The sequence below is a fragment of the Scomber japonicus genome, chromosome 24 (genome assembly GCF_027409825.1).
Source record: "Scomber japonicus isolate fScoJap1 chromosome 24, fScoJap1.pri, whole genome shotgun sequence".
NCBI lineage: Eukaryota > Metazoa > Chordata > Actinopteri > Scombriformes > Scombridae > Scomber > Scomber japonicus.
In genome coordinates this window covers 14,079,183-14,223,361 of record NC_070601.1, presented here as the reverse complement: position 1 = coordinate 14,223,361, position 144,179 = coordinate 14,079,183, and the positions used below count along the sequence as shown (strand labels likewise).

The 144,179-nt window shown below is 40.1% G+C and overlaps 2 protein-coding genes across 2 annotated transcripts; one reads left to right on the top strand and one right to left on the bottom strand.

Moving 5' to 3' along the window:
- The first annotated feature begins 59,549 nt into the window (after nt 1–59,549).
- Nucleotides 59,550–126,420, top strand: kcnh7 (potassium channel, voltage gated eag related subfamily H, member 7). The gene is made up of 18 exons (XM_053314353.1): nt 59,550–59,625; nt 60,572–60,802; nt 92,318–92,473; nt 98,939–99,418; nt 100,156–100,176; nt 100,991–101,014; nt 101,752–101,966; nt 106,353–106,778; nt 112,201–112,432; nt 112,545–112,712; nt 113,087–113,286; nt 115,438–115,690; nt 118,429–118,634; nt 119,366–119,450; nt 120,551–120,829; nt 122,344–122,503; nt 124,902–125,091; nt 126,139–126,420. Exons 1-18 carry the CDS (start codon nt 59,550–59,552, stop codon nt 126,418–126,420), a joined length of 3,684 nt encoding a protein of 1,227 aa, XP_053170328.1.
- Nucleotides 126,421–129,054: 2,634 nt separating this feature from the next.
- Nucleotides 129,055–138,739, bottom strand: gca (grancalcin). The gene is made up of 8 exons (XM_053314614.1): nt 138,607–138,739; nt 136,704–136,943; nt 134,342–134,411; nt 132,699–132,742; nt 132,299–132,446; nt 130,905–131,018; nt 130,650–130,708; nt 129,055–130,048 (listed from the first exon to the last, which is right to left on the bottom strand). Exons 1-8 carry the CDS (start codon nt 138,628–138,630, stop codon nt 130,022–130,024), a joined length of 726 nt encoding a protein of 241 aa, XP_053170589.1. The 5' UTR covers nt 138,631–138,739; the 3' UTR covers nt 129,055–130,021.
- Nucleotides 138,740–144,179: the final 5,440 nt, after the last annotated feature.

Genomic DNA, 144,179 nt, shown 5'->3' with positions numbered 1-144,179 from the left:
ATAATTATGCACCTTGAATGGAATGCGCAATATTGCAAACACAGCAAGTTGATGGGAACCTTACCATGGAGAACCTGGAATCTTCCTTTCCCTGTTAAATGATAAGTCCATTCAGATGGGAGGAAAATGTGTGGTTAAAGTAACGCCACCCAGTCATTGGAAATAAACTATAATCCTCAAAGATTAAAATGAGTTTTAAGAAGTGATGGTAAAGGGGAAAATTTGGTTAGTGTGAATTCCTCTTGCAGATTATTCCAGAGTTTACAGCATAGACTTTATTTACCTTGTGAAGCTGCTGGATTCACAAGATCCAAGAATCCATTTTTGTTATGTGCTTATGTCCGAACCACCGGTGCTTCAGACCAATCAGCATCCTATGAGGATTCTGGCATGATCCTATGATCTCCCAAATCCAGCTGCCTCATAAGGTATGATGGTAATAGACAGATGGTTCATTCAATCCCCTGCCAAGTAGGGTTTTTGAAAGAGCCTGCCCATTTTCAAACAGTTTCCAAGGACGACGTCTCAGATAGTTCTGTGTAACAAACCATCTGGTGCATCAGGTTAAGACTTGATTCCCTCTAGTCTTAAACTCAGAAGCAGGAAGAGCCAGCAGGTTCTTATCTGAGGAGCAACTTTGAAATATAATCTGAAGTCTGGTGTTAAAATCAGTCCCAAAACAAATGGGTAGTGATGCTAAAAGTAGAGAAAGATATTGGGGAGACAAGGCAGTTAAAACAACTCATGCTGCATCTTTAAAACTTAAACCTGGCTGACTCTTGGATATATATATATATATATGTATTTTTATTTTTTTTAATGATAAAAACCAGACACCGTACAATCCAGCTAACATGACATTAGAAATCACAACCCCGCTGTTGTTTTAAATAAGTCAATAAATATTAAAGCCATGATTTGCAGGAACGCTTATTAAAATAACATGACATGCTGCTATTGTTGTTTGTGACAGGCCCAATCATCATGGTCGTGCTGTAAACATGCCCTGTCGCTGTGAGGTCGCGGGGACATTGATTTTACTTGCGGAGAGAGCATGTGTTCTCATTTGCATCCCCGCACAAGGTCAGTCACAAAAATGACTTCATTTTTGACTAAAGAGTAACTTTTAATAAGCTTGTTATCATCTGTCCAAGCCTGAATATCTCCATCTCCTGCAGCTCTGAACAGGTTAGAACATCTGAATCAGACAGTCGAGAACAGATTATATTTCTCATCAGTACTGTATAAAATCAGGCTATTATGTAAATGGTATATTTGTTGTAGTCAAATCCCTGTAATAATCCCAAACATCCCCTGCTAGTGGCAACTTGTGCACACAGATGAGGGGGAGTACAGTAGATGCAGAGAGAGAGGTGAGTGTGTTTCAGCAGCACGAAGGTCACTCCAGATTGAGAAGTTTGTCAAAATGTGATGACATCAGCAGTCTGTAAACTGTTATTGGCCCTAGCTGAGCGTCGGCCACATCCAAACCGTCAGAAATTACAAAACACACACACACACACACACACACCTATACTGACTGCCACCGCTCTGCCAGAAATGATTGCCTCCAAGGTTTCTTTTTTTTTGTTCTTCTTCTCCCATCTCCCCTTGTTCACCCATGCCTTTCCTCCTCCTCCTCCTCCTCCTCCTTCTCCTCTTCCTCCTCACCACCAACACAACTCCTCTTCCCCCACCTCCTCCTACCTAAGCACACACACACACACATGCTCGTACTGTACTGTAGAGCTGCCAGATATGTGTAAGCTTTTAGGAAAAAGGGGCGTGGGAGGAGGAGGAGGGGGGAGACACTAGATAGAATTTAATGACATTAAACATGTTTTTTATGCTCAATAAGAGGCCCATATTATGATTGATCCAAGACAGTCAACACTTTATCCAGACACAAATGGAATCGTCTGTCACAGAGTCTATTGAGTCATCAATATCCGCTGTAGTTATTCCTCTTTTTTTCCCCCTCCCGGATCGTTTAAAGTGAGTAATCATCTGTCTGGTCGCTCGCGTCTCAGGGGTTTGATCGGATAGCGCTTTTGAACACCGGCGGAAACCTGCCTGACAATCCAACAAGCCACTCACTGAAGATTGAGAGGGCCCCATTATGTCGGCTGCCTGTGGCCATATCAGAAGGCTTTTCTTCTCCTCCTCTCGCCTCTACATAACACACAGCGGTAAATAAATCACAGCTCCGACTCTGTTTATCGATCGGCCCCGCTCCGAGCTCCCTTTTTTTTTTTTTTTTCCCCTTGCGTCTGCTCGTTCTTCTCTGCAGGATGAATTGTTGCTTTGTGTATTGAGGAGGGCAAGATTGTCAAAACACAGAGGTGCTGGGTCAAAACAAAAAGGAGTCTGAGCATACAGGAATAAACTCTGACTACATGACCCACTGCGATGCTGTGTAGTTAGCCTCGATTAGGCTCCATATTAATTGAAATAATTTCAATTAGAAGCAGCATTTGCTTTTGCTTTCCTGGAGGGGAGGCCTATGTCCTGCTGGGACTACTCTATTGGTGCCATTGTTTCAGGCAAGATCAATTAGTTACAGAGAAGTAATTGAACCCATTCAGAATACTTATTTAATCAAGACATGCATACAGCTCAATTAAGAAAAGCCAGGAAACTCAAGATGATTTTCTGGTTCGCAGGATATTCATCCCAAAAAGTAACAAAAATATTGATTGTTAAAGATTAGAACTAATTGTGGGGCTATTAAAACAGTTTGTAGGAGACTGAGAATACTTAAATAGACTGAGATCCTTGCTTGATTAGTTCATTTAGTTTCTTATTTTATGCCAATATTGACTGTTGCTTTCAAACTTTGCCAGTGGCAGAGTAATACCAGCTGTAGCTAATTAACTCCTTAAACCCGCAATAACATATTTTTCAGCCACTTGGGGGGGAAGTACAGAATAGTTGACATGAGTTCACCACATTATATTATAAAGTCGATATCATTCATGTATTTGGAATAGAATAAAAAGTCCAATATTCACGTTGCTTTTAGCTCTGTTTAAACCTCCACCAATTAATCTAACTAACTGGATATTTGTCGAACTTTATTTTTATCATTTGGTGCTAATGACTTTAAAATGACTGTCTGCTGCTTTTGGTAACACAGATGAGAGCTGTGAGACTCAACCAAACACTAACGCAATAAACATTAAAATCAGGGCTGGATTAGCACCCCTAGGGGCACTAGGCGCTAAAGCTCATGTGCCCTGTTTGGCTTTTGGTTACCTCCGCCACTGTCCAATTACCACTGGTTAATAATTTTTTCCCACACACTCGCTGATACAACCTAACCACAGTGTAATGTGGCCTGCTGACCAATAACTACTTCCCCAGCCATCAAACTGACTAATAAAACAGTCAATCATGAGACATAATTTTCTAGAAAATTAATTTTATTTTAATCCAATTGACTAATGGATTGCTGTCAGTTGGAAACCTTGTAACTCCATATTTATTTTTGGACATACTAGATTTCTAAAAGATAAATTGAGTTGATAATTGTCTGTGGGTTTCTCAGTCCCACTTTCACATACACATAGTCATATAATCCATAACAATATATATACTGTAAGAGCATCTTTCAGTTCTACATCTTGATTAAAAGCCAACATGTAACAAATATTAGAAAAAAAGGAAGAAGCACCACTTTTGGACAATGATTTTCAAAAGCAAGTGGAAGGTGTATTTTTGCAGTCCAACAAGATCTGCAGAGTTTTCTCAAGAAAAAATTATCCCAATTTAAGTAGTCAGACTCTCTCAGTTATATTTATATATAATGTACATAACATTAACAAGGGCAAGTATTTCATGAAAGTTAAAATGTGCAAAAGTTAGAAGTGTCAGATACATACTGTATTTAATTATTGTGTAATATGCTATGCAGCTCATCTCATTTTCAGGTCATACCTACAGTTGGGAACATTAATTAGCCGACCAACTAAATCGGCTCGAATCTTATTTATTTTTAACTTTGGATACTTACAAATATGAAGTAGTGTTAAATGGATGTGGATTTGATGAGCAGATTTATAAGAGTATCAGATTCAATAAAATGCCTTGCAAACCCCCAACCCAAGTCACGCTACAGTCCCTGTGCATCTGTGAAAGGGTCACGTAAGGTGAGTTCCCAAGGCAGAAAACGTCCTATGACTAGCAATCAGCACTAATAAGATCCATCTTCTCTTAAAAGACTTGGTGAAAAGCCCTAAATCCATTCTGAACACATTCAAAGGGGAGATAGGAGAGAGAGCCATGTGCTGTGATGTTTTCATGTCCTTCACTCTCACTCTCACTCTCACTCTCTCTCTCTCTCTTTGCTTCATTCTATCTCTTTCTTCCCCCCTCCACTTCATTATCATTCCCAGGTTATCCCAGCAGCCAAGTGAATCTGCACAAATGAATTAAGGGAGACTTAAGGAGCCTGTGCAAAGTGAAGCCTTTCCAAATCTCAGCACAGATGAAAGGTAGGCCTGCTCATACATGTGCATGCACACTCGAAACACGTGCTCACATGTGTCCACAACACTTATTCCCCCGCTACCCACCCACCCACAAACACACACATATGCGTCTGTAGATTTGTGGATGTTGGTGAGTGTTTGTTGGGAGTATTTGTCCTCACCTTGTTTCTGGGCCTCGTGCCAATCACAACTTCCTGCAGTCCTCGGCCAAGGCAACACAATGGCGCTAAACGTAGCCCACCACCCTCCCAGCATATTATATCAACTGGGGAAAAAGTTGTTCAAAGAGAGGACAAAGAAGTGCACATTACATTTTACAGAAACATTATGCACGTCCAGTATAGACACATGTGAAAATGCACACACACACACACACACACACACACACACACACACACACAGCGGGCGGGTGCAACATTTTGTGGATTGAGTACAATGTGTTCAAATGCAAATGATATACTGTATAAGTAGAAAGTGGAAGATATAGCGTATATTTTACCCTCTACAGCATATATGACGTGGAGGACACAGCAGAGGGGTTTGACATTGAAATGGTTCACTGGAATGTAAAAATATGACTTTCCCTCTGACGACCTCAGTTTCATTCCCAGCTGATGCAACTGATGCAAGTCTCCTGCCATGAGCAAAGGTTCTCTTAAACTTAAGCTTTAGTTGCTTTAATCAAACATCTTTAAACCACCTAGTGAATATATACTAACTTGAACATGTTTAAATGGGGGCTGTAGCTATCTTTAAACACATTGCCACAGTATTCCCTTGAATTTTAGGGGTATTAATGAAATGAGGCAGTTTATATTTTACAATAACACACAAGTTGTACCTCATTTATGACGTTAAGGCTGATTGTGATATTTGAAAGCTACTGAAAAAGTCAGTACTTTTTGTTTTGTGTTATCAAGTAAAAAAAAATGTATCCCTTATAATGAACAGAATCTGCAGTTTAGCTCTACAGTTTTGTTTAGTTTTTAAAAAAAGCATTTTTCAGTTCAGCTTTCCCACCAATTTAGTGTTTTTCCAGTAACAGCAGGTAGCTGTTTTCAGAGAAAAAAAGCTCTAAAACCCAACAGTACACAGCCTGCTCTGCGCCAAATATCTGACAGACACAGTGAAGCTTTTAGCAGCTAATTGGACATGTATTTCCTCCAGGAAGTTGGTGGAGAACAAAACAGCGCTAAAAGGGGAGTGATTATTGGACTTACATTCATCAGGTGAACAAAAACACTACTCAAAATGAATGTTTCTCAGTGTCTGCTGGATATAAATAAGTTACTTTGCTTACAGTTCAGCTTGTGACCAAAAAAAACCATACAGATTTGAGCCAATATATAGAATACTATATACATATATCATCACAAATGTTACCCCTTTTGGTGGCTGGTCAAACATATCTTGGGGTATATGGGTTGAAACATGACTATGGTGATTCTGTATCCTGGCTAGCCCAGCAAAAGTACAAAATACATAAATATTTGGCATGATTCCAAGAGTTTGATGAGAAGATCAATAATATCATCACACTCTTGGCAAGAAAGCACATAATGCGTATTGGGGAAAATGTCAAAATACAACCTATAAATGGGAAACCTACAAATAGATATCCATCTATTCACACCTGCATTAATCATGACAATTAAATAACTCTGACCCAAAAAAGCATTTGTAATGTGTACACTCAAATATATTCTTATAGTGGGAAAATACAATCCTGTCCACTCTCTGCATCATCAGAGCTTTGCATGTCACACACACCACCTCCCTTGCCGTATAATAGTTACAACACTCGAATACATGTGACGCCCAGTTGTCAAGAGACCCAGCCTAAGCAGCCACCTCTCTCACATCTTTACCCTGCTCAGTAGGAATCAAAGGCAGCGAGAACAGAGACAGGGATGAGGGAGGAAAAGGCCTCCGCTGTGGCTTTTAAAGCTCCACTATTTGGAATTTGAAGGGCTGTGTGTGAGAAGTACCTTTTTCTCTTGCTTTTCTTTGACACTCTTGCCTGTCTTGAGATGCAGTAGTTTCTCTTTCATTGTACACAAAACAGGTTACACGCTCAAATCTCTCCTTTGTTTTGATTTTGTATAATTTGTATTGATCCTGTGTTATTTCTCCAGTCGTTATCATCTCATCTCCTAATCATACAATTGTCTCTGGAAGGTCTGGAAAAGCTGTTTCATCGATCCCTCCGGAATGTGGATTGATCCGGCTAAATTTGCATGGGAATCCATTCCGTTCGAGCCGAGAGATCATAATCGATCAGATGGGATAAAGCTTGTATCTGGCCTGCTTGCCTTTCAAAGGTTAAGGTGAAAATTAATTTGCTTGTTCGTTAGTTACATTTCAATCCTGTAATTAAGTCTAGCAAATGATTAAAATGTAAAACAATGGAGCAATGAATGTGACTTTGATTGCCTGTTTCTTTAATTTTTATTTATTCGATAGCATGATCCGTTGGCCTGATGACCGTGCTTACAGAATCCTAATGAAGAGGAGGGAGCTGTTGAGGGTTTACAGAAAGCTATCCTGTACTGAATGTTGTTTTGTTACATTTCTGAAAGACAACATTTTAATTTCACCTTGATAATAATTATTGCACCAAAGCTCCATATTTTACCTTGGAGAAGAAGCGGTACTGTTAAATGTTTTTTCTGACACAGATGTTGTGATGGTAGATGTATTTTAGTGGGAAAAAGACATAAAATCTCCCAAATAAATAAAGGTTTAAAGGTGATTTGAAAGACTTTTTTATCCCTAAAAAGTGATAAAATTATTGATTAAACTAATTTCCATACCATAAACTGAATCCAGCTGTTTTCTTACTAAATAGACCACTAAACATTGAAATCCCGATCCTGCTTTATGAATTCATTAAGATTAAGATTGCATCCATATGATATTTTACTCTTTGTCACTTAATGCTGAGCTCTTATAGGTTCATACATCTGCTTACATTTGACTCTAAGTTTACACAATCTTCATTTGTTAAAGCAATAGCAATAGACATTCACTTTTTTGCCAAGAGTTAGATGAGAAGATTGATACCACTCTCATGACCTTACACTAAACATGAATCTACAGTGAGCATATGATTAGCTTAGCTTAGCATAAAGACTGTAATGTTTAAGAATTATGTCAACTAGCACCTCAGACCACGTAGCATGTTAACAAATTTATTTAATCTTTACTCTAACAGAAATGTATGTAATTGTAGACTTTATTTAAAAAATAAGCTGTTTCACTGGTCCCGGTTTTTAAGCTAACGTTATCTGCTGGTTCTAGTTTCGTATTTAGCATACAGGCTAAATGGTGGTGTAATTATTTTCAGGAGGACAAGTCTTTTTATCTTTCCTGTCTTCTTTCATGAAATTATGTGTTTTGCACCTTAGGGCTACCATACTCTTAAACACAAACTTCTATTACAACAACAGCTAGCAGGGTTTTAATATACCATCATTGACTGTCACTTTTACTGCTAAAAACAACACATTTAACTAGTGACAGATTATATCAGCTGTAACTATGTAGCACTAACTCCATTGAGTAGCTTGACTTGGAAAAAAAATAGGTTCCAGAGCGCAAGGGGAAAAAAAACTTTTTTCTAAGCGAGCAAGAATATTTCGTCAGCTCATTCTCAAACATGAGGGCAGGAGCTCGAGGCCGCAGAGGTGTTTTTGGTATCGACTCCTGGACAAACGCCACACGTACGCAAAGAAGTTCTTTTTCTGTGCTGTGTGGATGTGCATCTGTGCATGTCCGTGCATGTGTGTGTGTGTGTGTTTGTGCGCGGGCTCGAAGCCTTCTGGACAGGGCCGAGGGTGAAGGGGAGTGCTAACACACTCTCCTTGTCAGCGGCAAGGGTAATTACTCCTGGCTGAAATTACTCAACATTTGTTTATAAGCTCCCCTGAGCACACTGTAAATAGATTGTCTGCTCAAGTCCAATGCCATTGAAGCCCTGCTGTCCCTAGCAAACACACACTCACACAGGCTTTATGTTGGCTTCAATGCCGTCTTTACCTCATCTCACACATTGACCTCTCTCAAAGAGACCCCAAGAACCTACTCACCATTGAACTGTTACTTGAAATGCTTAACTTGAAAAAAATGATTTCAGAGCGCTACAAACTCGGGTGCTGCTACGAGCACAGCGGCTGCTCCAGCATGTGCACCCCTGGTGGAAGTGGTAATCTATAACACAGACACAAAGATAGAAGTGTTGAAAAGGTTTTTTAGAAGATGTTGATGTTTTGGAACGGCACAACTTGCTCTGACAAATTGCTCTGAACTGGGTACTAGAGCCCGACCGATATGTTGGTCAACCGATATTATCGGCTGATATTGATACAGATCAGTAGAAACAGTATCAGTTTTTATGCCATCCGATATGTGCCGATATTTTTTTTTAGATAAATAGGCTGCATTTTATATATATTTAAGCCTTTTTCCTAATTTAAGTTCAATATAGATGTAATAAATTCCTAGTGGAATAGTTAAGTTTACCATTTCACTGCATTGATTCATTCATTTTATAAAAAAGTTTATTCTTAAACTGTAAAATATCACAGCCTCCATTACAGTGTTTGGTAACCACATCTGGAGAAAAAAGTGTGTTTGTGTATTTATTCTATAAGATTATCAGCCAATATATCAATATTGGATTTTTTTCTCCCTAATATCGATATCAGCATTGACCCTAAAATTCCAGCATTGGTTGGGCCCTACTGGATACATTCAATTACAAGGCAGATGAGATGAAATCAAGATTCTAAGATCCTGAAGAACATCTCAAGAACAAGTAACTACACCAGCAAGAGGGGGCAATCCAGCCAGTACACCAAAAACCCCCAAAACACCCTAAACTCCTCTCTCAGAAAGAGATGTATTCAATCTCAACACTCAACACAATGACACCTGCTGAACTAACTGATGATTTTAGTTTGCTTTCTCTAAACTAGTTTCAAAACATGGAAACATGGAATATATATGACAAAATGTGTAACCTCGGAAACGTTACATTTTATATTTGCCATTGTCAAGAAAATATGTGTAGAATATTTGTTGCCAGAATAAATTGAGATGAGTCAAATTTGTCCTGAAGATTTGTGTGTGTGTGCTACATTTTTTCCTTTGGGTATTCAATATTGAGCCAGCTTCATTTTCCTTTTTCCTTAATGAATTAGTTATGATAAAGACCTTGGCATAGTTAAATGTTGCAGCACTCCTGTCGTGTTGAGTTATTTCCTTTATTCTCTCACTGGAGCGTTTCAGTGCTTCTCTTCGTGATATTTTCACTTGGCATATAACTTTGCATGTGGTTGAGTAGAATCTATTAATCCAGTATTGATCTCTGCGTTGCCGTCCTTTTCATGGTTACACTCTCCACCTTCTCCATCTCCCCACCCCTCCTTCTTTTTCTGCACCAACAATACCCGAGATCTTTTTAGCATGCATATGAAAAGAGGAGGGGGAAGAAAACGAAAGCACTCCAAGTCAAGGTCCATCCATGTAGTTATTGTATGAGATGGTTCCTGTCAAAGATGACAGTTTGAAACACTTGACCCACAAAAATGAATTCTTGGCCAGGGCCAAGTGACAGCCCAAAGTAATTCATTCTTTTGAAATGTTGAGGGAGATGGAGAGAGAAGTGAGGAGAAAGGGAGTGACATGGAGAGCGATAGAGCAAGACAGAGAGATGGGGAGCGATGGAGAAAGAGAGAGAGAGTAGATGAGAGAAACAAAGAGAGGAAGAGAATTAAAGTGGCGAGAGCGAGAAAGAAAAAGGAGGGAGGACAGAGATAAATAAATTAAAAGAAATCAAGCCGTCGTATTAATGGAGTTCCAAGGTGGAAAATGTGATTGTGTTTACGATAAGTGATTTGCTAATGATGATTTTGATTGTATTCTTCTGTACACAAACCTCCCGACATATGTTGCTGTTATTGCAAGCTGCCATCCGGGCTAATTTGTCTTAATTACACCGAGTGTGTTTTCTGCCTACTACCGCCGTCCACTGAGAGAGACAGACACGTTAGATAGAGTGGAGGGCGGGGAGCGCAACATCTGTCTGTTGAAGAGTCGGCTCGCACACACACACACACACACACGCACTTTACAAACATACACATCAATAATTACAGAAACACACGCTCGCAAACACACAAATATGAACACCCAGACAGGCATATACAGTAAAACACAAAACACACACACTCCTCTCTAATAAAACCTCGGTCTGGCCACCTCACCACCATCCCTTAGCCCTTACCTCCCATGTCCTGCTAATGGCGGCCACCACAGAGGTGACTGTGTGCAAATAGGGCCGTAGCGCCGATGGCCATCCATCACAAGGCCCCGGAGCAACATTACACCACTCTAATGGCCCACTCTGGCCTTCCTTATGATATTAATCCACCGCCTCACAGCACTGATTTCATTTGTAAAGTGGTGGGGGGAGACAAACTGTTCGTTTTTTTCCCCCCACAGGGTGCTAACAGACTCGGTCGGCGTGAGGCAGACACAAAAACACATAAACACCCAGTAAGCTTGCACACCCTGTACACATGCCCTGCTGCTCACCTTGGTCTTCAGCATGCACAGGTACACACTTTTATACATACACAGTAACATAAAAAATAGATCAGCAGATGCCCACACTCTGTCTGACTCTCTCTGCAGTCTTGTTCCAGCACACCCTCGTCCTGCCATAACAAGGAGTCTAATTATATAAAGTAACTCCAAAACGCTGCATACGTCTCAGACTAGCTCAGCAAGGTAGGAAAGAAAATGATCAGCATGTGAGAGTTTTCTTGTGCAGGAAAGCAACAATTAAACTGTTCAGTGTACCATAGAAACTACAGGTTACATGAATCCTCACAGTTTCACTTTGAACATCTCAGAGATGTTTAGCTGGGAAATTCAAACTCTGCGGGCTACGCCGCTGCAGCAAAATGTCAGAGGATTTGACACAAGTGATCCTCTTGTCTGTCTGTAGTGTACATTTATCACCCAAGCAACAGAGATGCAGTCAACATCAGCAGCATCTCTGAAACATGGCAGCCAGGAATATTGACTCTGATGGTCAAGTTTTTATGTCTCATCCAGCAACTCCTTTGATGACAAGGTGCAGTTTTTTACTCACTTGTCAGTTTTCTTTCACCAGAGCATTAGTAATGGGTTCTGTTGTACATTACAGAGCCTGAAATATACTGTAAATAAAATGATGTAGCTTTATGCAATCAATAAACATGGAAACAATAAAGATCATATATGCAGAAGTTATTTTTTTAAAATAATAATCAAACCGTTGGGGAATGGAGTCTGAAATATGTGGATGTTTATGCCGCAGGGAGGGTCCAACAAAATAGTGACTTGTATTATGGGAATTGTAGGATACAGTGTTTTTTGGATATTGACCATACTAAGGAATACTAAATTGCTGGAGTGTCCCTTTAATTATATTTTAATTAAAAATGGTATGCACTGGCTATTTTACAATGGCTTCAAATAACAGAATTGGCTGTATCTACTTTTATAATATTATATGTGACTGTGCTTTGGTCTGCTTGGCTTGTTCTTATTGTCTTGCAGGTAATTGGTAGGCGGGCCGTTAAATTAATGAATTGGCAGCACCTGTGCCGATTGCGCCTCAGAGTCTATGGCTGCCACTTCAGCCACCTAAATGTCTGCATTTGGTTTCTTTACTATTTTTACTCACATGTCCATTCACCTAAACAGCTGAGTTTATTATTTCAACTCATTTTGCATTCTTTGTTAGTTTATGTCTGGTAAATAAATAAATAGTTCTGTTTATTCCCCATCATTCCTGCAATACATTAACAATGCTACAGCCTCAGTTTATTAGTATTATATCATGTATTAAGCCACCATATGTATAATTAAAACTGTAGCCCAGTCTGAAAATGTTTCATTTTAGACAAATAAATGTAAATAATTCAGAGATTAATAAATAAAATAAAGTATCTTAAATGTTTAAAATGCTTTTAATTAAAACCCAGTTAATTTGAATGTTTAATACGGTTCATAGTGAATTAAAAAGCATTATAGACAGATAAACAATCTTTGTCGTTGTGTTAGGGAAGTCCATTGCCATTCAAGTAGAGTGTTTGCTGTATAGTAATTTGTTTAGTCATGCCATTTATATCGTCAACGTCCCTGGTTTGAATCTGGAAATAGACCTTTGTTACATGTTGTACCCACTTCTCTCCCCCCTTGTTTCCTCTCGGCCTCTCTGCCACTAACTTAATACTGAAGGCAAAAATACCACCCCCCAAACATTTGTTTATTTGTATTGGTTGTTACCAACTTGTCAGCCAATTGGAAAGGTAGAGGGGCGGGGTGTAAAGGTGACCCCGAAGAGTTAAGCCATCAGAAAACTATCAGACCATAAATACGGAAGCTGTGTATAAGTTGTTTACACTGCAGGAGAGTGTCTTTGGTGGATACAACGTCTTGCCAAAGGGTAACAGACATGGAAACATTGCAACTTACAGAAGGTAAATACCACGTATGTGAATGTGTTTTTGTATGGCTTCAACATGGTACAACAAGTAAAATACAGATGCTAATCGCGGTTAGCCTATTAACCTTAGCACGCTAGTTATATGGTAGTAGCAGCTAATGTTACTGTGTGTTGCTAGTAGTTGTCAATTAGTATAAAGCTTAAAGTGACTCAGCATGAGGATTAAAAAAGTTTGCCATGTGTATTGATTAGACTGAGGACCGGAGGGGGGGCGGGTGTTGGTATTCTAGGTAGGAGGTTCAACAAACTGAGTCTAACCTTGAACTCTGAGTTGACTTACTCTGAGATGGGAAACTCTGAGTATCCGGTTCCAGAACAGCTGATCAGAATGAATTCAATCAACTCTGAGTATGTTCACCTTGAATTTGGTGCACGACCACTATAAAAAGCCATCATCGATGGAGCCCCAATACCTTGATTCACCATGGCAACTACTGCAGAAGAGAAAGCCGTCACCTCACTGGAGCTCCCCCTGCAGGCCTGTGGCGAATAGGATCATATATTTCATAAAAAGTAACACCGCTGCAGACGCTGGAGTGAAGCAGCATGGGAGAAAATTGTTTTAATGCACTACTCCACTGACTTAACTTACCTCACTTAAAATTGTAGCATACAGGTGAAAAAGTGGTGTAACGTATTTGGAAGCAGCTAAAAATGAAATAAAGAAACATAATTCAGAAAAGTAAGGCACATTTTGCTGGGCTATGATTGGACCTCGCTTTGATTTTATTCATAGTTGACGTAGGCTATTAAACAAAGTAAATATTCATTCAGTGGCTATTACCCCCAACAGAAAGCTGTTTAACACATATGTCCTCTCATCTAATATCTTGCTTAGTAGATTAACATTTTACACTATTTTACTTATTATACATATTAGAGTCATTGATTTTAAGACTAAAATGTGAGATGTGTACTATATGAATATTAAATAAAAATACTTCCTAAAAATACAATTAACATTCTTGTTACTCAGTGTTATCCGGTAGATATGGCCGGAGAATGTTAAGAAATGATTGAGTGTAATGAACAGTGATACCGTTCTAACAGATATTCATCTCGGAATGAAAACACATCCAATTGAGCCCTGAATACGTCTCCTGACATAAAGCATTGCGAATTAATTCTGCCTCGATATCTATCAGATTGCGAAGAAACGGACCATTATCATCCATGTCTGGCAGCTTGTTTAAGGTAGGAGGAGAGAGGTAGAAACTCAGGGTTTCTTAAAGAAAACCTGCCAGCAAGCAGATTATGTTCACAGACTCAGTTACCATGGTGACTGACTCAGAGTTTCAGTTACATCTCTTTCTGGAACGGATAACACGGAGTTTCCCTCATCTCAGGCTTAACATACTCAGAGTTTTCCACATAACCCACTTTCTGGAATACCCCCCAGGAGACACTGCTTGGACTCTATGGAGGAGTAGATGTCACGTTCTGCTGAGCTAGCACTTCCTCCAGACTGTTGTTGACGCCAGCTTGTAAGCTCACTCATTGCTCAGTTCCTCAACCTGCAGCCAACTGTGAGTAACCACTAACAAGTGCAGGTGCTGTTTTATTTGGTAGCTTGCATTAACAAGTGAAGCAGCAATTTGTTTTAGTTCATTATGCTACAGTACACAATACAATATTTTTTATTTTTTTGTAGCAGTGTGTGAGCCTTTTTAGTTAGCAGCTTTATTTTTGATTTCATTTTATCGCACATGAACAAGAAATACATAATTCAAAGAAGCAATGCATGTTGATTTTTTTTTTTTAGCCATGAGGGCTTGTCAGGCGGTCCTCCTATGGTGAGACATACTATATAAAAACTTAAGAGGAAAGAAATACAGACAAATACATAGAAAAGCTAAACAAAAACATACAAGTGTAACAAATAAGATAGAAAAGGTCATTTTCGCATTTAAACTACTTTGTGTGTGTCCTATTTACATTTCATTAAGGTGTGAGTTGAGTTTAAAAAAGGGAATAGTACTTTCAAACATGTCTTATTGGGATTTAAAATGAGTGAATCATACTATACAGTTCTGTTAAGTGGAGACAGCATCATGTATTTGTAATTCATAATTAGGTCAAAAGTTTAAAAGCTGGGAATTTAATTCCTGGTACACAGAGGAGCTTTCCCAGTATGAGAACCCAGGGCCCCGCCCATAGTACTACAACCCCTAATAGGTAACACTTTTAACAAGGCTCTTGCTTTAAAACATTTCAGTTTGAAACATGATCAATATCATTTCAACCGACGGTCTTTGACTAAAGATGAGAAGCTACTTCTGTCTGAAATTGTTTCCAAAATGACTAAGAATTTCAATAGTTATTCTACCACTGTCATGGTTAACTGTGCTGTGTGAAAGAGGGAAGTTTAACAGGCACTGGCCTAGTAAATGGTCAATTATGTAAATTGGCTCCATGGAGTTGATATCTTTTTGTGTTATTGGTGACATATGAAATATCAAACACCTGCTCTCAAGGCTTATATGAGGTTTTTTATATATATGTATATATACACACACACACACGCACACATTATGCACTACTCAGGTGTTTAAAAAATGGCTGGTGGGTAGAAGTTATTGTACACAGAAAATCAGAGCTGAGTCTCTTAGCGCTTCACACATCAGTGCATATTGAAACCAGTTACTAAGCTTGCAGGCAGCAGGGGAGGGGAGCGGAGGGGGGGGGGCTAGTCTGGTGACCTGGGGAGCAGATGGTGGGCTGAGTGGAAGGTGTGCTGGCTGGATGTCAGAACCCAAGACGTTCTTTGTTGCTTTTTTACATTTTATAAACAGACCAATGTGTGCTGCGTGCACAGACATTGATTTGCCACACATACACACACACACACACATGTAGACTGTATGAATGTCAAAAGCTAAAAGTGTCAACTAAAAGGACACAGAGAAGCAAGCCTTCACGTTTCCCTCAAATATCATCGTACATTTTGTAAAGGGAACATTTTATGATGCGACCCTGACACACATGAACCCAGATATTGTCTCTCTTCATGTGTGTCCCTCCCCTAAAGCAAACACACACACACATTGGAGCTCACCCCTACTGAAACCTGAATGCTTTTAAAACCATAACGACAACCTCGCAGAATACAGCACGCTTCTTCTTCTTTTTTTAAATCAAACATTGAACACACCACCGTGTTATACTACCAGCTATCCGTTCCTGCTCTTCCCCATATTGTGTTAAATTATAAAAAAGGCAATCTGTCCTATGTAAAAATTTCATTGCTCGCTGCGGATGAACAGAGCCGTTGCAGACAAGCGGAGGAGTGGAAATGAGGAGAGCAGAGGAGCGGTGATGTCTGGCGCTGAACGTGTCGAGCCAGAGGTCAGCCCAACTCCGGCAAAACCCAGAAACAATAACACACAAACACACTCACACGGGCGCACACACACACACACATAGACATATATTCACATTGTGTGCTTATAAATTGTTCTATTCACTTACTGACAAACACTGAAATTTGAATAACCCCCCGGTCATGAAAACAAACTTTGTGAATACTGAAAGATTTTGATGCCTTTATTAAGGATTGACTATGCTTTGAGTTCATCTGAATCAGCTGGCATGATGTCCATGAAACTTCTAATATGGTGTGAATACTAATGGCTCAGTGGGCAATGTGTGATAAGCGATGAAACGTCTTTGAATGCTGCGCTGTCCTTGGCTGACTGGTGGGCGCTGTTTCATTATGGATATGCACTGTACTTTGAAAATTAGCAAAACCTGACAGGTATGAACAGCCTCAAAAGCTTGTGTCTTTAAGCACTCCTCTGTGTTCTTTGAAGCCCTTGAACTTAAAAAAAAAGAAAGAAAAAAAACCGAAGCGGATTGAAGACGCACAAGAGACTGAAGTGATACTGGTGAGCAAAGAAAATTAATATAAAAGTAAAACACTTAAAATACAAAACTCTGTTGCCAGAGGTAAAATAGCTGTCAGGGGTGGCCTTCTAGCCTATTGACAGAGAGGGGCTCGTCACGAGAGAGAGAGAAAGACAAACACGGGTGGAGACGCACAATATTTCTATAGATACGCCGTAATGAAAGGATGAAAGAAAGGAGGGGAATCAATAAAGATGGAACAAGAGAAGGAGATGGCACTTTACTGGAACATGAAAGATGAAAGACATGCTACAACCATACCAAAGACAGCAGTGACAAGTAGGGTGGGAGGATGGAGATGGGATAAAAACCACTGATTAGGTAGAAATAGTGAAGGAAATTAAAAGTTAGACTGTACTATTGAAATCAGAGAAACCCTCAGCAGAGAGGTCAAGAGGGCAAACCAAATATTCCTTGACTTAACGTCTAATTCTGAATCTGAATATTAGCCAGCCGAGGTTTTAAATGTAAATATGCCATTATGCTGTCATTACAGTGTTCACATTCGCATGCCCACAGGTCAGCCCAACCACTGTTAATTTTGCTGGCGAAAGCTTTTTTTTTCTCCCTTTCCCGCTCTTGAAATGTTAATAACTTTCTATTAGTTAATGTAGCGTGACTAAAATTCCGATTAGATATAATTCATTTTAATATCTGTGACTGGCTGGCCTGATCATTTTCCGCCACGTTCTCCCGGCCCGCATTACACGATTCTAAATTGGACTCATTTACATTGGCTGGTTAAATCAAGGCCTTCTCTTGCAATTTAGCTGTCATCAAATCAATTTTGTAATTTTCTTTTGCTCTTTGAGGTACAACTGTTCCGAATTGAATAATACCAGCCATCACATTTAATTAGCCATTATAGCATGTGTCAGGAACGGGAGCGCATGCGGCAACATATCAAATGCAACAAGACAGCATTGGCAGCCACAACTTCATCAAAGCACATTAGATGCGATATTGCGTTAGACAGCGTTATTTTCCCCTCATTTAGGTTTTACCAGGAAAACTTCTGTCTAATGATGTCCCTCTTATTGCTTTTCTTGGTTAGGTTGAGTGTTTTCCTTTCAGATTCCAGTAAAAACACAATGCACGGTTGAACTTTGACCCTCAGCGATTCAGTTCTGACTGCTTCTTCACCCGCCTCCAAAGCCGAAACTCGCGACATCTCGACACCTCGACATCTCCGGTGGCGAGTCACGCTGGCGAGAACAACAACAACAACGACTGCACAGCGGGCGCACGGGGAGTTCCGGTGTGACCGCTGTGGGTTAGCCAGGCGCTGGAGTGGAGCTCCCATGTGGCATTGCTCAGTGGTGACTGAACCATAAGAACAGAGGGACAGAGGGCTGCACACCACAGGGACTCTGGGATAGCTCAACCTTCTCTGGGAGGACCGATGCCTTGGGTAAGTGGCGGTGTCGCTCCAGATCAGAGGACAGCGAGGCTCCTGAGGGGAGGCGGAGCAGGGTGGGGTGGCAGGAGTTGGAGGGGGAGATGAGGGTCGTCTGAAGCAGTAAGGACTGGGGATATGAGGGCAGATCACTGTGGGAATACCAGTGAATAGGTTGGTTTTTCTTCAACTGGAGCCAGTGTAGTAACTCTGGGCTCAGGCAGGCTGATAACAGAGTAGTCACACATAGATATTCAGGAGTTTTTTTTTTTAACTTCCAGCATTATGCATGTTTGAGCGACGCAATAATAATTGAATGTTGAGCTGACCTGTTAAGCCTCTGATGTAGGATTTAGTTTTCAAAATGTCATATCAAACGTTCTGCTTCTTACTACCACACCAGCATTTGTGAAGCTACCAGATGAACACCAGCCAATATTTAAAAGTCAGTACCTTTTTATATGAAGCAGGAACACTTTATGGTATCAAGGTCTTAGCCACCATTGGGACATTTTTCTTGGATTAAATTGAGTTGAGGGTTTTTAGTCTCAATATATTTAATGTATTTCACTCCACAGGCAGCAATTGGACACACGAAGCTCATTTATTTGGGTACAAGGAGTACTCCATTTTTTAACCAGTGTATCCACATACTCAGGACTAAAAATCAGGATATCTACATCCTCTGCTGCATAATTTTTGACCGTTTTTTTTTTTTTTTTTTTCAAATTTGTGTCCCCTAGCTTAATAAGAGTGCAGTGCCAGATTGCCCTTTTTAAGTGTGACTTTTAAACCCAGCAAAGACAAATGAAGATGTCATATAAAGAAGCACCTTGACTGACGGTAACACACTTCATTTGTGTCGCCTGCAGTCTATTGAACAAACACAAGACTGAACAGAAAAGCAAATAAACAGCAAGTCCATAACTTATTCATATGTTTCTTTCTTACCACTTTTAGCTGGAGTTGAACTCAGATGGATATTATTTCTTGGGGGTTGCTAAACAAATCTGTTCTCTATATCAGATGAATGCCTGTTTTCTGATTTCTCCACATACCTCAGTTAACCTGCTCCATGGAACAAGCACATGATATATTTTGAATTATAATTGAATGAAAATATTTAAAATATCCCCCTTTTCTTTCCATCTGCAGTGCTCAAACTCTTTTAATGACCATGACTGTAGGCCAAGCTGAGAATTTCAATACCTGGCATCAAACATAGTTTCAGTCGCCTGTATAACTAACTTTGTAATTATGATTCAGTCACTTCAAACATCAGGCAGTATTTCAAGTGGTGTTCCAGTTATTTTGACCATCTCTGTCAGCTTTTTTTCAATAGTACGCACCCTTGGCTCAATGAAGCACTTGAGGGATTTGCTATCTAAATCTCCCTTCACTGAGATACATATCAAAGCCACAAATGTCAAAGGAGATAGCAACATTGCAGCGGTTGGTAATCCACTGGCTGTTGTAGTCTTACGCAAGCGCGTCTGTGGGTTTTAGCTCCGTGAATACATTCACATCACTCATCTGAAAACGTAAGACGAGGTTAATATTGAATCAGGTGAACTAATAAAAAGAACAGAGATGTGAAGGTATATTGTAGTATGAAATATAACAGTCCAATAATAAAAGTTAAAGTTTCAGAGTCGTCCTCAGAACCAGAACAACACAGACGGCGTCTATGCAGAAATGATACAATGATCTCAGATAAATGTTTCCTTTTTTTATACTGATCATTTTGCTGACCATCGTGGGAAAATGGGAAGTCCCCTTAGTAAATTTCAATCAGATTCCAACTTTTCTTGGCATTGATCACATAATGCTCTTTTTGTTCAGAACTCCAGTCGCAGGTGCAGTGAGTGTTTTCAGATTGTGGCTTGAAACTTTCAGTGGGTTGTACAGGGGTTATTACAGTTCAGTTTCGTCTACACAAGGGTTACCTCAGTTCATTGACTGATGCCCACTTACTTTGAGTTATACTCTATCTTAATTACAATACTGTTTTGTGACTTTTGGTACTGCATTCTTTTCTTTTTAAATGATGATAATAATAAAAGTGTAATACATTTAATCACATATAATTCAGGGTATATTTATCAGATCAAATGTGCAGAATCACATACACCTCTTCTTTTATCATAATGCCCTCAATCTTGCTTATCTTTGGTGAATAACAATCAATAATAAAGTACCCTTTAAACAGATACAACATTGTTCATTGTTTTACACTACAATATCTATCACAAGTTTGATGTGATAATTTAGAATAAAGGAGATTCCAGTTGCGTGTACTGTACGTGTGCGTGGTGGTAAAAGGGGTTGAGGGGGATATGTATGCATGTGTGTATGTATAATGGAGAATAAATGAAGCCCAACCCCCCCTTTTGACAACATTTTCCAGCTCATAAAATGATGAACAAACCCCCTTTTTAATCACCAACATAGGCAGCTGATAGAACTAAAGTCCGAATCCCTTCATCTTTTCTCTTTTTTTACCCCCCCCCCCCCCCCCCCTTCTCTCTCTTCCCGTCAGCGTTGCAAAGAGAGCGGCTGATGTTTTAATCATGGCCCCGGGGCTCATTGTGATGTGCAGCCACCTCTGGGGTCTCTAATTGTCTCAGGCCAGGCTGGCTCTGCTGATCACCCTGCGTCTGGAATGGCTAATGACTCACAGTGAGATAAAGAGACAGAGATGCTTCACATATAGAGCTCTATCTGTGTGTGTGTGTGTGTGTGTGTGCGCTGAGGTGAGCGGCAGAGGTGTGTGTCTGTCTTTTTGGAGTGTCTGTGTTTGTGTGAGTGTATGAGCGCCATCATTCACCGCGCTTATGCATGTAAGCGCATAATGGAACATAGAATTAACTGCACACAGGGCTTCATTACAACCACTCTGAAATCAAGGCCAACTCATCTCCAGCTCCGGTTCTCATCGCAAAAAACTCCCCGCAGCCAACTCAGTAACACTAACTTGTATGACACTTGAGGTTGGCCTCATGATGTTCTGTACTGTATATATAAACCTGCTGCCACACAGCGAGGAGAAAAAGAGAAACAATTTTCTTCACTCCTGAATCCATCGGGAACAGAATACTCACATGGGATTTCAGTGTGGGTTTTTCAAATATTACATATTGAAGATTACATGATTCAATTAATTCAACAAAAAGAGAAAATAGCACTTTGTTAACAGATGAGCGAGAAGAATATTAATCATGATATGAAACACTGGAAATGTTTCATGAATTTGCTTTTTAAAGACAGACAATTAGCATTCGATTTCTGTTCTGTTTTCATTTGGCATGTTAGCAACTTTAGCAGAAACATTAGTGTACAGTTGATCAGTGTTTCCCAACCTCAGGGTCATGAGCCCAACAAGGGGTCATGACATGAATCTTAAGGGTCCCAAGATAATTACTGGGGTAAAAAAAAAAGAAGTTTCAAGTATTTTTTAATATCAATAAATTTACATTACTAAATGTGCAAAGCTAAAGAAAAAAATACCCTACATCCTAAATTAGCAGTCAGCTGACTATGTGGGTGTGGTTTGACCTGGTTTGATTGACAGTTGCCCAGCAATATAAGAAGACATCTACACAAGTATTATCAGATTAGATTCAAATGTAGGTAAATTCTGATTGCACAGAGGAAGAAGCTAATGAAAATAGGTTTATCTAGGGTTTTTAAGGTCCACCAAAAGTTGTGAAAAGAACTTGTTTCTACCAAAATTGACAGCTGGTCTCTGGAGTTTCTAGTAAACATTACTCAAATAAGGAAATAATATTTGTTGGGCACTATTTTCAGCCAATAATAATTCCAGCTAATACATATTAGGTCCTAAAGCGAGTATTTCTGGCAGCAGGACGTTTGTGTGTGTGTGTGTGTGTGTGTGTGTGTGTGTGTGTGTGTAGGATTGAGTCAAAATAAACAAGTGTGTGTGTGTTTATGGTAATGTGTGTGACTCATTGGTGTAGTTTGAATAGATTTTGAACAGCAATGGTGCAGCAAAGCTCTATGCCACAGCTGAATAAGATCTATCAAGCTTTACACACACACACACACACACACACACAAACATGCAAAATGCGCTACCTGTTCATGCCTTAAGGAAGGTCGCTGACTAAAAGCGATTCTTGCACAGATTTGAGTGTTTTTTTTCATACAGGTTGACAATAAGTAAAAAAAAATAGGAATACAATATACAACCTTTAGATTGAGGAGTCACAAGTATCACATATGAAAGTGTCACAAGCAAAAATGGTTCAAATTCTTCCAGTTTTTTACTCAATGCACAACAGAAAGCTGAAAAATGAAATCCAGCACTTGAAAGAGGGAATAAACATCCCACATTTATCAATATTCAGTTTGGCTCCATTGGCATCTGCTTGTAAGTAGATATGATTTCACTAAAAACCACAGATCAACTGGAGATGAACTAATGGTGAATATGTTTAACATAAAAAGAAGCCAATTTGTTTGGCTCTTTGGAGAAAATCCTGCACACACTGTGAAATCTTTTCCAGCGTAAACTTGAAAAGGAATTAATTTGAGCCAGAGGTTAAATGGTTAAGACATGCTGTAGACATCATACACCATTAGGAAATGTTGCTTTATGAATGATACATTTCTTCCTTCACAAGATCCGGACCTTAATCTCCTTCTAAGCTCTGAGCGGCACCCTGGGTCTGCATGGCTGGCCTTCGGATGATGTGGTCTTAGGGTAAAGGGCCTATTGCTTATGTTGCTGATTGTACACCTGTGGATAAGGCTTTAAGGTGCTGCGGACACAGAGTCCTAAGCCCTTGGCGGCCTACGCTCACAGAATACAGATCTCCTTCCCGCCCTCCAACTTCCTTTCAAACGTACACACAATCACATACTTTCCCTGATCATATCTCCTTCATTTATCGCCCTCTCTCGGTGTAATTCTTCTTAACCATCACATCTCTCGTAGCTCTTTTTGTGACTCTAAGTCACAGTTCAGACAGTACTTGTGACACATACAGCTAACCTGGAGAGAGGACCACGTTGTGTTCGACAATGAGTCATTCTAAGTTTCGAGCGCCCTTCAAATACAGTGAAATGAATTTGGTAGTAAAACTTCTAAAAAAATTAGATTTTCCTAAAGAACATGTTTAATTCTTTTGACCTTTTTACAATGATCCTTTGTGGACAACACTTACATACTGTATAGCTTTGCAAAAACCAACATAATTCATACTGTAGCACCGTTTAAGTGTTGGACCCTGAACATTAATAAGCAGCAGCAACTCAAGTGTTGCATACACTTAATAACAAAGCATGTCTCCAGCTCCCCTCCCCTCCATCCCCTGCCCTTATTAGCATACAATCTGAATGCTGAGAGCGCCAACAATGGTGAGGTCAGTGCCGCTGGATGGGGTCAATTCTGAGGACGGCTTGGCAACACGCTCTGTATGTGTCTTTGCATACTGTAGGAAATCTATTGCGGTGGGAAACCTTCCAGACTGCCTTCTTGAAAATACAAAGCATGGCCCCGCCAATGGCGTTCTGCTCCATTTTACCTTTTGAAGAGGCAATCCAAGAGTTTAACCCTCAGAATATTATCTCTCTCCCTTCTCCTATGAGCAGAATGGCCAGCACTCATCACTCAAAAAAAAAAAAAAAAAATACAATTTTGTTCTGTCGGTCTGGTCCAGCCTGCGATAATCCGAATCCACTTTTAGAGTACTGATAAGACAACCTATTAAATGTAATTATAAAATGGGTGGTACAAATTGTTAGTGCTGTAGCTATCTTCAAAATGTCTTAATGTCTTGAAATAGCCCTGGTGATTTAAATCATTTTAGCATTTCCTTGCAATTAGCCTTCACATAATAATACTGAAGCTAATTTCTGCACCACGTTTGACATTATAAATGTAATTGGCTCCCATTCACGTCCCCAATGTGACACATCTATCAAGCCTCATGGGCGACATTTATGTGTGTTGTGCGTGTATGTGTATGCGTGTGTGTGTGTGTGTGTGTGTGTGTGTGTGTGTGTGTGTGTGTGTGTGTACGCCTGTGTGTGCTTGCACTCCATCTGTGTGTGGTGGCAAATACATGCGCTCACTCTTGCATGTGAGCTGCTTTGCATCTCTACCATAAACACTCACCTTTTCTTTTTTCTTTTTTTTTTTTTAACCCAAATCTATCAGCCTACATCGTTATAACGACTTGCCATTGATTGCGTTCCCTCTTTCAATTTAACGCTCTCAATAAAAATAAGAATCTACAATGCATTCTAATTACACTTCTTAGGTGACCTATGTAATGACTGTTTCCCAATGAAGGCTCATTAATTGGCCTGTCACAGTTCAGTTGGAGGCTATTGTGGCACTGTCCTTTTCATAGGCGTGCCGGCATGACCAGCATCACTGAATGCTCATATATAAGAGCTCCAATAACAGTTAAAATGCTATTAAAGTGGATGAGGCACAGCTATGCTGCTGCTCCCTCTAATTTGAGACACTGACTGGAGCGCTGTGTGGAATACTCTCTGGGGAAAACTATTCCCCACAGACTCCAGCATATGTTGTGAGTGCACACACATAGACGCATACACACCAGTGCACATCTACAGTTATGTACATGCATACACACACACACACACAAGCAGATGTTCTAATTGCCACTGGAGTGTAAACTGTAGCTGATAATGTTATAGTCATAACAATCTCTCTCCTAAACAAATATTCCCATGCACACGTGCACACAGACACACACATACGCACACAAATGCATGCATGTTAAGACACAGCGGCTAGTGGCCTATGTGTGGTATAAAAGGCTTTTTGTTCCACACTCTACAGTCAGCAGCATATTAATATATTATATTGATAAAGTACATATTGAAAGACTTAAATAGACTAAGAGTGTATTCATATAGAGTAGTTTTGTCAGGTCTTTCTTCACAGCTATTGATAGTTCAAGGACAGCGCAAATTACTGGCTTCTTATGAGTAAATACGTGATTTTCCTGCACTAGAATACACCTTTCAATGATTTTATATCTTCCAGAGGTTTATTATTCTAAAGAAATGAATGGTCTAATAATGCAGGGAATTTTGAGCACAAGGCAAGGTAAGCCTTTGATACAAGGTAAAGCTGTGTGAAAGGAGTGGCTCTTGATGGATTATTTGGTAATTTCAGGCCACTTTGTTGATAGACGCTAACCTTGCAAAGGATAACAAAACAACACTTTTGAAATATGAAAATGATTCTGTTTAAGGGCAATCTGTGACCAAGTTTTCAAATAGATTGAATAAGAGAATAGAAGGTTATTTCTCTTGGATAGATGCTAGTTTAAAGTAGCACTCATTTAAGCTCCATTCAAATCACAAATAAAAGACAGTCTTTTAGAATTAAGCTTTGGTAAGTAATGAGTGGATGTCGACCAATCGAGTTTGACCAAAGCCCATGAATAACCCGCTACACACAGAAACACAAGGAAAGGATATTGTGTTTGAATGAAGAGACAATCAGTCATAATAACATTAAAATACAACCTTAGTCACACTCTCTTCTTTCTCTGGAGAAAAATACACAGAACAAACTAATTATTTTTAATGTGTATATGCTTGGTCTCATTTCAGTATCATCTTTTAATAACACAGATTTAATGGACTGGTATTTAGGAAAAGGCTACTCCATACATACTTAATACCATTACTGACCAAATTAACCTTGAGTAGATCTTAATTACATTTAGTTCCATTTGGTTGGTCAAGCAATTCACACAGCTCAGGATATTACAAATGGACGGGTTGATGATTTTTTTTTTTTTTTACAGGAAGTTTGGTGGGTTTCATTCCCTATGACTCTCCGCCTCTAAACTACATATTGTCATTTTCATCAAAACCAAAAATTAACTGATTGAGTATGTGTGTGTGTGTGTGTGTGTGTGTGTGTGTGTGTCTGTGTGTGTGTGTGTGTGTGTGTGTGTATGTGTGTTAAATAATATACTACAAATATTAGACGCATTCATGAGCTACACTGTCAATCCCGGATCTGCTGACCGGCTGCCACAAATACGCCACCAAATGTGTATTAGTCCGCATCTGAAAATAGTCCTCGACAAATGTACTATTTCCACCTGTTTGATTAAGGCTTGCTAAAAAAAAACTACATTACCCAGCTGTTTTAAAAACCAAACCTATGTATTTGTGTCCTGTAGGCCATGCCAGAGGCTCTTGCTGTGGTTAGTTGCTTAAGTTCTTAATACACAATAAACATGTGGCAGCTGCCAATTTGAAGTAGCCCATGCCTACTTAAATCACTTTTGATGATTTAAAAAGTACCAGACGCTAACAGATGGAATTAGAAAAAAAAAATCTATGGCATTCTGATAGGACTGGTAGATGGATCCAAATGCAGGCAGAATGCACTGCAGTCAACTTTGGCAGAAACTGACTGAAAAATTATGGGCAGAATAACAGAGTAGCAGACAGTGACTGTAAGACTTTGGCAACTAGTTGCATGTTAGTCCAGCTGGGAGTTGTGCTCATACTGAGCGTGAACAAAGCTCATTTGCTGGTTGTGGAAGTTTTGCAGGAAGTACTTTTTCAAGGTTGGGTGCCGAGGTAATGTAATATTCAGTTATGTATTCCTTCTGCGATGTGTCCAATTTTTACCAAACAGACAATGTGGTCAGAAAATACTGTCATGGCTTCCACAGCCAGCAGTAAAGATGCTAGCAGATTGGTGATGCTATAGCCCCATTTTTTTACCCCCCTAAATATCTTTTGGGGCATGATATGCCTTTATGATAGAGCCAGTGGAGAGGTGACAGGAAGCAAATGGAGAGAGAGATGGGGGTGACATGCAACAATCCACTGCTGGGCTCAAACCTCAGACACTGCGGTTATATAACATGTGTCTTTACCAGTAGGCTATCAGGGCAAGCCTATACTCTCTATCTATCTATTCCCAGCCTAACACCTCCTGTCTTAACCAACCAATGTGCTCGGGGCTGAGTACCACAGAGTTAAAGAAGTCATAAAGTATTGAGCAGCAGACTAACGCACAGTTGGTTTTGGTCCTCACATGAATTTGTTAACAATAAGAAAAATATAGAACTATAGCCTCACTCTCTAAGGCACTAAAAAAAGTAGAAGTTATGTAAACTACTTCTAAAGATTATTAGACAAAACGGGAACATGCAGTATCAGTGGTTTGATACAGACACATCAATTTCTGCCTGACACTATCCCCTCATTTGATTAAAATTCACTCCATGACAAGCTCTCAACTGCCACTCACCCAGTCATCTGTCAGTGTGATTCAGTACTATACAATATTATTCAAAAGCATACTTGAATCCTAATGAGAATCCCATTGACAACTTATTGCTAGACCCGCTGATGAACATCGATTGGAAAGGGGGTCCGGTTTGGAGTGGAGGCCCCTCGGTCTAACCTGAGCTCCAACAACAGCAGTGGGGGGGGAGGAGTGGATTGTTGGAGGGCAGGAAGAGCAGTCATCGGTATGAAGAGTGTGTCAGAAATCCTCACAGTGTGAGAACAGGGGCTTGAAAGGATCAATGATTTGTTCACCTGGTAACATTTGCAGATTCAATACAGATGTAGTGTTCATTGTTCTCTTCCATTCCAGCTTGGTTTGCACTGAGCAAAGACTTAATCGCAACTTCCTGCATCTTTTATCTTTACACGTGTGCATTATCGTGCATCTGTTTATGTTTTTATTTGTTCCTCTGTGTTTATTTGCTTACAGCTTGTTTATCTTTCCACAAGAACAGGGTGTGTTCTTATACGTATGGCCCCTCCAAGTCCAAGGCTGGCATGCAATAACGAAGACAGCACTTTCAATAACCTTGACAGACAGATTAAAAGGAGGATTCAATAGCTACTCTTCCCCATGAGCACTTCATCACAGAGGCCGCTATCCTTCAACGCTGCTCCTCTCTGCCTTTATCGTCAGCTCCTGTCAATCATTCGGTGGCTTGGCAAAATGGCCTCTGCTACTCTTGAGGAGCGCTGCTGTGTTCTCGCTTATCCTTGGGTTGTGGGTTAGAGAGGTACAGCAACTGCAGAAAGAGCCTTATCGTTGAACTGAAGGTTTGGCGGTGCGTCGCTGCCCGTGAGGATAACACCCCGCTCGGGGGCTTGATGACGTTTCCATGAAGAAGTCAGCTTGCATAATCACAATCATGCACATCGCCTCCTTCTTGTTCAACCGTTGTCCTTCTGTCACATGGGTGGCCTTGTCAATCCCCATTACTACCTGTATTTCTACAGTTTCTAAACAACCCTCCGCCCATCCACCACACACCTTTTCAACTGTAGAACTCCCGAGCTCGTAGGCTTAGGACCACCCCCCCCCCCCCCCCACCCCCCTCTCAGAGTTTTCACTTCGGTTTTACTCGCAGCCTTTGAAAGTTCACAGCCTGGCTTGGAGGCACAGAGAGGAAAATCAAACTGCTCAAGGCGGGCTCGGATCACAGGTGAAACCCTCCCAAAAAAAAAAAAAAAAAGAGAGAAGAAAAAATTCCTGATGTGAATTCAGGAGGCACGTTGCCTGAAGACAGGGCACAGAGTTGAAAGAGTCTTTCTCAATGCCAGGCATCATCTCCGTGGCTTATTTGTTATTTTCTGCCATTATCATTTCTAAGAGTGTTATGTCATCATTGTTCAACTTAAGGGAGAGGACTTAAAATGTATGTGGCAATTATTAGCACAACTTAAACCTAATAGGAATATGATGAGGAGAGAAAGTTGTCCAGAGGTTATTTCTACAGTAGCATATAGTACACAGTCCATATCAACAATAGTGTAAGTGATATATCAGCTAATTAATGGTTCCAGCCACTTCCTAATTGCTGTGCCCCCTGACCTACTGTTACCTGCTAGGAGCTGGTCTTCCGCCCCAAGGGCATTGGAGACGCCCGTGCTCACACAGACACACTCAGCCTCACACGCACACACACACATACATATATATATACACGCGCACAGCGAGCTACCCCTGTGATCCCTGAATGTCAGGCTAAGGGCATCCAGAGGCCAGCAGTCCTCTCAGCCTAGCATACCAGGAGTTGATAAAGAGCATGAAAACACACAGTGGGCAGTTTAGCCACTATAATCTTGGGGATTACAGGTCAAAACGATTCCAGACACAAGAAAAAAAAAAAAAAGTTTAGGCATCCTTCGCTACAGAGAATGAATATAATGTGTGCTGCCATATGCTTCATCACAATCAGTGGTTATTACTCATCAAAGCTGTTATTCATGATTAATAGATAATAACAAAATCTGTGCCCTTAATGCATAATGTGTGTTTTTTAAAGCTGCTCTAAATCAACATTTTTAGATTAACAATGGATAAAAATGACTGTAATTAAGGTGATAGAGGTTGTACTTAGTGACAAACCTGGAGAGAATTATCGCCTGTTGTTCCCCTCAGCGTTTTAGTCTCTTTCAGCTCATTGTTTTAGCTTTTGAAATTCAGTCTACACTGCCTTCCTCTCACCAAACCACAGACAAAACAACATTAGCAGATATTGAGAGCCAGATGTTTTTGTCAGGGATGAGTACAGACCAAAACACAGCTTTAATGAGAATGAATATTGGACAACCATTAGGCAAGTTGTGTGGCCTGAAACATGAATGTTAACGCTTATGCAGCACATCTGCTGGATGTTTAAATTGTAAAGCAAATATTATTCTTACAGCTTGTTGGGCTACTTCCAAGTGACCAAAAAATCGAAATCTTTAAGTATAGTTTGACATTTTGGGAAAGTAAACATATTTGTTTTCTCACTGAGAGCTAGATGACAAAACCACACTCATCTGGCTTTTGCAAAAGTAAAAAAAAAAAAGTCTACCTTAACTGTTTAACCTCATTATATCTTGTTTGTTTAATCTCTACTAAAAATCAAATTCTAAAAACAACATATTATGGTGTTATCTGCTAGTGTTTATTCTTTTACTAGGATCCATATTAGCTGCCAATTCAATGACTGCTAGTCTTCCTGGCATCCTTGCAAGAGGATGTTACAATGCTGGTTGCCTGGCATTCAAAACAATGATGCCTATTCTTCAGGAAATCAATGCTCTCAGCCAAGAAATAATCCAGCATGTAACATCCATAAAACCATAATGTGTTATTTTTACACTTAGTCTTACATTTTCTACCAACTTCCAGGCTTTATGGTAAGCTAAACTAGCTTGTATTGAATGCACAGCTACATGAATGGTATCAATCCACTCATCTAACTCTAGCTTAGAAAATGAATAAACATATTTCCTAAAATGTTAGTTAAACTATGGCTTTAAGGAATATCTATTAATAAACTATAGAACGTACTTCCTTTTTTGTGTACTGTACAATTAAATGAAAAACACATATAAACTCAGTCAGTACAACTCAACAACATGCAGTGCAGTAGAAAGACACCAAGACATTTAGAGTGTTTAAGATTTATTCAATGTTGGAGGGAAAAAAGGCACTTGGTGGTGGAAATATAGATGTCTGTGTCTATTTTCAACCCCATTAGATATCCACTGACTGATTCTATTCTGCTGTTTATTAGAGCACTCATGGGATTCAATGCGTTAAACCATCCCTTCAAAACTTAATCTATCGCTTAATTAAAGTTGTCCAATATGAAAACAGAACCAGCCTACTTAGAATTAACTTCAACCCTCCATTGTCCCTCCATCTAGGCTGCAGACACTTGTGAACTGGCTAATGAAGATGTGTTAAGATACAGAATCAGGTCCATTTGCATGCAATTACAGCACATTGCTTAAACGCCAAAGCTGTCAGCATCCATGCGTCCACATATCCTGCATCTCTAGCTCTCCGGAGAATTACGAACCCTTCCACCCCCCCCACGCTTTCCCTCCCGCTTCACCAAAGTCATCGCTCTGCCTCTGCAGTTTTGTGGCAAATGGCTGTAGTCCATTCAAACGTGTGAAATTGTAATCATAGCTGTCTCTGGATGGGTGTAATTAATGTGCTCTATCACAGAGATTTTGATGACCAGTGTGGAGTATGTGGGGAGCCAAGCCAGCAAAGGACATCGGCTAAATGATGTGCTATTATATGGAGTGTTTGGTCATTTGTAATAGCATGTAGTGCGGAATGCATGATGAGCAAAGAGGAATGTCCTCCTGGTGCTATCATCATTGTGTTCATTAATTGCATTGTTGATGGTTGTTGGTAACGCAGCATGTTGGACGTTAGGAGTGTTTATGCGACAGAAAGAGCTCACATTCTAGTAAATTCGGTTTAGCTGATGATTTAAGAGTCATACTTGTTAAGAATGCCTCGACATGCTTTCGTAACAACTTTAGAATTTAGTTTTAGTAGTTGTGCTCTTCAATATCTGCCAGGGTGCCAGCAGATTGTTACATTTTACAACACAGTCATTAGTTCAACAGATAGTCAGGGATGCAGTGTTTAACTGATGGTGTCAGTAAACAAGAGGCCAAGTCAAGAGAGAGATGAGAAAGAGCAACAAGAGAGCTGGAGGAAGACTGATGGGAAACACTGCTGTATCCATGTCGTCCCATCAGTCTGTGTGTCCCACCCATCTCCATGCAGACAAATTAGGAGTTGGGATGCAGGGTTGAGCATCCTGAGACACAATAAATGTATCTTCTCTTAGTGATAGATTTATCACCCGCGAGTCTAGACATGAAACATTAGTGTCACGAGAGCTAAAGGAGGGATAGAAAGGAAGGCAGGGAGTCATGGAGGATTGTGTTCATGTGGTGGTGGTTATTATTAAGTGGACCCCATAGCCTGAAACATCTTGTTTCGTAAATGCTGTCAATGCTGACATCCTGAAGAAACTCCTTGAACTACAGGTTAGATTCCCAACAATTATTCCACATTAGCATCAGTGACACTGCCCATCTAGTGCAAGCTGACAAAAGACAATTGTATCCGTCTTTTTAATGTCCTTAACAGTTGTGGGAAAACCATTTGTGTATCTGGCCCAATTCCCACACTCGGTGTGAGGTGCTTTAGCAGGATTCTAAGCCTTCATACCTGCCTCCAATCTGTGTGTACAGTGTGCAATATTGGTTCTGGGAGTGCTCCTCTGTATAGAAAAAGATTGTCTTCATCTGAACATGCTCACGGCCAATTTGCAGTACTCTGTCCTCTACATGTGATTGACTATTTACATCACATTCCTACCTGAATTCTCTTCCTCCCCTATGCCTATAACAAAGACTGCCACACCCTTTTGCTGACACCAGCTCTTTCTTGTAGAATCATCACACTGCTGTTCAACCTCTTTCTATTCCTGTCTATATTACCACTTGACACAATTACCCTAACTGGACACCTCAGTCTCAAGCATGTGTTTTGAGCGGTGGAGTAAATCATGCAAATCTCTGTCTATTTAAATGTTGTGGAGAACAAAATATAAAAACATTTCTCCTGTTAGTTGTGCCCTCCTAAATATAAGGTCTCTGGCTAATGAAACTTCTATTCTAAATGACTTTATCTTAACCATTAAATTGGACTTACTCTTCTTAAGTGAGACATGCTTAGAACTGGCGATGTAAGAGCTTTTTCCGAATTATGTTTCCCCAATTATACGTTCCTCAACTCCCTTAGGCTCAGTGGTAGAGGAGATGATTTTACAGTTGTCTATAAAAAATATTGAAACTGAGCTGTCATGTCAAAGGAGAAACCACCAAGCTTTGAAGTACTGATGTGAAGAATCCATCTTGATATCCCTGTGTGCTGTATTATCTATTGCCCTCTTGAACCCAATAGTAGTTTTTTAACCCAATGTTCTGATGTTGTTTCTTCTGTAGTTCTTAGTTATGATTTTAATATAATTGATTCACATCTGAAATTTTAACTATATGTAAAAATTTTAATCTAATACAGCATGTATCCATTATCATCTCCTACACATAACCAGGGCCAAACTCAGACATCAACTCCCTCATCTTGTGGGATTTTATTTCAGATCATAAAATGGTTTTATTTAATATAAACTGTATCTCTGCTATTACTCCTTGAAGCAAATAGTGAGCACACATTTAAAATTGCAACAGGCTGTAGGCTTTGCTGCTACCTTCAGTACTCATGGCTGTATTACTCAGTATTCCATTGATTAACCATATCATCATTTTGGCACTATGTGTTTGAAAACTCTGGACCAAACAGCCTTGGTTTATAAGTTTATTGACTCTATATAAGGGAGTTATTATCTTAATTTTATTCACTAGTAAAGAGTGAGAGACTATTTTCCATCTACTTGCGTTAAAAAAGCATAACTCAAGATTTCTTTTCATGCCCATCAACAGTCTAGTAAACCCTGCCTCAGCTACCGTTATAGCCACCTCTGTAGAGGACTGTGACAACTTTTAGAAATATTTAACCTGAACCCTCGCCCTCCACACCGCTGTTAGATGAGTTTGACCCCATCACCCTTAGGGATTTGGTCATCATTGTGTCCAATACTAATATCACTCACTACATGTAAGTTTGATATTCTTCCTTCCAAGTTGTTCAAAAAGGTTTTAAGAAGCATTGCCCCATTGCTTCTTAGCATTGTGAATGAGTCTCCTCTACCTGGCTATTATCTAGCCTACTCTTAAAAAGCCTGGTTAAGATCCATCACACCCCCATAACTACTGTCTTATATCCACATTTTGACCAAAGGTAATTTGGTTTCAAAAAAGAAGGAACCACGGTGTAGAAACAGCTATTACAGAGTAGCAAATGACGTTCTAATGAGTTGAGACTGTGGTAATCTCATTATTCTATATTTGCTTAACTTCAGTGCAGTCTCGATACAGTTGATCATACAACTGTAGTCAACAGACTCAGGAACTAGGTTGGCTCATGTGAAACTGCTCTTTCTGGTTTTCATCTTACTTATCAAACAGAGGATTTAAAGTCAACATTGACAACTTCAACTTCCCTCATGTCATGTGGGGTTCCACAGGGCGCACCCATTGCCCCATGGCCATATTACTCACCATTTCACCCCTGTGCTCCACCATTGTTACACCGATGACTCCTAGTCAATCCTTCCAAAGTCCAACCAATGCTTCCTAAAAACATAGTTGAACATATTCACACGCTTATTTCCTTTTTTGCAACAGTTGCCCATCTACAGTTGGCCCCGAATGTAGCAGCAAGACTTCTCATAAACACTCGACGTAGGGAACACATCACTCCTTTTCCTTGCCGAATTACACTGTCTCCCCATCCGTTACAGAATTAAATTTAAGATTCTATTGATTACTTTTAAATCCCTACATGGACTGGCTCCGCTTTACATTTCAGAACTCTTAACCTCTTATTCCGCACCGAGACCTCTCGCATCAGAGAATCAAATGTTGTTAAAAGTTCTAAGGTCTAGTCTTAAAACAAAGGGGGATCATGCTTTTACTGTTTTAGCTCTGACGCTGGGGGGCAAACTCTACCTCAGTATCAGATCAGCTGAGTCAGTGTCTCAGTTTAAAAAGCTTTTTAGAAAACCCACCTGTACTGGTATCTATATATTTATAATGTCTTCTCAAATGTTCTGTTAGATTTTATTTTATCTCTTGTTTGACCACTTCTAGAAATACCTGTTTTTATTTTATTTCCTGTGTGTGATGTTCATCATACTGTTTCCTCCTTTGATCCCAATAGACAAAAGTCATAATTCTTAAACTGCTAGAACATATGTAATTATTACATTCATTATTGCATTTGGGAGGACAATCTCCAAGTTTTTAATAATGATCCAACCACAAGAACTCATCATAGGATATTTTATTGAGTCAAATAAATAGATGAACTTCAATCTCACCTACAATAAATCACCTGACAAACATCTTTTCCCTTCAGGAAGTCTATTAAACCTACCGGGTTTTACAGCTAACGGTAAAGAGTTATTTGATTTGCAGTTCACCTTCATACAAGGCTCTACACTGTTGTTGTTTACATGAGACTGTATATTCAGAATTTAGGTTTGTATCAAAATCAATGGACCAGGTGCAGAGAGCAACAGTGTTAGTTGTGATGATTGCAGCGGCAGAGCAAGAGGTCCTCTGGTTCAGTAGAAGTGAGAGTCAAGCCCCTGAAAACATGTCTCATTTTATCTCTGCCTCCTCTAAGATGTGTTTCTTACTGTGTGATTGTTGAATGTTGGTGCAAAAATGATGAAAGAGGCCATTAGTCTTTGATTCTAAAGGACTGACACCAAAACCTGACATTTACTGTTGATGTGAAGATAGATGCAAAATAAAAAAATAAAAAATCCATCATAGCTGCGCTGGAAATGTGTCAAGGTGAAACTGCCTACATTGACCAGGTGTCTGCAGGAATAAGAATGAAATGTAAGTTACTTCTCCTAAAGGTGTTTTAAATGGTTTCTGATGTTTTAATCTAGTCAGGAGTGAAGATACAGATGATGACCCCGTCCCAAAACATCTGTCATCCCTGCTACCCGCTGAAATAGTTAATCCTTACATTTCCTGCCTTATGAGTGCTGACCATGCCAGTTCAGCATACACATCACATTTAAAACTCTACATCAGCATATAGCAACAACCTCTGGCAGTGGTGAAAGAAGCAGAAATACCGGTGCAACACTGTAAAAACACTCCATTACACTTTAAAACCCTGCATTCAAACTCCTACTAAAACTACTGACAGTACAGAAGTAGGCTATCATTTTCAAAATGAACATAAAATATCACAAGAAAAAGTACTGATTCTGCAAAACAATGACTCTTGTGAGTACTGATGCTGGTAATGTGTAAGCAGCATTTTGCTGTTGTGGTTGGCTTAAGTGGAGCTCATTTTAATTACTTTATATGTAGTGTAGACTAGTGGTTCCCAATTTAGGGTTTGGGCTCCCTTTTAAAGGGTCACAAGATAAATGTGGGTGGGTTGAGAGATGATTAACAGGGTAGAAGAAAAAATACATAAATTAATAATGGCTTTTGGGCTTTTTTTCTAATATTTGCTTTTTTGGGCTTCAAACATTTATTTAAATGAAACCACGTGAGAAGTTTAGAGGCGAAAATGTTTCTTGAATAGAAATGTTAACAACTCATAGACAAAGATTTGAATTGTGGTGTGGATCCTTTGTTCCAAAGTATTAGAATTCACTGTGTAGATATCACCACTCCATACTGAATTACTACAATCATTAAATAGTTATAGTTTGCCAGTTTTTCTTGCAAACCTAAGATTGAAGTTTGTGGATTTATAGGGTCAGTTCCATGTCACACTGCATATATAGAACTGAAATACCTCTGAGAGGAACTTTTGTATTTTGGGACAAAACCAAAGCTGTTGACCTTCTGCAGAGACCCTTACAAGACCTGCACTTAGCACATAAAGCAGACAGTGATGAATATACTGAATGCAGTTTTATCTGACAATAATGTGCATAGATTCCTATTGAATTAACTGATGAATTAACAGAGCATTGGTTCAAGTATTCCTTGAGATAACTACCAATAGACCTTTTTCCTAAACTTTAAGATATTTTGTTGATTGAACAGTTGTATTTGCAAACCTGAACATGACTCTGATGATGGATCAAAACTGAATGGATTTGGAGGTTTTTATATGAAAATTTAGATTTTGAACTTTGAGATGAGTGAGTAAGAAGTGAAACATATCCAAAATCTTTGATATAATACTAACACATTATTATAAGTTAGATGGGGGAATATGTGATTCAGGATATTGAGTAAAATCTTAAACTGAAAAGACAGCTGTTAAGAATAAAAAAAGGTACAGTGGACGAATAAAGTAGCTTAAAATTGATATAATAAAGTACAAGTACCTCAGATTTATTTAAATACTTTTTAATACTTGACTCTGGTGTACTAGATAAAATTGCCAATACATGATGGACACAGCCTTTCAGACCAAAGCAGATACCGGTTAAATTTCTGACCTCCCAATGAAAAGAAGCAAAGGCAGTCTAACAAAGTCTTTCCTCAACACTTTTAGCTCTGGCAGTAACAAGTGACACGTATGGCAAAGGCAATTAGGATACCTGATCTCAATTCTGCTAATAAAGACGGTCTGCAGAGGGTATTTAGACTTCATGGGATTAGGGAGATCTTTGTCTTGTAGATCTTTGGAATGCCCCTGGCATCCGAGATAAAATGAAGACGAATCCTTAGTGGAGGAAGAATAATAAAACAGAGGGAAGGGAGTGGAGGACACAGAGCTCTCAGCTAATGACAGGGCTACTCTGCATCACTGCACTGACTAATGAGCACTCCAACAAGGGTGAGCTTAAAGACCAGTGCATGTGGCCGGCGTGCACGAGTACGTGTGGTGGAGTGGAGGGTGCACGGCGGTACGGTATGTGCACGGATGGGTGCATGCATGTGAGTTAGAGTGTGTGTTCATGCGACGGTTAAAAAAGAGGAAATGTAACTTACAGAGAGGAATGAAGGAAGAGGGAGAGAAAACAAGGGAAGGAAGGAGGGAGTGTGTATTGGAGTCTTCCCTCCCACTGTGCGTGACAACGGAGGAAGCTCTTAATAATTCACATGATATTGATTTAGTTACCTTACTTCCTTCTTCACTCCCACAACCCCGAGAGAAAAAGCCCACCTGTAGGTCCACCGCTTCCCCCACCGATGCAGTGCATACCTAAGCTTCAGAGACACACACTCACACACACACACACACACACACATAATGAAAAGAGAGACAAAGACGGTGCAATCAGCTTGATGACCTCGGACAAATAGGAGGATTCTTCAGATTGCACCTGCTTCGCTTCCATTAAGAAAGACGTGCAAGAAAATGACTGAATAAATGGATCTATCCAAACCATCATTAGGGTGATGATAATTATGTGTACCATGGTGGTAATCATTTAACATTTTATGCTTTACCGTATTAACACTTGGTGAGATTTAAATAAAAAGTTTAATACCACATTTGGGTGTGAAAACTCGAATTTTTACTTTTCTAATGTAAGCTCAAATGTTTTATATTCATATGCGAGCACAGTTTAATTTGTTGGCCTTTTCCTACTTATGAAGCCAGCTCTCTTACACCCAGCTACCGTTTAGGAGGAATTTAAAAAGTATAATTTGCCTCAAGTATTAACAGCTCCTTAATTCCTTTTTCCACTCCTTAATCGCACAGGAAGAGATCAGGCATGATTTTTTCTTTTTTTCTTTTTTCTGTTTCTTACATGTAACTGAAATGAGGCAGCCTCATCAGCCGTGATGATGTGGACTTTGTTTCCTGATCTTTATCGCCACCTTGAGGCCCTCCCAGGTAAGACCTCAGCTAATATATGGTTGCAAAGGCCTATTCAACACAGAAAAGACCATTCAGTATAGATCAGTGTCTCAGAAAGTTAGTCACATATCCACGGTTGCCTGGGTAAAGATAACACTATATATGATTAAAAAGCTGCACAGTGTACTAACAGAGATATAAGCAAGTTAAACAAAGCAGCAGACATCTTGGTTTGTAATCTAGTGCATGGAGCATCAAAAGAACATCATTCACTTGTTTAAATGAGAAAAGGTGCAGGTAATACCCTTTTAAATATTCTAAGTGTGAGTTGACCTGATAGAGGCCACAAATTTACAAGCAATATAATTCACTTTTTTATTCGCAAAAGCATCCACACTTAATAAAATAATGAATACATTAGAAGAGTAAACAAATTAATTAACACTGATTGGTTAATACAGCTATTAGAAGGATGTTTTATGTCCTTAAAGAAGTCTTCTATGATGATTTTCCCCATAGATCACCAGCTGGTTGAAACCTGATCTTCACTTGTTCAACACAGATTTAAAAAAATATGGAAACCTTTATGGGATGGAACAAATCACATGTGCTGTAAGACTCTAAAAACATAATTTGATATTAAGGTGGAGTCCTGTTAATTTCAGTAAAGTCATTTAATCCATTATATACTCTCTTAAACTGGCTGTTTTCCTTTAAATATCTATTTTCTATTTTCTTTAGTATTTTCTGATATTTAATGTATCCTGATTAATTTTATGCAGCTGTAGGTACAAAGCACAGATTTTAGTAAACTAATTATAATAAACTAACTAATTAATGGATTCCTAAAATAACTGAAAGAAGAGTCAGTTCAAATGATTTAGCTTATTGTTACTTGACTTGTGTGGTGATGACTGCAGAATGATGGACAGTATTTTTACATGAATCTGCATCTATGCTCACCTTAAATCTTAATATATAATTATAAAATTAATAATAGTTTAATATGTGAACATATGGGATGGTTTTGTGTTATCACAATTAGTTTGGAAGCCAGTCATGGTCCAGTATTCAATTTATATGAGGTAGGAGATATCTTGTGTCCAGTAGTTAAACCTTTGAAATATATAATATTTGAATATTCATTGATTCTGGATTTTTCATTGAGGGAGAACATGTAGATTTTAAATATTTGTATCAAGATTATTGGACTTATTTTAAAGGCCCCTTTCTAAAAACATGTCTGAAGAGAATCTTTGAATTCTTATGTATATATTGCAACAAAAAGCAGTTGGATAATTGTATGCAAATAAGCTGATATGTTAAAACTTGTTCTGAAATGAAATGATGCTGTTTAAGATGCTGAAATCAAGTAAAACAGGAGTGAATGGTCTGTCACAAGATGGGATCATTTGTGTTCTGGGTTGATCATTTATGCAAAAGGACTGCCATCTGCTGGTACTGAGTGTTCAAAACAAGCTGAGCTCATATCAATTCATATCTTGCACTGCACTGAAAATGCACTGTGATCTGGTGGTCTCATGTTTCCTATATTTTATTCCATTTTCGCATATTTTCTCTATTTTATTTAACATTTTCATTCTATTCATGTATTTTATATGACGTCGTGTTTCTTTTACATCTTGTCTTCATGCCATCTTCCTTATGTAAAGAACAAAATCTTGAGAGATGCAAAGTACGTGAGACATTAATATGAAAATTTACCAAATACTGAAAGAGGCAAATGTGAAGACCTGATTTGTATTGTTGTGCTAATATTAGATACAAAGTGTACTTTTATTAGTTTTTCATTTGTGAGATGTTTTTATGAACCCTTCATGTATTTTATCTTTCCTGGACAAAATTGCTTTGTTCTATTTTTGCTTTTATCATCATGATTCATCACTTTTTTTGAATCCCCACGTCTCTATGATTTATCACTGTGCAAATCAACCAAAAAATGACTGCACTTATTCCCTCACATGACAATCAGGATGTAACAGAGAGTAGTTGACGTGACGGTCATATGATTAATGGTTAATGGAACTGCATAATGTTGAACTGTGGACTGTACTCTGGCTAAGTGGGGCGTGTAATCTGATGAATATATGTGTTTTATTGATAAAGTAAGACCAGCTCAAAGGAAACTTGGCCGTTCTCTCCTTATAGAGTTTCTGCAGAAGTGTAGACAGCATAAATGTTTAAAGGAAATTCCACTTTATCACCTGCTTTATGGCACATACTGTTTAAAAATATGTGCTATAAAGCAGATGCATGTATGTACCACTCTAGAAGTAACTAGATAATTAGGCAAACAGGAAGAGCAAAATGAAAACTTCTCATGTCCGTTAAGCTGTTTAAATATTAAAACATCTGCAGTTCAGACGGAGAAACTCTGAGCTCTACACATTTCTCATTAAGGAGAATCCCAAAGAAACCCAAACAATACCACGTGACCAGCCAGAAGACGGATTGCCTTTCACCTCCCGTCTCTAACCCCATACCCTGCTCCATTTGCCTGAAAGTGACTCCCGCCACCTCATATCAACGGAAAGAGCTTGTACATGTGAGAGTTTGATTGGCAGGTGTGCTCCGGCTGGGTCTTTTTAAATCAAGCCCAGGCTGGAAATAGAGATGTAACAAAGTGCAGTACAATAAGAGATCTTGGAAAATTTAACCTTTGGCCACTTAGTGGTATTAGTGTCTGTAAACCTATAGCCCATATAAAGTTGTCCTACATTGGGAGACAAGTGAGCTAGTTGTATAGCATGGACAGTTTGGTTTACTTTCCATGTGTAGCTGCTCAAGTTCTTACACATAGTTCTAACAGCAATAACAGCTTTCACTTTTAACATTAAAGCACCACATGATGCAACACGGCTGTCACACTAGCCATCTATCTATCTTCCAAAAATACATTCAGCCAAGTATTATGTGATATCAAAAGCCTCATCTACTATAGAGCACCATTTTTGCTCAAAAACTATTCAAACTTTTAAATACACTCATGCTTAAACCCTGTTACAGTGGGAAAAAACTCCCCCAAAGCCCCCAATGATCTATCTACTTAATCTACCTGTCACTATTTCTGAGGAAGCTTAGTCAGAGAGTAAAGCAAGGTGAAAAGGCAGACCCAGGGGAATGATGAAAGAACAAAGATTTATTCAGACTAACATAACCACAAAAATGATTTAATGAAAATGAACAAATTAAGCTTATCTTAACTGGCTCAAGTCAGGAAACCTCAAACTCGCTCGTGCACACAGCCACACAGACTGTAAATAAAGAAGTGTATGTAAAAAAAGTATATGCAAGTTTAAACACTAAGTAATAAAGGTAATTGAAAGTAAGCACATGTAAGAATAAATGATTAAAGCAGTGGTAAGGCACCCCTGAGTTTAATTATAAATCTTTAAATGTTACAGTTAACAGCTGACAGTGACAACAGAAATAAACAGCTTTTTCCAACTTCACATATCTCTACAGCTCAAATCAACGGCCGGTCTACCAAAAAGTGACGTAACAGTGATTCGACCTATGTGGAAAGCAATGCTACATATAGAGACGTTATCCTGGCTAAACCAAAATATAAAAAGCATGGAAAGAAAAACTAAGTGTAATTGGGACAAATGATTTGGTCTCACCCACACTGTGTTTCACAAGTTAAAAAAAAAAAGCATTTTCGTTTATTTCATGTGGACTCAATCCTGCATGTAAATATGCATCAGAGTACAAAATGTGTATTAATCCGCTGCTGAAAATAGTCCCCGACAAATGAGCCGTTTCCTCCTATTTGAGTGACATTTCCTAGAAACTACAGTGAACAGCTGTTTTAGGAAATTATATATATGTGTGTATATGTATGTATGTATATGTATATGTATGTATGTTTGACCTTTTTTAAAAAACAAAACAAAACAACAACAGCAAATAAACCATTGGGTATACCTCTATTGAATATAGCATCATCCTTAACTTGAGTTCAAGCTTAATATGGGAATACATCCTGCTTGAACATAATGTATACTGAGTGACGCTGAGATAATGAAAAGCTAATGTGTGGCATTAATAGCTTGGCAAATACAGTGTGTGTCTATATACACACACTATGAGAGGAGGTTGATGGACTGTAACAGGCATGGATACCTGTAAAGCTCCCTAGTGTGACAAATGTGTTTTTCTGAGCTCAGCTGCTTTTGAGGGGTGAAAAAAAAAGCTGAACAGTGTCTCTTAAGAGGCTCTTGGGAATCGAGCTTGAAGGGTTGGAGATAGAGTGAACTAACAGGGCACTTAGCTGCTATCTGTGGCTAAACAGGGCTACTCAAGGATCTTATTCTCAGCAGAATGCTGTGCTAGGATGTCTGCAGGGAGCTCAGACCACTGCTCATCCTCTAAGTGGTTTAGATCTCTCCAGACATGACAAGCCCTCTCATCTTGACTGGGTCCCGGTCAGGGTCTACAGTGCAGACGCACACACACTCAGAGTCTCAGACACATGTGATTCAGGCTGAGTAATGGAGAAAAGGAAGCAGACAGAGGGAGATAGACTGGCAGAGGGCCGGGTGTATTACTCTCAGTTGGTGAAGTTCACTCCTCCGATTTCGTTCTGCTCCTGCTCTTACTTTAGTTGTTATATAGTTAATGACAGCAAGTGATACTCAGCTATGATGGCAGCAAGCCCAGACCAACACCAGCTTTAATTTGACAAGGTGCAGTGAATGATTGATCGGGACACGAGTCATATCTAGAAATCAAGCTCACCCCCAAGCAGAGACCTCACAGCCAGGGTCAACTGACACCTGTGATTGTGTATTCATGCATCCCGACGTGAAAGTCGTGTCTCCTCTTTCAGACGGGTCGCGTAATGGCTTATTGTGTTTCCCCCTCGAGGACAAAAGTTGTAAATGATTGCAATTAATCAAATTAGGCCAGTGAGGAGCAGGGTCGGATGTATGACTGATGTCACAGCTTCTTCGTGTGCTATTTACACTTCTTTGCTTGTCTTGCAAAAAACTGTCTGCTGAGCTGTTTGAGTAAAGTTTAAGAGGCATCTAGGGGAGAAAACCTCATTTCTCCTGCCTGATGTGATTGTTTTGTGATATGCTGCTTTCACTAGTAGAAAGTACATTTACTCAAGAACTGTACTTCAAGCAGTGGTTCCATATATCAGGAAATACACTATTTGCTTTCTCAATAGTTAATTGAAAAGAGTGATACCACTATCATACAGGTGGTTCTGTATTTTAACTATGAAGCCAGCTGTGAGTTAGCTTAGCTTAAGTTAAGCACAAGAACAATACATTCCATCCTCAGTTTTGTTACCTTTGGATAGAGTCAGGCTAGCTGTTTCACCCTGCTTCCAGTCTGCAGGCTTTATCTTCATATTGAACAAACAGTAATGAGTGGTATCCATCTTCTCATCTAACTCTCAGAAAGAAAGAGGATATGTGTATTTCAATAAATGTCTAATTATTTCTCTCAGTACATTTGTGAGATATTGGTACTCTACTTGTACTGCATATTTCCAGTTTGTACAACATTATTCTTTCCACAACAAGAAATGGGCCAGCTATAATATATAAGAATATAACCCTAACAGCTGCATCACAAGTACTTTTACTTTGACTTCTTTAGGTATATTTGACTGATAATACCTGTGTACTCGTATTTCTGTTATATTTTGAATGCAGACCTTTTTCTTGTAATGGTAAGTAAATGCTCTAAATACTTCCTCCACCTCTGGTTACCACTGTTAGTTTAAGATCCCACCAGGGTTCAAACCACTCTGTTGGCCACACTCCCATCTGTAACAGTCTCACTGATCAGGTTTCAACAATGCTTTGCAGCAGCTGGCCCTGACCTCCAGCATCCCTGTGGAGTCACAGAGCAAAGAAATGAATTGATTTCTAATGTCTACATAATACAGTTGCACCAGACATCATGTACAATAGGTGTGTTTAAATATTATGGCCAACAGAGGGCGATATAAACCTAGCTTTTTTCATGATATCTCCAGAAATAATATGAGCAACTCTTCTTGAACTATTCAATTCTACATTTCCATTTACCCATAACAATGACATAGTGTCCCTTCAGCTGAGTTATATTCAATCTTCTAACCAAGCCTTAGGTTTCACTGTGAGACACCACTGGCTTCTGCATCATATATACACTGGCAGATCATAAAATATTTAAGTTTTGGATAACCTCATACAGTATATCACCTATAGCACCATCTGGAGAGTCCTATGAATACTGATGATTTCAGCTCACATCACTGCAAAATCATGACCACATTGCTTTTAGGCAAGCGTGACATTTAAAACTAGAACTAAAATTATCCAGGTGATTGTGGAGGTGACGTCCCTCTTTACCTCTACATAACTTTGTTGCGTTTAATGAGGCCAGCTGCTTACGGAGGTGCCCTATAAGAGAAACTGAATCCTGCTGCCGCTCTAGAAGTCATTGTCTAAGTTTATGGGACGCTTCTATAGTTTCCTTTGCCCTCAATAGTCAGCGGCTGAAGCACAGGCTCCTGTTACACTGAGGCCGTATGAGGTGCACCAATGGCGTCATACCATCAGCTGCTGACAGCTCCAATTAATTGTGTTTAATTACATCTTTATGACGTGTGTAAACTAAGACTCGGTGTAAAAGTCTTTGGTTACAGATTACTGGATGTTTTTCATCCTTGTTTAACTGAAAGCTCATAGTGTTTACTGAGAAATGTTGCAGAGGAAATGGAGTGATTTTTGGCATAAAGTGGTTGGTTTATTTAATTATAAATCAACTAAATGAATCAGATGTCTCTGACGACTGTAAAATAAACTCTATAACTGGATATCAAGTGGTGGTTGCATTAAATGCCCTCAGAATTTGTTGACCAACAACCAATCATAGCATGCAGCACACATTAGATATGACTATCTCTATGCAACAAAACAATTTCCCTCATGTTAAAGAAAAAGTTTGATATTTTGGGAAATACTTTCTCAAAAGTTAGACAAAAAAATGATACTGCTGATTGGGGCCAAAATCCACAGTCCTCATTTTATGCAAAAATCTGTTTAAAGGTTTATGAAGCTAATGTGAGGCTTGAGCCATCCAAATTACTCAAATCAAGTGGGTATCTTCCAACGTTAGTCTTTTTATGTTTTATAAACCTCAATGTCTGTTTCAGAGAGATGGGAAGTCTGGTAACTTTGGAAGATATCCACTTGATTTGACTATTTTAGCTGAAGCCTTATCTTCAGATACACATTTTTGCACAAAATGAGGACTGTGGATTTTGGCCCCCATCACGTACATTAAAAGCACATCAAGAATGGACCTTTTAATGGGCAGTATGGACAGGATTAATGATTAAAGGAGGCAAAATCCATTTCATTGTGAATATGGACATCTGGCTATTATTTTAAGAAAGACTTCATGGCCAAGGCTGCTATTTAAATCCTTTCTAAAAAGGTTTAATTAATTCTGATGCATACAGACTCACACAAACTCTGGCAAAGTTTATATTAGCTCTCACAGAATTCAATCCTGGCAAAAAGTCTTGGATCCTTGGGCAGTGAGAAACAAACAGTCAGGAGTTTAATGGTACCAACACAGGAAGTAGCTGCCCCATTATGTAGTAGGAAGGCACTGATATTGGTCCTCTATGAACTTTCTTTTTGATTGTCTCCATTTGAGGATGTCTGGAACGTACAGGCACGCTACGTCTGCTACGTTGAGCTGCGTGGATACTTGTAGTTTGATGCCATGTCATTCAGCTGAAGGACACTCACTATCCAAATCTTCCCTCTCATGCTTTTGGATACATTAATTCAATCATTGAATACATAAGACACATAGCGAAGCAACAATATAAATATCCCCATGGATCAAAGCTGCATTCATATTGGCAATTAGCTAGCTGGTAGCTTTACTTGCCTCGAAAATAATTCCCAGTCAGCTATCTGTCACTCGATACAGCGTGTCAATAAGCTAAATGTAGGAGCTTTTTGCAGTCATCTCTCAATGTCATTAGCCATGAATCAATGGAGGAGATTGATTCAGTGAGCAACTTCACCTTGTTTGACATCATTCAAATGGATTGTCCTGTCAAGTTATTAGACAGGGTCGATGATTTGTGTGTGTAATAATGTGCAAATGCTAGATTGGACTTTGGGTTATTCAAATATTTTTCAGAGCCAGGAAAAATGTGACTAGATTTAGCAGCTCCTCGGGCACCACAGGTGACTTGATTTCTCAGGAGCAACTAGACACAAATATAGCTGTTTTTATTTGGACTGTGGGGAGCAATGTGTTGGCTCCCGAAGCTTGTGGCGGTAAATTAGTCCAGCTGATGCCAACGCACGTACGCTTGCAGTACTGTCGTGTCTAATGTAAAGTGATGTGGTGATCACAGTGCTTTTAATACACTGTGTAGCCCCTGTCTGTCCTCTGAGAGCTGAGTGCTGGAGCAAATACATTTATGTGCAAATGAATAAAATCACCTGGCAACTTCTCACAACTCTTTGATCAGCCAAGAGATTGTTTCTTTGAAACTTGGCAGCACTGGTCTGGAGGCATAAAAAAGCACAGTGTTTGGAGCACAGGTCGCAAACTTTAATAGCAATTAAAGGACAGAAGTTAATGTAAAGATCAATATAAGCTAGGGGGAACATTTTTTAAGCTGCACTCTAGGTATGTCTTTATAGGGTTGGCAATGTTGGGCAGCTGGTCCACCACCATTTTATTGCCGTAAAATTTTGCACAGCCATTCATGGTTCTCAGAGGCTGAATCGCACTGACTTTGGTAATCCCCTCTAGTGCCACCAGCTGGTCAACATTTTCACATAGCTAGTGAAATATCTCAACATCTACTGGATGGATTGGCTAAAAGTTTGGTGTAGAAATTCCTGGTTACCAAGAGGTTGTTTTAAGACTCAGTTGAACAATTGTGAACCTATCCTTTAATATCCCTACAGTGCATAACTACATTTCCCATCAGCCTGTGCTTTACTTAGTGTTAATTAGGCTGTTTAGATGTTAGCAATATGTTAAAATAAGCTGATGGTGGTACTGACATTGGCATTTAGCTCAAAGCTAAGCCCCACAGAGTTGAGAACGTGGCCCTTGTACATATATTTGTGATCTTGGAAGGGCAGCTGTCTAGATAACTAGATTAGATGTAGTTACTGTTTGGCAGTATGGCAGATTGTACTTGGAACAACATTAAGAGGAACCTGCTGATTAAATGAGTTACAACTGCAGGTAGTCGCTTCATAAAATCAGCTAGTACCTGCTGTTTCAGTACAGTCTAATTGGACTTGTTTGTGCTGCATCCATTGAGGTTTAACTGATCCAGGAGATTATTTTTTGCTCTCACTCTAAGGCATGTAAAAAACTCTTATCTATGTCCTAATACACACAATGTTTATATGTGTGTCTGTGCAGGCGTTTCTATCTGCATGTAAACAATATTCTTCAATATCTCTATAGACATCCATATGCAGTATTTACCAGTCTGAGACCCACAGCATAGGTATCAATCCTAAACCCCTCCTCTCTGCTGGTAGCCTGGACAGATGCAAATATCTAATTCTTCCCAGAAGAATCCGATCGGTGCCACCCACTGACTTCTGACTAATGCCTCGCCAGTGGAGGAGGCATGACGGGGAATCCCACAGAGGAGTATCATGGCTGCCCCTATAGCTCCACTTAAACAAGCCATTGATAAAGGCTTATTATATCTGACTGCAGCTGCCACACATAATACCACCCCCCTCCCCCGACCTGGCTGACTCCTCCTGCTTAATTCACAGAAACATATAGCTACAGATGAAGTCAGCATTTGTCTTTCAGAGGAAATATCTTGCTGCTTTGTGCTGAAAGAGGCCGAGGTGAAGATGTTCGGCGCGTGTGACTGATTTGTATGTGTACTGTGGGGAGTTGGAGGTGACAGAATCTAGAGATGATCCATCCAGTGATAGGGATAGGACAAGTTGCCACGGCAACCCTGGCTCCTGATCCCCCAGACCGGCTGGAGCTGGCACAGAATGAGAGCAGGCGAGGAGGAGAGAGACAGACTGGAGGAGAGGGGGGTAAGATTGTTTCGGTCGGCTGGAGTGATGCCAGAGGTTTTGACAACAGCACGGTAATGAACAGGAGGGATGGAGCCATCGGAAAGTCGGTCTCCGGAGGGAAAATCTTCTTAAACCATCAGCCCCTTGTGAACTGATGTAATGTGTGTGTGCACGTGCATACAGAAAAACACTGTACAGTAAACATAACGACACTGACGTACTGTATTCTGTATTTTTACACCAAACATGTGAACACTCTTTATACACGTGACTCACACACAAAGATGTACACACATACACAGCAATACATGAAGTGTACAATCATCAAGAACAGGTAATGAGTCAGCGATATGATGAGACGCGTGATAGTTGATGGGTTCAAGCACATATTGCTTTAATGTTAAGGCTGCTGCATATTTCAGCACCAACTGAGGGAGATCACATTTCTGGTGTTGATAAGAACCTTCATAAATCTGACTCCAAGTAGTGTAAGTGTCATCTCTTAAATTGAACTCTCTGTCAAATAGTTGGTGTGTCAAAGTTATCTTCTATAAACTAACTCTGACAGTGTCCTTGTGATGCTGTTTAACTTGAAAAATCTTCTGCAGATGTGCACAGTTCACTTTAGACCCCCCTTTGCTTTGTATTACTTTTCTAAAAACAGAAGCTCCAGCTTGAACATTACAGTTTGATGCAGGCATTCATCTTTATCTTGCTTACTCAGCCTTTATCTGCTGTGTCTCAGCCAATGTCTGCTCAGCTTACTGCTCAGAGCCTGATCTATGCCTGATCTACTTGGATGCATCTTTTCTGATTTCACTCTATCTTTTCAGTTTAAAACAAAGCTCTCTTTGACCATTATGAATATTATTATGATTGTTTTATGTCCTTCCTCACAAATTTACACTTTTTTGGGGCATCTAAATATCCTTACGGTAATTATAAGAAGTCACATGCTGAAAAGGTTGCATCTCACCACTGGTCTAGGTGTCTGTAAGCAATCATTGTAAAGATTTATATGGTGTGTTGGCCCAAATTGATTGCTTATCTTGAGAGAAATTCTGAGTATTTAAGTAGGAAAACGATAAAACCACAGGATATATTTCCAATACTGTAACTGTAATACCTATAAATATTAAAGGGCCAGATTTGCACCAACTACTGTACTCTACAAATCATCACAGACAAGGGATTACCAGGATAGAGAGTAATTCAATCGGTAAACAAAGATTAAAAATATCTCGGTCCATGTGTGCTCTGTCAACACTAATCACAATGCCTCATACTGTGGGTCTAAACATGATTGGATGTAGTGTGCCCAGTGTGTACAATACGCTGCAATATGATCCTCATTTTACATGTTGTTTTTTATCCCGACAGCTGTCTCCAATGCTATGATGTGCTAATTTTCAGTTTACAGTTTCCTTTGTGAGTTTATGGAGGAAAATGGAAAACGTTGCATATTGCTTCACATTTATGATTATATTCTTGTTCAATTTTGCTGAAAATGGGCTGCATTTGAATATTTAATGTCGCCCAAAGTAGTTCTTCTGCCAAGTGAGTGATATTTAAGACTTACTATCAATATTGTGCCTCCGATTCAAATGCCAGCTCACTATTGTTGCCAGAAGAGGATGATTCATGTGACTTGTTTGTGATTCTGTAGCGGGGGAACATCCAGCTGCTCTCATAAATAGATGCAATTGTCACCATCTGTAATGGCAATCACTGCTTTATTTAATTACACGCATAGGTGTATGATGAGCACAAATGTCAGGTGTTAATACATTATTTTTCAAGAGCGGTGAGTGAGGGGGAGATGATGCAAGGAGCTGTGTATCACTGCAGTTTAACACCACACTTGTAATTTCACAAGTGACAAATAATTGTACTCTCTCTTTGTCTGTCTGCAGGATTCAGAAGAAGCAAAAGAAGCTTGATCTGAGACCAGGCTGAGGAACCCTCCAATTTTGATTCTTTTTTATTTATCCAGGTAAGGTTTTTAGGAATTTTGTATCTTTTATTTTCTTCTTGAAATTGGGAGTTAAAGGCACCACAGCTGTAATCTATGAAGGCGATGCTATAACACCCCCTTCGTTGACCTCATAGTGATGCTAGAGGAAAGGTCAGAGGATCACCGCAGACAGTACTGTACATCATCTAGGGACAATAATGTAGATATTGAGATGTTTCACTAAATACATGGACACTTTCACCTGCTGATGTTGCTAAAGGAAAAATAAGGGCAGCACCAAAGTTAATTGGGGAACACTGATGTCTGTAGAGAATTCCATGGATGCTAGCTTCATTAAAAACCCAAGTCCTGACCTTATTATAACTAAGGTTGGGTTACCAACTGGTCAGAATTAGTTCCATATCTCCAGGTGAACCAAACAACTATGGTTTGCTGTTTTTTCTAATGTGTTGACTTACAAATCTGTTAATGAATTTGCACCTCAAAAGTACAATATTAACTGGGTTCTGCATTATTATATAATCTTATAGTGGGACTCCATGTCAAATGTAGTTCAAACACCTTTATTATTTTAGTCTATATTGTGCTCATATGATGCATTTTCCTAAATAAAGTTGCATTTCACCAAAATTGTCACTGACACATAGAAAATAGTGGTCAGGTATTTTTCCAGGATAGGAGTGCTGTTGGTTTTTTCCTAAAATATAATGAAGTTGACTTGTGCTTTGTATGTTCTCTGTTCTTGTTGGGAATTCAGCAGGGGCAAACATTTTTACCCCAGAGGCCCCCCAAACGGGCTGGTTCAGCCATGGTCATAATCGCATTAAGAAGCAGAAACAGTCCAAAAATGTCCTCACATTGTAAAAAATGACCTCCCTGCAATGCACCAAATCTCAAACATGGACTCTTAAGGACAAAGTACACAACACACAAAAACAGACATACACACACACACTACATTGAGTCAGAGTCAGTCCACTTTGGCACCTCAAGTGGACTAGCAAAGAGACAGGGACATGTGCGGGGTGATACATCTCTGGGATGACACCTCTTTTTGGCGATGAGCTGTGCAGTCACAGGCGTTTAGCTGTGATGGCGACACTGACAGAAGACAAAGCCACGGGTTTACGCAGAGCCGCCGGTGGTATCTTAGAGTGACACGTGGGTTATCGTTGACACGCCAACACTGCATCCCCGGCGCGTATTTCCCATGAACCTCTGTGCTGAACTGCACAGCTCCCAACAGATAGCGAGACAACAGATGAGGAAAGGTGAGACATTTATCTGTAAAAGGGGCCAGTGGTGGAAAAAGTCTGGGACAAAAGGTGGACGGGTGACGGCAGTGAAAATAAGACCACACATAACTTTCTTGTCATTCTTCTTCATCTGTTTTTACCTCAAACCCTTCCTACCTTATTTTCTGCCACTTTTCTCTTGTGCCTTATGTTGTCCATTCATTCAGCGGTGATCTTTCTGACGGTCAGTCTTGTTCCATTGTCTTTTTCTGGCTCCCAGCCAGATAAGAGATCAAGGGCCAACTGAAACAAGACAGGCAGAAATAAACAGAGAGAATAGAAAGACAGAGAGGGTCATTCCTGGATGTAGGCAGCCATTTGCCCTGGAGTGATCCATGGATTAGGGGCCAAGGCCCGGTTGCTCGATCTAAATTGCTCCACATACTGAACAGATTAAGCTAAAAATGAATGGACCAACCGAGCTGATAGAGTCTGGCTTATGGGGGGATATTCTCCTTTCAAAAACACTGAGCAGCAGCGGCACCAGCAAGGAAGCTAAAGACCGATGCCAGTTGGGAGATTATCATAGAGGGGAATTTATTTCTCATGGAGGAATACACTAGAATTGGCACGGGTATGCCATCAGTCATGCTACTGATTTAGCATCATTATCACCATCTAGATAAATAGTCGTTGTCATGTTTGACTCCATTGTCATCATAATTATGCTCATCATCGTTACCATTTTAATTATCATCGCTACTTCCATGACCATCACCATCAGCAGCATCATCACCTTCATCTTTTTAGGCACGCTGAAAACTTGACAATGTCAGTCTGACGGTCCACCACGTTGCTCCCCAGAGGATCAATTCTGCTGACCTTCCATCATTATTAGACTGTTATCTATCATTTGATTCCCAGAGAGACATCTTGATGAGAGAGACATTGATACAGCTTTTCATGATCCCCAGAGGATGAATCCTAAATACTTTGGTAAGCCCTGTTATTTTTCCTCTAGCACCACCATAAGGTTGGCATTTGGATTTTTTATGTTCAGCTATTGGATAGTTTGCCATGACATTTCATGCACAACATCATACACAAAATCATGACACTCTGAGGATGAATTATAATACCTTTGGTGAACTCTTCATTTCCCATCTAGTATAGCCTAATCAGCAGGTCAAAATTTTAATTAATCCAGTACTTTATGACCAAATACCTGGAAGACTCATAAAATCTCCTTCAGTTTCAGTTTTATTAGCATGACAACACGTTTAACTAATGTGGCAAACATGGCAAACATTATAATTCAGCTGGAAAACATCAGCATTGTCACCCTGAGCATGTTTGCTTGCTTAATCTAGCATGGCTTTAGTCATCAAGTTTTTTTTTTTTTTTTAGAATTCATAGTTTCATTGTTCAATATTGATTTTTAAAGATAAAAGTGAAAGTTATCTCACCGTCATGTGGCTCTACTCACTGAAAGAGCATTCCCACTACTTAAACCAACACTGTAACTAGTTCAATTCCTCACATCACAACATGTGAAAATTAGAATATCTATAAATGGGGTATGTGAGGGTCACAAAAACTGCAGCCTCAGGGCAATAATATGGAGTAGAGGGATATTCCAACGTTCCATATATATATATAAACACACACTAGCACACATACACACTTTCCTACAATTCATTCTCTGTCATGAAGGAGCTGATGGTGAGTGGATTAGGCTGCGTGGCATTTATTTAATGACTGCTGCACAGGTTACAGTACACTGAGCCTCTGACATGGGCTGAGGTCAAAGAACATACCTCATAGTAATAGAGATCCTTTACAACCACCAGGGGAAATCATTGCTGGTTTGTTGGTAGGTCATGTAATTAACCATGTTAGCTTTCCTAGACTCACAAAAGCTGGAGAATAAACCCTCATGTAGGTCCTAACCTTTAAATCCTGTGTCATAAAGTGGATGGGGGGCTATTTGACAGCAAACAACATCCCTAAGTTCTGCATGACAAAGCCAATTTTAAATGATTTAGGGCTGACAGTAGAGGAGGAATTGATGAGGTTTTCTATTGATTGAAGAGCAAAGTTCTCATTTTGCTGAACATCTCTGGAGCTGGTGGGAATTCAGTGTCTGATCTTGTTCCAGGCCAGTTCTGCAGGATGGATGTTTGCTGTCAAAGGAGCATGATCCCAGGTTGAAGGCCAGTGTCCCTAATCACCACTCACACCTTCTAAAATCAATGTATCACTCTACCACATGCAATGCTGAGGCCGGACCTCCTTGTTTCATGAATGACAGCCTGTCATACCCTTACAGTGTTTGGTATTAGTCTAGGCCCAGAGCAAGGTTACACTGTACAGTAATAACCATTTCTCTTTCTCCAATACATCATAATGATGGTAATGATCCCATAGGGCAAAGTTGTAATCATTCACCTGCTGACTCAGCCCCAATTATAAACTGGCTGTTTCAGCTCTATCCCTTTTCAACTTAGGCACTTCCTACAACAAAACCAAAACCAAAAATAAGATAAAACATATCTATATTTTGGACTTTTTGTACCACTCAAAGTGTTAAAACATGGTTATTCTGTAGATACATTTATTTTAACAGAATGATATGATCACTGTATTCCTGAATTCAAACGTAAATCCACTCCAACTAGTTAATTCAAATATCCCTGCAAGTTGTCCCTAGGTCACCAAGTTTGAACTACATATTTTGTGAAGATGCAGGGATGAATTTCACCGTGACACTTTCTGGCGTGATTGTTTTTGAGTCACTCACAGAATAAATGAAGCTTTAATATTACAGAGCTGCAGACTCATTTCTTGGATAGATTCATTTGACCATTAAATTGTCGGACAACGTGACTCATCTGACAGGAAATGTTTCCCCAAAGGCAAAGGCTCTTTTATATATTTCAGCGTGATAGAAGTAATCAGTTGGTTGCAGTTAAAGGAATACAGCTGGTGTCATAACCACAGCAAATATCTCTTATGAAATGTTTTCAAACCGTCTAACCTCGCTATTCCCTCGTGAATTACCAGTAAGACCCACATCCCTCTTGCATTGTTTCATTTCCACTTAAATATTCATTATCCCTTTAACAGCATCATAGGGATTAAGCTTAATTTCCTTCTCTTACTGTGACTCATAAACCTAGCCTGTAGGATGCAGCCTCATAAACGACATACACAGATAAGTAATGTTCCAGTTAAATGGAAAGTAAATACAGTTTTATCTATTTATAGCTATCAGTTCCCATAAACCACAGAGACACCTTACCAATAACATCTGGTAGGAGATATTCAAGGTGTGCATGGAAACAAGGAGACTTGAGCACATTGGTATTTTGGTCACTTCTCAGCAAATAGATTGATCATCCCAAAATGAGACTCTCATAAATCTGCCAAACTTGCTACCAGTGATGTTAATGTCTTTCTCTGCTTTATGCTAGAGCACATTTTAAACTATAATGTAGAAGTAGCTCAATCAGTACAATAACATCTTTAGCAACCCAAATGAACCTTTTCAGATGACTTTTATCCAGGGAAATTTAACAACAGATCAACACTCTCTGCATAAGGCATGTTTCGGTGGATTACAGAGGTCATCATGTTATTTTATTGTGGGTTAGGGTTTGGGGACATTTTCTATATTTTCAATGACAATACAATACAGTGACTATTTGGGCAAATTTATGACGATTTTGCCAATATTGGTAATAATAATTTGACAAAGACTAAATTGAGCACAAAAACCAAAAACATTTGGACAGCAACAATTTTACTCTGGTCATTGGTAGGTGAAACTCTTGCCCAATGGCTGGATTGGCCTGATTGAAATGTATGGGAAATACTTCATTGTTTAGTGTTAGAACACAAGAAAGCAATGAGTTGTAGAATGCAACAAAAAGTTCTATTGGATGGGCTGATAATGGGCTGCCACTTTGCTTCAGATTGAAATATCTGTTCAGCTATTGGGTGGATCACCATGACATTTTGAACATTCATAGCACTCAGAGGATGAAGCCTACTGACTTGGTGATGTCCTGACTTTATCCTCTGGAGACTGTGAATGTTCCACCTCATGATGGCTGGTGGTTAATTGAACAAAATAATAGTTTGTTTCTTGTAAGTGCCCAAAGGATGCACATTGTTACCCATGGCAACAAAATGGTGCCATTTAAGGGTTAAAGCGCATGGAGCTGTCCAATGTGTGAAATGGCTCTGTAGGTTGTAACGTTCAATAGCTTCACTGTGACTTTTGGCCTGGCTCAAGGGCAATAATGTGGCTGTTTCCCCACTTTCCCTCTGCCTTTGTGTTGTAAGTGATGAAATAATGAAAGTCTCAAATTGAGGTCTGGGTAGAAAGAGCTTTTAGTGCAAACACATCTCTTCTAGATGGCTGTTTGAGTACAGGTTTTGTTTGTCTTGTTGGTCTTACATTCAAGATGTGAATCAGCCTTTTTTCTTAACCTGGAGCATGCTCGCTTTTGTTGGGCAATATTGTGCCCTAAAGTGTTTAAGTACATACAGTGTCCCTTTATTTCTGCAATATTCTTCATTTATGCATTGAACCACAGTAATAAAGACACTTAGTTTTAGATGTATGTGTGCAGGAGATACTCACTACTTAAGAATTATGTTCTCCTCTCAGTAAAAATGTGTTCTTCACCACCAGCTGTCCATTCAGTGAGCATATTACAAGCTAAAACACAATTAATTAATGTTGTCACTCCTTTTACTGTGAATATGACTTAAGGGCAGGCCTACCCTTTACCGTTTCACTGCTGTGAGTCGCTGAGTGGTGCTTGCTGGGTGATGGAGACAGAGAGAGGGAGGAGAGGGGGGAAAAAGAAAGGGGGAAAAGAAAAAACAGGATTTGTGTTGTGGATTATCTTGTTATTTTATGGATTCAAATATCATTACAGTGTTAATTGTAGTAGCAAATTGGATGTGTGAAACAAACTGCAGATTAGTAGTGATACACTACAGCAGCCAATAGAGTCTTTGCAAATAGGCAGGTTACAAGCTGCAGGGGGGAAAAAATGTAACACTCCATATCCAAAGAAAGCTGTCGGTGTATTACAAGGAGAAAAGTGCTGAACAAAAAGCTGCCTTCACATGGAATCTACTGTAGTCAGTGTTAAAACAAAATGTCGTAAAAAGCAGCATATGCAGCCTTCTCTCCAACCACACCCCTACACCCCCCCCCTCCCTCCTCCAAATGTCTGTGTATTGTAAATCGTTTTCTCAATGGACCAGATGGAGGGAGAGCTATTGTAAGACCAGGACAGATGTTTCACTAGAATCTGGGTGTGTTTGTTTGCCTGTGCGTGTGTGAGATTGAGAGAGTGAAAGACACATAGGCAGCTAAATAGATTGAATCCGAAAGGAGAGTGGAACGAGTAAGAAGTAAGTGGAGAGGAAGGGAGAGAGGGTATTAAAATGTTTAAACATACAGTCCAGATTACCTGCTGATGTTTGAATAAATGGCTTTGAATATGGCTTTTTTATGCAAACTAAGCATGTTTAGTCTCTGTTGGACTGGTTCTACCACAATGATTCATGTTTTATTGTCATCCAAATGAGCAAAAGCAATGACAGTTGTTATTAGGAATCCCTTGCAGTACAGTGGTGGTGAAAGTAAAAGTACATTCACTTTAGTCACTACTTTATGTTTTAAATGACTTCATACCATTGACTTTCCATTGATTTCACATACAAAATATATAATGATCAAATAAAATATGTTGCTTTTACCCAATTTATAAATGACTTAAAATTTACAACAATAATCCAATAATATAATATGAATAGTAATAATACTGGTTGCAGTGACTCTATATAATGAATCCTTTTACTATAAGTATATTTTTCTGATATATATTCTGTACTTTTACTTAAGTAGCATATTGAATGTAGTACTTTTACTTGTAAGAAAGCATTTGTCCACTGTGGTATTACAATCTGAATACATAAACATAAAATGTCCTGTGGGATATAGTGAAAATTGACTCCATCCTGGTGATGTTGATGTGAATCACGTATTCTGCTTTGTGAAGAGGCTATAACCAATTCCAGCTCCAACATCAGTATCTCATTTTCTTGTTTGTTGTCAGCCTAAGATGTTATAGAACTAATGTATGAATTCTGTTTTGAGTGCATATTCCCTTTAATGTTACTTTCACTTGTCTGCCTCTCTGATATCACCTGACCCAAAGTCACCTGTGCTTCATTAGAGTGTTTTTCTCCTGTTCTTCTCTCTTGCTCTGTCTCTGTTTACTATGAAACACATTCTGGGGATAATTGGGAAGATTTGATCACCAGGCTTAAATGTGACTGATGCTTTTTCATCAGAGGTAAAGCCCAACTACTTGTAATGGAACTTGTCTCAGGTTTGATGATGGCAACCTCCCATGTTGTTGTGTCTCCTAATTACAGCATGTCATGTGTCCTGCTGTAAAAGCAACTAGTCTTCCCCGTGCCTCCTCACTCCTCAGAAGCAGCAGCAGCAGTGAAAGTGAAACATCTCGTGCAGCACCATGGTCAGCGCCTTGCTCGTACACAGCAGCGGGCCTCCTTACTCTAAGCTCTGCTCTGTCAGTGTATCCCCGGCACATTTTTATGCAAACAACGTGAGGAAAGTAAATCGGAAACTGGAGGCAAGACGAGACATTTAAACACACGGCGGGTTGGACCTAATAGTGTCCAGAGGCTCAACATTAATGAGACACGCGATACACCTGCGCGCGCTGCCCTGACGTCAGCCCTCCCAGCACCGCCGGAGCTCGTGACTCACAAAGTAGTCACAGGTGCGCCAAAAGTAATCACTCATTAACGTCAAAAGTTATGTTTCTACATAATTTGTTGTCGTTTTGTTTAATTAGGCTGCTCCTTTTCAACGCTGATGTCGTAAAATTGAAGTAACGTTAGTACTTTTTTTTTTAGGAGAAATATTTTTTTTTAAAAAGGCTAAATTTGACCTGCTGTGAGTGGAAGAAGATGGGTAAAGGTAGCTGAATTCGACGTGTGCTAACTATAACGCAGCTCGTTAAACACAATAGAGAGTAGCAACTGAGCTAGCAGTTACGTTACAATTACTCAGTTACCATTCAGCCCTGCCCCTACTATCTCTGCCTCCGTCTGCTGCTTTGTCTACGCATCCATGTGGGTTTCTCCCCTTCGCAGTTACAGTGTCCGTCAGCTTCTCAGCCATTGGCCTCAGAGACCATCAGTCTCCTCTTCACAACAATAGACCCCGGCGCGCACACGCGCAGCCGCTCACGCACGGGCGCAAAACACGCACAGCGCTTTCGAGGAGCGACGGTGAAATGTTGGTTAAACTGCGGTTTACCGACTCCTTTCTTTCCAGCTTCACATCGGCGAGGAGCGCAGGGAAGCCTCTGCGATGCACTCAACCGGGGACCCGTCGGAGTTGAAATAAGGGGAAACACGGGGGGTAAGGGGAAGAAAGAAAAAAAAAAGAAGCAGAGAAGGGGAGATTTTTTTCTTCTTACGAGGATGACTGACTGGTGACAAAGAAAACGGGGAGCCCCTCTGGCTTTGGTTGTCGCCCGCTAGAACTTGACGGAAGGCGTTTTGGGGGACTGGCTTGCTCTCACTTGGACAGCCAAAGATTTTTTATCATTATTATTTTTGGAGGGGAATCATGCCTGTCCGGAGGGGTCATGTTGCGCCACAAAACACATTTTTGGGAGTAATAATTCGGAAATTCGAGGGACAAAGTGAGTACCTTCTCCTGCTGTCCAGTGTTGTGTGGGTGCGCTGTATTGTGCTGCCTTCCTTTTGTGTCCTGCTGCATCCTTACAATAATTAATAATAGCTTAATAGGCCCTCTTTTGATACAGGTTGTTAGACTAATTCTGTTTTTCCATTGATTTCCATGAGCTATATGTTAGAGATCTATGAAAAGTAATTATAAGTTAAATATCCAGTTATCTTGTCCAGCAGCCTGCTTGTCTTATAGTTCTGTATTGCTCTTGTACTCATATCCTCCAGTAGAAATTGTAAGTTAAAAACCTGAATGTGAGAAACAAGATTGGATTATTTTCAGATTATATCCCAGAAATGTCTTCAGTCGCTTTCATGAAATCCTCCAGTTGTGTTGAGTTTTCATATTCTCTCTGCTTTGTTGCTACACACCATGCTGGAGGCCTATTGAATAAAGCAAAAGGAGTAATCACTTGTGCCATAAATCTGCTGTTACAGCTGAAAATGTGGGAGAACGGGCTCCGTTCACATGCTATTATATTTCAACTAAAATATGGAATAGTAGAGTAGGATTCCCCAAACAAAGAAGATGGCTTGCGATGCACATGAGCTACAAAGGATAGATTCTATTTGTCAACAACAGAAAGTGCAATAATCTAGCTGTCATAATTATGAACACAATTTATTGAATAAGTTTAATAAATCCATTCTGCTTATAAAGTTTCAGTGTTTATTCACAGAGCTGAACAGCTGAGCAGCTATATTTAGGGATGCAATGGAGGATAATCTCTCATAAAACCATATGTTTGTGGATTAAAACAATTTTCATAATCTCTTTTATCCTGTTTATGTATTCATTTCTTTAATAACCAATTTACAGTAAATTGGACTTGTAAAATGATGTGATGTTCTCTCATGAACAAATTAACATTCTTCAATTTCCCCTTCACTCCTTGACAGATAAGAAATTCATCATAGCCAATGCCCGGGTGCAGAACTGCGCTATCATCTACTGTAATGACGGCTTCTGTGAGATGACGGGCTTCTCCCGGCCGGACGTCATGCAGAAGCCGTGCACTTGTGACTTCCTGCATGGCCAGTTCACCAGTCGGCACGCAGTGGCCCAGGTGGCCCAGGCGCTGCTGGGCTCAGAGGAGCGCAAGGTGGAGATTACCTACCACCGCAAGGATGGTGAGTACAGGGTTGTCTGTGTGTGCTCAGCTTTAGTCTTAGCTTAGAATGTCTGCTGCTGTCACTCCCTCTCTCCTAAAGTAATGTTTTAGTCTCTTTTCCACCTTTAGACTCATAAGTATGGCTTTAAAACACTTAAGATTTGTGTTAACAGTGTTTGAATTAGGTTTAGTTGTGTGCTGCACCGGACAGAACCAACTGCAGTGTTAATGCAAGATACACAGATGTGTGAAAGGTGACTTTTACATTGTCTAACACTTGAAGTACACAGTGGGTAATTTTTAGTTCTGAGTCGGCTCTATCTGGAGCATTTTGCAGCAGCAAATCACTAAGGGCACCCATTTAGAGCCCTGAAGGGGGGCGGGGAGCCGCAAAGGTTTCCTTTGCTGTGAAGTCCAGTTTTGAAGTGATGCAGTCGCTGGGTGGCTGGGAAAGATGTTCATTATAGTCTGCACTGGGTAGGGCAACCTGGGAAGGATGTAGCTCACTTCCCTAAAGACTAACTGGGAGATAGTTCACATTAGAAGGTGTGTGTGGTTTCACTATTTGCCCTCTCCTCCTCCTCCTCTCAGTCTTCATCTCCTCCAAGAAAAGAATCATGTCTGAGCAGTGTTGTATAAACAGATGTTACTCAGCATCGATTCAGCCACAGGATCTGATGTAAACATTTGAGCACAGCGTTAGTATTCACAGCCCTGACGACTGTCTGTGAATGACTATGACGGAATATCCACCGTTTAAATAATCTATTGGCGTGCATATGCTGCTTCTGAATACTGCATGCAGATCATGACTTGGCATGACAGCTGGTATTGTTTTGACGAGTTAGAAGGCGAGCTTCACAGTGAAAGTTTAAACCAGTGGCATCAACTGTGCTGGTTCAGGGAGAGTTCATGTAGCGACCTTTAACAATGACATATGTATTCAAATGATTAATCTTCCTTGCATAACAACTATAGGCTGGTAAAGTTTCACTATGGCACATATGAGACTTCATAATTTTTGATAGTTCTAGTTTTATATGTATGAGCACAGTGTTTGACTTGTTATATGTTTGAGGATCCCAGTGGAAATAAACCATTCATCTGTGTTTTTATCACTGATGATTGTTGTTACTGCAGTGGAGTTATAGCAAACTTTTAATGACCATATAAATTCACTCAGCCACCCACTGTTACTGCCATATGATTGCAACACATCAAGTATGCTGTATTTTGGCAAAAGAAGAATGAAACTGTTCAGTCCCACGGTGCTTTTTAGCTGAGAATCTCTTTGTGTTTAATTGTTGCTGCAGAAAAGCAAAACAAATAACTTAAACCAATACTCATGGCCAATATCTTGGATTGCTGGATGGAAGACTTTGTACTTGAAAACAGTTTTTAGCTATATAACAGTATGTAATATCAAAACATCCATGAAATCTCAGTTAAACACCTGAAACACCTTTCTCTGTAACATCTCAAGTATATGTATTGTTTGCTAATTTATCAAACAATAATAATTACTGAATAAATCACTTCCACCAAAATCCTGATTAGGCCAGCCTCTTCCTGCTTGTTCAACAGCTTAACCAGCTAAGTTAGCACCTGGCAGTGGAACCAGAGAGTCACCCTCTTTGGCTCCTGATCTGTGGAAAGAGTTAAAATGTGATCTCTGCTCACAAACAGATGGCTTTTTTTCATGGATAATGAAAGAAGATGCTGTCGGGGAGATTTTTGTTTTGACATTTGATGTGTGACAGGAGCTCTGGATCAGTGGCAGTGATGTGGTCTTAAAAGATTGTGTGTGTGTGTGTGTGTGTGTGTGTGTGTGTGTGTGTGTGTGTGTGTGTGTGTGTGTGTGTGTGTGTGTGTGTGTGTGTGTGTGTAATTCACACTCATGCTGGTATAAGGAAAACCAGAGAGAAAGAGGTGATGTAGACTCAGTTGAAGACGGTTTACAGACCATTTACAGATGATAGTATCCTTGGAGACATAGATGTGTGGGGTCAAAGGTTAAAAGCGTGTGATAAAGCGTTACAGAAGAATGTTTGGGGGAACAGGCAAAGTGGAGATATCAGCTTATTTTTCCGTCCTCTTGAAAATGTCAATATGAAACCTATAACCTTGTTTTATAGTCTTTACTGAACTGGAAAAAGACCCATAGTGACCAAGTAAGAAGCTCGATCTGTATCATAAATACTACAGCTGGCCTTTGGTTTCCAGTGCTTGAGTTAACACCCTGCAGCATCTCTTATTTTATGTTTTCTACAAATTTCATACAAAAAATCCATTTTGTACAAGTTTGTACTTCACCGCTGCTTTTCAGATGGACATTTTATACTTTTTACTCCACCACATTTATCTGACAGTTATAGTAACAGTTAATATTTTGATGATTGATGTTGAAATTTTTCTCCAGGAACTTTCGTGTGTTCTTGTTAACTCAGTAGAATATTGCACAGTTGCGAGCACCTTCAAGCAGGTTCTCCAGATGTTCTGTGGAGGTATTTTTAAAAATCAGCACACAGGAACCATTAGTGAGCGCTCCTATTAGTGAACAGCATCGCTTAACAACAAGATAACATTATGTGGAAACCTTCCGGGAATATTTGTTGAACTAATTAACCAAACAAGAATGTTGTTTGAAGGCTATAAAAACATGTTGGTACCAGAAAGCAACATAAAGGGGAACATGGGACCAACTACTCTACTTTCACATTTTATACTTTGTTTTTTTAGTTGACCTATGTTCAGAATAGAGGACTCTCACTCAAAATGGAGTATTTTTGTAGTGTATTAGTACTGCGTTAAAGGATTTAAGGACATTAGACTTGACCATAACAGGTCTGATGTCTCTGTAGGCCGGTGTGTGTGTCAGCCTAGCCAAGCTGGGGGTTCAGTCTGCATCGATCCGCTGAGCAAACAGCATTAATGAGGACACAAATACCTTCATGTTGCATTGATCTTCAAAACCGGTGCATTGGAGAGGGGAAATCAATGACGGCCAAACGCCCTGCCTCCACTGGCTGGCCCACGGGAGACTTGGATAAAAAGAACCAGAGGGCTTCTGACTGTCGGACCCTTCAGTGAGGGGGGGGGGGGGGGGGAAGGCCTCATTACCATTTGTATCCTGTGCCTCTAATTACCTCAGTGTTTTCCTCTCACCTGACTCAGAGCATCTCCAGGGAAGGTCATACACCTGTTTCAGCGAGACAGACCGCTCTTATAATCTTTTTAACGATAAGAAAGTATTACTGTGCAGTTAATCAGAGATCCTTTGTCATGATTTTATCTTTGCAGTTTCCACTTCAAATCATGTAATCTGCTAACAACAAAGTGTTATATTTATGTTCCGTTTAAATCTCAGGCAGTATTATTTGTCTAACTCTGAGCAATACTGCAATAAAAACAAAGCAAGGGACTCAAACATGAGATAATTAAGACTAAAGGATTTCAAGTCATGACCATTCAATTTAGTCAAGTTACAACGCGGCCATTTTTGCGTAACGGCTTTTGTCCTTCCCGCAATCCAACACTCTCAGGCTCAGGCGCTCGCACACACACACACACACACACACACACACACACACACACACACACACACACACACACACACACACACACACAAACAGATCTTAGGCCCTATACCTATTGTCTGCTGTGTTGGAACTCCAGGGGAAATGTCATTGCCGCAAGCTGATTGCTCCTCCAGTAGTGGACCATTGGGGTTTCTAGGAGGCAATCTTTTTCTCTTTAATCCTCTGACCCGGGGTCTGCATAAACGCATCGCCCACTGTCCTTTGCAGTCCGTGAAGGAGATTCTGCTCGTCAGCACAATCTCCAGCACATTTCTTAATGCTTTATGATTTGTGCCTTCACTTCCTCAACCAGTACTGCTATTTTTTTGCCCTCCACTGCTCACATTTCTATGACCTCTGTAGAAGTAGCTGTCATTTACAGTAAGGTGTAGAAGTTTATTCCAAATCCCCGTACTTGACATTTAGAAGCTGAGCTGTTTACTGCACTCGCTTGAAGAGCAATCTCAAATTCAGAAGAGGCAAGTTATTCTCCAATTTGACTTTTATGTCATTTTGATTTTTGTCAAAGGCCACCCTTACGGTTTCACATATTTTCCCAAAGCATTGTTATTACTTTATATTTAATAGTACTGTTTTGTACTGACAGACTTGATTTCCAGACTGTTTAAATAATAAGAGGGTCTTGTAGATGTGGTATTCTGATCTTGTAAGTCATTTTTCACCTGCATAGCTTAAGGCTCTGTGTAATATGAGTGACTGTTATTTATTGTATAATTACCCCATAAATGTTCTCTGAGCTGTGCCTCTGCTTAACTCAATCAACACCTGGAAAAGCAGAGTGACGCATATTGCTTTAATCTTTAGTGATGGATAAAATGACAGTGCACGTGTAAGAGAAGAGAGGATACTGCAGTAGTCATTTTCCATAATGTAGTGGTTGGTAGTGCATGTTTATTTTTTGATGTGTTTTTGTGTATATGTTATGAGTTGTGCTGAAGAAACATGATGATACATTTTGTATGATTATAATCCCATAAAATCAAAAACTCCTGGATAAATTAAATCATAAGGCACAGGCAAACAAATTAACCAGTAATTATTTAAAGGACAAACATACACACAGATTTAGACTGGAAGCTTGTGTGTATATATGTGTAAATATATATTACCCCCCCCCCCCCCCCCCCCCCCCACAGTGCTACTTACTATAGCAGAGTTGTAATGTAACACAACAATGATTCCTCTCATATAGTTTTGAAACCTCTCTGTGGTAATTTTACTTTAGCAAAGAACCATCTATTTGAGAAACATTTGAAGTACTCCGTATTAGGCTCCATAATGAGCAATAAAGCTGAGGGTAAAAGGAAGAAACTTCAGAATGAATCATTTTACATTCAGTTAGTAATTGACAGAGTCACTCTGCTATGTGGCTTTACAGTAAATGCTGGAATGTTGCCAGATTTTGGATTTGGGGTTTTGTTTTGTTTTTCTCCCTCTGGCTGTGTTTTGTTAAAGATAGCCATATGGTCTATTTAGATGCTAATGCTTCTCAATGTAATTACACACAAAATAGCAAGGGGTTGGATTTTCAAGATCAAATGTGTACTCATCCAAAGAAAATGCAAATGACAAAAAAAAAAGCCAGACCAAGAAGCACAACACCTGTTTCAGATCTTGTTTTGATGAATGCACTGTAATTAACTACAATCAACCATGCAGTCACTGGTTGGGTGGCTCAGTAGTGGCTGGAAATTCTGGCAAGTTTGGCGTGTTGGTGGCATTTGTAGTCTATGGAATCCTTCACAAAAACATTGCCAATAAACATTTTGGCTATAGAAAGAAAACTCTCCTGATTTTCTTGTATCCCTGTTAGTACCTGACCCAGCGAAATAATCAAGGAAGGTGGCAAACATCAGACCAACTCTTTAATCATATCCTTCTGTCTGCGTTTATCGAGGGATATACAGTACATCAGTGCCCCTGGCTGGTGACATTACATCAGGGTCATCTTATCTCCAAGAAGGCCAGCGGAGATGGGATTAAACACACTTCAATGCAGGCTTATCATCTGGGAGGAAGAGTGCTGGAAAATGCCGAGGGAGGTGGACCAGAACCAGGCCTAACGGGAGCAAAGGCATCCCACGGGGAGAACATTGTGGGACAGCCTGAAAAATGGAGACCACACCTGCCCTTGGTACAGATGCCTTCAGATGATTCAGATTTGTGCCTGGATAATATGAGCATGGACTCGCTTTTCTCCAACAGGGGACTGCACCTGCCTCATTTAAATACCACAATCCTCCTACCTAAGATCAATGAGATATGATTCATCTGCAAAAGGACTTGTATGCATTAGTGAATCTTGGCTGGATACCTCAATCAAGGATTATGTTTTAGTCAGAAAACATAATTTATATGCAGATGACACTGTAGTACTGGTTTCTCATAAAGATAAAAACATGGTTGAAAGTACACTGACTGCAGAGCTTCTCTGAGTCAGCAGGTGGATGACGGGAAAAAGGGAACCCAAACTGTTTGGGTCAAAGGTAAAACTGAAACGGTCCCTGGTTTTAATGTTGTTGATGGTGACATTTGCAGCTAAGGACAGTCAGTTGTGTTGGATGTTTGTTGGACTAATATCAGGAGTAGGCCAAGCTGAAAAGATGCTCATTGAGGTCAATCAAAGAGCACCCTTCTTAGCCAGAATTTAACATTGTCTGTCCAGGAAAGCAATGGTGACCCAGGCATGAACTCTTCTCAAAACAAGGTGGTTAGGGTTATTCTGAATCTCCCCATGAGAATTCACATGGCCCCTTCTCAGTTTTAGAACCGTGGGTGTTTGAAAGTACAGGACTGAGTCTCTTGGATCAAGTTTTACATTGTTCATAGGATTTTCTATGGTGAGGGATATTCAGGTTATATACCATAGAGTATTTTGTCTTATCGTAGGGTGTCTTTCTTTATTTTATTTTCTTTGTTTTGTATTGATGTAGTTTATTTTAAGCATCATTCATAGCCCCAGACCTAATAATCTACTGAGAAGGTTTAATGTAATGTAGATACATTTATATATTTATTTCTGATGTACAGAGTTTAATTTAGTTTTATTAAGTGAGTGGCGAGTAGGGCCAGACATTATCCAACAAGACACTAAGGCAGAGATTGATGTTGTGTTATCCTGACTTTTTATTTTATGGGAGCACTCAACACCCTGCCAGAGCTGGATTAGTTTGATGAAATTGTCATATAACATCAATCAATCAATCAGTGCTTCTCAGTTGACTACCTTTTAGTTATTAATTGATACATTCAGTGCTGCAAATAAATAGCCTAAACTAGAGATTACACATTTAGATCCGGTCTTAAAGGCAGCTTAAAAAATTCACTTAGTAAAAATAAACTATTCTAACGACGCAGCAAATATTTACTCTATGTCTCTCCATTCAGTGATTCACATAGACTAATCACAGTATCTTGCTTTCGATACTAAAGAGCAGGCTCTCGGGGTCTGAGGTGTTTCCAGAAATCTATAAGCTTAGTACATGGTAAAAGCTCTAACTGTCAAATAGCAAATGAGACCGCAAATGTCACGCTATAAATAGATGAAAGTTGGTCGTGCTGCAGCGATGCTCACCAAGATTATTTTTTCTTTTTGCCTTTAAATGTCTCATATTAATGTAGAAACTTGAGATTGTGATGATCACTCAGTATAACTCTTAAAAGACATAAGTCAACTTTAACACAGCTAGAAATAGCTCAGATTAGGCACCTATAGGCATTACACTTCAAAATCATCAGCATCAGACCCTGCTATAGATGATCCATTCTCTGACATGTTATCTAATATAAATCTGAATTGTATATACACCTTCAACAAGCAATTATTATCAGTACTGGAATCTAGTTGTAATTTTAAACAAAATGATGAGAATTGAGAAAATGCCAATGACAAAAGACCACAGTCCAAGGTGACATATATTATTCAGTATAATATACTGTAAGTGGAAGACAAGCAGTCAGTCCTTACATTTAAGAAGCTGGATGAAGATTTATTATCAAAATATTTACCCATTTATTTCCTGTCAGTTGACTAATTGATTAATAAACTGTTTGAGCTCATGTCGTAAATTTGAATTTTGTCATTTACTTTACAGTGAAATGATCTGATTTATTTGGCCTTGTTTTAAGTGACTTAGGCTGACATACAAAATTACAGAAACACCTTTAAGGTCCATGTGGCATTAATTGCTCAGTCTTGTTGATTTGCCCTGTACCACATCAGAAAGCTCAGACTCTACCTGTTTGAGCATGCAGCACAACTCGTGTTACAGACTCTTTTAATATCACACCTTGACTAATGTATCTCCTTACTGGCAGGCCTCTCCACGTGTATGTTCAAACCTCTGTAGATGATCCAGAACGCTGCAGCACATCCGGTCTTTAACCATCCCAAAGCGGCACATTTCACCCCGCTTTTCATATCCCTCGACTCGCTCCGGCTGCCATCCCATCCCCCATCCCATCTAATTCGAAACCCTGACACTCGCTTACAAAACAGCAACTAAAACAGCTCCCGCCTACCTGAACTCCCTCATTCAAGTGTACGCTCCCTCCCGCTCAATACACTCCGCCAATGAAAGGCGCCGTGCAACCACCGAAACAGAGCCAGAATGTTCTAATCTATAGAACCCTAACCCTTACTGGTGTTGTCGTGTGTCTCCTGATTACATCACTGCATGTGTCGTATCAACTCTCAGATGTCCATCACTCCAAACTCCAAACAAACCATTGAACCCTTGGATACATACCAGGGTTTAAATAGCACATTTTTTAACTGCTCGTCTTTATGATGGCCATTATTCTGTCGCAGTCAATGCTGCTAATTCAGCTCCACCATATTGTGTGAACTGCCTTTTAAGAATAACAAGCACCTAGTCAATGAGGCTCTATAGCCTCAAAGCATGTCAGACATGACGACTGATGATGATATGACTCTAGGGGTTGGACGGTGTGACAAACTCTCCTCTGTAAGAGCAATTCTCGTAGATCCACTGCTGTGCAAACAAGATTAGCTCTGTTTTGCTTGAACTCCCTTTCACGTTCTCAGATGTAGCCGTGTTTGAGAGCATACAGTCGACAGCTTGTGTCTCCGAAAGACGTGTGCATGATAGGAGAAAGAATGAGCAGCAGAGAGGGAAATGCGGGTAAAAGTGAAAAAAAGTAGAAGAGCAGATGCGGCGGGGGAGAGATAAGGGGTAACACAAAGTTAACCTTAAGAAGTTACACAAGACAAAAAGAGTGCAGGGATGCAGGAAGCAGCATTTATCCTAAATTAATTGTGGCATGTGTATGTGAGAGAGATGAAGTGAGTGAGCAGGCAAGAGAGAGTAAATGAAGGTGTCAGAGAGAGAGAAATCAGGTGCAGAATATCAGATGGCTTCTTCCTTTGCGCCCTCTTGAATCTAGTCCAGCAGCTTGACAACTATTCAATTATGGATGGCCCTAGTTCTGTCTCCAACACCCTCTGTCTGTCTCTCTGCAGGGGGTGTTACCTCTTTAGGACGCCGTAAAAAATGATTCTCAATTGACCGCCCTAAAATGGTGTCAATTATTAGAGGTCCCAACATAGACTCAACCCATCTTGGTTCAGTTAAATGAAGGGGGTCGCCTGGCAAATGGCATGTGACTCTGAATTCGGGCCATTGGCTCGCTCTCATCAGTTCTCATGAGTGTGAGAGAAAGCAACGTAATAAGCAAGCTCTCCACACTCAATCTAAAGTGACATGGACAGATTCATGTTTGAGCAAAGGCTTTGATTTCCTCTATGTTCATGGCTCGCAGTGGATCCCTTTTTTTATAATGAGTCTCTTCAATGGCTTCCCCAGGCTGCTGGCAGAGGGAGAGGCTACAGAATTACAGATTGGTCATTTACAAGGAAAGCAGATTTATAGTTACTCTCCCTGGCTGCTGCAATTATACACTTGAGTGGTTTAAAACACTCAAAGGAGAGGGATGTAAAGAAGAGGAATACCTTTGCTGTGTGCTTCTCCACCAATATTTTTATATACTGTACCTCACTCTGACCACATGTACATTTTTGTGCTATTCAGATGTATTTCCTCCTGTCTATCACACCCCCACTTTCCCATCCCTATAAAAAAAGTCTGTGTGCAGAACAGCATAGTGTTGTCCTGGCAACCGTCGAAAGAGCCGTAATATATCATCGCAACTCTCAAATTCGTCCTGGCATGTCTGCCTATGGGGCTCAAAGCTGGAGAACAGAACAGACTACCGGGACACAGTCACACAATCCTGAAAGTGTCATCAAAAGCCGAATCTGAATCTGAGTTAATTTGCCAAGTTCAACGAAGGCAGAGGAAATTGATTTGGTGATGCCGGTGTAGAGTCATACTAACACATGTTCATAGGCACACCCATTATGAGGACAACAGGATCTCATATATTGTACTGCAGAATGATGTGGAACCCTTCAGGGGAGTACAACAATCATTTGAATTCACGCCTCTTAGAAATTAATTCCTACTGTAATTGTGTAAAACCTAATTAAAAAAGACCAAGTGTCTACATGCTAGCGGCTGTTGTAGGCTGTGCTTGGGCATGGAGGTGCTTACAGTTAATATTGAAGTCAGCATGCAAACATGCCCACAATACCAGTGCTAAAATGATGTAATATTTCATTTGTTTTAATAACATGCTAAGATTTGCTAACTGGCACTGAACATAAAGTACATGTCATTAGTTTTATGAGTATTTACTAGGAATGGCTTGATCCGATACTCAGGATTGTTATTGGTCCGATATTGGTCAAAATTTCAGGATCGGACATTGAAAAAAACAACTATCTGATACTTACTCCAAATGCTCAATTTAACTTTGCACGACAAGCCATAAACAGAAATGCAGCTGCTGCAGAGAGTGACAGTGACAGTGAATTAGCCTAGTGCTCTTATGTCAGCTGTGTGGAATTACTTTGCACGCAAGGAAGAGAAAAGTTGCCTGTGTGGTTTGCAGAGGAGGCAAAGCTACTACAGATACTTGTGTAAAAAAGATGTACTGATTCAACTCTTTACTCCAGTAAAAGTAAGAAAGTTCGATCACTTCCAGTGATCATTCACGCTCGCAGCCTCTCCAGCGGAGCGACTATAGAACAGACTTAGTTTAACTGAATGACTTAGAAGTCGCCAAATGACTTACTTTAATGAATTTCGTTAGTTTATATAATGCAGATGTGTAAAATATTACTTTTATGAGGGTCACAGTCACAAACTGTATAAACTTCATAATTGTGGTAGCAGCGGTGCAGCAGATGTAATGAAGTCCACGCAGCACGCTGGATGCAAACTAATATTAAGCCTATAGCCTATTCATTATAATGTCAATGGACATAAATTGAGTTCTTTTGCCTTAATAATGACAAAATAATACACAAAAAATGGTTGGATTGGGCATCCATATTCATAATATCTCCACGTTGCATTTAGTGTTGCTTGTTTTACATACAGTTCAACCCCAGAGGTTACATGTGAAAGATGAAACATTTAAGTTTGCAATTTGCACTGATTTGAAGTTTAAATAAAGATCTTATGGCTTGAGGAACATCATGAGCTATTTTATTTCTTCGTTTAGGGGAGCAGAATATTTGTAGCACAGTTTCAACATGGTAATTTTAGATGTCCATATTAAGCAAAGTACATCTATACAAACTATATGTATTATTAACAACTTAACAGAGGAGAAAAGAAGGTATCGGATTGATATCGGTATCGGCAGATATTCCAAGTTGCAGTATCAGACATGAAAAAGTTGTATTGAGCCATCCCTAGTATTTACCATCAACTATAAATCAAAGTATCACACAGATACAGATTCTGACCTGATGATGGTGCTAGATAAAGGTCAGGATCACCACAGTGATTGCAGTTCACCCTGTGCAGAACATGAATGTCTGTATCAAATTCAGTTGAAAGCAGTAGCTGTTTCTGTATATGTCTGTGTGAACCATCCCTAAAGCTACAGCACTAGCATGGCTGAAAACAAGCTTTGATGATGGCTTTATGAAACAAATGAGTTGTCTATTTTTATGATCTTCATTTATAGTACATATACTTATGGAGGCAAGTATTATTACTTATTGATTTATTGGCACTCAATATATATTGTGCAGTGACTTTTTTAAAAAATGAAATGAAATTGAGTCAACTCGAGTATACATTATCAAAATGTTTAGAACTGTCAAGTAAAATGTAGGCGACCTTCAATAAAATCATTCAGGATGTACAGAAATCACTTTGATACATCAGGTTTTTAGTGGAAGCATTCATACACATACGTTTTACAGGCTGCTGTGGACATCATATCAGCAGTCAGTCATATAACTGTCTGATATATAATATTTTATGATTGCCAGTATCATCCAGATATACCAGCTTAACCTTAGCTTGTACTAATGGAATCTATTTGACAGCCATGCTGTACAGGCACTGTGCCATTGAATAAATGTAGGTCATTTCGATGTTGGATCTATGGATAAGGGCTCACACGCACTGCCATTATGCGACGGTATTACCACAAACAGACAGTGAACAGTCAGACGGCTCCCTCCCCCGACCTGCTCCTGCTCAAACACCTTGGTTTCAGCTCCTCTCCCTCCCCCTCATCTCTCCTCAGTCTTGCCTTACTGAGGGGCTCACAGCTGTACACCAGGCAGCTCCACGCCATTTATCCAGCTGGATGTGAGAAAGGACAATTATTTCCCCCAGATTATATAGATTTTTTATAATGCCAAGAAATCCCAATTCCAGCAGTTCTCACATGAGTGCCGTTAAAAGGTTTATTGTTGACTCAACCCCCCTCCAGTCAACCACTCATACTCGTCTGCTTGTGAATTCAGACCACGATTCCTGCTTTTCTCTCATTCATAGATTGGATAAGCAGAGAGAACATCTGTGATTGAACAGCCATTCATTTTTTCCCCCCTTGTCAGGCAGTTTCATTCATCAGATCACATGCTATAGCCTGGTTGTTTTCATTCATGTAGTTGATGTATAAGATTAGGTCAGATCCTTTAGTGTATTTGTCAAATTAAAGTATTAGTGATTTATATAATTTTTTATCTGCATTTTCTCTCCAAGATGTTGCTCAGGAGCCTTCTTCAATCCCTCTTCGGTTTATCTGCAGATTTGACAGGTCGCAAGGTCATTTATATGTTGACGTTAGTATCTTCATACCCAGGCCCCCGCAGCACTCAGCGTTTGACCCTTTGAATCAGATGACTCAAACATTACTTCTACCAGCCGAATTATGTGAAAGCCGACGTTCTTGAATCACCCCCCGTTTTTAGAAGCCCAACACTAAATGCCAGGCAAGGGATCAGCACTGTGCGGCGCCCGCGGAGTCACTTTGATGGAGATTGAATCAGCAAGCCCTTAGAGTCAGAGGGGACAGCCTACGGCCACTGGCCTGTTTCATCACAGCTACCCGTGCTCTCAACAAAACCTGACATCTGCAGATTATCAAGGCGTTGGTCCATGATGGTCCAACCCTGATGTTTCTCTGAGGCCTCCGATTCGTCTTTGTCCATTTGAGTCCTCTTCTGTCCAGCTGAGACACACCAGGGCTCATATTGTTGTTGTGTTTGCCTCATTCTTTCACTGTAGGCAGAAAGATATAGGGATTACTGATTCCTTGATAAAAAATAATTTAGCATTGCAGTGCTGCCATCAGACAAGGGTGAGAGGAACTGGAGCCTGTCAAGCCTGTATAGTGTTCTTTAATCCAATCTACAGGAGCACTTATATACCACTGATGGTGTGATTGCTCTTGCCTGTATATATGCCATGCCCTCAGTCAGTGCAGGTTCAGAAAATTGAATAATCTTTATATTGTATGTGGGAGAGAGGCCGACCCATACAGCATTACTGCAGATAGTGATTTCTTAATTATAGTGACAATTCTGATATGTATCTGCTGATATTCTTTATTTTTGAACAGAAAAATAACTACACATGTTTGAGGATATCACATGTTCAGTTATTGAAGTTGTGGCCAAGATAGTGTATGTGCAGAGCAGGACATTATGAAAGTTACACTTGTTTTATTATCAAAAACATAACTACACTGGAATATTTATTATTATAAAATTGATTGAAAATGAATGATTAAGTTACTCTCAGCAGATACAATAGCTTGTAATCAGTTTTCAAGTATTCATTTTTATTCATTTTCCAGTCCTCCTTTCTTTCTGTCTGTAGCACCCAAATAATTCCCTACCACCATTCATGTCAGTAGATGGAAAACTGCTGTTTAAACTGCTTCTGTGACTGTGAGGAAATGCTGCTGCAGAAACAAGACAATCAATTCACTGTCATTTGCTTTTTTTCAGTGTGCACACGTTTATATTTTTTTCACCTAATAAGCTTTCTAATGTTACCAATTCTAGCCAGATGCCTTGTTATGTGATGTTCAGGCATTATTAATAAATCACAGATTTAGAACTCTGAAAAGGTATCGTCTCAGCTCAATTTAAACTTTTCATACAAACTGCTGATATAATTTTTCTACTACAAACTGTGTGTATGCACAAAGTCAGAAATATGCATATTCGTTCCTTTCATTGAGCATATGCATAGTTGTGTTTTATGAATTTCAGTCATTGTAAAAGTGGGCACACATGCACAATCCTTATTTCCACTCCTACTATGAACCTTTAATAGATGAAGACATCACTTAATCATGTGTTTGCATATCAACGTGCTGCCTGCTCCAGCACTCCTCATACCTGAAACAAACTGGAAAGATGAAGTAGAGTTCCACTGATTATGTTGCATCAGTGAGGTTCTCCAGCAATGCCAGAGCAGCTGTCATTATGGCAGCCATTACTCATAGCTGTGCCTATTTATAGCACCCATATCATTAATTAATTACATGTACTTGAATTGTCATCATTATTGAACATAAGAAATGTCATTAATTATTAGTTTGTAGCATCTATATCACAGCCTACTTTACAAAATGTGTCATGATTAAGAAAACTAAAATAATATTAATGAAAGAAAGATTAAAAATTGGTCAAACACAAAAGTAAGATCATTGTGTAGGCTGCATAAATAACACACAACCAGTGCAGTTAATCTAAACTAACAATGTATTATTATATTTAGGTTGTGTTTCTCACCCTATTTTTACTTCTCCATCTCATATACCTCGTGGCTGGCTCTGTTAAAAAATGTGTGTGCTGGCCTGAAATATGTGTGAAGTGCACATTTTCTCACCACACTTTCTGTTTTTATAAATTCTGGTTCATGTGTGAAGAATGGTGCACGCATGTTTTTTGTGTGTACACATGATTTATATACATCTGGCTCCAGATTTGTCCAAAGCACAGATAGTGTATAGTAGTTACCACGTCAGTCTATTAAAATCAAGCTCAGCATATTTTCCCCTTATTTAAATTCCCATATAGAAAGTGTATAATAATTTACAAGCACACAGCTGTTTTTGTAGTGACCAAATATGTCAGTTCTAAAAAATAATAATAATAATTTTGATTATATGCACTTTGCTGTGAGGTGTTTTGTTTTCTACTCCATCTGTCAAGTCTGCATTTTTTCCACTTTAATAATGATAAACAGTGTATTTATGGCACTGTTCACAGCTTGCTGCTTGACAGAGTCTGCAGTGCCTTCCATCACCCACCATGATCTCCCAGATAACCTTTTGCAGTGACACCGCATGGTGCCCAGAGCTTCAGACAAATTAGTCCTGTTATTGCTACTATGCAAGGCTCTGTTGTGTTGTGACCTTAGATTATCTTCTCACTCACTGTCACAAATCTGACGTAGCAAGTACAAAAGAAGTACAATCATATATTTCTGTACAGGAATGATGTGATTTCATGATTCAACATTTGTAATGACAGAGCCAACTGACTGAGAGCAAGCCTAGATATGAGAATAATGCTACCAAGAAACTAAATAAAAGATTGACTAAGTATCATGATAAGGCATTAGTGAATCAGTCACACTTAATGGATTTTGTTCTGATTGCTAAAACAAATTAAGAAGCCTCAAGTGTGACTGCAATCAGGTTAACACTGGATGCAATAATCCTCCAATTGGACTCATACTCAGCATGAATTTGACAGCTGATTTCTTGTTATTGTGTGACAGTTTGATTGTCCTATACACATACTCCATATACATACTACTTTAACACTACTGTTTTCTGGTTTTCATTTTGAGACACACGCCGACACGTGAAACGGCTAACAATGATAAAATAGCCCGCGTGGTGTGTTGAACGCAGCAACTTTAAAGGCTCGTCTACACAGGAGCTGTCAGCGTCACATGCGCCCCACGGAACAGCTTCTATTTTAATCAATACAGCTGTCTACACATGCTGCATAACAGGTCACATTTCACATATTTTTAGGCTTCAAGTCCCCCCCCCCCTCTCTTTTATGCGTGTAACTACAGTGATTGTGTGTTCTGTAGGGAATTAAAACGGGGGTGACCTACACTCAATACTGCGCCTGAACATAGACAAAGACAGAGGACTGAAGCTGCTGCTGCTGATCTGCTCACACGCTGCTCTCACTACACAGCCTGTGTAGACATTGTGTAAGACTCAGACTGAGGCATGAATATAAACAATACGAACAGGAACACCATAATCAAGGACAAAAGATGACTAAATTATTTGTACTCTGCTCCTCGTTGTGACTCATCCTCTGTTTTTAAAGCAGAGACTGAGCTTTACTTTGTTTTGGTTTGTGGCTACATGATATGAGTTTTAAAAGACGAAGGTGTGCCCTCTCAATTTCTACTGTATACTCTTTCATGTATGGATATTCAGATTTAGATCCATAACACGGCATGTGCAATTTATACAGTCTTCCGAAACAAATTTGAGATGAATCAATGATGTCAGAATTAAAAGAGAACCTCACTGAAGATATTAAATACCTGCCTGACTCCACTATCATGTCATCTGATCATTTAGCAGCTTCTTATCACATGCAACATACACTCAGACAGTGGAAAGGGTCTCAGTGTCCTACGCATGAAACAGGATGCATTGACCTTGAGCTTTTGAGCGACTCTAATACGCAATCTACTATTTAAAGGAGCATCCGCCTACATAAGCGACTCTCCTGCCAACATTCCCCAAGTCCTGTTCAAAGTCATTACGCTCCAACAACACCAGGCCACAAAGTGTGAGGAGCTAATGCCTGGGTTTCTCCTCATCATGTGCTCTCCACATTGATTTTGTCTCTGTAGTTTTCTAGTGCAGGCTGTATCAGCTGCCTCCACATTCTCAGTAGGATGCAGTATATTACTGTCGAACACCCACAGGTCCTATCAGTTCAGTCAAGACAAATGCACAGTAGCATAAGGGAGTATGGATTTCTGACCTGTTGCTGATTTTCTCTAATTCATTAGATCTTGTGTACTAATGAAATAGGCATTATTTTACATATTGTTTTCATTTTTTGTATTCTTGACTATGTCCACATTTGAGGAAGATGATCAAAAGAATACCGTTCTACATGTGTGGCTTTTGTTTTCCTTAATTACTCTGTTGTATTTGTCAAGATACTGCAGAGATATTGATTAGTAGTAATATATTGAGCACATAAGAGCAAATTGCTTACCCTAGGATCAATAACTTTAAGAGCTGGGGAGGAGTGTATGGATGCAAATGATTTTCAGTCACTTGGGGTATTAAATGGTTTATAGTGTAGCTGTAAACAGATTTATGGGCATTGTTAAGTGTTTATGAATGTCTGTGTTAACACCTCATTTTAAAGCATTCATAACTGATGTAGAAACACTTCATTTAAACTTGAAAACACAGTGTAGCATAGATGTAATGACACAGTGTATCACCAGTAGTTTTAGATATTTGTAAGTTATAAGATGTGACATGTGTGATATATGTGATTGCACATATATTACACAGTGGTATCAAGCATTCATTTCACTATATAAATACTCATATCCTGAAGGCTTTAGTGGAGTTATAGTTAGCAAAGACATTAATAAACACTTAAAGGTGTCCTCATATCTGTTTACAACTACACTAGTGTGATTATGTATGTTACCATTAGCATTTATTGTTTTTATAGTGCTTAGAGTGCTAAATAACATTTAACTTTAAACCACTTTCTGTAGTTATAGTAATTGAGCAAATAGGTGACACTGTCATTGATATGCACACTGATGCACAAAGTTTTCCACTGCAGTGCGTTGACATGTGACCTTTGGGTTATGAAACCGTGTGGAACTACACGGCCGCTGCGCAACCACTGATGATATTGTAAACCGGGGGATAAGGTATATGGTATCACAGTTAAACAGCTCTTAGTGCAACCGAATGTTCCCGAGGGAGAAGGGGAAGAGATCACATTTCCCTACAATCACAGACAAAAAATAAACCTTCCTCCCACATTAACACAAGGTCATTCCTGCACATTTCACTTTCCATCTCCTCTACTAACTGAATCTGAACTGAAAAGCTTTTGTCTTTGATTTAGACACTGCGGTAAGCTAATATCTACTAGTGTTGAGCATTTGTTATTCTTCAAATTAAACAAGATTCAAGTTCCATCCAACATTTCACACCAGATTGAGTGTCTTGTTGGAGTTAAATGAGCATGTTGTCAGCATGTAGCCTGCACAGGTTTCCCTCACCTTCTGATGTAAAGTCAACCAGGAGACAATAACAGTGCAGCAGTGATTGACTCAAGACACACTGACACGTGGACGCAGGGTCAGAGAGCGACCTGGATACGTTGATTTGACGGCAATTAGCCGTGCCAAGCCGATGAAGCTCCCTGCTGAGATTTTTGACAGAGATGGAGAGGAAGGGAGAGAGAGAGAACAAGTGAGAGGCAGGGAAACAAGGAGGGAGGTTTCACCGTAACCCCTCAAGCAGTGTAGCACCAACCAACAGCTCCCTGCTGCTGGAGGCTCAGCTCACATCAATGTCACTCACTTGCTTGCACACGCACGCACAAACACATACACACCGTCTATTAAGCTAGGGCAGAAAAGCCGAGGCGGCAATTTAAAATGATTTTGACTTCGATACTCTTGGCAGCGGTTTCTCCAAATGAGAACTATCAAGATTCCCATATGCCACTATCCCACAACCAGTCAGCAGATGTTAAACTGGTTTGTGTGTGTGTCAGGCAAGACTTGACTGAATACATTTTAATTGCACTAACTGATGGTTGCGTGTGTGCCGCACTTTAGCAACCCCGCTGCCGTGAGCGAACACACGCCGAGCCGCATTGTCTTAATTATTGATAGTGGAAATAGAATCTAATGAAATTTCCAGCTTGTTGAAACTAGAACTCCTCTCAGCGCACCGCGTATGAGCCCACACTCTCACACTCGGCTATTCCTATTTGCTCAATAATTTAGGTTTCTTCAGAGTGTGCAAAGTGTACTGTAGATGTAATACAAGGAATCCCTGTGGCGTGATATGAGTGTGTGTCTTTGTGTGGTAAAATAATATAATGGCAGCTTGTAGGGAGAGAATGTTCAAAGACTAGAGAGAATGATGCTCTCTCTCCTCTCTTTTTTACCCTGGCAGCCAATCCAGCGTCCACTTCAATAAATCTTAATCTAGTTTGAATTTAAAAGTCACTTTGTCATTACAGCAATTTGTTTCCAGATTTTTAAAAAAGATACAGTTGTTTCAGGAATGTCCTTGAGACAAGAGCTTTTAGTGAAATTAGTGGTTAAAAATTACAGATATTAAACCCATTTTTTTCCTCTCAGTTTAATTAGATTTTTGGTACACATAGAAATGAGGGATATTCATTTATGTATTGAATGTGCAGCAAACTGAAGGTATACTTTTAAACTTTGAAGTTTTCCCCCACTCTGCCTCATCTCCATAAAATAATACATAAAACTAAAAGCGGCGCATCACCAGTTAACCGTTAGTCTAGCAGAATGAAATGAAAATGAGAAGGAAATGCGAGAGGAGTGGATGTTCATCACCTTTACCACAAGGAAGTAGTGAGCCCTCAAGCTTAAAATGAGGTTGAACTGACATAACCCTGATAGAGTGTAATTAATATAACTTTAGGAAGAGAATGGGGTGTTGACAAGAGGCGCGGGGTGAGTGAACTGAGGGGAGCAGAGAAGTCATTTCATAATTGTGTGTTGTGTTGGACGTGTGTGTGTGTGTGTGTGTGTGTGTGTGTGTGTGAGAGAGAGAGAGGTATTGCATGGCTCTGTGTAATGAAGGCACATCTCAGTGGGAACAGTTGGTCAGCGGTGTATCAGTGCAATATAAGAGTGTCCTCCCCTGAACTTTGTCCTGAGCTCCAACAGTGTTTCTGCTTTCAGTCCAAACCTCAAGGTCTAATAACCCCAACAAGAAATCTTGCTCATAAGTCACCTTCAGTGTGCTTGTTATGCAGAATATCAGCTTTTCTCAAGCAGGTTTTGGATGAGTAGCCTCGTGTGTCCATCTGTCTGCACAAAAAAACCCCCAGTGTTTATACCATGACTAATGTCTTTGGTTCAACCAGTCATCCAAGTAGTTTATTGGACAGACATCCAGACAGCAACAAAGAGGCGTGGAGGTGACTTTGTGTTTGTGTGTGTGTGTGTGTGTGTGTGTGTGTGTGTGTGTGTGTGTGTGTGTGTGTGTGTGTGTGTGTGTGTGTCGAAATGCCTTTTTTTTCCTCCATATTTTTCTTTATTAGAGTTAAAGCTGGAGTGTGGGAATTTTGTCTCCCTTTTCTGGAAGTGAGAGTAATTACAAAAACATTGTGGACATGTGCTTACATCACCGGCTCCTCTGTAACCTACTCCGTCAGTAGCGCTGTCTCACCGTCTCACAACCCCCACCAAACGACCTGTTTCACTATCACAATTTGATCCATTCGACCCGATAACATTTGGAAAGTCTAGAAGATGATTAGATTTATCCCCATTCAAGTTAACAGAGAGCTAACCGGCTGACGTCTGCATTCATGCTTTCATCAGGCCAGTGCAGGAAAGTCAAACCTGACAGCACATTAAACACTCCACTATACTGGGAGATACAGGGACATGTATCTGTGCTTATACACTTAATCTGCATTATGTAAACTTATTTGGAAAAGGCTTGAATGTAATGGGCATTAATTTACATGTAAAAGGGAAGGCCCACAGTATCAGTGTAGTGCTGTGTGGAGATGATACTAAACAATGGAGCTTTGGTCTGACAACATTAGAGTCCCTCAGCATACTGTGATTTGGCATATTCAGTGTGTGCACATGGTGTCACCCTGTGCTGTCACCCTGCCGAGCCATCTGTGTAGCAACAGATTACCAGGTAGCCCTGTTAATCCAGGTAGGCTGAAGCGCATCAGTGAGGAAATGAAGCCTAGTGGAAAATGTTGAAATCGATAAGACCCACGTATCCACTCAGGCTTAAGGCTTGACTTTGACACACCAGGCAGGCGTAACAACGCAGTAGCAACACAGTAGGCTTATCAGCCTGTTATATATAGGATTCACTGTGGTTTGGCTCAAGGCTTCTCTGATGTTTACAGCGTGTGGGATGATTGGCAGTTCCGTGTTTACCAACTCACTTTCACCTTGCCAAAAGTTTGAGCTACTTTGCCTCTCTCACTAACTGCAATTCAGCACTTTCTCCCGTCCTCAGAGGATTAGAGACCAGAAAAGAACAGATTGTGTTTCTCTTTCTGTTTTAGTCCATCCATCCATGACCGCAGCTTTCAGTTGGGGAAGCAGAATGCTGAGTCATGCTGTTGTTTCCTTATTTTTGACAGACAGAAGAGGTGATTCCCCCCCACCCCCCCAAAACGTATTTCAAAAGGAGCCAAGCTGGGGCCTGATGTATCATGTTAGGATGCTTAACTATGTTTTGCTCCTCGCAGCTCCTTATAAATATTCAACTCAGAGACGCTCTGACTAAAATTGTTTTAGTGCCTTTCAAAGGTGCGTTCTCTCATTACACTGCACCATGCAAACCAGCTCCATCGCCTGCTTATTAGATTTTGTTGGACAGAGAACATTCTGCTAATTAATGCTGCCGGCAGGCTGCATGTATGTGTGTGTGCACTTGTGTGTGTGTGTGTCCACAGAGTGTGCTGAACTGAGATCTGTACACCTCATTAGTGTTTGTGTGTGCATGGTTGTCTGTCTGTGTGTGTCTCTATGCCAGTTTGCAACTGAGAAATGTAAATGTTATTTGTGTCAGAGAGAGAGAGAGAGAGAGAGAGAGAGAGAGAGAGAGAGAGAGAGAGAGAGAGAGAGAGAGAGAGAGAGAGAGAGAGAGAGAGAGAGAGAGAGAGAGAGAGAGAGAGAGAGAGAGAGAGAGAGAGAGAGAGAGAGAGAGAGAGAGAGAGAGAGAGAGAGAGAGAGAGAGACGATCGATACAGGTTTTTCACTCACTGATGTTGATATTTGTAGAGCAGCGTGGCCGATATCTTGTTTGTTTGTGTTTTGCATCTGATAAACTATAACAATTTAAACATAACAAATGAGATCCAAAATTGCTGAACTTAAATGAACTTAAACACTAATGTCATTGCCTGCATTGTTGCTGTTTGCTTAAGTAAATCTGATCACTATCTTCAGCACTTTACATTAAAAATGCATCCACTAACTACATTTCCACAATCACAAGACTTATGAATGAAAATTAGATTTTTAGTTTACATAGCAACAGCATTCATGAGCAGATAGCAACATCTCCCTGTTTCTGAGAGGGAACAAAAATGTGTAAACTTGCATGAATAAATAAAAAGGAAATAAACAATGTTAGTGTTGTGCTCACAGTAGCAACATCTCTTTGTTTTCAGTCCCAGTCCCAGTTTCTGCAAGTAGAAACACAGGAAAACAAAGTTTCTCTGCTGCTTTCTCTCCTCTGAGCCTGTTCCTCTTCTTCTCATAAATGGTCCCAACCTGACAGAGTATTCTCTTGCTGGGAACAGAGGAGGGAGGGGGGGCAGAGAGATTTTCTCGCCAGTGGTGCAAAGAGACCGAGGTGGGTTTTTGTTCTGTTTCCATCATTGCAGCGGCAGACCGCTCTTTCTGTCAATCACCGGCTTCCCGGAGGTAACGGTTCAGCTTTTCAGAGATGTCACACACTCTCTGCCTCAGCAGGAGCTCCACGATAGCTGTCAGCCCCAAGAATGATTGTGTACATTCAGTCCACAACACCAGAGGGTTCCTCTTCCTCCACCAGTATTCATTTAGGATCCAGTCCTCGCTCCCCAGCGGTGGTTGTTGTTCAGACTCAGAGGCAATGGCTTGTTCTTTCTTTTAGCCATTGTTTTGCTTTCATCAGTGTGTCCTGTGCCATTGTATCGAGGATCCAGCATCAAACATTTAGGCTCCTCAATCTTGAACAATCTTTTTCTCCAAGCTCTACAAACATTGTCTCTTAGTGTTCTGATCCAGCCAGTAGGGTGAGCCTCTACAGCGTCTTCAGCTCTGCAGTGCTTAAAATAATGCAGGACAAAGAGGCCTTGCTCATCTCAAGACACACTTCTTCGACAGGGCCCAGCATCTCAATCAGATTTGAGATGACATCCCATTGTTCCCACAGCTGGACTCCTGTGTACACCTCTGCTCCAGCAACCTGTGCAACATGCGCAGAGTGGAGTTCCAGCGGGAGGGAAACAGCTTGAACGATGGCACGCTGGTGGAGGCCGAGGTCTTCCTGAAAGGCCCTCAGATGCTGTTTTGCCGGCACAGAGAGGTTGAAGTGTGTTGCACATGTCTTCAACTTGCTGATAATGCCTCCCACTGCTCTCTGACTGCTGATGCCCTCATTTACCACACATTGCAATGTGTGTGCACTGCAGCTGAGGTCCGATATCTCTGCCACTCTCATGCCTTTGATCAGGTTTGCACCACTATGTCTGAACACAAGCACCACTCTGTCTTGGTTGATATCCACCATGTTAAGAAACAACTTGCTGATAGAGTCCCCAGTATAGGAGCCAGACCTGGCCTTGACATTTAAGGTTTCCTTTCCCAGTCAATGTGTACAAAATGACTTGTTAGACTCATTAATGATTCTGCTTCTCCAGGAAGAACAGAACAGTCTGTTGTGAAAGATGAATGGGAAGCAGCATTTTTGTTGCAGTCAGTACTTAGATTTTCTTCACAACCTTTGTGTGCACACTGTCCAGCATGTCTGTGTACTTCTCACATTTAAAGCTGTACCAACCACATCTGACACAACCATAAAAATAATTTCTATTATTAAAGTGTCAACTTGTTTTGACCCCTGATCTGATTTTTTTTTTACCATTTTCTTTGAGCATCAAACGTCTGTGTTACAGTCGACTGAAGTGAGTCAGCTTTAGCTGCATCTTCTTTCTTCTCCCATGCCTCTTTATTAGCAGGGAAGTGGTGATACTTAAGGGGATTCCAGATGTTTGTGGTGTTTTTTTTTTCTTTCCTTTTTCTGCCTCCATGCTCACCAATTCACTGCAGATATTACACTTCTGGCCTCTCTTGGTGTGAAATTTTGCCATAAGGAACTAGATATCTGTCCAGCCATCTGTAACTGTTAAAGTAGAACAAACACACAAGGTCAACATTAGATTTAAAAAAATAATAATAATAATAATAATAATATACATGGATATCTTATCTGTTAATATTGTTTTAGATGGATTTTTTATTAGTTAATGAAATAGTGGATTTGAATGTATTTTCCTATCACATTAAACACTGTGCCAAGTTTTCTTAGTGTATTAAAGCGCGCACACACACACACACACACACACACACAGACTTTATAACATTAATTTCCCAAAATGCTGTTTTAGTTCTGCTAGCTGGCTATTAATGTTAGTGCTGGTAAACTTGCAATAATAGGCTTTACAGTTACACTTGCTTACCATAACACAACTATCCCAAATGACAAATCTGATAAATGTTTTACAATTCAATTAAGAAGCCAGAATCAATCTAATAATACAGACAGTAAACATTGTATATGTTAAGAGCCAATTAGTTTAATTAAATAAATCAATTTAGCTTGCATATACATTTCCCCAACGTAACACTAATAAAAGAATATCTTGAGCTCACTTATATTCTCTAAGGTAACATTAGACCCAGCACAGCCACAGGCACATTACACCACTGATCTCTGCCATTGACATTTTTTATTTATCGGCCTCATCGACCTCTGCCAGTTATCTCAGAATGCCAGATATCGGCTCGATCAATCGGCTGACCAATGAATCGGTCGACCACTACCAGCGTGTTTGTCTTTGACCCTCAGCGGAGGCAGGATATGCAGGCAGACAGGCAGAAATTTGCATCTGCAGCAGCACTGTGAAATCTGTTTGATCTGTCCACTCATAAAACGTCAGGTGGTCTTCCTGCAGAGAACCTGGGCAGCTATCTCATTTCTCAGGGAGAGGGACATACACAGATGGACAGAGAGAGAGAGAGAGAGAGAGAGAGAGAGCGAGAACGAGAGAGAGAGAGAGCAGAGGCTGAAGGGGAGAAAAATATAACAGAAATTGGAAACAAATGAGGGCTTGGGTGGATTTAATAATGAAAAAGGAAGAGAGTGATAGACAGACAAGGACACGGGGAGAAAAAAGGCATAGATGTAGTGACAGAGGCAGAGAGTGAGTGAAAAGAAGTGAGTGATAATGGGATGGGAGTGAAAAGTGCATATCGGGGAAAGAAAGGGAAACAGAAAATAAATTACATAAACACATAGATTTTTACTTAAACAGCTTCATTCTGTCATGCCTCATCACATACTTATGTACATCCGTAATGGAATAATGAAATGAGCTAATAGCACAAGTAGATCGGATGCAGATTTAAAACTCATACACAAATGTGCAAGTCAAAGTGGAGGTTAAGACAGAGATCACTACTCATGCATGCACACACACACACACACACACACACACACACACACACACACACACACACACACACACACACACACACACACACACACACACACACACACACTATCTCTCCCTTCCTCTGGCTTTGATATTAAAATGTATTTGCATAGATTTGTTTTAGCTGTTGTAGAAAAGTGTGTGACAGAGAATAAAAAAAGGAGCACATGCATACACAAAAGATTGATGAACCTTACAATGAACAAGCAGTCAATAATATTTTATGCGTCAAATGAAAAATGTTTACTACAGACATAATTTACACAGCTTAATTAGTTTAATTTAGTATTTTTCAGCTGTATGTGGGGAAGGCATTTGTCATCTTACTATTTGGATGAAAGCAGCCCAATCCCACTCTCTCTTGTGTGTCTGTCACTCACACGTAAACACACAATTACACAAACAAGCACCAATCCTCCTCTCATTCTTACATTGCCTAAAAAAAAGTCCAACCATTATGCTTTCTAGAACATAATGCTCAGCTCCTATGAATTATAAATGCCTATGGATTCCAAGAAGCTTATTTTTAGAGTGCACACATGCTTGCCTCCACACACACACACACACACACACACACACACACACAAAGATTGCTTTACACAAAGCTGGGGTTACGTCCCTTCCTGTGGCATGCAGAGGTTATACTAAGTGTTCCGTAGTGTGTGTGTACTGGACCCCTTTGCACACGTGTTTTTGTGAATGATAAATGTGAATGTGCATGCCAGCGTGGAGGCATGTGTGTGCAAATTCTGCACCATGGAGGAATCTGGTTTGCATTTGTATGGAGGGGTATGTCTTTGTGAATGTGTACATGTGCCTCATACACACAGCCATTAAACTCACTCACAGGGGAGGTATATTATTCCTACTATTTATTAATTTATTTGACAGGCACAGTACATGTAGGCATTGTTATGTTTAAATACAATGCAACAGATGCAATGTATACAGAACTAATAGCCATAATTTGCAGTCTTTGTCCCTGGTTAGGCTTTATGGTATAAAACACATAATACAACACTAATACAGGCAGAGAGACTAACAATGAAACAGACACAAACAACCACTACAAACAGTAATTGTAGTAACAAAGACTGCAAACGATAAGTGGGAACAATGATTGAAAACGATGATTAAGAACAACAAAAGGGAAAGAAAGGATGTATGCTTTATAGACCCATGCATCTTTGCTTTTGTGTTGTCTTTCTATTGAAAGCTTTGACATCAGGTCATGTTTTTATTTTTGATGATAGGGTATTCTGTATCTGTGAGCCTTTGAGCCTGTGAGGATCTTATGAGTCAGTTGGTAACTTTGAGGAGAGAGAGGACTTAGCATCAAATTTGAAGAAGTACAACTTTCAGATCCCACAGATCCCAACATGGCACATGAATCGCTAATATATGAACTGCACTCCACACAGCTAGATATAAAATGCTTTACAGTGACTTTCACATGGCTATACTTTACGTAGAAACTCAGAGATATGAGCTTGACCAAGCTGAGGAGGAAGGGGGAGGGGGCTGTGTGCGTGAGCAGTGATTGACAGCTGTCAGACACTCCACCTGACACAATCCTGGCTCTGATTGGTTCTTTTTGTCCGGTCGTGGTGGATTCTGGCAATTTGCAGTGGCAGCAGTAGGCGGGGCTAAATGAGCCTGGTTTTTTTTTGTTGTTTTTTTTACAGATTACTAGTTTCATGTAATGCTGTCTTTACATAGTGTCAGTCTTAGCAAATATGACAAAAAATTACTTTTATAAGACTTACCAACTGCAGCTTTAATGGCCTTGGACACTTTCTTAATATGTGCTTCAAATTTTGATAGGGGATCTATGACACTTAGATATTTGAACTCATTTACTTTCTCTATTTCCTTCTGATCAGTAGTTATTGTAAAGCCATTGCAGTGAGGAAGTTATTTTGAAGCCACTGTGAGGCATCAACCATTAATCTATTCAGTAACTCTGCAGCCTGTTGTAGAGTCTCTGTCAATACATAAATAATTGCATCATCATTATACATTTGGCACCCAGCCTCTGTACAGCTGTCTGCTAGATCATTAATGTATAAACAAAAGAGCAGTGGTCCCATGATGGAACCTTGTGGTGCCCATTGTACAATTTCAAAGGGTTGATGTCATCCCATTCATTTTGATCAGGATTACAGATATGATTTAAAACCATCTGGGATCTTGTTGGGAAAAGTTTAGCTTTTTAAGTTTATTTAAAAGTATGATCATGATTCACGTAATCAATGGCCTTTTTCAGGTCTAATGATACTGTCCTCGTTACTTTTCCATCATTTAGTGACGTCTTTATAATTTCAATAAGATAACATGTAGCCATTTCCTTTGAATGTCTTGGTGGAAATTCAAAGAAAATGTATCAACTGCTCTGTTTGATTTTTGCAATGGAAAATTTAAGATTGGTCTATAATTACAAGCTTGGAGTTATAATTCCATGTTTAAATATTTGAGAAGATTCCCCAGTATTGGTGGATAAATGTATCATAATGGGTTATAGGCCTTAACAGAGTATTGTATACTTCTTTTATAAATATCAGTGAATGATTTCATGATCAATAATTTGTTTAATTGTACCTTGATGGGTCTGTGTGATAGAAAACGAATTTGCTGAAGTCTCTGATTAGCTCTAATGGTTCAATGTTTGCTGCTAGTTCTACCACTAATATTCTACTACACTACTGTACTAAATGCCTGCTATATAGTCATTTAATAATGCATTTGCAATTACCATTCTATCAGAACTGATCACTCTACTAGCATTCAGTTGAATTATTGCTCTCTGATTAGACTCTCATTTAGTAAGTCTATTAATATGTCTCTAAAGCTATTTCCCCCCTAACAGTGCAACGACCAGTATAAAGCAGGCACTCTTTGCTTTTCTCAATTCACTGACCACTTTATTTGAGTCCTTTTAAAAAATAAGACTATCTGTGTATAATTTTGTAGGAAGTGATTTTTTTTTTAATCCATTGAGATATTGCAATATTTACTTAAAAGTTATGATATATACTGATATGATACTCCAAAGATTTAAATTCCTTTTGGTTTAGACTTTAAGGCCCAGATAACTTTGGCATGGTTAACAGTTTGAAAATACCTGAGTTCCTTTTGTTTAAGTACAGCATGAGTAATAACTGTCTTGTGTCTCTCCCACTGAGATGTTGTTCTTCAGAATACGGCGCGTCTTGGGCAATGACTAAAGTAAATATAGTCCAGTTATTCCTCATTCCTGCTAGCCCAGCAATCATTTCCTGCACCTCGGGCAGACTGAGGTGAAGTTATTTTACAGTCCCAAATCAAAGCTGTATCCATTTCCATAGTGGAGTGTGGAGGACTGTCAGCCTGAGCACTTGATGCTATATAATAAGGTGTGGGGCTGGACCTGTATATCTCTACTCAGCAGAAGTAGGAATAGAAATATGTTCAAGACAGGCCATATGTGATTTCCATTGTTATGTCAGCCTTTGCTTGTCATACCATACCGATCATCTGTTTTCCAACAGGTGGGGTAAATTGTTAAGTACTATCTATAGCCAAAGAAGTTCAGATGTGCTCTGTCTGGTAAAGGTGTCGTATCGTTAAAGTGTGTCCAAACTATTGACTGGTATTATATGTGTGATATTTAATCAATATGAGTTCATCCTCTTTAGTAAAAGCTTTTTCCTGTATGTGTACCGCACTTGCTATCATCACTACAAGGAAAAATGGCCCCAGTTGGTGTTGAATGATGGTGAATACACTACAAAAAATGTCCGTCTTAACGTGTGGATTCATCATGTATTGAATATTTAAACTTCACTTACTCAGACTGCAACTTTACAAGTAAAAAATGTACTAAAAGTAAATTTCTATTGTTCCTCCTTAAGTTTCACTTTGTCAGGAGTTCATCATAAACTGACAGATGTCTTCAGCAGAAAAAGAGATGATCTAGTTTTATCTAAGAAACATCTTGAAGGAGCTTTGCAGTGGAGACAAATGAAAGTCGCATCCAACTTGGCACAGCAAGTTTGCTTTTCTCTGGCGTGCGCTCTTGTTTCCATGGAGACAGACATGATCGTTTTACTTTTGATTTGCAAATAAAGTGAATTGTCAGGAAGACAATTATTGCTACAATGTGTGCTTAAGAAGATTAAACAGCCACATTTGTGTTTTATACCAACAAACTGCAAAATAATAGTAAGTTCGGCACTGACATCAAATTCAAGGATTTTTCTCTAACTTACAAGGTCTTCCATAGTTAAATACAAGTATTCAGGAACTGTAAGTTAGTGGTGAATCATTTTCAAGTGTTCAGCATAATTAGAATTTTCTTTTGAAGACTTTTCTGCTGTATTCTTTAATCCACAAACCTGTCTTTGCTCTGAATGTGTTCCCTGCAGCTACTGGACAGTCAGCAGACTGTTCCTGAAAACCATGAAAACTAACAGACACATGCTCTTGGTGTATGGGCTTCTTCTGCATATTGTCACACAAAAGCAGAAGAGGCGTGATACAGCCCCCCTCCATCTCCCCACTCCCTTTGACTGAAATTAATGGCTCCATCCACTCATGGTGACACTGATGTACTATTAGTGGCAGCATACTGCTTAGCCCAGTGGAATCAGGGCTCCCCAATACATAAATCAAACCCCAGTCTGGTGAAGCAGTTGGTTTGTAATGTTGCCGCACAATAGGATTTTATTGTTTGAGAGCCTCTTGTTAAAAAATGGGGAACAATAGAAGGAAGAAGACTGGAATTCTGGAAATATTTTGCTTTTGCGCGCACAAGTATGTACATACATGGAAATCTCTGCAAGTACACTCACATTTGTGTGCAAAGTCAGAATTGCACTTGAGTGTGTTTGTGCAGCCGTGTGTGTCTCTGTGTTCCCCCAGAAAAGAAACGCTGTAGGCTGGGTGCCTGCTGGGCGAGCTATAAATAGCCTCCTGATGACAGCAGGACTTAGAGCCTAATGTGAAGGAGAGCATCTTCCAGAGATGTCCATATTCATTATTTAAAACTTATCATGCATTTCATTTTCTAGTCTACTAATCTCTGCTGTAGCATCTGTATATCACATGTAGCCGATGCCAGCATGCAGGGAGTTGAAAATGATCAATAAAAACAGTCAGTTACATGTAAAATATCTATATCTATTTACTTTGTTGGTTCTAATGTTAATATTTCATTTGAAGTGAAAATAAGACAGTTGGTATAAACAGCGCGACATCTATGCTTCATCCTAACCTCTTGTCTGCTGTTTGATGAATTAGGACCATTTAGACATGAGGCATTAGCAGCAAGCAGGGTTGCATTAAATTTACCTCCCACTGCGGAGCCATCGGCAGTTCTAATAATTGGAGTTTAAGAACTGAGAGCAATTCTTTTCTCTTTTTTTTTTTTCCTCCACGAGGCTGAGAACATTCAGAGAAAAATGTGAGAGTGAGAATTCAAGGTTGGACACAGCATATATTGTAGGTCCAATGTGATTCAGGTTACATAGCCATTCATTCTTTTATTAATTGGATAATGCATGACTGTTAACGTGAGGTGAATAGATGTTTGCACTGTATTTCACTGTACTCAACTACACTGTCCTCAGCTGCAGGACAGAGGGCTTGACTGGATAAGTGAAATCATTCAGCTCCAGAGGCTTTCCTCTCAGTGGACCTCTTGACCTTTTCACCCTCATTTCTGTGCCAGGCCTTTCTGCACACATAGCTTTATCTGAAATAAGATGTTTGAATGTCAAAGAGTGTTAATGGAAAGCTCCAGGGTCAAACTGTACTGTATCAGAAAAAGCTGCTATGTTCTTAAAGCTTTGATCAGGTTCTCCCATTTTGTTTTGCAGGCAATTCCATTTTAGGGAACAGGAAACCATTAAAGTTATGAATTTTAAATCAGGCAAGCTCGCCTTCGAGATTGATGGGGTTCATAATTCCAACATTTTATATGCGAATGCAGCAGATCAACTTCCAAGTCCATCCAACAAAACATTAAAAGTTTCTTACATATTTCTAACCATGATTTTAATTTCTTGTTTGTTAGGTTCAAACTTCCTGTGCGCCACCCATATCATCCCTGTGAAGAACGAGGAGGGCGTGGTGATGATGTTCATCCTTAACTTTGATTACATCCTGGACGAAGGCAGCAGTGACTCACTGGAGAAACTCAACCACACCTCACCATCCAAAGCTCACCAATGTGAGTAAAAGACACAGAGGAAGACGTGCTGAAAGCTTTTATGTTACCATTGATGTTGCCATGCAGTCGGTATACTGTTACAAATATTGCACTTAGACTAATGTGCTGCATGGACTCCGGCTGAAGGTAGAAGTCAGAGGCTGAGTTGAAAAAGAAAGGAGGAAGAAAAGGAGTGATAGTAATGTAGCAGCTGCCTGTGACCTTTTTACTTGTAACCTTTTCCCACATCCATCAATTTGTGCCTTAACCCAACCCCCCTCTGTGTCTCAGGAATATGACACAATACTAATGTATCTCACCCTGCCATCTCCAATAATGCACACATTTCTTTATCGCCTTGCCTTTTGTAGCATAATGCTTCAATCTGCACGTTTAAATTGACTTGTAACAATCTCCAACTTGCACCTTCACTATCGCTCCACTCCAACACAGCGTCGAGCAGCAATCGTGAGCGCAGCCGTAGGAATTCCCTGCTAGATGGCTCCTTTTGGCATGTTGACACCAGCGTTTAGCAGACACTGATGCGTTGGCCTGCCGTCATCTCAAAGGTCTGGCCCAATTATAGCTCATAGCCTGCCAGAACGGCCTGATGAAACGCTGGAGCAGTGCTGGAGAGCACTCCGCTTCCCAGAGCTGTCGGTGTAATAGCGCATAATGCCATTCCCCAGCGGTGCTCTTGAACATGCTCTCGAGGCCTCCTCTGTCTTCCATGACTCTCTCTTTCTCCATTTGCTATGTGTGACATACAGTATAAAACAGCAGCATGGAGGACCAGAGGTCACCTCCAGATGACTGTAATTGGATGAGGCCCCTGAACAGGCTGTTGCCTCATGGGGTGTGTGGTGAGAAGAGCTGCGATGCGTGTGTCGAATACATAAGCAAGTTGTGTGCACTTGTGTGTACACTCAATTTGCGAGCATGTGTGTGTTTGCACAGGCGTGTATGTGTCGCTGATAAGGCCTTCCTCTGTCACTTTTCTAAGGGAGCTAATTGCTCAGCACAAGCACATTGGTAATCCCTGATGGAGCAGGCCTCTATGAATTAAAGTCTATTCATGCCTATCTGAATATCTGAGTGGGCGTCCCTGCAAATCTAATGCTGAGGTTCAGATTTATTTACCAGGTCGAGTCTCAACGTTGGACACCGTCTCCCTCTCTTTCTCTCTGCCTACATACAACCTCTGTAGTGGCAGGGATTACCACACAGAGTCGGGATTTCTTGGCCTCATTTGACCACAGCCCTCCCTCACTTAACTCCAGAGACCTGGTACTGCACTTTTTTTTTACCAGCAGATGGACAGGGATGACAATTACAACTGTCAGTGCATAATTTAAGAGGATATTAAAGACAAACAGACTGCTCAAGCTGTAAATTTAACTACTCGTGTTACTATTCTAATAACTTTGCAGTGTGTGCAAGAGCTGCCTTTGGATGGTGCTAGGTGATGATCCATGTGTTACATTATCTGGAGCACTTCTGGGGAATGAGCAGCCATGCATTAGGTGCTGCTTATCGATTGCTTTTGCCACTCAGCATCGATCCATCCATCCTGCAACCATCTTGGATTCTCATTTTTGCTTTGATGTGGTTGAGCAGGCCCGCTTTCACATATCCATAAATTGCAAGAAAAGTGTTGCGGCCACAACTCCAGAGGGGGGGGGGGGGGGGGGGGGTTACTGATTTATTAGTGATTTCAGAGGTGCTCAAGGCTTTGCTCAGTGATTCATGAGTGTTGTTATTGTTGCAAGGCAGAAGTAGTTCAAACTTGAAGTTAAGTAGCAGGAGGAAATAAAGAATACAATATGCCAAAGTAGGATAACCATTGGTCTGATAATGTAAAAACAATACATTAAATTATTAAAATGTCTAATGTTGTATATAGACCTGTCAAGATAACTGCTTTTGTTGGATGAATTATTATCCCATACATAATTGCGTTGAACAATATTATTATATTAAAACAATTTTATGCCACAATTGCAAATACCATACCTTACCTATTTGAGAGGTGCCAGTACCCCTAGTTTCACATGAATCATTTACACCATACCTGCAGCCTACATACATGGCCCACACACACCCAGCATCAGTTTGATAGTGGGAGTGAAGAGTTTTAGGAGAATTTTGGGTTTTCAGAAATGTCAGGGGCCATTTTTATGTGTTGTGGTGAGTGTGATGCTCACAAAAAAAGAGATTTTATGAGTGAAATAGTTCATATACACATCAGTCAATTTCAGTATGTCTTAAAAAACTTAACAAAACTAATTTAGGACGACGACAGCAGCAAAACTCAGCAGAGACTCAGCAGCCAGACATGTCTCCGTTCTCAGTTTAGTAACTGCTCAGATCGTCACTGCAATGAGAATAGATGGTCCGCATTAAATGTTGGCCCACTTTAAGTGAGCCTGGCCAAGTTAAGCTAACCCATTGTCACTAACTCTTGAGCTAACCCCTTCACTTTAATCAGCAGGTGGCAAACAGGACACAGGAAGTTGACTCGGGTCTAGTCTAGCTTTTATTCACTGACAAATAACTTAAACTGAACACTAGGGGTGTGACGATACACTCAGCTCACGAGACGAGACACGATATTGGGTTCACGAGATCAAGACGAGACGAGATTTTAACTCTATTTTTAAGAAAACTTCAATGAGGAAATAAATGACTGTTCTTTTATTTGAAATTCACAAAATGGAAATTGAATTGAAATGTTTTAACTAATCATCTTGTAATGAATCACTTTAGTTCTACTTTCTAAATATATAATTATCATATGCAGTATGCAGCACTGTAAAAGGTTTCTCCATATAGATATTTTATAGATGGATGATTTTGGTATTTATGGAAATAACCATAAATACAAAGGTTAGATACAATTACAAATACTAAAAAGTAAATTATAAAGAGTAGAAACAATTCTAATATATAAATATAAATTAAATAAAGAATCCAATTATCACAAATTATAACATATTGCTAATAAAAAAACAGAAATAAAAGTAAATTGCACAAATCCTGTATCACATAAATACACAAGTAGAACAAAATATAAATTGTTTTATAATTTGGAAGTGTGAAGAGTTACTTTCATCATTAGGCTTCCATAGCAGCGGTAGATTCCTCCGCTCTTCCTACCTCAGGCTTTCAGTGTAGAGACCTGAGGTCAACTTACCACTGCTGCTCTCCTCATCTCATACTTCTGTGAGATCTTCTTAGCAGGTAGAAGCTGCAACAAGGTTAATGATCCGCACGTGACATTATAAAAAGAAGACATAACGAGCGAATGAGTGATAGAAAACCGATCGTCTTTTTTTTTTTGTTGTTGGTGCGCCCCTTAATTATAGCTTCGCGAGACAAAATTCACTTCGACAAGAAATAGCGTCGTGTTTTCGTCTTGCAAGATCTCGTGGCACCCCTGCTGCTTCATTCATGCTCTTTCTTTCTTGACCAATCGCTCCCTACCCGCCTCTCTTCAAGAAACAAACACACATGTAAACACAACAGGCAATATCAAGGTCAGTAAAAATGATCAGGGCCATGTCCATGCTTTGTATGATAAGTCGATAACATAATTATCATGACAGATGTACTTGTATGACATGCTGACAGTCACCTAAAGATGGCTTTGATAGCTCTCTGAAACGGTCCAATGACAGAGTTACCTGTTAGTCCCTGTGACTTAAAGTTTAGGATCAGGATGGGTGTCAAAGAGGCACACACATGCATAAATGTATTGCTGTTGCTGGGAACGAATACAAGTGAACTATACACGTGTGAACATGTGCCAGTAACCTTTATCACATATTATTTCTCTCTCTTTCTATGGACCGTTGCACACTGCTGGTAACTATCTAATAAAGGATCAATGCCACACAAATAAGAAGAGCCTAACTACTATTAACTCAGGCTTGTTGCAATCCATGAATTTTCTTTCTATAAAAAGTAGTGCAGGTAAAAGTGGGGACACAGCAGAATGAGTTTTTCTCTAGAGCTGGTGAGTAACAGGAGAACACATGGAGCCCAGGTAAACACTCCTTAGGTAAAAGAGCACCGCATGCAAATCAGTTAGTAAGCACATTAACACACACCGTTTTGTTTTTTTCTTATTTATTGTTAGCAAAAGCACAAGAACAAGGACACCGAACCTTTTTTTGTTATTCTACAGGAGCATGAAGGTGTATTGTTCCCTTTCTACTTCTCCCTGACATCTGAATCATGCTCACATTGCAGAAAGACATTTCACTCCCCAACATAGGGATCTGAGGGCCCAATTAATATGCAATGCAAATATTACTATCTGGTATCATAGCAACAAGGGCCACTGTGCGTCCATTGGTTGTGCAAAGCCGGCAGTGAGTTTTCGCAGGAAAAAGAATGAGAATGTTTTGAGAGGGAACACACACACACACACACACACACACACACACACACACACACACACACACACACACCGCTAACAGCACTCAAAGGGCAGCATATTCCTGCAAGGTTCAGCCCTTTCAATATCACAATTAAATATAGCTACATAGAACGTTCTCAGCACACACCAGGAATCCGTGACTGAATTATGAGCTAATTAAAAGATTTGTGGCGTATATGTTTATCCTCTAGGCAGAGTAATTAGAAACAGAACTCTGAGCATGTGAATGTTCATGAACTAGGATTCGTTAGTTTAAGGTGCCATTTGAACAGCCGAGGGTGGTGTTTAAATCAAACTGTTGGAAATATGGAATGCTGTAGAGCTGCACAATATGACAGTATAAAATAGTCACTGCTGTAATTTTGCAGTGGTGTGATGGCTGAAGGGAAGAGTTAATTTGTTGGGGAAAGTGTATAAGACAGTCTGTTTTGTTGTGTAGAAACTTTGATAAATTGTGTTTGCTGGTTTAAGATCAGTTTCACACATTTGACTCAGATGGCATTATTGATCAGCAGATGAAACAGAACTTTCTTCATGATTGGTTTGCAGGAATAAGATCAATTTAGCTTCCATCTACATGAAGATGAATGGCTTTGTTTGGTCATGTTAGATTTGAGCACTAGCTTCATATCCTGCTCTAAATCACCAATTAAATTCAAACCATCATTTCCAGCATCATCAGCATCTGGCTAGAGACTTAATTTAAACATTGTACACTGACCCAAGCAGGCACGCAGCATTGTGTCTAAAATTAGTTCCTTTCTTTCTCTACCTGTCAGTCTCACTGAGTAAACGGAGCATTGAGGGAGATAAAGATGCACGCTGCTCACTGCCGAGCCTCAAACATTTATTCCATTTTCTATTTTTACAGCCTACTGTATTGTGTCTCTGAATACATCCGTACCTGTTCTGCTCTTTGCAGATATTGTTGAGTTGAACAAGGTCAAATACAACGTGCTGTAGTTTGCTCATGCAAATACAGAGAGGCGACATAATGATGTTTTGCTTTTTCGTTTCATAAATCCAGGTTTACTCGTCGTTTCTTTCTGTTAGTGCTTTTATGAAACGACTTGGTTTTCATAGCGCCTCGTGGCAGTAAGACTTGTTTTCCAGGACTGAGAAAGCTTTCTGATATGTATGACATATGCTCAGGCGACTAAATGATTCACAACATACAGGCTACGCTTTGCCGTCCATATGTGAAATCCTGTGAGCGCGACTGTCTCTCTCATGACATGTTTGCAGATATTGTTCGACGCAACTAGATATGAACATTTGTGAATCGTGTGTGTCTGTGTGTAACCCTAACCCGAACTTAACTGTAAACTTATTATTTTCATTGTTTCCCGCTTACGGCTCTTTCAGATGTACAGCACCTTGAATATCACTTTGCCTGTGTTGCATTCTTCTCCATCTCCCCAGCTATCAATCACTCATTAAAATCCTGCAAATAATCCTTTATAGTACTGAGTCCTCATCGCACTTCTACCATTATAATATTTCAGCAAATGTCCTCCTGCATGAATAATTGAAGGAAATTGAAGATTGAACTAGTGCCTGAGGCAGAGTGGGCATTTGTTTTGATCTGCCAGGGTCTTTTTAAGATAGCTGCATTGGCAGGCTTTTCAGCGCTTTTGGCAAACGAGTACAAGATATCAGCGGGGATGTTGAAGACTGCAAGCAAGCTCTGTTACAAACACCCCATGAAAGCACAACACAAGGTCGGCGGAGGTTATGTCGATCCCACTGGCTCATTAAAAACCACCATGTTCCCATGTACACATGTCTTTACGCAGTTTTTGTTTACACAGTTGTAAAATAACAAAGTTGTCAAAATTGTTGAGTGAGTTAGTTATCTGCTGCCTAAGAAAGAATGAGGAAACATTTTCTACTTAAAATGTGTTTGTACATTATCCAAATTTCCCATTAGCACCAACAGATTCTTAGTGTCACTGGTCACCATTAACTGTTGTCAGATAGGGTATTAGTTTGGAATGATATGACAGAAATAGACTCTCATTGCTCTCTCTGCTCCTCTCCATCAGGGAAAGGAAGATTCTTTCGCTTCCGTTTCCCGGCCTTACCTCTCCTGGGCATCAGCAAGCAGTCTCTGCCCCAGGAAGACCCCGATGCCGTCATGGTCGACTCCCCTCGCCACAGCGACGGCTCCGTGGCCACCCGCGACTACCAACTCCCCACCACCCGCGAGAGCTGCAGCCCGTCCTACGCCAACGACACCCGTGCCCTCATCGGCCCCAGCCACTGCTCCACCCCCGTGTCCGGGCCTTTGGACCACTCGTCGCCCAAAGGCCCCTGGGACCGGATATACCCTGACCAGGCCGTCGCCCAGACCGAACACCAGAGCCAGGAAGACACACTCATCGCTGCTCCGTCAATCCCGGGCCTCACTCCAACCGCCTCCAGAGAGACCGTGTGCAGTATTCGCAGAGCCTCCTCCGTACATGACATCGAAGGATTTGGGTCCAACTCCAAGACGGCGTTCAGGGACCGGCACGCCAGTGAAGGTAGGAATCTCCTACTGTACTCTGCCCTCACCATATGCTGTAAATCAGGTTTCCAAACAAGTACTACGCAGTTTTTAATCTAATAACTTATGCTTTATGTTATTTTCTCTTGTTAATTACTTTTATTTTAAAATTATAGTTGGTGACCACGGCTATAGCACACTATTGGCAAAGTGATGTCAGCTAATAATATAAATAAGAGTAAGATGTGGTCAATTCATGGATGTTGTGCTTTACATTGAGGGACTTGTGAAGAAAGCTATTACTCATGACAAACATTAACTATAATTTGGCTGCATTAATTGCAAAACTCCCTTTGGTCCCAAAATAGGAGATGTGAGATGTGTCTCTTAATCAGCATTATACTGAGTCACCATCTATACTTTGTGCTATTGATCTTCCCTCAGGTCTAAATCACTCATTAGCCTTTTGGCCCTCATTTAGATGAGGGGTAGAAGTGCCCCAGACTGGCCCCGTTTCCTCCAGGCCAATCAGTCTACCAACCCACCCCCCCCCCCCCCCCCATCCCCTTATCTACAATTCTCATTCAAATAGCTCCCACCGGCTGACACAGTAATACGTCTACTTCACAGTAATGAATTGTTTATAGGGATAGCAGTGGGGGTTTAACGCCAGCCCCCATTTGTCATAGTAGAAAACCAGAAATTCTTCTCTCACCTCCACTCCCCCTTTTTTTCTTCCCCTTTCTCCTCTGACGCCGTGCTGCTGTGTCACAGACAATGGCCGCAATATCAAAGGTAACAAACAGAAGCCTGCTGCATCTTGAGCTGGTTTAATACATGTATATCGCACAAAGCCTGCCTGCTGCATGCGTTTTCCCACATAACTGAGGTTTATGTTGAATGCAAATGCCTCGGCTGATGACTGACAATGTGTTTGTAAGTTCCCAAGCTGGAGTCTCAGAAACACTGGCACAACACTAAATGAGTCAGTCTCCCAGCACATGACCCGCTGAACCTTTGCCGCTCGCCAAGGGGAAGGCTCAGTTTTAAAAAAAAACGTAAAAAAACACATCGACGTCTGCACGCGCTTGCATGAACACATTAAATCTCTCTCTCTCTGCTTTTTGTTCATTGAAGAAAATCAATGAAGCTTCACAAGATGATACCTCCCACTGTCTGCAACCTCTGTGTTCCTCTATGCAACCTCTGGTTTCCTCGTTGCCATGTCTTAGTAATTGAAAAGAAACCTGACTGTGTTTCATTTCTAATTCTATACACTCACCCTTTTTCCTTCTTTAAATAAGCCAATTCACAGTTGATCTATATAATAGCAGTGCTTATGCTGCATGTTTACAACAAATTATGAAGTTACACTTGTGGTATTGTTTAATTGTGATCATGATCAAATAACGAGTTCCCGACCACTATTGATGTTTTATAGCACACTTTACTTCACAGAGCCACCAAAGTGCTCCATTTGCTGTTAAGTGCCATAATGTGTTAAGTAATGTTGTTTATGCCCGTGACTACTGACCCTGAAATCCTACACCCCTCCATAATCCCACTTTCCCCTTTTACTTCCTATTTCTTCTCTCTCCTGGTATGCTAGTGTCTCGCTCCTGGATGGCTGGGGGTATGGCTTCAGCTTTTCCTTTTTTTAAGTTATTTTCCTATGACCAATGTTTTTCCTTACTGTGGCATGTATCGAAAGCTGCGCATGCACTCTCTTCATCCTCAGCTGTCTGTTCCTCTGTCCTCGCCACTCAGTCACCACACTGTACTTTCGTGAAACGGGTGAAAAATCACTGCAACCTCCGTCTGCTGGCTCACAAGGCTGAATCAGCAATTCTCTCGTTTTTTTCTCACTCATCGGAACACGTGTCAGTGTGTGTAGTGTCGTCACGTTAGTCTTTACTGTGTTGTGTCCACTTAGGGAACATGTAGTATGTTGTGTAGTATAAGGAGGGGAATGTAGTTAACTCCATTGTTGTGTTTAGGCACGTTAGACAGGCAGATGATTTGTAAAGCTGCATTGAATCATTCTTTTCTTTCACCTACAGTGTTCTTCATTATCTTTTAATGAGAAACTTTGAGAGGCCTGTTCATCCTAGACGGGTCAATCAGAGGGTTGTAGAGTTTATATTTCAGTATCTGTTGTATTCTCAGTGTTGTGTCATAGTTGATCTCACTCCAAAAGTGAGGGCCACTCCATGCTCACTACCCATGTCACAACAATCACAAACAAACACCAGACTGTTCTCTGATGTCCACGATTCACAACGCCTGTTAGATTAACGATAGGCCAACCACAGAGAGAAGACGTGGCAGCTTTTAATGATGACATCCTCCCTCTGTCGCCTTCTCTTTCAGGGCCACTCAGCCAGATCAAATCCAGCCTGCTCGGCTCCACCTCCGACTCCAACCTCAATAGATACAGCACCATCAATAAGATCCCCCTCATCACTCTCAACTTCTCCGAGGCCAACAACGAGAAGAAGTGCCCATCCCCTCCATCCTCTGAGAAAACCATCATTGCCCCAAAGGTCAAAGACCGCACACATAATGTGACTGATAAAGTCACACAGGTGAGATGCTAACTATGCAAAAAGAACGTTTCTGAATATGAAAAATTAACTTATCATATATTTTTTTCTTATCTATGGGCTTTAAATCTAAATAATTTTGATAGCAAGAGCTTAAACCCACATATTCTCTGTTTGAGTGCACTTTTCATGTGCTAGTTTTCATTACATGTAATATTTGAATGCAGGGTACTTACAATTTATTGGTGAAACCTTTAAAATCCTTCACACAAGGTAGTCTTGATATAATCATTTTCTAGTCATATTAAAGCTCTCATTATACACATCACATTTCCTTATGTGTGTGAAATGTCACTACTTAAAAAAAATAGACTGATTGTTGTGAAAAGTTCTTCATCATGATTATTGTGAGCACTTTGTTGTTGTCTGCAGCTAAAAAAAATAATTTTGCATCATAAAGTCAGCACATTAGTTTGCATGTATTAATTATTCACTGTTTGCTGTGAAGTGCAGACTGGAGCGGCCAGACGTTAGAATCCAATAGTTATGTTCATGAAAATATTATTTACTATCATCACAAATCACTCTCGCACAGATTGAGCAGCTGATGAAGTCAGCAGATTGCATCAACACACCCCCCCTCCAGCCCCCCCATCTGGCCTCTTTGTGCCTCGGGATGATTAATTGAAACTCAAGGGGTCTGATAACGTAAAACGGCAGAGGTGTCTATCACTTGCGGCAGATAATCAGGGATACTCTTACAGCTGCCAGTGTCCAGAGCTCAGGACGTACAGCTTGAGTTACAGACAGGGTTAGAGGTCATTCTCACCTTCCCTGCCACGGCTGAGAGGCAGCACAGAGCACACAGTGATGATACGCTAATGTATTCCCAGGAGTAGGCCAAAGCTGCCCCAAACCACTGATTAGGTCTCTGTTTTGCATTTTCCCCATTAATGGTGTAACAGGTAGAGGGCACAGAAATTGACCCCTGTTTGCACTCAGAGGCAACTCCAGCCGAAGGCCTTAGACTGGAGCCAGAGGCAGAGACAGAGCGGACTACAGTGCATCGTGCTGACCTCTCCGTCCAGCATTAAAGTCAAAGTTATTAAGCAGCTGAGAGGGCGGGCTTGTTAATGGGGTGTTAATGGACTTTTATAACATGTGGTAGACCAGAGGACCTGAAAACCCGTTGGTGTGGAACTTCTGCTTCGTTACAGGGTCGTGTGTGTGTACAAAGATTAATGTGCATATTAGTGGGCCACTATTGCTGCTTTTCTAAGATGCAACAGTACAACGTAACATCCCAGCTTTGACTCCAGCAGGGGACATTAATCACATTTTATGCTTCCAATCACTCTGTAGTGTCAGTTAATATATTGTGTAATGTGTTGTCACAATGTTATCTCCTCCTGCCTTGTATTTACAATTACTGCTCTGCCTGGAAATTAGCAGCCAAATGCAGGTTTCTGTGGATACACTGGTTGCTATGTCCTCAGCCCCCCCCCCCCCCCCTCTTGCTCTGCCGTGACTGAGCATATGGCTTCCAACACGTACTGTTATTTCTATGTTTTGCATAGTGCATGCTGTTAGGCATCAAAATTATTATAGTACCAAATACTGTACATAAATAAGCCATGGGGGATTGCGCTGTATTCCCATCTTTCACAGTTTAGGTCTGTAAACAGTTCTCTAGACACCTGACTGTGAGTAACACAAAGCAACAGCAGATGTCCTGAAACCAACTCCAGACTCCTCTGAGTTCATTTGAAGCCACGATCAAGGAGTCAGACACGCGCTCTCCTGGCCTTGGCTGCCTCACAGCTACCACAGGCAGATGGAGAGTCCACCCAGGAAGCTGGTCAACTTAAAAAAGAAACTCCCAGCTCACATGCTGTTTCTTACATTTTAAATGTCCCACAGCGTGCAGCTTGTGTACACAAGAGTCTCAGATGCCCACCACTTTCCACTAATGTCTCAATTTAAACTTCTGTGAGTTATCAGACGCTGAATATGGACACACACTGGTGGTACATGGATTATTTTTAATGATGCAAGCCACGTGATTAACCACAGAAACATGAGATGACACTCTCTGCTCTTATAAATAATACGCGGGTCCTGACAGCGCAGACCAAAAAGAACCGGAGAAGGGGAGAAAGCTAATGCTCATTTGCATATTGTTTGAAGCCAAGCCAAACAGAGAATGAGCCTTCCATTATCCCACAAGAGAGAGTTCATTTGTGCCAAGTGCACATAGCTACAGTAGGTAGGTTAAATAATTAAGATGGGATATTTTATTTAGAAACAGATTGGCTGCAACACGTTAATCCAGAACTGTCATTCTGCCAACCAAGAAACTCCTCCCAGGGAGTTGGATGCATGTATCCATGCATGCTGAGAGCTGTTGGTGTAGTGCAGAGTTACCATGTTGTTTGTATAATCCCTATTGATCATAAACTGCATGGTAGCAGCAGTCAGGTTGTTCAGTGTGCACTCTTAGACGTTACAGACAAATCAATCAAATGTGAAATCCAGGCACAGTTATTTAAAAGTCAACAGCAATTACACATTGAATTGTGACCATAATTAATCAAGCATGTGAAACACCTGCTTTTAATGAAGTGGCAGCCTGATGAATAATAGAAGACATTATCTCAGTCTGTCCTTTTTGTTTTCTGATCGATTTCAAAGGTTATCTCATATAAGAGGGTAAAAGCATTTGACCTTCCCCATCAAACAGAGGGTAGGAGTTTCTAATAACCAATTCAATTATTAACACTTCAGCTTTTTTCTTCTGCTATACATCATCCTTCTGTCCCCAATCCCCTCCTCTCAATCACATGGGGTTACAGAGGCGATCGGAGCAGAGATAAAGCGATATGCAATACATGATAGATGCCGAAATCCTCATTTAAGGTTCTTCTTTTCTGTTGCAATCTCCCGCTCTCTGGCACATAGTAATTGTCTGTCTGCCCTTGCAGCTCATGTACTTTACCTGCCTTTCTCTCTTTGCATTCTCCTTTTTAAAGCTACACTAATCAGCAGCGAGTGAGCCATGGCCTGAACATTCCTGGCTATTGAAGTGTCAGACACTTAGATGAATGGATGTATCCTCTGCCCGTACCTATAATTACCTCCAAGTCATTGAGACGCTTATCCCAAATGGTCCATGACGCTTCTGTAATATTGATGTTAAGAGCTATTTGGGTATATATGGTAACTGCAATAACAGAGATAATGATAGTGACATCCAGGCTGACTGGAGTGGATTATACCTCCACACTGATGCAAAACATGATGACTTTATTCATGCTGCTATTGTTGTTTTTGGTCATTTTCTGCAGATATGTACACATTCTTTTTTCATGCAGCAGTTTTTTTTCCATGTTCTGATTCTAAGCGATGCACATCCCAGATATTCTGTCTCAAAATTGATCGTGATATAATCTCAGGATTTTCTCTAGGATATTATCTTAATCTTAGGATTTTCTCAAGGTTATGAAATCATGACTCTAGAGCAGCATGCTCCTATATGGATTATATGAAAAAGCATTTTACTTGGTAATGTTTCTTATTGGACTTGAAGCTTTTTTTTCTTGTTTCATCCTTTACTTAACCCATGAATGATTTATTTGGGGTAGGGGGAAATTATGCCTCAAGTAATGTGCTAAAGCAAGGTTTTCCTTTGGTTAAGATGATGTTGAAGTGCATTAGGATTGTACAGTATGTACAGTCTTCATGCTGAAGTTCAGCTCCTAAAGCCAGCTTACATACATAGCAACAAACATAACCTTTACTTGACCTGGTATTCAGTCGTTTGCCATTATGCATTTTCACATAGTAGCACGCACAGCAGTGTAAAGGCACGGACACTCTAATGCATGTTGGCTTATATCGAACTGTATTTACATTTTACTGACATAAACCCATTTTCTTAAACCATGGGGCATATTTAAAATTCATCTGCTATTCATAATGCTAACCTCATCTAAATGAAAATGTTATGCAGATATACAGTTATACTTACCTCTAAAATATGTACAAGTGATTTGGGTTGAAAGCAGAGGCAGATACAGGGAAATACATGGAAATGGTAAATGGACTGCGCCATTTGGCAACATTCACCCATTCACACACACATTCATGCACTGATGGCAGAAGCTTCCATGCAAGGTGCCAACCTGCTCATCAGGATCTACTCTAATGCACATTCACACACACACACACACACACACACACACCACTGGCACAATGTGGGTTTCAGCATCTTGCCCAAGGACACACTGACATGTGGACTGGAGGAACTGGAGATCAAACTGCCAATCTTCAGATGAGCAGACGATCAGCTCTGCCTCCTGAGCCAGAGCGGCCCCCTTGTGTAAGAGAAATGAGTCCTAACCTTGATAAATTGTCTGTCTTCCTCCCCAGGTTCTTTCACTGGGCGCAGACGTGCTGCCCGAGTACAAACTCCAAACGCCACGCATCGACAAGTGCACCATCCTTCACTACAGCCCCTTCAAAGCAGTGTGGGACTGGCTGATCCTGCTGCTGGTCATCTACACGGCCATTTTCACACCCTACTCCGCTGCCTTCCTCCTCAACGACATCGAGGAGCAGAGGAGGCGGGAGTGCGGCTATTCCTGCTCACCGCTCAACGTGGTGGATCTGATGGTGGACATCATGTTCATTGTGGACATCCTTATCAACTTCAGGACCACGTACGTCAACGCCAATGAGGAAGTGGTCAGCCACCCGGCCAAGATTGCCATCCACTACTTTAAAGGGTGGTTCCTCATAGACATGGTGGCCGCCATCCCATTTGACCTGCTCATCTTTGGCTCAGGATCAGATGAGGTAAGATGTGGTAGCTAATCAGTTTTCAATTGATAATAAAATTGGAGCTAATGATGCAATGATTCTGAGTTGGCTGCTAGAATCTCTGGATTGTTACAGGAGAAGATGTTATGGAGTCTGGACAGGAGCACAAAGATAAGATGAGATTGAAAGATGATTGAAAGAATGGAAAACTATTCTTTATATCATACTGTCTAGATTGGAAGTTCACAAACAGGAAAAAAACTGATGTGAAAGGTCAAACCTAAATAAACAGCAACATCATTTTCATTCATTCTTGAAAGTGTTTTGTAGTTTTAGGGGATCAGAAGATGACCTGAACCTTTCACAGCTGGATTATAATTTTTAGTTTCTTCCTCTTGTACCTTTGTAATATAGACCAATGCATTTCAGCTTGTGGCCTTCATCAGGGTAATCATAAAACACATTACAAGCAGTATTTAAAAAGCAGAAAAATGGTAATTAGTTGTATATGTTTTACCTTCTTTTTTTTTTCTTTTTTTTTAAATGTTCTGCTTTTTAGATATCTTATTTAATTGTGTTTTATGATGACCCTGATGAAGGCCACAAGAAGAAACGTGTTGGTTTATTAATGAGGTTGTTCTATACTACAAGTGTTGCTAGAGATTTGACTTTTTTCCCTTCCTCGTGCATCTTAGAAACCGGTGAAGTTGTGCCGGAAACCTCTACTCTGCTTCTACTTTTTCTCTACACTGACATTTCCCTTAGGTAACTGAAGGAGTCCATTTATTTTTTTTATTTTCAGGGGAAAAAGCACTCAGCTTTACAATACTTCACACAGTAGAAAGAGAAATCCATAAGGTATCAGTTAAAATAACAAATGTCAACAGGAACAAATAAATAAAGCATAACATCAATCTGTCATCTTTTTCCAACACATCACATAAACAACTGGATTTGTCTTCTGCATAAATCTTAAAGGAGCTAACATCTCCATATGGGACACATATGGTATTTCCATCTTTCCACCAAAGGGCAATACAAATCTGTGTTTACATTGTTTCACAACAATACTGCAGCAAAGCCCAAGCACTCCTCGCTGACTCCTGTGTCACGATGTGAGGCCACAGCTCCGGCAGTCAGTGTTTTTGAGCTGTTTTCTTGAATGTAAAGACTACTCACCCGATCTGACGCTCAGCTGTCACATCTGCTTCCCTGCGCTCTCGTTTCATCGGAGCCAGACTGGAAGGCCCCCGGCAATCCAAATCAGTTAAAAAGGTCTCAGCCTCCCCAACCACTCTGCCTGTGAGAAACTATTTTGTTCATGTACATCTGAGAGAGATGGCTTAGCAAGTTATCTAATGCTCAGAGCGAGTAGTTTAGACAGTGCAACAACAAAAGATACAAACCTCAGCATGAGCGTACATTGGAATTCCTCTCTCTGTATTTGGCACGTAATATACAGTTATAAATTAATTCTTCAATAATAGATCAGCTCTTTTTCAAATGTGGTTCAATGCAGGTCTAACCTAGCTTCTATTTTTTTTAACTGAGGCAGAATCAAACATACAAATAAAAAGCACACAATCTAAAATGTGTGAAAACACCAGATGCTAGGACGCATGATGTCACACCCCTAAACACACACGTGTGTGCGCGCGCGCGCGCGCACACACACACACACAAAAGCATTCCAGATCACTGTGTGTGTTGCCACTGTGTTGGTTTGTGGAGTCATTATTTACCAGTAGGTGTGTGCTCCACTGAGTGTCTGTGGCTGGATGCTGGCAGTGAGTGGCAGCTGGAGAAAAAAGAGCAGACAGCTGAGCGACACCAAGGCACAATGTATGTCCTCTTCATACAGCCAGATGACTGGCACAGTGACAGAATGTGTGTTCCCGTTACAGCTCGTGTCCAGGGTACACAGTGTCAGTGAGCACAACGACAAAATATATTATTTAGTATTTATAGTTATTTTAGTTCCTCCAATCACCAGCAAAGACTGAAAATAACATATCCATGTACAGTTTTAGCTCCTGTCTTTAAGGTGTGTTATTTTAGCTCTTTGTGCAGACACAGCGACTATTTTTAGACATAATCTTGTGCGCCTTTGTTGCCTGGAAACCATCTCCAACAATATGTCAAGATTTTTCTTTTTCTTTGTTCTTTTCTCTTTTTTTTTGCTGATTTCATTAGAAACACGACAGGTTTAATTCTCCCGGGTGAAATTCCTTTTTGATTGTAGGACTCCAGTGCTGCTGTCCTGCAGAGGAAGAGAAATGGTGCGGTAGTGAATTTACCTAGAAGAGTCATTTGAGCCCCTCCATCATTTTCATTATCGTTTAAGATTTATGATAAGATGGAGCTTATTTGCACATCAACGTGTACATAATGTACAAATGTGTGGTCATTGCAAATTACGTGGTTTAATGGGATATTTGCCTTAAACCCAAAATTCAAATGTGCTTTCCTTTTAATTCTGAGCTGGGTAAAGTAGATTTGTGCACATAAACAAGTGCAGCAAACAGCTCTGAACTAAGATGTCTTTGGGCATGCAAAATTGTCCATTTAGCGTTAATATGAGTTGATCTTTTGGGGCTCTGTCCTCTTAAACAGTCACGAGAGAAATCTATTTTGGTGCTCTGTGATAAATTATCATAAACAAGTTAAGTCCACAGTGTTGGGCTTTCATTTGTCACTGAAGCAGTTCCAGAAAGCTGATCATGTCGATGAATATTATTGATCAGATCTCATCCTTTTGGAGAGAGCTGTGTATAGTAACAAATATTAATTTAACCTTTTTAGGAAACACATGTACAAACCATCTTTTACAAATTCTCATGCAAATTAGAACACCTTTATTTCATTTAGTCCCACCACCCCTCTAACCCCCCCACATTCAAACTGTTTATTCAGAGTGTGAATGTGCACTGCTTTGCCTTCAGTTAAGGAGCCTTTACAGATGCACTCCGACTCCATTATGCAGCAAAAACCTTCAGCAACGGCTGTGCTAAACAAAGAAGAAAGAGGAGGCAGGTACATTGTAACAAGCAGCCCCCTCAATCTCACTTTGGCTCTGCTGCTCACACAGTCAGAAAAGATACTTAGAGTTGTGCTTTAAGTCCTATTCACTCTCAATGTGCACAATATATCTGCTCCCTTTTCACATTTGATGAATAATCCAAAAATATGATAATTTGTGAAATTTCAATAGCTATGGGGATGTAAAGGTTAGAAGTTTGCTTAAAGGGGTTTACCGGGAAAAAAAAGAAAAGACATCCTCCATTTCCAATAATGCAGTCTACCTCTCCAGTTTGCAATGCAGGCTTTCTGTTAAACATTTTGAGTCTCCAAACACAAGATGTCAACATTTGTGTGTTTTTATTGGTTAAGAAGTTCTCAGCATGAGTAATTTACTGAGCTCAATTAAGTTAAAGCCAATAAAACAGTAAAATTCTGGTAAAATCATGAAAAAAAGCAACTGAAATTTAAATGTACTCGCAGGAGAAATCACATTATTCAGAATAACACACTTTATACTAGTAAGAAATAAAAAACCTGCACATATGCCCATCATAATGTAGCATAATGGGTAATTTCAAATGAGAAGACCTTGACTACTTGATACCATGTTGTGTCAGTACGGTGTTAAAAGGTTATATCTCAATCTTGGTGAACTCTTGGTGTTTTAAAGTGGCCAGGCGTGTCTGGAAAACCACAGTGGCAGATGGCCAGAGGGATAATCAGCAGATATGTTTTATACAGCCGGTTACTAATGGCAGCTTTAGCTTCACTCCTCAGCCCCAAACGCCTCTGACTTACAGTAAGCCCAGATTTTAATCAACGTTACACTGTGCGGGCCCCATCATTACAGCCTGAGCAGGTCACTCAGATAGAATCAGCAGCACTACACCTAAGGCACTGCATGCTCACAGACAATGTTCATTGGATAATTTAGGGTTCATCTGGTTCTATGTATGATTCATTCACTGTTCACTCAGTTGTCAGTGAAAGGAGGAAGGGGTAGGGGTTGGGGGGGATGGCTGGATACACAGCAGTGAATGATGGCAGTGATTTAGGGGTGAGATTGGGACGGAGGCTCTTTTAATGGACCCATCAGAAGCAGCTACAACGCTCTTCCTCACCACGACGGAGACACACTTCTCCCTCATGAATCATTTTCCCTCCAAAAAAAAAGAAAAAGAAAATCCACCAGCCCCTTTTCCTGATTTTCGTACTCGGAATAATCAGTGTTGTATTTACTCTCACCTGTGCAAGAGGCGTAAATAAGTAAGTATAGGTGTGAGGAAGCAGAATTGCAGCAGGAGGCTGCGAGTAATGATTTCCCCAAGGATATTAAGATAATTGTCAGTCGCGATAGGGAGTGGTTGCACCCTATTAGCATTCTCAAAGTCTCACTTATTGTGTTTACATATTGCACAACACTAATAGATCGGAGTTGTGTCATGGCTGTACTCTGCCCCCCCCCCCCCCCCCCCCCCCCGCCCTCCCCACATCTTCCCTACTTTCCTCTGCATAGTCTGGGTGTTAATTTAGTCAGGGCCAGAAAACGGAGGAGCACAGATTAAAGTGCTTTGAACAGAAGGCACTGTGTGTACATTGTAATATATGCACACACATCTGCTAGTGTCTGATCTGTGTGTGTGTGTGTGTGTGTGTGTGTGTGTGTGTGTGTGTGTGTGCGCATGCATTCTAAGGGGCCGCTTAGATGCTGATTTTCTTCCCACTGGCTGGCATCAAAGCTTTGACAAAGGTTCCAGGCTGGCGATATTTTGGCTTTTTAGAGCTAATTTTGTCATTCATGTATGCAGTAATACAAAAAAATGCTTCATCATCAACCAAGAGACGCGTCACCAAACTCTCTCTTTCTTTCTCTTGTTTTTCGTCATACACTTATTTGCATACCAGTCTGTTTCACTAAAAGCCAGTTTCATATTGACTGTTATGATTTTTAGAGCCACAGGCAGCGGATGTTTTTAGTCAGCCTGGTTTTGTTGACACTGAGAGACGCTGAGACCTTGAAAGATCTGTTTACACCAGCAGCAATGATCCAGGAATGTCTAGTCTGTATGTCAACTACAGTACATGTGGCTTATGAATAAGATTAAGCATTCCAAAGCTACATATGTTTTCTCCTGAGCTGATGATCTTTGTGACCCCTATACCGACCCTTTCCGCTGAAGAGGAAAAACAACTTGTTCACTTCGATTGCAGGAAAAATGTTCAGAGTGTCTGGAGACATTTGTATTTGACCCTGATTTTTTTTTCTGTCGCTGTTTGCCATACAGTGAAATACAAATCAGAAACTTTGAATCTTTGGTCATATTTGACACACAGTTGATTATAATGTATTCCATTGATTGTGATCACATCCAACATCATTTCAGAGATCATATGTTTTGTGTTATATTCCCATGTATGTGTGTGTTTTCCACTCTAGACCACCACTCTGATTGGTCTGCTGAAGACGGCCCGTCTGCTACGGCTGGTGCGTGTGGCCCGTAAACTGGACCGCTACTCAGAGTACGGCGCCGCCGTCCTCATGCTGCTCATGTGCATCTTTGCCCTCATCGCACACTGGTTGGCCTGCATCTGGTACGCCATCGGCAACGTGGAGAAGCCTTACCTGGAGCATAAGATCGGCTGGCTGGACAACTTGGGCGTGTCGATAGGTGATCATTGTAGTTTTTTTCTCTCTCTTTCCGATTAAAGTTTCAATCACAATCAGGCTGAACATATGTGTAATTTTTGCACGTGCTAAATAATATTATTATATTATTCTAGGTAAAAAATACAACTACAGCGACCCGAGCTCTGGCCCCTCCATCAAAGATAAGTATGTCACAGCGCTCTACTTCACCTTCAGCAGTCTGACCAGCGTGGGCTTTGGGAACGTCTCCCCCAACACCAACTCCGAGAAGATCTTTTCCATCTGCGTCATGCTTATTGGATGTGAGTGACAGCTGAGTCACAGTGCTTTACATACAGTATTTTAATCCTGTTATTATCAACGCCCTCTGTAATCAACATTGTATGAGTCAGGACGCTGTACCACACACATGTCGCTATTGAGAATCTTTAAGCAGACGTTCACAATGTATTTTACAAATTCTCACACTGATACAAGTCACAAAACATGCATGCTCAGTTCATTTAAGCTTATGTATTTGCTGTAAGGTAGGTTTTTCTCTGGGGGAAATGATATTTCTGGCAGCAGCAACAGTGTTTTTGCTTTTTTGGGAAGAACCACGGGAACAAGTAGGTATAGCGTATGACCAGCCTTAACCACTGTGGCTCAATGGACACCTGTGTGGCTTCTCTCTCAGCTCTAATGTACGCCAGCATCTTTGGGAACGTGTCCGCCATCATCCAGAGGTTGTATTCAGGTACAGCCAGGTATCACCTCCAGATGTTGCGGGTCAAAGAATTCATCCGCTTCCACCAGATCCCAAACCCGCTGAGGCAGCGGCTGGAGGAGTACTTCCAACATGCCTGGACGTACACCAACGGCATCGACATGAATATGGTACGAGAGGAGTGCGTGTGTGTGCACCAGATGTCCATGTTTGTGTTCAATAGAGAGGCTTGTGTATTTGGCAAGCTTCTAGCTTTTTGTTTTTACAATGATTAAGAAATGTATGTTAAAATGTGTTGTTCCTTTTTTCTGTTGCTTCTTCTCTCTCCTCCAATATCATTTGTGAGAGTTTGATGTTTTAAATGCCATTTCTGCTCAGTTTCAACAAACCTGTTCCCCTCCCCCCTGCCGCCCCCAACAATGCTCTTACCACATCAACCTGAAGCAATCTCGCTATGTCATCAGCATAGTATAATGTTTTCATCACGATTATACTGTGCAATGTTCAGTCATAGCCACAAATGAATGAAAGCCCCAGTTACTGCTTCTGTATCCAGTAACTCTGGCTTTTCTCATCACGATACTGTTCATGGTACTTATATAAGTTTGTCTTTTCCATGTCTGCCTCATGTCAAATGGAATGACCCCCACCACTCTGGTAAGAGCAGGAGGTACATGTGTTAACACAACTAGTGTTGATATGAATGTTCCCCAGTGGTAGAGCATCATCTAGCTGTGTCTGATACTTGTGTAATAGTGGAATGCTTTGAGTTGTTAGCCTTTAGCTTTACTGTGCAGAGAATAACAGATAGCATTACTCTGTAGGTTTTTAATATACAGTTGTTATTGTGCTGAACATGCATGTTATCTGAGGGTATATTCCCTCAGCGTCTCACCTGTTACACAACCTACTGTACATACATGATCGCATAACCATACTGTAAACCGTGGCTACATCATAGATACATTTACAGTATCTACCTATGCATGCTAGTTATTGCAGACCACACACCACACTGAATGTATCTGGCGGGCCACAGTAATGGTCTATCACTGGTAGACTTGCACATGGCCTGCCACGCCCCAAGGTCCCTTTTTGCATGAAATCTGTGTATTCAAACACAACCCCATGATATTCATCTGGTTCCAGAGACAGAGTGAATGACGCCTGCGAGAGTGGGCATAGCCTCACCGGGCGCTGCCAGGTTTCCCTCCCACCATGGGAGGCTTGGCTGCACGCTCTGCGGTGGCACCTGCGCTTGCCAAATGTTGTTCAGTCTTTCCTTTCCAAATCTACTGATCAGTTTTTGTTCTGAGCGACAAAAAGCTTGTAAGAGCCAAAAAACCCAGTGCAGGCTACATTTTCTTTGCCGTGTGTCATTAGCACATTGTATTTCATGTGAGAACGACAGAGATAACAAAAAACAAGTGTTGTCTTGTCTCTAATGTCCCTTATGTGTCATCATAGCCCTTTTCCTTGCCTTCCACTGTCTGTTATGGTGTTAAAGCTTGAAACAAAATGTGGTCCTTATTTACAGTCAGTTCATGTTGTCCAGGTGGAAAGCAGTAGTTGTTTTGTCAGTGGTCACTGTATCTTTGTCTTTAAAGGGTAAGTGTGTTATTAATCTTTTTCATGCATTAGAAAGTCCACACAAAATATGTTAAAATATATTGAACATGTTAAAATGACTTCTTTTCCAAATATTGTATTTCCAACAGTCTCCCAGGGTTACTCTGATGGGTAGGAATTCTTGAACAATCACAGTTTGGTCAAGTTTTTAAAATTCAGCAGATTATGAGTCATTAACAAGATTGAGTAGTGTTACTTTTGGTCCTACATATACCAGATTATGGTTCATAGAGTAGTTCCATCATTACAGTACATGAAGGCAGTGAAACTCCTTAAAAATGTGTCAAAACCTCACAGAGAGAAGACGTTATGAACATTAAACCTGTGTTTGCAGTTCGTGCTGTCATTTATCTGCAGCTTCTCAATTCTTAAATGTTCTGTCTTGTCTCTCGTCTAAAGCTGCTGAAAGGCTGAGCAAACAGTAAATAGTAGCTCTGTGTAGAAAGACGTTGCAGGCTGTTTCTGCTGCAGGTTATAATAGGTTTTGAGAAGAAGGAAAGAACACAAGTGGCAATTGTGTCAAATATCTCTGGGAATCTAACCGATTTGATCCGCAACTTCACCCCAAATCAAAACTCGACGCACATGTACAGTTCCGGCACATCAAATCACTGACAGCTTCTAGAATTAACACCTTCACATCAGGTCTGACCACTACTGTGTCTGCTTTGGCCCATGTTTCACACTCACAGGTCCTGAAGGGTTTCCCAGAGTGCCTGCAGGCAGATATCTGCCTCCACCTCAACAAGAACCTCCTGCAGGGCTGTAAGGCGTTTCACGGAGCCACCAAGGGCTGCCTGCGGGCCCTGGCGATGAGGTTCAAGACCACACACGCACCCCCCGGAGACACCCTTGTCCACAGTGGAGACGTGCTCACTGCGCTCTACTTTGTCTCACGCGGCTCCATCGAAATCCTTAAAGATGACGTAGTGGTAGCCATCCTGGGTGAGATGCTGTATACTTCATTAAAGCTCTGACCTTTGCTGTGCATCGCAGTGACCTCATGAGGTCATTAGCATTACATTATTTGTGTTTGTTTATTAACTGACCCATGAGGTTAGGGTCAGCACTCATGTGTGCACTAAGAAACCCCTGGGAGCTTGTTTTTAACCTTTCTCAGTGACCAGTAAAAATTGTAGAATCGTCAGAAATCATAAGCTTTAAGGTTTCCTCTGAGTCACATAAATAATATATCCCATGCTTCTTTTCAGGGATAGTTCATTTTCTTGTGTATTTTACTACTTTAAATACTGACCCAGAAGAAAGCACATGGATGCTCTTCTTGTATGTATGTATGTATGTATATATATAATGTGAACATACAGAACATGACCCCAGACCCATTTAGATCATTTCCTGTGTGTGCGTCCTAAAATCCAAGAGTTAGTCATTAGTCCATAGTCAATATTTGACCACTTTTAACACATAACAAATCCTAATAGCTGGACCATGTATAATTTAATTTATAAAATTTAGATTTATCCGCTTTTTTTCTAACAATGATGGCTGATCAAATTAAACTACAAACGTGCAATGAGATGTGTTAATATGTTTTGTCAGACCAATAGTGCAAAACCCAAAGATACACAGTTTGAAATCATATATGACAATTGAAAATAGCAAATATTCACAATTGAGAAGCTGTAATTTTGTTAGAAAATGATAAAAATAATGACTAATCATTGGAGCTCTAGTTATCAGCACTAACATTACTGATTACAAAATTCACAGGACAACACACAGAAAAAAAAGACATTGCTTTTCTAAGGCTGGATTGGATGAATGGACTTTATTATATTTAATCATTTATTAATTCTATTGAAAACATGGATTCCATTAGGCCATTTTACATTTATACACACAAGAAATATACTTAACTTGAGTTGTATTTTATTCAAGTAGCATTTTTGCATGCCTGAGGGGTTTATATGAGGGCCTCCTAATGTCCCCCTCCCCTTTGGCCCTGACCTTAGATCCATGAATTGAGCTACTGTAATCCAGGAACTCTGCATACCATCCACACACATTAAAAAAGGCATCCATTACTCTGCCTGTCTGTAGAATATCAGTTCTGAGGATACGAGGAATGCCAGTACTGAGCGCAATGCAAAAAAACAAGCATGCTTAAACACAACACGTACACACTGATGTAGAAACTGAGGTGACATTCATTCAGGGTTCCTCCTTAACATCTGTAACAAGCTCAGTGAATTGTACAGTAGCTAAAAAAGACACTGGCCTGATAGTTATTCCAGTCTGGTTAGCTTTGCCTGAACTTACCTCCATTAGTGAAGACGCGGGTGGGCCAACTAAATGAAGATGGCTCCGCTCTGCTGCGATATGGCTGGGTTGGCAGCTGAGATCCCTATTGGGTATGTTCTAATAACTTACTTCAAAGAACATTGTGATTGCTGCCGCCTCGCAACCGTGCCTCAGATGAAGGGGAGAGGACAGAAAAAGAGTGGGGGAGGACACCTGGTGGGACGAGGGTAACAGAGGATATGTGTAGATGAAAAAAAAAGAGAGCATGATTGCTTTCAAATAGAGATAGATGACAATAGAAGCAGAGAGGGATGGGAAGCTGAGAGAGTGGGTGGAGTAGAAGGGAAAGGATGGGAGAGAAAGAACAGGGGAGTAAAAGAAAGGGACAGATTGAGGAATTCAGGAGAGAAGTGAAGTGACAGAGGGAGAAAGGAAGGTAGAGAGTTTGACACTGTTGTCAGCATTGTGTGATAAAATGTTTTGTGACAGGAGTCACTGAGCCGCAAGGCATTATGGACAGCATCCACATGTAATCACTGTAAATTTCATCTCCTCTCCCCTTCTCTCTCTCCTCACCTCTCATCCCGCCAGGTGCATCCAACTAAGTCTTTTACGCCTTAGTTTTTCTTCTAATGACTGTTTTCTGCCAGCCAATGAGGTTTGGCATAAGCAAATGACACAATGAGGTCACGATGAGCAAGAACCATGTTACTACACACGACTCAGCACATTTTCTCTGCAAGAGAATTAGCTGATTACTCCATTTCCACACTGTCCTGCTTTTTACACATTTCCATACGGTCATGTAACATATATGAACACACTTATAGTATGATCAAGTGTTGCTTTTTCTAAGCCTTTAAATCTATAAGTCAATTACAAAATGACTCCGTTGGCAGTGCTATGAACAAGACAAATGTTAGCTTCAGCAAATACAAACAAACTAAATCCACAGCAGTATTTGGAAATGTTCATTATTCATAAGACTTGATTTCATAAATAATACATGATATATAATATTTGTTTAAACCCTGCAGCCGTTCCATGTAGGTTATTTCTGACTAAACAAACAGGAATGTTGGACCTCTGTGACTTGATTCTGTAAATCCTTTTTTAGATGACAGATGCCCTTTAGTCTCTTTTACATTCTCATGCTTCTCTGCCAGGTGTCCTGTGTCTTTTATAGGTCACCACATACTGTACTACATACTGTCCAACTGCAGCTTCTCCCAGCAACTGTGAATAAACAGCGACTAGAGCTGCCTCTTTCTCCTCTGTGAAGATCCTGCTCCTTAAGAACACAGCCAAGAATAGATTAAAGGAAAAGTTTATGTCCTTAATTAGCTGAACGGAGACAAATACTTACATTTGATTACTTTCCTCTTTCCCTTCTCCTCCATCTCCCCCGTTTCTTCTAACAGGGAAGAACGACATCTTTGGCGAGATGATCCACCTGTTCGCCAAGCCGGGGAAATCCTGCGCAGACGTGCGGGCGCTGAGTTACTGCGACCTCCACACCATCCAGAGGGAGGAGATTCTGGAGGTGCTGGACATGTATCCGGAGTTCGCCGACCATTTCCTCACCAACCTGGAGCTGACCTTTGACCTCCGTGATGAAAACCCCAAGGTAATGTAGAAAGATAGAAAGCGGTTACATTATTTAGAATCAGTCTTAGTGCCTCTGCTTTTTACTGTACATTAAAAAGCTTCTAGTAGAGCCCATTTACTGGAATTAAACAATCTATTCCATGTATCTCTGTCATGTCCACTTAAAATGGATAAATGGCTTTTTTTATTCATTCTATTTCGTGCTTCACTTTATCCTTGGCTGTGGGAATCAAAGCCTGATGGCTAATTCAGAAAGTTTTTTTTAATCTGCAATTCACTGGAAGATGAGCAAAAGAGAGTATTAGTCAAGCAGTAAGTAAGGACATTACTGACAGTGGACTTCATGTAGCCTGTAATCATGATGAACTGAGTGTTGTGGAAATATGTGCAAGGCCTGTGGCATTATGTGTAGACTCCACATTAGTCACTATCTCATAAAGGGTCAGGAAATGCACTTTGTGTTGTCCTCCTGTTATTTATTCAGAGAATGGGAAAGAAGAGAGGGAAACAGAGTGTCAGAGACACATGAGAAGTTTCTGGTAGGATTACATCAAAAACAAGAGATACACAGTACTTCACACGACAGACAGCAGTTTCTCTTCCTTAAGTTTCTGCTTCTAAGATTTGATCTCAGACCAACAGAGACAACCAAACTATCACCCAATCAATTTTCACACAACTTTGCATTATTATGTAATATTGTGTTTAAAATGGTTTGAACATACATAGTTTTGTGTCCCTTCTTCACAGACGACCAACCCACAAGCCAGTGATTCTAACATAGATGACGTCACGTATGGAAGACGGGTGTCTTACAGAAGAAAATCCTCCACAGGTTAGTTTGAGACACAGAATCACTACTGTTGATGTGCTCTTCTAACATTGAAATAATTGTTTATTCCTAATATTTAAAGAATTATTGGCTAACTAACCATTAGATATTAAGACAGGAGCCTACTTGTGACACGCATATGTGAACCACCTGTCAAATTTAGTTTATACTGAGCATAAAGAAAGAATTACAATGATTAATAATGTCTCTACAAGTTATTTTAACATGTAAAAATGGATTCTGTTCAGAAATGATTTGTGAGATGAGGTTTAAAGTAAATAACCAATTTACTTTCATTAAGACTTTAATGTTGCCTCTTATATATCCCTTTTAATGTTGTGTAACCTCAATAATAAGATCATAAGTCATGAAATTCTTTCACTATTGTTTGTGTCAGAATAAATGATGCTTTTCTGAGCCAGGACCTGTGTATGGTGACTGGTTAAACCTCTGCTCAGATCAGTTACACTTCAGATAAACACAGCAGCTCTGCCCTCAGTCTGTAGCAGCTTTTTAGATGACAGAGTACACTGTGTTAGAGCGAGAACAGCCACACCATGGAAGCAGTAGTAATTTGACTTCTAAGAACCAGGAGACTTGGGACTTGGAGGCAGAGCCTGCACACAGCAGCATTCAGCAGTTTGGCTTCGATTCAGGCAAATCTAATTGGTCACCATGGTTACAGGCCATCTGAATACAGTATCACCATCTCCTGATAAAAATAAATAAAAAAAACCCAAGAGGACAGAGTATGAGCCCAATAGTCCATTTCACAGTCAAGCAGCCGGCATGTCCTGCCCGATCCATCAGCTCTGAAGATTTACTGTTCAATCTGATGAGCTGCCAAGTGAACAAGAACATTATTCATTTAATCATGCTTGACTTGTAAACACACATTTATAATGACATACAGCCTCTGACGTAGTTCAGACACACTGCTAAGTTTTCCTCTAACATTGTTTGTCCTTACTTCAACCCCAAAGCAAAACACTGACTACCTGTTGTCAGAGATAATGAGGCAACCCAGCGTCCCCAAAGGAAGTCACAGCAGAGAAGTCAGTGTTCCCCCAGCAGATCTCCCCATTACCATTTTCTCCCTGTAGGCTCCCACAACAAGGAGCCGGTGGCCACATACTGCAACACCCAGCAGAGGAGGCAGATCTACGCCTCCACAGCAGCCGAGGGGAGGAGAGATTCCGCCGACGAGGGAGAGGAGGAAGAGGAGGAGGAGGAGGAGGGCAGGGAGGAGGAAGAGGAGCAGAGGCCGTTGTGTTCCGGTGTGCTGGGCTACCCGGTGGTTAGGGACCACGCCCTGGGCCTCGGGCTGAGCAGTGCTCCTGACGCACAGGCTGGAGACAACACACAAAGCCACACATATAAAGGTGATGACAACAGAAACATCCGCCTCATTTATTCCTATTAGTTTTCATTCTCTGTCTCCTATTTAGCAGCAGAGGGATTTATTTTTGGGTCAGGAAAAAAAAGGGAGCAGCACTCTTCAAAAGCCTTTTCTTCTTCCCTGTCATTCCTAAACACATTCTTCTATTTTTGCCCAAACATCAAAAAGCAAGTGATTTTAAGCCAGCCGAATAACAAAGGGAAACACTGTTAATTACATCTACAAGAAGCAAATCACTGTCTTGTTTAAACAGATTCCACATTTCCGGTGAATGTACAAGCTTGTCCTCCAAAGTTTGAATCCAGAATGGTAATTGGCTCAGAAGTTAATTTAGAAAAAAACCCAAAATCTCTAATCCCCAGAAGAGGGAATGTCACACCTATTAAAATTCCAAACAAGGATTATGTGTCATTATAGTGAAACCTAAAACCCACTCAGTAATAAAACCTAAGAGGATTATTTCCAGCAGCTGGGGTCACCCCTTCTGATCATAGGGCATAACCAAATAAAGAATGCACAGGAAACATAAGGTACAATGATGCTGTTGACATTACTGTATCAGGTGAGTGAGGTCACATGACATGTTCTTAGGAAATTTCAGGGATAAATGCAGTTGTGGTTAGATTATTTATTCAGTTAGAGTGAACATTAAATAGAGCACTGATAATGTACAGAGCATTAAATGTGGACTGTGCAGTGATGAGCTGGATGATGGTTCTGCTGCAGTTCAGCCAGTGGCAGCAGCAGGCTTCAGCCAGCAGCCTCAAATCAAACAGCAGCGTCTGGGATTGAGATCCCCGGCAAGCTCTGAGAGAAATCCTCACTTTCACCGTCTGTGTGTGCTGCTGCATGTCGAGCAAACACACCAGTGTCTGTCTGTGTCTTGACCTCATACGACCTCCTGTCAGAAGCAGCAGCAGCCGCTCAAAATCCCCATAAAATCATAGAATCATTCAGTGTGAACAGAGCTGCAGAACACACGCACATAAGCAACAACACAACAATAAGTTTTGCTGTAGGAGTCCCCTGACTGTCAGCGTGATTCTACTCTGAGATGAGGAAACTATGTCAGCGTGTTGATTTGATAGTAATATCTCATAATTCAGCTGTTGCAGCTATAAGACGATTTCTGCCAGAGTGGAGAGCAGAGGGATATTGATTCTTATAAACAGCCCAGTAAGAACAGCATACAGGAAATGTCCATTTAATCACCTGCTGTTTGGGTTTCCACAGAAACTCAAAGGAAGGGCAACAGAATTCCCAGCAAAGATGTGACTCTTAAGTAGAAATCACATGTGTGTTTAGATGTTAGGATTCAAGACCATAAGCTGATCACAGTTTAGTAAAGCTAAATGATGAGAAGGCACAACACAGGAAGATTCCCCTGAGGCTCTGTTCTAATAACACAGATCATTTACCCTGAGTGTGTGTCTGTGTGCGTGTGTGTGTGCTGTGTGCATGCTCACGGTCTGTTTGCACACACCTCTCTCCCAGCAGAGCTCCATGCGGATGAATGGGTGCGTCAGCGTCCCAGCGAGGGTGTGGAGGAGTCAGCTCCGTGTCGAGAGGCGCCAGCTGGGGAGGACGACAGCGACACAGAACTCACCTACGGAGAGGTGGAGCAACGGCTGGACCTGCTGCAGCAGCACCTCAACAGGTGCGGCGGGCCGACAGTGGTGGAGAGGAAAGACCAAAACACTTCACCTGTAATGAGATTGTTTTAAGCAGCCGCCCAAGTGGAAACAATGACCACAGACATTAACATTCAGCCACACATCTGATACAGCTGAGGTGAAACATATAAGCATGATAATGTCTTATTTTCTCATTAACTCTGAGGATGGAGGAGTTGATGATCTGTGACTTCATTTATAGAATCTTTCTCTGGCTTCATCTTTGATCCCATCATATGTGATAAAAGAAGGAAAAATTACACTTTTAATAATTGTCAGTACCCCAATAAATCTGGATAAAATAAGAATAAATACTGTCAAACTTGGAGCTGAAGTCTGAAGCACAGATTATTTTAGAGATGAGGCCATTGACCTTTTAGATAACTAAAGACATCTACAGGATGATGTTTGGCTCAGTTTCCTAGGCTTCTATTTCCCTTCAATCCGCCCACTTCATTTCAATAAAGTAACATTTCAGAGCGTGTGATACAGACACTGTGATTCTGCCTATAATTGTCTGAAAACGTGCACAGAGACATTACAGGCCAGACACCCGCTGAGGCCGCGTTAATGCAGAGATTCTCGACTGGTGCACTGATACGGATGAGGGGGAGGCAGACAGGCAGCCGCTGTCTATTTATAGCGTGCAGCCACGAGATGCAGACACATTTGCAAAGCTTCTTGACGTCATCCTGTGAGGTTGAGGATGGTGGATGTCATGGCAAAGTTTCAGAGTTTTAGTGTAGTTATGGAGAGGAGGAGGAGGAGGAAAAGCATGTGTTTGGGAGTGTTCTTCACTGAATACACAGACTCATAATAATGTGAGGTGAAGAAGTCATCAGAAAAACTGTTTTTTTTTCATGATTCTGCACACTGATCATTTGCCTCCCAGTAGAATCAGTCACCAGATGCCAGCAAGTCTCTGCACAGCTGGACTTCAGTGGTGCTGGTTTGGGTGAGAGCCTGCGGAGGTATTTGTCTGAGACAGCAGCCTGTCCACTGCACCCCAAACCCTGATTGTACAGACTCAAGCTCCAGCCAAAGTGTTTATTTGCACTTATTGCCCTCTAAAGAGCAACACTGGCACCTGGCAAAGCGACAAGGAGGCATTCCCCTTTACGCTCTGCTCGCTCTGTTTGCCACTTCTGTGTCTCCTTCTTTTTTTTTTGCTGATGGACTAAAAAAGGGTGCTGGAAGAAGAGGGGTGATTCACCATCTCAGGCACTCCATGCCATGATGTAACTTGCTGCATAAGGTGATGACACAGTGCAGGTGTTGATATTTTGGTACCTGCTCTTCATACTTTGTGCGCCTATCATTGTGAAACACACTGAAACTTCACAGCAGATATGAGAGTCAGACTCTCTTTGAGCTGCACAGACTCTTAAGATTTCACACAGAAGTGAACATTAAAATCTGAAGTCCACATAAATCTGGGCCTCTCTGGTTGAGTAAGGCTAACATGACTGAACTCCTTATCTTATTAGAGGATATGCATCAGAAGCACTTAGAGCTACTACAGTAGAATATTTTAAGCATGTTTGGTTGTAAGGTTTGAGTCTCCCCCTAGTGTCTGGTATTAGTGTATATCAGCCACCCACCCTCTCATAATGACAGCACTGTGTAGATGGAAGGAAATGCTTTTAACAGATCAAATACATTTCCAACTTTATTCCATCCATCTGGGACTTGATGCATTTCAGCTCCTATTGATCGTCCTCACTCATCGTGTCTGCACGCGCGCATCTTTGACTTTTTCCAGAGAAAAGTAGGCCGAAAATAATATCAGTCATCACTTTAATTACATTGTTGACAGTGAGGCAAATCTTTTCTTGACTGTGATGAGATGAAACTATTGATCCCTGTGGAGAAAATAGGTCAGTGCACAACGCCAGACACACAGATGATAACATAAGCAGTGCAGCACAGTGGTGACAGGCTAACATTTGCTGTTTTGGAAGGATTATATACGATCGATTAAACCACTGTCTGTAACCATCAGCATCATAATTAAGACTTTAATCATCATCATTGTTACAGATCTAACAACACATGCTAACCAGAGAACTCGTCTGTTTATTCATTTGTTCCTGCCATCCTGTATTCTATGTGATGCTGATGCTTATTTGCATATCTGACTGACACAACTGAGCAGCAGCTCATCACCTGTTTGTCATCAGTATGGAAATCAGTATTGATTAATAACACAGAGTCTAAATAATCAACTCTACATTCAATCAGGAGAGACAAGTACATGAAGCCAAGAGAGTAGTTAAAGTATTCACTAGATCACAAAAGTGCTTTTGAGCTGATCAGACCAGACAGATGATCATCTCTAGCCTTATATTTATTTGTCCTCCTCATTCATTGTGTGGCCATCAGACTGGAGTCCCAGATGACAGCAGATATACAGGCCATCCTGCAGCTCCTCCAGAGGCAAACTGCCGCCGGCCCCCCCGCCTACAGCACTGTCAGCTCCAGTCCAGAGTACCAGAGGCCAGCCATCAGGGTGCAGCCACTGTCTGCCATCCAGACAGATCTCAGCCTTGCTCCTGCACCACCTCGGCCTCAGGTACACCACACACATCACATCACATCACACTGAGGAAGTACTGCTGTTTGTGGATAACCCTCAAGTGCTCATATTAGGATTACAGTGCACTTGTTTGTGCTCAGTTTTTACAATCAAATAAGATAATACAGGACATGGTAAGTTTATCTGAGCATCACTTTATTACCTCTTCTTCTTATTGCTGCAGTCATGATAAAATAATGCTGTTAGAGTCATTAATAGACTCTGCAGTGCTCAATATTATACTGAGAGCAAAGACAGTTGTTTGTGCAGGAGTCAGTATTTAAAAGATGCAGGCTGAGAAAGACTTCTGAAGGATTTGGTTTTATTTATTGGGTAAATTATGCTGTATAAGCCAGTAAGTGAATATTACATGATGAATTAGTAGAGATAATGAGTCTGACTTTACAATAAATCTGACATATGAGACAAAATGAGACTAAATGTGACTAAACTTCACTACATCAGTGTACATTTTATTATTGCATCCTTCACTTTCAGTAAATGAACAGAATTAATTATGGCTTATTATGTTAACATGATGATAACACAGTGTGATTGTGAATGTATTTTCATCATAAACTAATAATTCAAACCAAAAAAAAAACATGAATGCAAAATATGTGGTCCAAAATTTGGTATGACACTAATTATACAGGAATTCTGCAGCCAGTCAGAATATGAACAGTATATAATTTTAATGATCAAATATACAGTCAGCTACATTATTACTGTAATGCTGGAAAGTATATAACATTTTGCATTGATTTCAGTATTGTATTGTATATTTGGAGAAAAGCATTGAAAAAGCCTAGTTAGATTTCTGCAAGTCAGGTTGGATGTTTACTTCCAAATTGGCACATGTAATCTGAGCCACAGCCATCATACAGTACTGTGCATGTTTTCAGTGTTCAGTTCCAGCATAAATTCACTCAGTCACCTGCTTGTGTCTCAGCAGACGTTTCTACAGGAAACTCTTTAAATATAGCTGCTTTAGCTTCTGTGCCAAACGGTTGGCGAACGCCCACCGTGCTCTCTCTTCCTCAGAGCCCTGATCCAGAAAAGACCCCAAACAAATCCAAAGACACCTCCCCAGTCCTCCTCCACACAGAGACTCTTCCAGATGGGAACTTTGCTGAACTGCTCGAGAGCGAAACGGACACAGAGCAGAAACACAACGCAGACTCTGTAGAGCAGCAGCAGCAGCACCAACCAGAGCCACCGAGGTTCCCATCAGGCCGACAAGCCTCGCTACCTGAAGTCCCCAGCAGCTCAGGAATGTTGGGACTCCACAGGCCAGTTTCTGACCCGGGGCTTCCAGGACAGTAGGCCTCTCCCCCTACCTTTCCACGTTGACTGAAGGTCTTCTCTCAAGCTTGACTCAGGGTCTAAGAAAGAGACTGAATATGCAAAGGAAAAAAAAACTGTAGACTTTCTTCCATTCCTTTTCGGAAAAACTCCCAAGCCCACCCTTCTGACTATCTGATTTAGATGTATAAAGTCCATTTATACAGAGGTATTTATACACTATATTATTAACATATGTAAAGTCATCATCTACTGTGTACATATTTCAAATAGAACACTGCCAGCAACACAAGGCACCTCATGTGCTTTTTCTAAAAAGAGATATGCATGGTTTATTTTTCCTTTTTGTTTTTCTTTTCTGTTGCATGTTCCTCACACACACTGCAACTCACCGGGGAATCAGGTGTGATCTTGGCATGCTTACAGACGACTGTAGCTATCAAGTCTCCTTTTCTACGACCCTACCCCCCCCCTCCTCACAGGGACAAAAAAAAAAGCTACTTGAAACTCTCTCCGAGGCATTTCTAGATTTCAGCTCCGAAGTTCTCCATCTCTCCAGCCGCTGCTACAACCGATCGCTGCAGTGCGTTTTAACAGTTCCACACTCACACGGATACCTGTCTGTATATTTAGCGTGCCTACTTGTACACCACATTGCCACAACTAACGAAAACCAATCAACTCAAACCACAGGACCACAGTGTAATCATGTGTGTAGAGGCTGCATGGAAATCCCATAGCACAAGACTTTTGACACTCTTTGAGAGCAATAATGATGAACCAGTACAGGAAATACTGAATATTTGTAGAGTTTAATACGCTCTGGAAATCATTTTATACGACCTGAATGAAAAAGAAGCATCGCAAATACTAAACTCAGCGTCAAGATCTGTGTGAATTTCAACAACCTTCACAAGCGGAACAATTCTGCGTTCCACATGACAGATGAACATTTCTGGTTTTAAAAAAGTTGTGGATTTAGTTGATTTTAAAACAAAAAAACGACACCACAACCTGCATCATATCACTATTACATAAGCATGGTTGTGTGGGGGGTTTTGAAGACTGCTGGACAGGAAGCAACATCCTGAATCCTCTTCATATCCAGAAGAAACTCTCACACGATAGATTTCAGTTCAAGTTATGTCGTGTGTACGCATGCTTTTCAGTCTTCCATTATCTTCTTGAAAAAGTACAATTTCATGAATTAGAAAGCATCGCTGACATCAGAAAAAGTTTTTTTAAAAAAGAGAGAAAAAAAAAAGGACGCTCATGTTCTGGGTTGAGGACAGCTCATCTCAGCCTTCAATAGCCTTAGCTTTATTAGCCTGCTCTAGCCTTTACAAACGACACGAACCCTGAAGATCATCCAACGCTTCGTCTCCACCGTCGCAGATAAATGTAAATGTACCCAAAACCATTCCCAAACTTTTTCTTTTAAAAGGGTGAACTGCATGACGATGAAAAAAATAAATGAATTAGTCATCTTAGTTTTCTAAACTACACAAAGTTGGAACACAAGCTCATGTATTTGCATGGAGACTGCACTTGACGAACATATATTTAAAAAAAAAAAAGAAAAGACAAAAAAAAAAGTCTCAATCAACCTGTGTGACATGTACCTGACACGCAAGCTCCAGCACATAAACTCATCCAGAGATTTAGAAATAACCGTATTTTTCTAAAACAAGAAATATTTAATTTGCCATTATTTTTCTATGTCCTTTATTTAACCGTGTTTGTAAAGAGCCCCTGATGATGATGATGATGATGATGATGATGAGGATGATGAGCGGTGTGGCCTGCTGATGGGAAGAAAGCATAGCCTCTCAATGTAGCAAGCAAGACGTCAATGACAGGCAACACTTTTTAAAGCTGGATGTTGCGTTTACTGTACGCTGTTTAAATAGTTAGTCTTGAATTGATATTGCACATTGATTTTCATCTCATTTCTGCCTAGACTTTTTTTTTTCTCTTCTGAGGCAGGTGTCTGCTTTCCATTTCATCTCCTTCCCTGGAAAACCTTCTGCACTCCTAACATCCCCACCCCCCTGCCCCCTCCCCGCCTATGACATGCAGGACTGATGAAAGGAGTCCGTAAGACGTGAGCAAAATGATGAAATCTCAGATGTCAAGATGAAGAAGCTCAATCGTTTCCTACGTTTCTAGAAGATGTGAGAAGTGAAAGGTAACAGCAGAAATATTAGTTAAACACAGGATGAAGATGATGAGATAAAAGAGAAACTTCTCCGGGACAATACAGATGTTTTTCCGGCAGAGCGCGGGGTTGTTTTTTCTTTGCATTCTTTCTTGAGCACAGATGTAGAACAAAAGTTGCTAAAGCCTAACTCGATGTGTCTGAGGCCTGAAGTCTTCTGAACTTTAATGGGATTTGCAAACTTTTGCACAGAGATTAGAAAAAAAAAAAACTTGCTGTACTGGATTATAAATGTCACTTTTTAAATCTAGTGCTGTTCACAATTGTTTTTATGCATTTTTTAAATGTTTGCCACTGTATTTTATACAATGCAACACTTAAACAGCTAATTTGAATGTTTCTGTTCTTAACTATATTTAAAAGAAATGAATTATATTGTGTAAATATACTGGGGGAAGAAATGCGCAATTGTATAAATTAATAAACAGAATGCATACTGATTAAAAAGTGTTTATTGTGAGTAACAAAATATGAGCTTTCTACAACATTTGGTTATGTGTAGAGGCTGACTTCACTGTAATCTTTACAAATGATAATCTTGGTTGTCTTTGTACTGAAACATGGAGAAAAAGTTTTCATAGCTGCAAATTCTCAGGCATAAGAACATGACATGTTGCTGTATGACAATACCTTTATATTTCAGTATCATTAGTAACAGACTGAGCTCACAGTCACTTTGGCTAAGCTTGTTATCACATGAACATCAAGCTAATAATTGTGCATATCTATAATCTACTAAGGCATGTTATACATTTTTATAAAACATGTAAAATATTATCATTACAACAAATAATGCACATGAGAAAAAGCACTGTCAAAAAAATCTGTCTGAACATTAATTGTGACTCATGATGCTTCCATTAGTATGGAGTTATTCATCAGTGGTTTTTAATATATAGAGATCATACATTCAGAGATTATAATGGCACAGAAGGTGTCTCACGTCAGAACATCCTCATAGCGGTTCACTTTGCATTGACGGCTTCATTCTAAAATGAGACCCAAAGCATAATAATCAAGCTAGATTTATGGATTGTTCCATAGAAACTCTCATTCATTTATCTTTAAAGCCCCCCATGTGATTTCTTTCAGAAAATTAGAAGTTAATTAGGAGCTTTAAAGACTCTGAAATGTTCCCCTCTACTGTGGATATATATTGTGTGTGTATATATATATGTGTGTGTGTGTGTGCACACCTGATATATCTTCAGCATATCCCTGTGTGACATACAAGACTAAAGCATTATAGCAAGCATAACAAGCAATGGGTACGTTCTTATTGTGGCTGTTGGCCACTCAGTCATACTGGCCTCCCTTTGTGTTCCTGTGAGCCAGCGTCTAACATCCACCACTGATTGGTTCATTAGGTTCTCTGACCTTGTGGTGCGGGACAGACAGCAGAACTTAGATGGCCATTGTGCACAGGATAAACTGTTGAGAGGGAGGAGAGGGAGGAGAGGGGGAGGGGGGTGGGTGGAGAGACAGAGACCACAAGGTCATTTAAGTAAATCAACCACAGGAGCTCGACAGGAAACACTCTTTAAAGCCGCACGAAGCTGCTTCACACAGGCAAACTCCAACTGCAGCAAAATGAGACTGCTTGAAATAATATGACGGGATGTCATTATACTGAGAGATACAGTGTGCTTGTGTTAACCATGCTCAGAAAACTGCCTGGATAATTATACCAAGAACGAAAATCTGTTGAGCTTGAACACAAATCCAGCCAAATGATCTGCTTTCAATCAGGTGCAGTTAGGGACTGTATGCAAATTAATGTGGGGGCAGAGGAGGAGTCAGAGTATATTTCTTTTTGCTGAATTTATTTCAAATATTAAATGTGAAAGTTCAAGAGAAGAAAGAAATTTAATAAAGCGGAGAAGGCTTTTTTTTTTTTTTTTTTTTTAAATAAAGTGAAACATCATCATTCCCCCTCCTCAATAAAATCATTTACATACAGTCCCTTCCACTTCCATTTAGGCTGCTAAATCTTGAAGGAGTGAACTGTGTGAACTGTGACGGATGGACTTACATCATCATATTGGAAGGTGACAGATCCCTGCTGCATGGTGTCTCTCTGCCTGAAGTTGTCTGTAATATGAAGAGTAAACGGTCACGGATCAGAGGAGTCATGAAGCCCACCAAACTTATTTAAAAGCAACACCTTTTTGTTCACCGAGCCGAGAAAAAATGTCACGGCGCTCAATGCACAATGTCAACGTCAGTCCATATAAAAAACATGCATGACTGTCTGCTCACTGGACACACATCACACGGCTCTTGGTACCTGTGAGAGCTCGAAGTTTGACACAGCAGGCCACGTAGTCATCAAAGTAGACTCTTCCAGCTTTGTTGTAGCGCTTGATGATTGCATTCAGAGCCTGAGGACTGACACGGTAACCTGTTGGAGTGAGAGAAAAAAATGTCAGACTTCTCTTTATCCTCATTTCTGTGTTTCTACAAATAGACCAGCATGCTACAGTATGTCATGAGCAGCACAATATTTCCCTCTCACTGCTGTCCTCTCTATTGAGACTGTTCATGTTTACATATTAAACATACATGTCAGAAAGAAACTGTATTTGTATCTTATGATAGCAGCAACAAATTCTACACTCATTCACAAATGTAGAGCTACACTTTTTCATGTATGACTACTATTGTTAGACTTTCTTTTTTTTTTGGCTTATAAACTGGTTGAGCTATAATACCACAATACAGATGAGATAAGACTGGAGCACACTGATTGATTTGCAGTCTATAATAATACAACAGATTTTTAAAAAAGTTTTTAAGGCAGCATGCTCGAGTCTAGTCTCTTCTCATGTGAAGCTGGTGTTCCCTGACCTGAGAAGCACCTGATTCAGCTGCATATTGCACGTGCACAGAGAGCCTCTTTCTACTGTAACAATAGTGCAGTTTGTAGGAAGCTCATTATCATTTTCTAACAGATGTCCATAGTAATTCCATAATAATGCTTCAATTCAAATGAAGAAACACATTAGTTGCTACTAGTTTTTTATCTGCCCACCTTAAAGACTGTAAAGTGAATTCAGCGGGCAATCTCACAGCATTTGGTAGCAGAGAAAGAGGCTGATTTTTACACAACTTTGAAGCCTAATTTCATATATTTGGCGATTTTTTTAATCATTCAAATTTGGCAGGGTGGTTAACAACACACTTTTCTGTGGTATGTCAAACTCAGAACACATATTTATTCTTACTTTACACAGACTTTAAACATCTCTTCTATAACTATAATGTACATCTACAGAAACAGGCTATGTCATGTCATTTGATTATGACATATAGAATATCAAACCCTTAGAACACCAGGTTTCACTCATTTAATCAACTGATCTCAGTCTTCATGCAGCTGATTGGTGATGTCATGTGCTCTTATTGGTTGGAATAAAAACCTGCAGACACACGACCCTTTATGGAACAGTGTGGACATGTCTGTATTAGAGCATGGAGTGTGTGAGGAGTGGAGAGTGTGACAGCAGTGTGATAAAAAGCCTGATAAAGTCAGAGACTGATGACACCCATCAGCACAGATTAAAGCCGCAATGACTTCTACTAAGTCTAATTAAGTGCTGTAATTAAACACTCTGATTGCCATTAGACGTGCGATCAGCAGCTAATAAAGATCAATCGTGTTTAAAGTGTTGGAGCTCTCACCCATGGCGTTGATTGCCTGACTCATCTCGTGAGGTTCCACGGTGCCGCTCCTGTCCTGGTCGAACATCATGAAGTTCTGCTTCCAGCCGTTGAGAGCGGTGAACAGGTTCTTGAACTCGTTGAAGCCCATCTTACCTGTGTAGTCCCTCTGGAGACGCTGTGGTGAAGGGTTAATAACTGCTGCTGCTGCTGGCACATTCACAACCACTGCAGGCCCAGTGTGTGTATGTGTGTGTGTGTCATAAAAAGAAGCAGCTGGTTAAATCTGGTTCCAGCTGCTCTGCACATCATACAACACTTATTTTAATATAAAAGGAAGGAAAGGTGAGAACAGGAAATGATGCGACAGAGCTTCACTTCCAACCTTTTTCCATTCTCACGGCAGTCACACAAAGGATACATCGAGCATTGCGATCATGATCCTGCACGTGTCCAGACTGAAGGCTGTAAAGGAAATAAAACATGTTAAGAATGAATCAACGACACCACTTATATAAATATTAACAGATGAGACACTTCTAATCTTTTAGTCATTTAAAAAATGCAAGCAGGGATCCAAATGTAGAGCTGCTTCCACATCTGGAGCTGTATTCACTACACATCCTCCTACCTGGCCGAGTTAAGAGAAACCCCTAGAAATATGTGGTGATGTTACTAATTTTGTCCTAAGAGCGAGAGAGTATGAGAGAAGGAGTTTGTTCCATTGTGTGGACATGTGAGGGGAATATAGAAACGTGGACAGTGCAGTAAATAGAGAGTGCAAGTATCTATTCATATCAATCAGTATTGCAACATGACTTAAAATGGAGTGGAGGATTCCCCCAAGAGGCAGAAAACAAGCTTTTTTTTAAACCAGTATACAAACATGCTGCCTGTTTTTATCTCAGTTCCTTCAGTAGAAGCTGCTGCAGATCAGAAACCACAAAACAAACTAAAAGTAGCTCCTCACTGGCAGAGGTTTTGGGGGAACTCCTGAAACTAAAAGGCGTGTCGGTCTTAACATTAAAACTCTGTGTTTCTGGTCTGAGAGTGGTTTACAGAGCTGGAAAGTGACTCCTCACTCTGAGAAATAAGAGGAAGTTTTTCAGTTCAGTCAGCTGCAGCAGGGAATGTATCAGCTCACCACTGTTCAGGAACAATAGAGGCAACTTTCAAAAGGATATTTTAATAGTGAGTGAGTTAATGAGGATTCCTTGAGCTCATCAGAAAATGACAGAAAATTATTTAAATCATTGTTTTAGTCATTTTCTAACCTTCTTTTAGCTTCTCAGATGCTTTTCTTTATCATACATGACTGTAAACTGAGTATATTTGGGTGTTAAACTAATTTTATAATCAAAAGGTTTAACTAAATAATCAGCAAGTTACTCAATGATGAAAAAACCTGTTAGCTGCAGCTCTCGTCTTTACTGACAGCTGTGGATCAACACACATGTAACACACCAGGGATTCCCAGAGGGGAAGTAAACAAGAGTCTTTTAAACCAATACTGCAACACACTACGTGACATCTCACTTCCTTAGTAGAAGTAATTCATGATCAGGTGCGGTAGTAGAAAAACCTCTCACACTAAAAGCAGATTCTAACAGGCGGAGTGAGGAGAAAACTCCTAAAAAGAAGTAACATTAAGATTGATGGAGCTCCACTTAATATGAATCCAAAAATAATTATAACAAAGTGTGAAAGTGTCAAATTATCAACATCCAGATGATGACTGATACCAAATACTTTACTCTTCACCATTTTACCTAGTTCAAAATGAAGTATATATCATGAAATCTATTTTATTTGAGCTCCTGGTGCTCCTGTGTGTTGATGAATATTTCATACTATTTAGGAAAACTCCAGCTTCTCTTATGTGAATACAGCTCCAGCTGTTTATATGCTTTCACACCTGACCTGCAACATTCTAATAATGAGACTGGATCACACAGTCACTAAGCATAGTAAAATAAGTCATGTGACAGATAGACAGATATGATTGAGGTGGCAGTTATTTGGAGGGGAGGGGCGGGGGAGGGGGGGGGGTGGTGATGAACTTACGGGTGTAGCTGCCTGTGAAACCAGACTGTGTGAGACACTTCTGGAGCTCCTCTGCATCGATCTCACCATCCTGCACAGAAGAGGAAGTGCTGTTCACTCAGGTGTGACTTTCAAACTTTCAACACAATAAGAGAAAGTGATGTGGAGGCTGTGTGCTGCTGAGTACTGTACTGTATACACTGTGTGGTTGACTACATGAAACAGACAGAACAGGAGATCTAAGCAGCTCAACAGTTAAGTGCTGTCAGTCAAAAAGCTTTTTGTAGACAACAGGAAATGTGTCATGCCCTGCAGAATATTATATAACATTATATTATTATTATTATTATTATTATTATTATTATTATTATTATCGGTTATTTTACCTCGAAAGACCATTGAGGAGGAATTCTCATTTACAATGGTGTTGAGAAACATTAACTGCAACTCAACAACACACAAAGCAATATTAGGTAAGAAAAAAAGAAAGAAAGAAAAGAAAATATTAGGAAAGATAAAACGTATACTGTATGATCAGTGTGTTTCCACTAGGATTTTTTTTTTCAGGTGATGTTTACACACCAAGGACGTCAGGGTTTCCCGCAGAAAATGTGTTAGTTAAGGTGGTGGGGAGCAGTGGTGGGGGGTGTGTGTTAAGCAGGCTAGTTATATTCAGCTTCAGTAGCATCATCACGTTTTTGTTGAATCTGCCTCACTCTCTCTCTTCAAGTCTGTTGAATGAGAAACATCTGAGTGACTTAAAATTGACGTTTTGTAACATCAGCTGATAAAACGCGCAGCACCGCAGCATTTTACACATCGCGCCGTTAATATCAGCTGTTTAGTTGGAGCCGTTCATTTACTCGGTTAACCTGAAACTTGTTACTATAGTAACGTCACAGTTAGCCGTCACAGTTCGCCTGAAACTTGTTACTATAGTAACGTCACAGTTACCTGTTTGAGGATTAACGTTGTTAATGGTGACATCACATGGCGCTGCCGGTGTCATTAGTTTTTTGGGCTCAGCTGTTTTTTTTTCTGAGCAGGTTCTGACTCAGATGATGTAGATTTATGTTTTAACCGGGGGTCTGTGTTGGTTTCCTCAAACTTGATATCACTGTTAGCGTGTCTGTGTTATGCTAGCGGGAGGTACAGAGAGCTACAGGTGTGTTCAGGGTCGAAGTCAGACAGTCGGACACAGCGGTTCCAGCCCGCTGCAGACGTTGGTTGGATTTATTTATTTTATTTTATTTTATTTTTTGAAGACGTTAGTTAAGGCGGCAGGTGTGTGTTGCTTAGGCGGCCGCCTTAGCTGTAAAGTGCTGGACGTGATGAATAAATGACATGAAAATGTGAAATAGTCATCTGTGAATATTTGCATAAAAACTACTCTCACTGGCAGAGACACACATGTGCAACACACACACAGAAACATGAATTACTCTGCTGTCAGTCAGCATAGTGAAGGTGATGAATACACCACGCTGACTACTGGAGGGATAGTTTGCCTGTTGGTGCCACAGGTAGAAATCTATAGTGTTTGTGTTTATACATGCATGATGATGATGATGATGACCGTGTAGCCTGTGAGCTCACCTGTGTGGCTGCAGTGACACAGGAGAGTGCGCACACACACACACACACACATACATACACACACACTAGGAGCTGTATCTCTAACTCTATCACTGTAGATAGAACCTCAGCCAGTAGCTAAGTTTACATGTCGACAAGTTGTAGCTGGTTCATAACAATTAGCAGTGTGCTGTGTATACCAACACACTGCTGACAATGATAATACATGTTTGTGCTTGTGTAAATCTCTCTGATTGACTTTTTACTCACAAAGCTTTTATTGAACTTCTCACGGTGCCCACTGCCGTGTGTGTGTGTGTGTGTGTGTATTGTCTATCATAGGCTACTCATTGGGACAAATTTGGGGACAGCTTGTTTAGAGAGAGAGAGAGAATAGGCTGAGCCCCACCCTCAGTGAAACACACAGAGTACAGCAGAAGACAGACAAACAAACACCACCGTAACTGCAAACTAAACTCAGTCGAGACTGTCAGCACTGACATGTTTTTCATAGACGTGTTCATATCAGTGTGCCCAGTAAGGCAGCTGTTCATATCAGTGTATGTCTGTAGATTGAGAACATTTTGTTTCTTTCAAGGGGAGGGGGGGGGGGGTGTTCTGTTATTGGAGCGGGCTGCCATCTCCAATGTTCTCTTGAATGTATTATACAGGCATCAGTGCAGCATTTGGCACAAGCACAGTGGAATCAAGTCACAACAAGGCCCAAATACCTCTCCACCCTCCTCCATCTACTGAGCTGCTCCCCCACCCATGACACACTGCAGACACTGATCCTCTACACTCTTACCTGGCCTGCTATGGCTGTAAAGTAACCCCACATTGGATCATTGGCAGGTGGGGGTGGAGCTCCGTATGTGCCTGGGTAGCCACCTCCATATGGGGCATATCCTCCCTGAGGTGGTGGGCCTCCCATTGGCCCACCCATGTGCCCGGGCATGGGTCCTCCCATATGACCTCCCATCGGACCTCCTGGCATTCCTTGGGGTGGCATTCCCTGATGAGGCATGCCTGGCATGGCACCCCCATACTGAGAGGAAGCAGAGCAGAGAGGAGAGCAGGGTTAGTGTGTGTTCAGCTGCTCCACTGTCAAAACTACAACAACTGTGTCATTTCTCTTGTGAAAAACAGAATAAGTCTGAATCTGTCAACTTTTCCAACAGAAGCACATCCTCTGTCTCATCCTACCAGCTCCCATCTATTGGAGATAACTGTTGGGAAACAGTTTGGCTATTGCTACATGAGCTTTCTTCCTATTTTTTTAAACTAACAAAGTCAAAAGATGTACTTTAAAATGCTTCACATCCAATCCAACTAACTACTGTTTGCAGGAAACCAATAAAGATGTTAGTTGTAGCTCTTGTGTGGAGCTCAGAGAGACAGTGCAGAGTGGAGTAAACTGTCACAATCCATTGCTGATCATATCTACCTTCAATTTATATTACTCTGGAAAATAGATTGTTTGGATTCACTGAATAAGACAGTACTAAATCTAAATCTAAAAGCTGACTGTTCATATCAAACAACATCTGAATATGTGAATGAGATCAAAGTCTAACCACAGTCAGCTTTACAGAGAGTTATTTAATCATTATGCGTTTGTGATCGTAGGCTGTTGTTGTACACTTGTTTCAATAAAACACACACACACACACTGATTGAATTAGCAACAGCACCCATTGCATTGTGGGCTTAATTGTAGTCCTAATTTAAACACACATGAGTCACTGCAGTCAGCACTGAATGATCACATGACCTTTACTAGAAGTGAGTTTTACTTTCCATGACAGCATGTTGAACTCATTAGTCATAGGTTAGGACCATTATTCATTAGCTGTAGTGGAATAAAGGTGTGTCTGTGGTCCCTGTAAAAATAAACAAAGGATAATCCTGAACTGCTGTGGGCGCCCGAACACTTCCAGTGTTAGTGTGGCAAATACACATTTCTCTCATGCTCTCCTCTCTACACCGGCTCTCTCTGTCAGATACACAATAGATTCAAAAATACTCACTCCTCCCTAGATTACATAACTCCCGTCTCCATATCACACTGAAGGCATCTGACCAGAGACTTCTGTCTGTCCACAGATCTAGGACTCAGTGTTATGGGGACAGGGTCTTCTCTATTGCTGCCCCAAAACTTTGGAATTCTTTGTTTTTATTTAGTGTAAAGCACTTTGGATCAATGTTGTGTTTAAAGAGCTTCATAAATAAATTGAATTTGAAGTTACAGCTGTAGATATTGTTTGAAGCTTCATAAAAAGAGTTTAACAAGCATAGCAGGCAGTTGAATTAGCGTTAATCACACTATGTTGGTGAAGCCTGCTTTCATAAACATACCTTAATAACTAAAAGTAAGCTAAATGTGAGTGTTTCTGCTTCACACTGCTGGACATGAACGGCTCTTCTTATCCCGGAAGACACTTGACTGAGTTTAATTCCATTTCTAATCAACTATGTGTCACTATGGCTCCTAACTTACTGCTGAAACAGCGTAAAGTCACCTACTTTGACTAAATAAATATGTATAAAAAGCATTTAGGGACATTAGGCTTGTACAGGAATGTAAGTCTATAAGTTAGTGAGAGGAACAGCTTCTAACTAATGATAGGAAATGCTCTGAGCTAGCCTTTCCGCTAGCTAATGTAGCTCGTTTATCACCGTCAGATCACAGTTACGTGTCATTTACTCACCCCGCCGTATCCTGGATAAGCCATGTAGACAAATGAAACGAATTTATACAAGTTGAATATCTGTAGCGTGCTGTTGGCACTGTGATTCCGTAACACACAGCTAGGACTTCCGATAACTGTGCTGAACAGTTGCTACATCATATCCGACATGTACAAAGCTGTCGGAAATGCTCAGATAGCCAATAAGAGACGAGGAGAGGAGCGTATGCTGCTTTTAAATACCCCTCGTAAATTAAAGACAGATTTAAACGACAAGAGTCCCTCATAGATTTTTAACATAAGAACACAGATCTTAAATCATCATTGAATATGTCATTCAATAAAATGATGACAAATTAGTCTAAGATGATGAAAAAGCTGTGCTAACTACTTCTGAAACTTTAAAATGGAAAACATTGCATTAACCTCTGTAGAGCTCCACTTTCCGATTATGTCATTATTTATGAAGCGTCTGGTGTTTCCTTGCGACGTTGTTAATTTTTTTAAAAGTACTAATGACTTTAGGATAGTGTAGGTCGACAAAAAAAAAAAATGCAAAAAATATTTGTATTTTTTTTTTTGTATTTAAAATTCAACATTTTGTTTTGTTGACCTGGACATCTCGGTGAAATGTTTAAGCGTTTGAATGTATCTGTCCTGCATGACCTCAACTCACCACTAGATGGTGCTTTTGAAACTTTTACTGGAGTCATATAAACAAAAACCAAGATGTTCTTTCTATGTAAAACGAGGAGAGGTTAGAGTTCATTTGAAACTAAAGTACTTTACATAATTCATTTAAACTACAAAAACACATCCATTTAAACTACAAAAACACAATGAAAAGGGAATATAAGATTTAAAATAAAAAACAACAACAAAACTGTTTCAGCACATTAATTGCCACAAATCAGTATGTACTTGTGTTCTGAGAGCACCAGAACCCTTACATTGATCTATAGTTTATAGTTTGGGGGTACACTGAATCTGATTTTAATTAAAAAAATACAAGCAACTGTTCATTTTCAGCTCCACATCATCAGGAATATCACAGTCTTACTTCATTTATGTGTGGTCTGCTGTTGTAACCTGTAATAAATATGCTCTGCAAACATGTGAAATACTCACAAATCATGTATAATGCCCATCAAAGTCAGCTATCTGTGAGACAAATCTATCAGATGTTACAAGATGAGTATCCACATCTGTGAGGATAATTCAAGGAGTCACACCTATTTCACCCTTCAGTAAAGTTTAGAGGAAATGTAGTGTGAATTCAACAGTGAGTTAGATAATATGGGAAGCAGGTGGAGGGTCGTATGGGAATGAAAGAATGAAACGCTGTGGATGGTGTTGAAGTAATCAGAGAATGCCACAACTTCCTATTCAGCTGTCTGTCTCGTGGCTCTAACTCAAACTAAACATCTGTGGTGGGAGGCGCACACTTTCTAAACACAGTGACATGCCAATACTGATGTTTGAATAGAACTGCGTGTCTGGTAGCACTGCAGGTTCATGAGCGTGTTCACTGGCAGTAATAAAAAAAATGTTGCAACATGTTGAAACAATGCAAAAAGTTGTAGGACTATTTTTTTAATTTTATGAAATACTTCAAATATGATAAAGTCAAGTGACAAATGTGCAAATCCCTGTTTTAAAGACAAGCAATGAAAACAGAAACTATGTTGTAATTATTGTTATATCCACAATTCAATTTGATAAACCTGCAATTGGACAATTCCTAATATCTAGAAAATATAGAATAGAATAGAATATAGAAAACATACGAATCCCTCCACAACCTCACCCCCTCTTATCTCACTGACCTGCTCCACCCATTCACTCCCTCCCTCCACCCCTCTCATGACCAAGCCCCGAACCTGGGGGTACAAAGCCTGCTGCCCCCACTCTCCGGAACTCACTCCCCAAATCCCTCCATGTCATACTGACCTCATCCAAATCAACTTTTCAAATGCGCCTTCAATGTTTGATTGTCTTGATGTTTTCTTTTATTTGTTTTGTTTTTCTATTTTGTTTCTTTTTCTCTGCATTGCTTGTATTGATTGTGTTTTCATTTATTCTGTATGGTTTTATTGTTTTGTGTTTGATTCTGTAAAGCGTCTTATAAATAAATTATTATTTATTATATAAACTACTGCTAACATACAGTATGGACATATGCTATGCTAATCTTCTCTTAGTCTCACAATTTTGAAATTTTAGATACTTTAACTGCAAATATGGTCTACATATACAAAAGTGTATTACTTGCAATTAATGTGTGTACACTGTATACCTGTATATATATGTATATATATATATATATATATATATATATATATATATATATATATATATATTGTTCCAGAGGTGAAAGAAGTATTCACATACTTTACTGAAGTAAAAGCAGTGGTGGAAAGTATATTGACTAGTACTTTATACTTTACCACACCTCAGAGCCAAAATAGTACTTTTACTTCACTACATTTATCTGATGGCTATGGTTACTGGTTATATCAAATATAATCATTTCACAATGCAATTCAGATTAAATCAGTGGTTCACATTGTTTTTGGCTTGTTAGTGCCTACTAAGAAGCTGTGTGTTTATTTGGGCCTTCTTGTCACATTTCAGATGTTTTGGCAGTTCCAGTAAAGAGACATTATCCCTCTAAACTTCTCACATGGTTTCACTTAAATAACTGAGGGACAAAGTCAATATATCCAGTATTTTTTAAAAAGAAAAAAGATTAAGAAACTGTAACAGAACCTAGTTTTTTCTTCTTTTCTCTCGCATTAATTATGTCACGACCCCTCAGATTGACCCTTTGAACCCCTAAATTAGGAACCACTGGTCTTAACTTCTACAACAGTTACATGCTGCTTACACACTGATACTTCATTATTGATTATCCAATAATGTCATATAACAATGAATCAGTTCCAGTGGCCAATTCTATTTGAAACAAGTTCTTACTACTTTTTCTACTTTATTACTTTGCTGAAATAGTTTTTGAACATCTTACCTGTTTATGCATCATAACTGGATATTGCCCATGATCTCGTATACACATTGTTCACTCATTTGTAGCATGTAACAGTTGTTTTCATTTGTTGATACTGCCAAATGTAGTGGAGTAGATGTATAGAAGTACTTAAATCATGTACTTCATTGATTTTAACACCTGATATTGTATTCTAATTCTATCCCACCAGATATATCTTTATGTATGATTCAATGGCATTTCTTCAAACACAAATACAAATATGGTAAAATTGAGTAGTAGTAGAAAAGTAAGAGTCAAGTAAAAAGTAGGAGCACCGTGTGTAAGATTGTCTGTACAGAGTAGGGACAGCACTGTGGCTGCTACACTACATTAAGCAGATACACACAGTGCTAGAAAGATGTTAATAGAAGCTTCACTGAACCATTTCTAGCACCAGCGATTCCCTCACGGATCCAAACAATAACTTCCAAACTGAAACGCAATCCAACCTCAAGCCAAGAATGCCATTATAGTGGCTCACTATGTGGAGTGGAGATGTGAAGTGTGACAAAGCACATCTGTTGAGATCTCAAACCCTGCTTCTGCTGTGTATCCCTGCGAATAAACACTGGACATTTCCCTTTGGAGAAAGCTTAAGAGAGTCGGTTACAGTCAAAGGTTTTTAAGTACTAATCCGCAGCATCCTTCACACGATATAAACAGTATGATGCACTATAGTGATGATAAATAACCTCATTTTAGACTGTGTGACATTTAACTGACTGTGGATCTTTGTTAGGAAAGTATTGCTGTATTTGGAAAATTGGATCTTTTGCCTCTTTAAAACATTAGGACTGAAATGACAGAATCTTAATCTCAAAATAAACCTACGACAATACTGATAATTGACGGTGGCAGAAAGCAAAACAAATCCTCCAATACATCACATAAATTGCCAATATGTAAAAGTTTGAGGTTTGGACTACTTCTTGGCTCTTAGAAAAAACAAGACATTTGTATTCATCACTTTGGGCTCTCAGAACTCAGATTTCAGAAAGTTAAAGTTAATCATTTAATCCTTTGAATTATTGAATAAATAATCCATATATTCAAGGATAATGAAAACACTAATTTTTCATATTGTCATCATTTTTTAAATTGTAACTCTGAATTATTTTGGTTTGTCCAGTATTTTTTGTCTAATTCTTACATGATTGAATTACATGGCAAAACATACTGATTCATAATACAGTATAGAGAGACATTGTATGGTATAATTTTTTTTTTTTTAACTTGAAATATGATTCATTTTATTTACATGAAATACCTGCTAAGAAAACCTATTACACACATTTGCATAGATGCTTTCTTTTTCTCTGCTCCATCTCTCTCTCCACTCACTACAATATATCTCTCCAATAATTGTCACCTGTAAACCATTTTAGTAGCGTTTAGTGTCAGGTAAATGGAGGCATCTGTGAAGTAACACTCTTCAAACAAGCCATGCTGCATTAGGGAAGACATCCACTGTCTGTTTGTTTGCTGAGGATGTCCGGTGTGAGGCGAACAAGTGCAGAATATGATGTGTATTCCTCATAAAGGCACCGCTGTATATTTGTTAAGCTTTTAACAGGCTTTTAACATTTACTGTGACTGGTCAGAGCATGCCATATCTACAAAGAGGGAAACTTCCACAATCTGTGGACTGAAATAGACTTTTATGTCACAGTGCTCTAAAGTGTGTTGGATGCTGTGATGTACTTCTGCCGCTCTATTATTATAAACACATGAATCATGGGGTTTTTAAAAAAAAAAGTTTTCATCTTTTCCCTCCATGTGCAGGTCACATTGTTGTCACATGGCCCTTAGCAACTAGACCGAAACGGGTAGGCTATTAATGATTATGCAAATACAATGAAAGTCAGTTTATTAGCCTTTGTCTTAGATGTTATGTTATGTTATGTTATGTTATGTTATGTTATGTTATCAGTCATCTTATGTAATGATGTAATGATTAAGGAATGTGGGGGAAAGACAGCTATTAGTTACAAACATTTACTTATGTATCAATAACAGAAAGTAGAGTATCTACAGTTCTAAGAGAAGAGCAGTGATCAATACTTGTACTACTTCTATGATAGTGGCTCTGAGCAGTGGTGCTTTGAGCTAAATCGTCATGACTTTGGTCAAGAACCAAAGTTTAAGACGGGTTTTAATCTTGACCTGATGATGCCGTTAGATTGAAAGCTAAGGCATCATTAAGTGGTTACATTTCATCTTGAGGAGCACATGAACACGTGTCCAAAACTGTTGTCGAGATATTTCCCAAAAGTGTCAACCTTGTGGTGGCGCTAGAGGAAAAGTTAGAGGATCACCAAAGTTATTAGAATGAATCGACTGAGGACCGTGAATGTCTGTGCAGCACGTTATGCCCATCAGTTTAGTACAGTGTTGACATATTTTCACAGCTCAAGTCTTTAGGATTCATCCTCTGGGGGCCGTGAATGTCTACACACATTTTCATGTCAGTCCATTCAATAGTTGTTGACATAATTTAGGCTGGAGACTGACACTACCATAGAGCCATGATGCTAGAAAGACCAAAAAT

What these genes read in the sequence shown, in the direction of transcription:
- gca (XM_053314614.1), bottom strand. Translation starts at nt 138,630, where the DNA reads ATGGCTTATCCAGGATACGGCGGG. An exon ending in TTTCACAGGCAGCTACACCC is followed by an intron (nt 132,743 to 134,341) that starts GTAAGTTCATCA and finishes TTTCCTTTACAG; the next exon opens with CCTTCAGTCTGGACACGTGC. An exon ending in TCATGATCGCAATGCTCGAT is followed by an intron (nt 132,447 to 132,698) that starts GTATCCTTTGTG and finishes CAGCGTCTCCAG; the next exon opens with AGGGACTACACAGGTAAGAT.
- kcnh7 (XM_053314353.1), top strand. Translation starts at nt 59,550, where the DNA reads ATGCCTGTCCGGAGGGGTCATGTTGCGCCACAAAACACATTTTTGGGA. An exon ending in CGTAGTGGTAGCCATCCTGG is followed by an intron (nt 115,691 to 118,428) that starts GTGAGATGCTGT and finishes TTCTTCTAACAG; the next exon opens with GGAAGAACGACATCTTTGGC. An exon ending in CTGCAGCAGCACCTCAACAG is followed by an intron (nt 122,504 to 124,901) that starts GTGCGGCGGGCC and finishes TGTGGCCATCAG; the next exon opens with ACTGGAGTCCCAGATGACAG.